This window comes from Malus domestica, chromosome 05 (genome assembly GCF_042453785.1).
Source record: "Malus domestica chromosome 05, GDT2T_hap1".
Taxonomy (NCBI): domain Eukaryota; kingdom Viridiplantae; phylum Streptophyta; class Magnoliopsida; order Rosales; family Rosaceae; genus Malus; species Malus domestica.
The window spans coordinates 45,691,554-45,833,714 of NC_091665.1; the positions used below are offsets into that span (position 1 = coordinate 45,691,554).

A 142,161-nucleotide genomic window follows, 5' to 3' on the forward strand; every position below is an offset into this window, starting at 1 on the left:
AATTCTCGTGTGAGTTCCCAGAAACAAAACCGTGAGGACGTAGTCGAGACCCAAAGCTAATAATATCGTGCTACGATGGAGTTGAGCCCGGGATGTGTCACTAGCCCACCATATATGTATATTTTTTTTAGTTTTATATTTATAAATTCATTGAATCCAACAGCTAATATCTAATTTGATGAAATTCAACGGTAAAAAAATAATATCTAATGATCCAAATTTAAATCCAACGGCTAAATCAATTAAAAAAAAAATATTTTTATGTGCTTTATATTCTTTCATAGTGTTTCACAAGTTTCATGGTGTCAGTTAGTGATTTTTCAATATTTGTTGGAATCTAAATATTTTTAGGTTAATATATTCATAAAATTAAATTAGTATAGTTGTGAACACGGAAAATTCCTGGAAACGAAAGAGACAAGAACAACGTGCACAAACAAATATTTGTATTTGATGATTTCGGGTTACAATCTCTCTCTATTTTGATCCTCTGATTCGATCTCCGTAAGGTGTGTATTTGTGGATATGTGATTGATCCAAAGGGCCGTTAGGCTTGATCTAAGGATGAACGTTCTTCAAGGGCCGTGGACTTGATCTTGAAGGTGGATTTGAGCGGATCTTCAAAGGGGCTTTTGGGCTTGATCTTTGAAGAACAGTGATGAACGGATCTCCAAGGGCTTTTGGGCTTGATCTTGAAGAACGGTTGGACGTGTGGATTTGTTGATGTTGTTGATCCAAGGGGCCGTCGGGGCTTGATCTTAGAAGAACGAAGAACACTTTCTTCAAGGGCCGAAGGGCTTTATCTTGAAGGTGGATGATTGTTGATCCAAGGGGCCGTCGGGGCTTGATCTTGGAAGAATGATGAATGAAGAACGAAGAACACTTTCTTCAAGGGCCGTCGGGGCTTGATCTTGAAGGTGGATGATTGTTGATCCAAGGGGCCGTCGGGGCTTGATCTTGGAAGAATGATGAATGAAGAACGAAGAACGAAGAACACTTTCTTCAAGGGCCGTCGGGGCTTGATCTTGAAGGTGGATTTGATGAAGAACGAAAAGGGCTTTCTTGATCCTTCGGGATTTGCTTGAGAGCTTCGGAGTTTCAGAGCTTCAGAGCTTCAAGGTGTAATATGAATTCCTCCCCTCAAATGAATGAATTAGCCTTCTATTTATAGAAATTTCCAAGGCCTAATTTTGAATATAATATTCCAGATGAAATAAGTCGTTTCTGCCAGGTGTTGACACGTGTCCTGTTTGATGACTTTTCCAACTTATTTCGATTTTTTGTTTAGACACACACTACATGTAAAATTTATGTAATACATGAGCGTTGAAACTTTGATTTATCGGTCAACATTTATTTACCAAAATTTCGATGTCTACAATAGTCTACATAATTTTTTTTAAAAGTTACTTTAAGAAAAAAAAGCCTAAATTCATTCTTTAATAATATGGGACTACAATTTTAACCCAGAAGGGTTAGAGCAAAAAAACTATTTCTGGGCTTAAACCTAAAATTGAAAACTTAAATTTTATGGGCTAAAAATTTTAGATTTGAACTCAAGGGTTAAAACCAAAGTGAACGCCTTCATAAAAATTATATACACATCATCAAGTGGATGACATAAAACAACTATTTTTTAGCCATAAATGAATGGTGGAGTTGAAATGGAGAAATTTTTCCACATTTGTGCTAGGTGGCATTACCACCGATTAGAATTTGACAATTACAATTTTTTTAATTAACTAAAATTAGGTATTAAATTCTCACAAATAAAAAACACCATTTGACACAAGTGTCAGGATTCTCTTTATGGTGGTGATGGTTATGACGAGATGGTGACGGTTATGACAAGATGGTGACGATTAAAATATAATTTTTTAAACAAGTTAAAATGAGATCAGGTGAAGAAAAATCATTAATATAATTTTTTGTTTCAATTGATTGATTTTGATTTGTCCTTGGAATATTGTTAAAGGTACTTATCATGGTTTTCTAGGTTTAAATACATATTATTGCGTGCATTTACCAAGCACAATCTCTTGCTCTGCGGCTTGCACTCATTGTGTCAAAAGTATTTCGACCACTACCCTACTAGACGCGGTAACATCAACATCGGAGTTGAACATACCATCATCAATTAGAGGAGAACCATTTTTATTAAGTACGTTGATGTGGTGTTTTGTGTTAATAATATGTAGATAAAAATTAAATAACATTGAAATTTGAATCATTAGCATGGGCGTTAGGTGACGATATTCATGTGCTATGTAAGTTGATTGTCTATTAAAGGAGCATATTTTGAGTGGAGCAGTCCAACGATGCCATTCATGCGATTGTTATTATGAGATCTTATGCATTTGAGTATCAACTGATCCTATTTGCCTTCATCCTAATGTAATGGCCCATTTTATTGTGGGAGCAGTCACACATATGAGGTGATTAGACCATCTCAATTGAGATTTTTATTTTCTATCGGAGGACTTATTTATATTTGGACAAATTCATGAGATTCATCTATCGCACAACATGGTTATGCGACTACATATACACATAAAGAGTGCACGTACATTATTTTTTCTCAATCATGCCTGTGAACCCACCTAATCGAGAAAGAGGCTACATATTACGATTGTACACACAAAATTATGTTCTACATTTGAGATTGTCTCCTCGTTTAGATTCATCCGCCCGCACTCTAATCATATCTTAATGCAGATTTCCTTTTTATGAGAGTGGTAATCCCACCAAAACTTTTCTCTATTACAGAAGAACTTACTTGCAATTAGAATGTCACAATAAGGGTATATGTATGTTGGTTTTGTGTATTAACACATATAAACAAGTAACACACTTAACAATTACGTGATTAACTTGCAATACAGTTAAAATAGGTCATTTTCTATTCTTCAAATTAATTATACACGTGGAAAAAGCCCAAGCAAAGTAGACACCAGAAAAGAGAGGCAAAAAAGCAGAGGATCCAAAAATCAATGAGAACTGAGCACTGAAGAAACTCCAAACTAATAGCCAGAAAGAGACCTCCCACAAAAGTGCCATACGTTACTCTTCCACTCCAAAGAGAGATCTTTTAGAGTGTTTGTACACGGTGGAATACCATATGTTATTATATAATTAAAATAATATTTAAAACAAAAATAATACACAGTGTTTCGCTTCATAAATACACGGCAGGTTTGAATTTTAAACAACATTAGAACTAACAAACTCTAAATTCAACGTAGACCTAACAATGAGATAACAAACTAAAGAATTTGTATTCGAACTATAAGTCTGACTTGGCCTAATAGTTTCGCTGTTTCGGACGCACTAAAAAATTTATTTAATCGATGATACCAAACCTCGGTTAGACTGTTTCCATCTTATTTTCTCCATTTCCCATATTTTTTTTAATAAATTCCCCATTTCCTCTTTCACCGACACAACGCATGCACAGTAACATTTTCTTTATTATTATTTAATTTATAATTTTGTTTAATTTTTCTCTCTTTTAATTACTGAAGCTTCGAATCTCCCAGAGAGACTCTGACTCTTCTGTTTAATGACAATGTCGCTCAATGCTGGTGGCGATCTCCTACTCCAACTACTACTGCTACCAAATACTTCTCTCTGCTGCTTCTTCTTCCCCTGCGCCTCCATGGTGCTCCTGCACGCGCCGCACCTCACCTGAATACACTCTCTCCCTCCCTCTCTCTCTCTCTCTCTCTCTCTCTCTCTCTCTCTTTGTGCTTCCAACGCTGCAATGGCTGTTCACCCTTTTGCTAACTCGCTCTCTGTGACTCGCTGGCTCATTGAGTTCGTGCTAATCGCCTCGGCTTTGGCTGCTCTGCCTCTCGTTAGTGGCACCACTGATGCTTCTGATGGTAATTTCCCATTATTTATTTATTTATTTACAGTCATTTTCTCAGTAATTTTTTTATTAGATAAAAGTTTTGAGCTTCGATTCTGGGTTGGTTTTGCTTTACGGATTTGGTGATGGGTTTTCTAGGAAATGAGGATTTTTGGATGGAAAATGGACTTTTGACTTTGGAGTTTTTTTATTTTATTTTGTGATCTGTTGATGTTTTTTTTTTCCCTTCAAAATGAAAACTTTAGGCCTTGTTTGGCTGCTGAGAAAATTGTGGGAAATTAAAAATGCAGGTGTTTTTGCCTTTTTCCATATAATGGTGATTGGATATTGGAAAAATGAGAAATTTTACCATAACTTGCTAAATTTCAGCTCAGAGGAATTTACCTGATTGCATAGAGGAATCAAAGCTTGAAACTTTTCCCCATTTTTGAAGTTTTGGATTTATTTTACCAGATAGCAAATAAAGGCAGTCTATAAGTAGCAAAGCTTTTGTGAGAAATTGGTGTGCTTTTCTTAAAAGTGATGTTCTTTGCTTTGCAGTTCAAGCACTTCAAGTTTTGTACACCTCAGTAAACAGTCCTTCTCAGCTAACCGGTTGGACAAGTAGTGGCGGTGATCCATGTGGAGAGTCATGGAAAGGGGTAACTTGTGAGGGCTCAGCTGTTGTTGCAGTGTATGATTCTATGTTTCGAAAATGTGGTCGGTTTTGAAGTTTATTCAATTAATTGAGTTGCTTCATTGACATTGTTAATGTGTCTTGTTGTTGTTATAACAGAGAGGTTTCTGGGTTAGGTCTCAGTGGAACTATGGGATACTTGCTTTCCGATCTGCTATCGTTGAGAAAATTGTGAGAGTGCTATTGCTCTGTTTTTATTTTGATTTTGTTTAGGATTTTGCAACAAATTCTATTAGTTTCAATTGATTTGCCGAGTTATTAATGTCATGTTCTTTGTGTTCATCAGTGATTTGAGTGACAACAATTTTCATGATACAATCCCGTATCAACTACCTCCAAATCTTACAAGCCTGTAATGCCCAATCATTTATATATTCATTCTTTTGTTCTTGTACGTTGTTTTCCTTGCTACTAAGATACTCAATTGTTATTTTTTCCTTCTTGTTTTGTGTATGTATATACAGAAATCTTGCAAGGAACAACTTCACGGGAAATTTACCTTATTCTATTGCCAACATGGTTTCTCTCAGCTATTTGTAAGTTTCCTGTATTGAATTTTATGAAGTTTCATTAACTTTCTCCTGCAGTTCCGCTATACACCATGAGGCTGTTCTAATGTATTTGTAAAATCCATGTTTTTAGGAATGTTAGCCGTAACTCACTATCCCAGTCGATTGGTGACATTTTTGCTCATCTTGTGAGCCTTGCAACCTTGTAAGATACCTTACCCTAGCACTCTTTTGCATATGCATTCTGCTATCTTGATGTCGTGAATGTTTTGGCTGCATTGTTTAGAATTCCTTTTAAACTAATTCATATGGTGGGCTGCTATGCTTTTCCTTGCAGGGATCTATCTCTTAACAACTTCACCAGTGATATTCCTAGTTCCTTAAGTTCATTATCCAATCTTTCTTCCCTGTGAGTTTTTTGAAGTACTGATTTATTTTGAAACTTCTGTTTGCGAATATTCTGCTGTGTTTATTTGCACTAACTTGTAATGACATATCAATTTGTGCCAGCTATGTGCAGAATAATCAGTTGACTGGTTCTCTCAATGTTTTGACGGGTTTGCCCTTGACTACTTTGTAAGGGTGTTTTCCCTCCTTATTTTGGCGCTCAGAATTCTACTACCTAACCTTATACCTTTGTTGTGCGCATTGTTATGAGCAGAAATGTTGCGAACAACCATTTCAGCGGGTGGATACCTAGAGAGCTTAGTTCAATTCGTACTTTTATGTGAGCGCCTTCTTTACTTAATGCAGATCTGTACTTTGGTGCTTCACTTTTTCAATACATCTAATATTATTCTTAAAATTGAAATAGTTATGATGGAAATGGTTTTGATAATGGTCCTGCTCCTCCGCCACCACCATATATCCCACCTCCCCCAGGAAGAACTACTAAGAATCGCAGCCATTCTGGATCTGGAACACCCCCACGGGGATCTGATGGCCAATCACATGATTCAAAAAAAGGGCTGGCTGTCGGGGCTTTGGTAGGGATAATTCTGGGTTCTGTTGTTGTTGCTCTCATTGTCTTACTTGCTCTTGCTTTTTGCATTCGCAAAAACAAAAGGGAGGACAGGACTCCAAGAGCTTCTGGTGGAAATGTCTCTGCTCGCACAAATAATGGTATAATCGCTTTCCTCTTCTTTTCATTTTCCTTTTCCTTTTGAAGTTTGGCTTTTTAATAAACTAGAAATATGATTTGAGAGGCACGTGGGTTCTTTGAAACAAGATTCATTTTTAGTAGTGTAAATACTAGTACTTTCCCTTTTCAAATAGATGTAAAAAGGGTTAGAGCTAATTCTTACAAATATTTGTAGCGGTATGCTCTTCTGTGAGTATCCTAACCATTTCCATGCTGCATCATGCACTATTTTGCAGTAAATACTGAGATGCAAGAGCAGAGGGTAAAAAGTACGGCTGCTGTAACTGATATCAAGCCCCCACCCGCAGAAATATTGGTGGTTGATAGGTTACATAGTAAAAATGGATCGACAAAAAGGATAAAATCACCTATCACTGCTACTCCTTATACTGTTGCCTCTCTCCAAACAGCAACAAATAGCTTTAGTCAAGAATTTCTTATTGGTGAAGGTTCTCTTGGTCGTGTTTACAGAGCAGAGTTCCCTAATGGAAAGGTAAATTTGTTTACATTATTGTTGTTTTCTTCCTTTTCTTTAAAACAATAATATATCCATAATTCCATATGTACAAATTAGTGATGGTTTGCTGATTTGGTGTAATTGCAACACAAGTAAAAAAAAGCTAAAATAGGATCAAGTTTAGTTTGTTACCTGCCATATAGGCTCCACTAAATTCCGGCATCCCGAGCTTTTACTTTTCTGAGGTCATTTTCTCCTGTAGTACCAACTGTTATACTAGTGGCACATGAACTTATTTTTCTTTGTCCTTTTTCGGTAATGCAGGTAATGGCCATTAAGAAAATTGACAATGCAGCACTATCCTTGCAAGAGGAAGATAATTTCCTTGAAGCTATTTCAAATATGTCGCGCTTGAGGCATCCAAACATTGTTACATTGGCTGGATATTGTGCAGAGCATGGACAGCGTCTTCTAGTCTATGAGTATGTAGGAAATGGGAGCTTGCATGACATTCTTCATTTTGCTGAAGACGGCAGTAATACTCTGACTTGGAATGCTCGTGTTAGGGTAGCACTTGGCACTGCTCGAGCTTTAGAGTATGTTACATATTTCAACATTTAAATTAGCGTTCGTTTGTGTGTGGTGTGTGGGTTATGCGTGGGTTAAAGTTGCACGATATCTGCTCAAAAACTAAGTTATAGATTCTTCTGCCAGGTACTTGCATGAAGTTTGCTTACCTTCTGTTGTACATAGAAACTTCAAGTCAGCAAATATTTTACTTGATGAAGAGCTTAATCCCCACTTATCTGACTGTGGGTTAGCTGCTCTAACGCCAAACACAGAGCGACAGGTAAAACTGCTGAAGTTAAATTGTTCTCATAGATTGTGAGCAAATATTCAGTCCTCATGCTTTTGTTGTGTACGAGTGATCAATTCAAGTTCATGATTCACAGGTTTCAACTCAGATGGTAGGTTCATTTGGTTATAGTGCTCCCGAATTTGCCTTATCAGGAGTATACACTGTAAAAAGTGACGTCTACAGCTTTGGGGTGGTTATGCTCGAGCTGTTGACTGGTCGGAAGCCACTAGACAGGTACGCCTGGCCCACATTAATGAATTGCCTAGTTTATGTGTTCTTTTGCTCTTCCTTGAAATTTCTCGATTCTTTTTAATGTTGATTAATGGTTTCCCATTTCCCTCGAGTTCTTCTAATGTTTAGTTCAAGGTCAAGGTCAGAACAATCACTTGTGAGATGGGCTACTCCCCAACTACATGATATAGATGCCCTATCAAAAATGGTTGATCCGGCTTTAAATGGCATGTATCCGGCAAAGTCACTTTCACGTTTCGCTGACATCATTGCACTTTGTGTTCAGGTAACTTCTTTATTAATGCTAGTAGGATTTTTTTTACTGTAGTTATATAAAAAAAAAACAAGCAATCAGTTGCCCACTGCCTTTAAGAGCATCACCAACGGTTTAAAAATAAGTGGTTGTCGTAAATGTCTTAAATGCGAGATCGAGCTGCTCACACAGACGAAGATAATCGCATTTTTCTGTCTTCTCGTCATTTCTCCATGAGGAAAGTAAAAGGGTTTAGGTTCTTGGAGGGATGGGGGAACATTCAGTTCATCTCGTTTCTCATCTTTTAGAAACTAACCTATTTGCATATTGTTTTTTATGCATGTATAGCCGGAACCCGAATTTCGGCCTCCCATGTCCGAAGTTGTGCAAGCACTGGTCCGCTTAGTACAAAGAGCAAGCGTGGTCAGACGTTCAAGTGACGAATCTAGTTTCGGATTCAAGACCCCCGATCATGAAGCAATTGACATGTCGTTTTAAGTGTCCCCAGCATCCTTCTCTCTCCTTTCTCTTGCTAGGAGAGATCCTATAGCTTGTGTGAGCTGACAGATTTGATCCCAAGCCTCAGGAAGGAGACGACTCAGACAAGTGACTTTTTTTCTTGCCGAACATATGTTGAAGATATTTGCAGTTTTCCTTGTACAAATGGCGAGGCGAGGGTTGGATGAAACACATAGAAGCGGAGAAAAACATGCAGATTTGTGCTAAAATTAGATTAAAAAGATATGTAATTATGATTCATAGAGTTTATCTACACACAAAAATAAGTCTAAAATCACTGTCACTATACAAATTATGAGATTTGTGTGTTAAAAAGTTAATAACTTAAAAAATAAAATTTCTCACAAATTAAATAAAAATACGTACCATTGTGTTCCGTTGTAATAAAAAAATTTCCTTGTACTTGTAACTCAGACGAGTCCGGCAAATTCCAGTCCCAATCTCCGCCCTTCCATTTTTGGCAAACTCCGACATCTATTTTTAGCAACCTCGGACCCGAAATCGCCGCGTTTCTCCCTCAGGTCCCAGCTGCTTTGTTATGGGTCCAAATCCATGCGACCCGACGGCACACAAATCGATGTCCGTAAACATAGTTCAAATTGAAACAGACCCACCTCAGCTCAGCCCCTCGACCCCACCACCTCCTCCTCCGCTTGTCCCAACCCCACCTTGCTGCATTACCGGTCCGGCTCCTCCACTCCCTGGAGCCGCCCGTCATCCCCAACTAGCTCGCCGGGAATCTGCCTCACTGGGAATCTGCCTCACTTGGTTTTCAACCTCGGAGGCGCAGCCGTCGTATTGGGAGATGGATAGTGGGCTAAAGATGCAGAGGAGGGCCTCGACCAGGAAGGTGGCTGAGAGGGCATGGTGTAGCAAAAAGCGAGCGAAATGGTTTGTGGGGGTGATTGGATTGTTGGTTTTATTTTTCTTGATGAATTGCGTTATGCTCTTGCGGCTTCAAGATCATGGGATCCGTTCTGAATCTGGGTTTTCCGGGAATTCGTCTGTGTCTTCGGTTTCTGTCACCATTCGGGTATGTCGTTGATGCGAAAGTTTCGAAATTTTTAGCTTTCGATACAAGCGATAGTCTACTTAAAGCTAATTTGAACTGCGGGGAGGGTGATTCAAACTCGGGCGTAAGAGCACCACCGCTTGATGGGAAAGTTTTTAAATTTCTGTTTTTGATACGAGCGATACTCTACCTACGGGGAGGAGAATTCGAATTTGTGTGCTTATGCGGGAAAGTTTTTACCAGATGGTTTTAACATATTCCGTCTGTGTTTCTTACTTGGTATGTTTGCAGGAAAAATGGAGAAAAATTGGTAAAGGAAAAAAGGCACAGAAGGGTAACTATGGAAGGATGCTGGCTTTGGCTTCCCTTGCATTGGCAGAGGTACTCTCTCTCCTCTAGTTAACTGGATTCTGAGTTTAGTTTTGATGCTTTAATTAATGACATCTCGATCTAATCACTTGGTGTGGCTCGTCGGATTTATTGATATGATGCAGGGGCAGAATAAACCTGTGCCGAAAGATCTGTGGCTGGAGCCATTAGTTCCTGCTGTTTCCTGGAAACCTTGTTCGGACCAACGGAGCTGGGAACCTAATGGTAGTCCTTTATTCATGCATTTTAAATATCGCAAACAACACTCGTCCAGTTTGTAAATCATTAAGCTAGTTCTGATATCAACTTATCTGTGGTACATTATAGCGGGGAAGAATGGATATATTTTGGTCACTGCAAACGGTGGGATGAACCAGCAGCGAGTAGCTGTAAGTGGTGCTTGAGGCCCTCACTCTTTTTTTTAAAGATTACTAGTGTGCCAATTCCATGAACTTGCATTGAGTCATCATAACTTCGAAAACGTAAATATAGGATATGGTTCTATGGGCCCTCATTTTCTGCGATATCAATTTTTTTTACCTAATAGTTATTTCTTTGGCTACAGGTTTGCAATGCTGTCGCTGTTGCACGACTACTCAATTCAACCCTGGCTGTTCCCAAATTTTTGTAGAGCAGTATATGGAGATGTGAGGTGACTTATTTTCCTTTTTCTACTCAAGCATTTTCCTTTGTTTCTTGTGCTATACGGCTGATGTCATTTAGCTTCGGGATTCAAAACTCAAATGGGGTTCGATGGTTGTTGGGGTGATTCTAATAATTGTTTCACTGTTCATATTTCTGTTGATCACGGTCAAAATGGTAATATTTGTGGGTGCTTTCTTCATATACTGCTCATGTTCTGATTGTAGTAGCTTCGTGTATCCTATATCTCATATTTTTTGCCTTTGAAATAATGATAACTAATTGTACGATTTCATAGTCAGGTTGGCGATATCTATCAGTAGGAGCATTTTATTAACTACTTGACTCCTGATATTCGGATAGTGAAGGAACTTCCAAAGGAGCTACAGTCATTAGATTTGGAAGCAATTGGTAGTGTTGTAAGTCCCTCAGTGACATTAAGTATTCATAACCATCAAAGTGTTTTCTCTCACGATGAGTCTGTTCCGAATTCTTGTTATAATTTTTCCAGGTGACAGATGTAGACATCCCCAAAGAGGCAAAGCCAAGTTTTTACTTGAAACGCATCATCCCCATTCTACTTAAGAACGGAATTGTACATTTTCTTGGATTCGGGCATCGCTTGCCATTTGATCCCATACCATTTCAATTGCGGGTAGACAATAAGCTCTGGCACCCTTTAATCATTTATTTCTACGGAATTTTTTATTGGATTGCGATCAATCTTCCTCACATAGTTTCACTTAGTTGCTTGCTTGCTTGCCTACCACTTTTCATGTCCACTCTTCCTAATTGGGGAACTTCATCTAGAGACTTCGATGCAGATGTAATTTTCACGCCCTTCAATTTGTCCCCAAGATACAAGAAGTTGGTGCTTTACTTCTTCAAAGATTGCGCCTAAACAAAAGTCACCCTGGACAGCTTGATCGCTTTTTTGTTGGGTCATATGCAGAACCAGTCAAGAAACAAAACAAAAGCCGTGCTAAGAAAGCTTCCAGATATCTAGCTTTGCACCTGAGGTTTGAAATTGACATGGTAGCTCATTCTTTATGTGAGTTTGGTGGAGGTGATGAAGAGAGAAAAGAGTTGGAAGCATATCGTGAAATCCACTTCCCCACACTGACACTTCTTAGGAAGACTAAAACGTATGCAGTATATAATTTTATTGGTGTGTTTTTGTTTTGATAGTTCATGATACTAATGGTAGATTGAGAAAATATTTGCTTTAAGGGTTTCTGTTCTTTCACTTGGCACTTTCTAAATGTTTTTGAGTTTGACCGTCTTATTGAAATTTTTCACTTGTTCCAGGCTGCCTACTCCTGCAGAGCTCAGGGAAGAAGGCTTCTGTCCCTGAACACCTGAAGAAGCAGTACTAATGCTTGCTGCTCTTGGTTTCAACCGGAACACACGTATATTTGTGGCAGGTTCACAAATATATGGAGGTAGATCAAGCATGATTGCTTTGACTAGCTTGTATCCGGAATTAGTGACTAAAGAAAATTTGCTCACACCGACTGAACTCGAACCTTACATGAATTTTTCATCACAGGTAATGAGATGCTGTAAATATTTAAGATGATTCTTACATTTCAGTTGTACTGCCGCTTTTACATGCCTAAGTTCCTTCTATAGTTAGCAGCACTGGACTTCATAGGCTGCACTGCTGCCGATGCATTTGCCATGACCGATTCAGGAAGTCAGTTGTCATCCTTGGTATCCGGTTTTCGAATATACTATGGTGGAGGAAAAATGCCAACAATACGGCCAAACAAACGCAGGCTTTCAAGCATCTTTATGAACAACTCCACTATTGAATGGCGTGTGTTCGAGCAGAGAATTCGAAAAGCAGTTAGACAAACTAAACACATCCAGCCAAGGCCGAAGGCAAGGAGTATGTATAGGTATCCACGGTGTGACGAGTGTATGTGCAACATGACAATATCCTCCTGACATTTGCTTCCTAGATTTGTGTCATGTTTTTTCTGACAGCTTGCCGTATCCGCATATCTGACTAATCCGGAAGGGTACGTTTGATCTCCGCTCCAATCCGACCAGGACAACCCACCAGAGGTGGCCACATACGAGCGTCCCCCATATGGTTAATTCAATTGTAATATGTAAATTCACATGATTTGTATAAAACCATTGATCCAATCATAATTTAATCATTCAAATTCCATTCATCAGAGTTGTGAAAGCTAAAGCTTCTCATCATTTTGATATCGAAACCGGAAAAACCGATAAGGGCATCCGGACAATATGATTTAAACTTCCAGTAAGAACAATTTCACCAAATGTAAAATCATCCATCGCTTGGGTCACTTTAACTTGTACATCCATTTCTTGGATGCCTTGTGGAGCAATTCTAAACCAAGTTGGACACAGATCCACTATTGTCCCATTAGGTGACACCGCAGAGGAAACAAAAGTCTCCGGCTTGCTCCCCACGTTATTGAAAATCCGTCGGATGATTTGAGACCCCTCAATGCCGATATTGTTATCGAAGGAAGGTTCAAATTGGCCGGATGGTCAAGTGTGTAGTTGCGCAGTTGTCCGGTTGCATTTCTAATTGTAGCTGGACTTTTGATTTCAGGCAATGAGCACAAGAAGCTGATATAATCTTCATATCCAGAAGGTAAGACTAGGCCGGGATCCATGGCTCGACTTGGACTGACGAATCCAGCTCCTAAATCAAAATGGCTGGACGGATATGTACTGCCTATGCCGGATCCTTCTGCCATTTCAAGTTCTCCGTTGTTGTCATACTTTGTGGCAGTGGTGGAAATTGCAGACGCGATCATGGATGGAATCCATGAAGGATTGTACTGCTTGATGAGTGCTGCTATTCCCACTACTTGAGGTGTTGCCATGCTTGTACCAGATTGTGGTGCAAAATTGTAGCCTAAAGAACAGAAGCACGAAGTGTGTTTTAATTCTTTGCTTGTATATCAAGTTATAACCTGAACAGTACAAAAAGATTGTTGCAGGCTTGCAACTTCTTCTCACCTGTTAAAGCGGGCTCTGAGGCGCTAAAGGGACTCCAAGCTGCCCAAATTTGGTGCCCTGGGGCAAGAATATCCGGCTTTAGTACATCACAAGGAGTCCTGGAGGTGTTTGTGAAATCTGGTCCCCTGGAAGAGAATCTGCTTACAACGGGCGCTTGTCCCATGAAAGAAGCAACTCTTCCTTCTCCAATAGCTGCTTTTGCTGCAAATCGAGTATCAAATCCTTTCTCCTCGTGTGTTTCTTGTTCATAATATTGTAATATAACCTAAATTTATTATCAGTTATTGTAAGATTGTTGTGGTAATTCTGGATAGGCCAAGGTTACGGAAAATCAGATATATTTTAAACATTTATACCTGGGAATTGGTTAAATTGGGGACCAAAATGCCAGGAACAACAAAAGGAATAGGTTCTGCAATGAAATCACCGCAGGCTGGATTTGCAACAAGGATAAAACCCATAAACCCTAGACCTTTTGCCGTGTTGATGATGGCAGTGAGGCTGGATGTTCCGTTGTAGAATCCCGCTGAGAAGGTGCAAATGACGATGCTACCTTGCACTACATTGTGATCCAATGCTTCAGGATATTGGCACTCCTCGACATAAGGCGGAGTCCTTGGGAACGTCCCATCTGCCTTCACTGCATCCCTTGCCAAATCCAACTTATGCAAAAGTAAACCATATCCAAAAGTCGGTCCTGAAAACGATAAAGATAATCAATTCATGAAAAAATTATGGATGAAGTTGAACGAGGTCTAGTTAAAATGTTGTTGAAGTTAATATATTAGTACATGATAATCCCACACCTTCGATTTTTGTGCCATTTCCGAGAAGAATAGAACTGGGGTAATTTCTATCAGTGCCAGATGAAGCGACAGCTACAGCCCAAGGACTGTAAGAGACTACGCTCGAAGGACCTGGCCCTTGATTGCCTGCTGCTTGCAACATAAAAACCCCAGCTCTTCGAGCAGATAACATGGCAATATCATACGTGCTTAAGAAGGTAACAGTATCTTCTGGAGGTTCATCTGGTCCTACAGAAAGTGTTAGGATGTCCACTCCATCTAGAATTGCCTGATGTAATAGAAAGTTGTTCTACTTGTTAGGGAACTAGCCACTAAGTTTTGTACTATTTCGGTTAGAAACTTGGATGCCAAGTAAACTTGGAAAACCTGTCAAATTAAAGATCTTACGTGATCAATTGCTGAAACTACATCTGTTAAAGTTCCCACTGTAGGATACACAGCTTTATATACAGCAATTCTGTTATGAAAAGCAAAAATCACAATCAAAAGAAGCCAGAAATGTGAGAATTCTGGAATCTTGACACTGCTGCAATGTAAGCAATAGACAAAGTGTACCGCGCCCGTGGAGCCATCCCACTTGCTTCTCCATAGTAGTAACCATTTACAACCACTGGAACTCCAGCATTACCCGCAGCCGTTGATGCCACGTGACTTCCATGACCAACTGCATAAAAGGGTGAAAGAAAATCCACTGTAGAGTTAAGAGTGGCAGCAGCTTCAGCCCCAGCTGAGAAGAACTTTGCCGAGACTATTTTCCCATTGCATGAACTGGCTGGGAATCGAGGACCCGTTTCGCAAGCGTCTGAAAAATGAGAAATGTTTGAGGTGAAACGGTGCAGGGGATCATAAGCAAAACTGGGGTGTGTGGGATTGATGCCTGAATCCACAAAACCAATCACAATTCCTTCGCCGGTGCCACGATCATCTCCTCCCTCCAGTGTCCATGCTCCTTGGGGTAGTCCAAGGAATTCAGGACAGTACGTTGCCATCAACCTTGCTCCTCTGTCTCTCTCAACCAACTTCACTCCTGCCGCATCTTTGAGCTTCTCAGCCTGTAATGTTCACCGTCAAATATATAGGTAAATGATAAACCTATATCCAACAAGTATCGGACTGCATTTTTATATACAAGCAATATTTTACTTCAAACCAATCTAAATTACGGGGAGTGAGACTCAATCTTAGTGAATAGGGGGAGCACATATGCTCCAACCAATGTGGCTACGCCTAAATCCGCATATTGGACTGAAATTGTAAATTGAAATTTACTGGACCTTGGCCAAAAACAATTCTGAGGACCAAAATCCAAATTTCTCATAATCATGTGAAGTGTGCTTCTCCTTTGCACCCAAGTTCAACATCTCCCGCCCAATTATTTAAATAAGATTACTATATCGCTCGAATAAAAAATATACACAGTGTCAGAGGACCTGGGAAGGGATGGTATGGACAGCAAAGCCATTTACAATGTGTTCAAAGCTGTAAAGCTTGCTGTAGCTTCCAGTCTCTAAAGCACTTTGTAGAAGTTGGTCATGAGAATCCACCAATCGCTTTGCATGGGCCTTGAAAACTTCACAAACCATATCCATAAGCATCAAACCATAGATAATTAAGATCATAATCAGCAATTATCATTATAAACACACACGTATATAAAGAATCTCTGTGCAGGACATCCTATCTTTTTTTTTTAAAATATGACGTTCTGCACAGAATATCTCTTTCTCAAGATATCACGTCTTCAAGAAAGACAAAATATCATGCACAGAGCGGGGCTGTATATACATGAAAACTGGATTAGACAAGTTTTGTGTTCCCCATACCACCTGTTTAGACCAAGACGCCTTCCGTCTTCACGATATGATATTCGAGAACCTCCATGGAATGCAACCGGGTCTCCTTCCATCAAAAAACTATGTACAAGGCTCGCTCTTCCGCAAAACTAATGAACGCGACAGAAACAATAAGCGCAAAGACAAATATTGGACGCATTAGACTGGCCTTTCCTGCCATGGTTGCATCTCAGACTGACAAATATGTTGGGGATTATGATATTAATTTGTTCGGTTTAACGCTAATTATGTGCTGCTAAATGGTTTCGATATATAGGAGTCTGCAGTTCATGAATTATGGACACAAATTTACTTGTAAGCTTCACAGATTTAAAACATGAAGTTGCCATATCTATCATGCAAACAATCAATGGTTAACTGCACTAATAATGTGAATAGAGCTTTCTTGAGTTCGCTGTTTTTTGGTGCCGAGAGACGGGGTGGACGGGTAAAAGCAAGAGCAAGAGCTAACTTCTGGTTCACTATGAACAGAATCTAGGAGCTTTAGTAGCACCCATTTGGAATAGGGTGCGCGACGGTATGAATCTGTTTCTCTTGATCACCTGGTGGCTAAAAATTCAGTCACACACTGGTGGCGACGGTGTGAATCTGTTTCTCTTCATCACCTGGTGGCTAAAAATTCAGTCACACACCGGCGACCACGCGTTCTCCGGTCACTTGGTGACAGGAGAGCATTTTTACAAACTGTATATCATGGAAACCATCTACCGAAGTTCGAAAAGCAGCCATCAGACCAGACACTAACATTTTACTGTGCATTATTATCTGCAGATATTTTCAGCTGCCGTGGAGCACTACAAACTCCTACAACTTAAACATACAAAAAGTTATCCGATCACAACGTTGACAGATTCATAGGTTAATAACAAAAAGTACGAAGCAACAATTTTTGGACGCAACAGATTCATCGGTTGTCGAGATAGAGAACAAGGTTTGAACTGAATTCTGTTTAGTTACAATTGCATGACCAATTTCCTGAAAATGAAGCTGGTGCACACGGCCTAAATCAAACTACGGTCATGATATGTAACCAAAAGCTAAGGGCCTGATATCCTACTGTACAGCCCACACGGCAGACATCAAAAGAGTTGATAACATCTCGGCTCTAGCAAACCGATGCTTGCGAAGGATGTCATTTCTTACGGCGCTTGGGCTCGAGCTGCAAAAGGTCATGAATTCTGATTAGAAATTTGATCGGAATAGATTTAACTATTAACATAATTTGATATATAGTGTAGGATGAATAAAACACCGGTGAATAACAAGGAGAAATGACAATACATTTCCATGAACAAAGCACCATTGATCATAAAATATACAGTGAACATGTGAAACTATTATTAATATATGATTCAGTCTTGTCTATAATTATCTAAAACTCCGTTATAAAATATCGCACCTTCGCGACAGCTGCTGGAACTGCATTCTGGGGCTTTTTCCCGTCCCCTTCAGCTGAACACTCGGAACACAAAAAGCTTTCCAATTTTTTTGCTTCCACAATAGTCATGGCCACACAAGCAGGATGGTACCTACAAGTTCGATAGTAAAATAAATCCGTGTATGTATCAGGATAAATCCATGTATGCAACAGCAACCAAAAGTTCATCTGAAAAAGATCAAATATTAAACTACCAGAGTACTAAGACCATCATGAATTCAGGAACCAGTTCTCAAGCATGAATGTGAACAATAAACTTCTAGCTAAACAAACATATGAATTCGACCCAAAAAATTAAAAAAACACACATGAAAATCAATCTTCATACGGTACAAATTTCGAGTTGGTTAAGGCAAATTGCAGTGATAACTCACATAAGTATATAACTTAAAGCCGCCGGGAGGGAGAAGAAAACATTAGCAAAATGATCATTCAATCCAAACTTTTACGCTGTTTGCACATATGCCAACTGGCGTTTGAGACTGCAACTTGGGGATCCGGCCTCTTAAATGTTTCCCTTTCTCCCTCTCTTTTGGGCACAAATTTTAATCAATATTCGAAGCACATTCTGTCAACAAATCCCATCTCCGAAACGCTAATATAGTACGAAGGAAAAATGAAGTTACCAGTCCTTACACCCCTCACATTGTACCATGAGGTCATCCGGGTTATACGGCATCTCACACTTGCAATACCTTCAAAACACACAAAACCAAATCCATCAAATCCCACCCATAAATACTACATTTCCACCAAATCCCAACCTACGAACTACATTTCAACTAAAACCGAAAACAAACACAGATTACACTCACACAGCAACTCGGTCGGGGGAGAACGCTCCAGTAGCAGCTTTGTACTCAAATCTACAGTAGTAATCTTCAGCTCCAACATTCTCCAGCTTAGTGTAGTTCTTGAAGGAGTGCACTGTACACTTGCCTTCAATGGTGTGAGCGCTCTGCACATCATAGTGGTCGGACAAGAACAACTCTTTGGCTCCATGGAACTGCCTCCGCCCTCCAATCGACTCCTCCGGCCTGTAATACCACCTCACTCTCACTTTCATGCCGCCTCGACTTTCACCTTCGATCTTCTCGATGCGCGCCACGTACGGCGGCTTTCCGGTGTCCGACGGGCGCATCAGGACGGTATCCCCAGCTGCAAAATCACCAAACTTCCTCAACGCATTTAGCGTTCCAGCAAAAATCGAACAACCCAAAAATTATTTTTTCGAAATTTTTCGAAAATTAACAAAAAGTTTTGATTTTTGTTACCTCTGACGATTTTGTTGGTGCCCCTGATAGTGTAAGAGTCCGCGTCCTTTGACTCCTTTTTTCCTGGTCTGGTTCTGGCCATGTGGGTCTTTTCTGGGAAGTTCTGGTGGTGGAAAATGTGGGAACTTTGAATCAATTTCAATGGCGGAAACTGGTTTGATTTCAAAGCCCTATAATTTTGAACATTTGCGAGGGAGAATTCAGACCGGAAAACCCTAGAGTCTAGACCCTTCTTCTCATGGAGACTAGAGAGAGAGAGAGAGAGAGAGCACAGAAGCGAGTGCGACGCTTGACCTTTATGGGGTCCCATAATTCCCGTCTTAAATTTTGGCGTTAAATGTTTGTTCCTTTGCACGCCTCTCCAATAATTTTTATTTTGTTCTTTTGTGATTAGTAACTTTGTTTTTCATATGTGATTCAAATTTTTGGTCCGTGTAAAAACAAGATTTTGATGATGCAACGAGGAGGGCGCCTGAGGGTTTAGTTTTAGAGGGATCGATCGGTTGGGTTTGGCTCTTTGTTTGTTTGTTGTTGTTGGAGGGAGGGTTTGGCTTTTCAAGCAGCCGAAAGCACGACACAACTTACCTAACCTATGTTTGAAAATATCGGAAATTTGAGCTTAAGTTCTTAATAAATGATAACATGTGTCACAATAACAGTGGTTAAAATTCTTATCGTAAATTTGAGATTAGATTTTTTTTATCAGAGATTTTCTTAATCCACACACAATAATCTTATAAAAACTCAACTGTTGTCATCTCTCACAAAAGCTGTAATGTATAAGTAAGTCATGTTTCTTTTTTTTTTTTTTTTTTTTTTTAAAATCGATTTCACGAAGCTTTTACAAAAATTCACTTCTACAATCATACCCTATTTTTCGAGTTATTGTCACCGCACGGCATTTATTGAGAGTTGATCCTTTCCAGACCTCACTGTCCGAAGCCTAAAAACCAACAACCATTCAAGAGAGAGTGATTCGAGCATTTGAGTATGTATGAAGTGAGCCAGCAAAATGAGTTAATAGAAGCCGTATTTAATTTGAGTGGTCCAAATTTACTCGTTCTTAGGCTCCAGACAATCCAAACGAGAAATCCAACTCATTTACTAAAATTGGACACATTTTCTAAAATGACTGCGACCCCATAATGTAACATTACCTTCATAACAGCAAAGGTGCACAACATTTTAACAGCTATGGAATGAATGAATGTCCTCTAAACCTCACTTCATATCCAACACAAAATTTTGCGGTGAAGTTAACCTAAGACATAGAATTCAACGTATCAATCACTTAATTTGATCTGCATACTGTACGAAAATCAACACATTATTTTTCGGCTAAAACTTTTGGCGTTCTTTTAGCCCCTTCAAAAAACAAAAGCCGGTACCTATATGAGCTACAAGTAATGAAGTGGAGCAGACGATTAGATACTACGTCAACGGTTGATTGGAGTGTGCATCCGCTTGACAATTTCATTTACAGCTGCTCGGGTCATCACCAGTGTGTCATGCTGCAGGATGCTGTAGACGTTCAAACCCTGCAAAAAGTGAGAAACACACATGAGTACTGAGTTCAAACCGAACTTATATGGCAGCTGGTTTCATGTATCTACAAATCTTGAGAATGTTGTTTCTGTTGTTTGCTTCTAGTTCTCATGAATCAAACATCTTCGACAATGTAAATGTTTGTTAATAATTTCTATCTAAGCCATTGCTAATAATATAAGAAGCCCACTAATTTGTAGAACAAAGTGTCTATGTGGAATGGCATCTCAGGCTGCATTAAGGATCAGAAAGAGCAACTCACTACTGCGGGCAGCACGTTCACATAATGCAAATTTTGTGTAGCCAACTTGAGCTTTTCGGGTAACATTTGTTTACCATCCTCTGTTTTAGTACCATCCACCAGCAAAAATTTCTTGGAGCCCTCCATTTGCTGGACGTAGTTTACAATATTCTTGGTTTTATGCGTGGGGACCTCAAAATCTTCAAAAACCAGAAGCTGTAGTTTCATACAGTTTCACTTGTTAAGTTCCACCAGACAAAACTTTAATTAAAATAATTCGGCCACACAGCACAACAAAGCAAGGGGAGAGAGAGAGAGAGAGAGAGAGAGAGAGAGAGAGAGAGAGAGAGAGAGAGAGAGAGTTGCCTTTCCCTCTGCTGCTCGAGCTGTCAGAGCAATCTTTAGTCCTAGACGCCGAACCTTCTTATTCAGCTTAATTTCATGGCTTCGCGGCTTAGGACCATGCATTGTGCATCCTCCTCTGAACTGTTAACACCCATTAAGTCCATTAGCAAAACCACCTTCAAGGCAGAGTTAGAATGAAAATCAGGAAACATGCTAATTCAAAAGCATGATATATCAGTACCTGGGGACCACGCAATGTTCCGTGCCTTGCTCGACCAGTACCCTTCTGATTCCATGGCTTTCTCCCAGTCCCACTAACCTCACTAATAGTTTTTGTTGAATGTGTTCCCTGTAGACCAATCAACAAGCATAACCTTTTATCTCATCTTCCTCACATTCACTTTTGTATAGTCTTGCCAGTGGTTCATCATGAATGCTTCCACGGTATGAAAAATCTAAACTTGGACGACAATAATTTCTAAACTTATGACAACACAGTTGAACCCCCCTCCTCTCTCCCCCCCCCCCCCCCCCCCCCTTTTTTAATCCATTTCTCTATATGAAAGCCTGTGCAATTCCTAGTGGCACAGCAGCTAGAATATCCTCTTTCTTCATCAAAAATAAAAAATATTACGGCATAGGTTAAATAATGAAAATTTGATGTATTTGAGGTACCAATGCGTAAGTATATACATAGATAAGTAAATACCTGTTGTCGTTTTGCTAGCTGCCATAGTACAACCCGATGAATAATATCCTTCCTAATAGGTACATCGAAAACATCACCAGCCAAAACTGTGAAGCCTTTATCTTCATAATGAAAATTTGTCACTGGAATCACAAGGTCCTGACCGAGCCCTATATTACAGTACACAGAATCAGTAAAACAGTTCTACAGTACATGTCCAGTTTTGATAAGTAACATTAATAAACCATACCTACATCTACACGTAAACCAGGAAAAGTAATATGTAAGTGTTACAACAAACTAACAGTTTCTGCATGCACTGCAAGAATATGCCTACATAAATGTATCTCACTTAGCATAAAAGACAAACGAAAAAAACTTTCAAACTATAGGATTGTTCTTGATTTTCACAGAATCATCCACATGTAGATGAGATAGAATTCATTACAGCTATGCTAAAAGTACGATAGATGTCCAAACTGATTTTTACCAAGTGATAAAGATGCAATGTTAGTTTAAATATATGTGTGTGCGTGTGTGTATTTTTTATATTCATAGCAGAGATCGGGGACAACACATTTGAACTTATGCCAATAGGTGGAGAAAGAATTCAGCTCAAACCTACAGTGTAACAGTTAATGCACACGTTTCAATACTTATAATGCTTTTTATAGGTAACATAAATCTCAACACATGCAAAGTTTTGAGCTTTCCTCGTACCTATAGAACGCTCTGATGCAACCACAGGCTTTGCAGACAATAAATTAGAGGGAAAGGCACCTCCACTTGATTCGGGAGTCGGGTTGGAGGTTGAAAGCCTTCGATTTGCTAGAAAAAATGATCCAGGCTATAAAGAGATACAACAAAATATGAGTTAATTACTTAGTTGTCACATATTAAGAAAGCAAAAACTCCAACAAATCAGCTTATTGAATATATGAAAAATATGATATAGTTTAACTTTCACTATATTCTTTTCTTTTTCCAATATAAAATCTAAATATAATTATGCAAAGAATACCTTGAAAACAGCTGACAACTCTCCAGAAAGTAAGGTATCCCCGGGAACATGGCCGCAAAAATCTGTTCAAGGGCCAAAATAAAGGTTGGACAAAATAATAATGCTTTCAATTCCTTCCATGGAAGTCAATAACAAACAGCTTACGAAAGACATGCACACGCCCTTACCGAAAGTAGCACGAAATGATGATGGATATAAATTACTTGAAGAATCACAGCGGCCTGATGCCAATACAGAACCAAATGAACGCAAAAGCCTTCTGGATACCAACAAAGCCATACCGACTTATATTCAACTGGTTATCTACATCCACAAATCAGCTTTCTCAGTCTTCTTACTACAAAATACACCACTTGGGACCTTCAATTGATGTTTACACTTTACACCAACATGAATTCATCACAGAACTTACTTCGCCGTCGAACTCGGTCTCTCGTTCTCAAATGCACGAATGTGATACTACAGTGTTTCACACTATCACATAATACAGACTATCATTACAAACCATTTTTTTCTTGGGAACTTTAACGAAAAGCTTCCAGTAATATTCACTTTAACAAAAAACCACATTTTTACACTAAAAAGTCAATCCTGATACTATTTACTTTGCCCTTTATTTTATTCTTATCGTTGAAATTCAAAATTTTCAAGTTCTTTTCATTAGTTTTCCTTTTTTTCTTTCCATTTTTATTCGAATGCTTTCGAGGTGTTCGATAAAATGCCCAAAACAAAAAGATAACTTTAGCAGCTGAGGAAAGAGTGACGAACACTAACCTAAATTGTCCAAACAAACCTTCATCTAAACACAGAATTGAAAACGCATAATAATCAAAAGTGCCCAAAAAACAAAGCGAAGACGAAGAAGAAAGAAGTACCCAATTCGGAAATGCGGTAGGCCGTTGATCCTCCAAACGGAGAGTGCTCTCGTCGTGGAAGGAGGGCGAATGAGAGAGAGAGAGAAAGGTGGCCGGAGGCAGGTCTGGTGCTGCTGCAAGATGTAGACGAAAAACCCCCAATTTCCTAAACCCCAAATTCTGTGTGTTCGGATTGACAAGCGACCAAATATGGGTTGGGCTTATTATTATTATTACGCACGTTTGTTATGGGCTTATAGTTTATGAAGCCCAAGTACTCTTTCCTGGAGGCTGGACTGCGGGATTTTATTTTTTATATTTTTAGGTAAGTAATTTTCCACACTTCCATAATTCGACAATTAAAAACTACTTTCACACGTAAACACGTTTATTTAAAATTCAAGTGTTGTTGTCATTTAGTATTACGGTTTAGTAGTAATCCTTATGTTAGAATTCCTCTGTCCCACATCGGCCAGAAGGCTTGAGAACAAGCCATTTATATAGAATTACCCCACTCTAATTAATACCGATGTCTTTTGTATTAAAACTTCACACTTGACGGATTGAGCAGGTGGCCAAGTGGGGACAGTATCGGTGTTGTTGAAGTGGGCCCATGGCCTGTCTACCTAAAATTTAAGATGGTATCAAAGCCAGGGAACAGAGGACGGGTCTGTACATCCACGTGAACTGGTGGATCCCCTTTAGCCCCGCGCAAATGGGTGAGCCCCGGCTTGGCTCCACATAGTTGCCGATGTGTGGGACTCCACATCCGACCCATAAAATGAGGTCTCACGTGCGGGGAAGTGTTAGAATTTCTCTGTCCCACATCGGCCAGAAGGCTTGAGAACAAATCATTTATATAAAATTACCCCACTCTAATTAATATCAAGACCTTTTATATTAAAACCCCACACCTGACAGATTGTGCAGGTTGCCGAGTAAGAACAATATCGGTGTTGTTGGAATGGGCCCATAGCCCGTCTACCTGAAATTTAAAACCTTTTATTGTAAATAAGAAGTTATAGGTTTGATTCTCGCCAACGACTAACTTGAACCAAATTATTGCTAGCTCGTTATAAAACTTTGCCCATTATAATGTACAAAAATAATTTAAAATTTTAATCTCCCTTTAATATCAGCACATTAAGAACCCACTATTTATATTGGTTAACAATTAAATTGTCACATTTTATACTACATACATTGTAGGACGCAGGAACACATGCATGATTGTGAGACATTAATCACAATCCATAGTCAAAAGGAATTAATAGATAAGTTGTTAAGAAATGCATCGGCGTTCCACAATAACACATTTTAAATATATCTAATTAGCAGCGTACTAATTGCTTGTCATCTTAATTCAGAGCAATGTGGGAGAGATATCCATGGGAAATGGATTTCCCAAGACACCGTCCATGTAGTAGTGGCCGGGGTGGCTAGCATCCATCACCACGAACTGCATATCCTCCGTCGGCTTCCAATGCCGCTTCCTTTGGTTAATGAACCAGTTGTTTATCTGCTTTTGGTCCAGCCCCGTTGATTCTGCCAGAGCTAGCTTCTGCGACTCCTGCATCGATCATGTGTACGCACATAATTAACCTACTTCTTGATGGGAAAATGTGAGCATATGTTTATTTCACTTGAACGTATATAGAACGAAAGATGTATAAATTTGTATAATAAGATACCGATGGATAAGGCCATTTGTAATGACGGCTCCACCAATCAAGCAGTTGTTGCCTGGCTTCTTTAGGCAGCTTCCCCTTCTTCCTCTTCTTCATGAACTCCTGCTTCAAACTACCCAAATATCCACTGTACTTGCGCAATAGCTGACCTTTAAGCTCCCTGTCTTCCGCTTGCGGATCTATGAAGTTGTTAACATCAACCTCTTCTTCAGATGATCCGTTATTCCTATCAATTCCCTCGCCATAACCTAATGACATACAACATGAACACATAATTAAAGTACATCAAGGACATAATTAAAGTACATTAAGGATTTAAACAGACTTTCAATATCGTCGTTGCAGCCCTTATCACCCATAAAAGAGACTAACGTGTAAATGTTTACATTAGGGAATCTTCATTCATGTTGTCTCGCTTTATCAATCAAAACGAATTTTATCTCTGTGGGTCACTGACCTCTTACATCGGATCTCTTGCGAGGAAAAAAAGGCAACTTAATGATTGAAAGGTCAAAAGTTCCAGCTGGGTTCAAATAAAATTCATCGGGTCTATCGTTGAGTTCTCATGATAGTTTTATGCATATATATTACTGAAAACATATACTGTTGCTATAAAAACATTTCTGCATTCGATGTAGTATCTCTATTTCCTTTCATCTTTTTTCTTTTTGCCAAGGTTTTTGCAGAATTATATCCCGAATCATGAGGAATTTATATTCAGCCATCGGAATAAAAGTAACATTCAAGTTCTTGTACAGGTAAAAAGTGTGATGTAAATAGCGTCTTTTTCTTTTGGAACCTAGGGGCTCCTTTATAGACCCACAGACACTCTTTTTCACTCCCAAAATCAAATAAATCACAAAGCCATGCAAGCCAACTCTATTCAAAACATATAGGCATGGATCTAGCTTCCTTAATCCTACTTTGAAATGCAATTACTACTTTATCAATTTCATACTAAATAAATCTGTGTTTGGGAGTGTGTAGTCTCCCAAGTTACAAGGAATTCTTGTCCAGAATCCAGATTAGAAGCAACAGAATAATTTTCACTCAAGCAAGCAAGGCTATCAAGATCAAGGATCGATGAAGTCACAAGTACAGCTGCTTGACAATGGTTAGTTCAAGATTAGTTAGGTTTTGGTTGACAATGTTTAGTTCTAGATTGGTTAGAGTTGGTTAATTAACTCAGCTGCCTCTTCACTTGCTGAATCAGTTGGAGTATTGAAATGCATGAAATGTTTCAAGGATTATTTTTAACATCTTTTATGCAATTGAACGACAATAACTGATTTAAAATAAAAAAAATGTTAAATCAGTATTTCACAATTTGAAATGTTTATTAAATAGATTCAGTAAGGACATATATTTGGACTGAAGCACCCTTTTTTGCACAACCAGAAGAAACATAGAAGAAATGTATGCTATATTATTGTAACATTTAAGGTGAAAGAGAACACAAACATTCAAAACCTTCATTAAGGATATGTTGCCTAAATGAATTGAGTGCAGAAAACCAGATTACCCTGCGTCCAGCATACCGTGTGTAACAACAATAGGGAAATCAAGAGTATACATATGTAAAATTCAAGGAACCAAATAGTCAATCTCTAGCACATCCCTTTGAGGATCTGTATTAATCTTCATGAATTAGAGCCACCAACTCAGTTGTTTTGGTCCATACAGACTGCCCATGATATGTATCATTGTATTAGGACAACACCATGAGTCAAGTTTACCATTTACCGTTTGGGAGATATTCTCTGTATGTGTAAAAATCCAGGATATCCAACTTATAAGCTAGCTATAGTCCTTATAGATTCAATAACTGTGTGCAGAAATATTTCTAAAGCTTAAATATACATGTTTTGAAATACATCAAAACATCGACGATTTCTAGAACTCGGGTCTATATTTCTATAGTAACCTTAGAACAAGGCAGACTAACGTACAAAAGTTTATTTACAGAGTTGACTAATATTCCAAAGAGCGTAAAACTAAATACAAATATTTTGTCGTCCACACAAATTGGCCACTAGGGCTTTAAGAAAAAACCTAATAGTTATGAAACAGCAGTTACTTTGAGCATTGCTATATATATATACACGACGGGGGGAAAACGCAAGCCAAACCATTTGTCCTAATATATATACAGTGCGTCAATTTCAACTAGGTAAAACAAGGTGAAGAATTCAAAACAAACCAAACAATCTCAACCAATACACACACCGAGAAGAGAATCAAAGCCATATAGTTCTATGCAACGCCATCGATTTGTCGATATAGCTATAAAATAACATGACTTGCGAGTGGAAATTAGCCTGCTACTACCCTAGTACTAAAACAGTTCTATATATACATAATACATCCCAACGAACAGCAGATATATAATTAAATAAATTGTAGAAGGAACCAATTAATATATCAAATGAAAGAGTTTGAAAAGGGAGAACAAAGAACTAATTGCGTACCCACTTTGGAACGCATTTGTTAATTAATAAAATAAACCTACAGGATCTTGGAAACGACATCCATGCAAGGCTGGTTATTATATTGCATAGCATTAAAATATTCAGATAATAAAAAATAAAGAAAATACTCAAAATGTCTTCCTAAACATTAAAGAAATTTGAGAAAAAGAAACAGTGATGATATACATATATAGAGAGAGAGAGAGATAATGGTGATGACGAACCTGCAGAATCGGAAGAAGAAGAAAGAGTAAGGGCTTTGAATTGGGACTCGATTCTTTGGAAGAAGATCATGGCTTCCTTGAAGGGTTTAGAGAGTTCTTGCTCATACTTGGTGAGCATCTCGCAGTAGGCCTCCATGAACTGATCCAAAGCTGGATCTTCACCGAGAGATCCTGATCCACTACTACTACTCACCATTTGACCTATTGTCGCCGCCGATGCGCACGCTTCTTCCAGCCTCGCCACCACTTCAGGCGGCGCTCCAACCTGCACATCATTGTTTTCAAATAAATATTATTATTCAAACTCTTTAATGATGATGATGAAAACATATGTTTAAACAAGATCAAAACTCAAAAGGCGAAGAGACTTGGACCATCTTTATAAACAACATAATTACTTAAGTTCCTTGTTAACATAATGAACTCAATGAGGCATGACAAGAACATGATGGTAGTAGTAGTACTGCATGAACAACTTCATAATACCAAATCTTTCGTTGAGGATGGGCGTTCTGAGTCCTACATAGTCCTACATCGCCCTACCAAAGGTGCTAATATCGCCCAATCCACATTATTTTAACATAATTTACAATGAGAATATGATTATTAAGATTCTCAGATCTCAGCTTCCCAAAGGAACGAAGCTTGGAAACATGAAATATCTATCACTTTCAGGCGCATGTCAACTAATATGTCCTTTCAAGCAAACAAAACAAAAAAACAAAAAAAGAGGACAACGAATGGAGAATTGTGGTACTAACTCCTACGTTTGTAGGAATTGAATACCTATTTGGGAGGTCAATATAAATATATATGTGTATTCTAATTATATCGATGGTTTAAATTTTACCTTTTGACAGTTGATATAGGAGGCCAAGAGGCGGTGATAGTGAGGATGAGCCATGATCTTAGCCTTGACAATTGAAGATGAAGAAGAAAAAGAGCTGCCGCCAACACCTTCATTATTGTTGTTGTTGTCCATGAAATAGGAGGCGGCAGCTGGGTTGTGGAGAACGAAGGAGGAGCCGCCGCTTGTGTTATGCCGGTCGTGATGGTTGTTGGACGGAGGCAACTGGGGAAGCTGGTGAAACTGATGAGTCGTACTAGTATTGTGTGCATCTGCATTAGGATTAGGGTTCATAGGTTGATGATGATGATGATGATGGTGAGAGTGATCAGCATGATGTGATGAAGTCATTAGAGGCATCATCATCATTGGACACATTCCTCCTCCATTACTGCTGCTTTCTCCAAAAGCCATCATACTACAAGTGCCATTGGAACCACCTTCCATTCTCTCTCTCTCTAGATCTCTTGCTATATCCTATCCCTCACAAATTAACTTTGTTACCTCGTCCTTTCTACTAGTTTCGTTCACTTGGCTTTGCTACAAATCACTTCTCTCTCTCTCTCTCCCCCTCTCTCTCTAGGTTAAAGTGTTTTTATTTTCTCTGTCCTACGTAATAATGTTATACATGCATATGCGGATCTGATCCTGAACTATATCACTCCTCCAAAGAAAGAGAGGGCTCTCCCGGGTTTTATGCTACAACTTTGATTGAGCAGGCTCTTAACAGGGAAATCCTAAGTAGTGAGTGAGAGTGAGAGTGATAGTGGTGGAGGATATGGTGGGTCAGTAGTTAATTATGTTAGTGTTTTTTCTTCATTTGCTGGGTCTGCCAAAGCCTGCCTCAGATTTCCTTTGCAAAATTCCTGTTTTATCTCTCCCTCCCTCTCTCCCTCTCTCCCCCACATGCATTTAACTCCTCACAGACATACAGAAACGAATACAATACTCTCTCTCTCTCTCTCTCTCTCTCTCTAATATGGTAGGGTTTTGCAACAGGAACAAATAAAGGGGCGGTGTTTCACAAAGACTCAAAAAAAATTTTGAGGATCATTGTAAAATTCATTGGTAATATAAAAAGTAGTTTAGTTATTTATAAGTAGATAAAGAGTTTTTTTCTTGTTTTGATTTGAAAGTGTAATAAATTTTCAAGCTAACACATGGATGATATAAATCAGATGACGTAAAACATATATGATCGTAATACTTTATATATAAGATAATTTGCTCTGATATGATAAAAAAAATTATTACAAAAATTAATTAACAACATAAAAAATAACCTAATTATTTATAAACAAATACAAAATTTATTCATAATCTCTAAACACTCAGCTGGTTATTTTTCTTTCTTAGACCATCTCCAAATCTGGGCTAAAAGCTAAATTACCCCCCCCAAAACACTCTCCAACCCATGTTAAAATTTTAGGCTAAATGCCAAATGTTATTTCTGGGCCAAATACCCCTCAGCTTTCCCCCGGGGTAAATCCCAAATGTTTATCGGAATTTAAATTTTTTTAGATTAAAATGTTCATAAAATTAATTTACAATAATCTACATATTTTTTTTTAAGAAAAAAATTAGTCTAAGTTCATTCTTTAATAATTTCGGGCTAAAATTTTAGGGCAGAAGGGTTGGAGCAGAAAAGATGTTTCTGGGCTAAAAGCCAAATTTTTCGGGTTAAAAAATTTAGTTTTTAACTCAAAGGTTGGAGATGGTGTTAGGGTAATACAAACTCATTTGGTTATTATTGATAGATGTGTGAATGTGAATAACAATAACAAATAATAAATATATGGTAGATGCCGTGGAGATAGGAAGGGAGAGTAACTGAGGAGGGGAGAAATCTATTACTCTATCACACTCTGTGTGTCGTGTGATGCAAAGCTTTACCTTCCCGATGAAAACTCTCACCCTCTTTTCTTGCACTGCCACTGATGCGCTGCCATTACTGGCAAAGAATTATGAGAGAGATAGAGAAGGGAGAGACCCAACGATCGATCAAATCGAGGGAAGAGCCAAACGGGACACCTAATGGCTAAATAGTATATATATGTGTATGAACTCACACGGATGAAAATATTTTACACTAGGAAAATAAAAATTGTAGAGAGAGGGAAATTGGAATCACTACTGCTAGGTCTAGCTTTCTCTCTCTACTGTAGCCTTTGCTGCTTTTTTCTTTGTTACTACTGGAGCTTGATTGCAATCTGTCCACTCATTTAATATTCGCACTTCTGCTTGTTGTCCTCTTCTTCTTCCCCTACGGCCCAACGCCAACACCATTATCCATCATGATCAAATTAAAATAGTAAATATTCAATAAAGAATATGTCTTATCATGCAATATATATGGGCATATTTTAATTTAGTTTGTCATGTGCTTGTCACCTACCAAAGTACTGATGCTCGTGCCCTATCGGACACCCATATGCGTCTAGAATGTATTGATGTTGCCATTTTCTTTTCTCCTGGACACTTCTTTATACAAAGTCATTTCTCTTTGCACTGCTCAATCACAAGTTGAAATGGATTAACTTGTGTTAAAGAAACCATCAAGAATAATTAATGAACAAGTGCTTGCACATGCTCAATATATTCACGTAGTATGCTTTTTTTAGAGTAACATTTACTATTTTATTAACCTCTTTGATATTTTATTTGAATAATAATTATCTAATGCACTTACGTTTATGCATAATAACAGAAGTTAATAGTATAATAGAACTGCCACGATGTCATATATATGTGTGTGTATATATATATATATATATATATATATATATATATATTCAAAGTTGGTCTATAATAACTATGTCAACTTGTTTTATAAAACCTTGTCATCATTATTTTAGCACAAAGTGAAATTATCACTCTAAGCTATATTAAGCAAAAAGGGAAAACTTGAATTCGATATGCTGTGGGTTGAAAAAAAATGTTTTATTCACTATGACAAACGCTTGCAACTTATTCATTATTGTGTAACCTTATAATAAAATTTTGACAATTATAATCCAACATTATATTTCTTGTAATTAAGACGTTGAATTAAGTTGACACTTACATTCACATTGAGCCTTTCACGTGAAAGTTGTAGGGCCAATAATGGTAACGATGATTGGGTATTTTAGACGTCCACTCACAAAATCTAAAATGTCTATACTGCAACAAGATGACCACCTTGTTATAGTCTAAATTGTAACATACGATGAAACTCAACCTCATCTTGTAACAATTTTTTGGTAAAATTTGAAGGGGGATCAATATCTAAATTATTTTGTTAATTTTATTGAATTAAATTGTATTCCAATACCCTTGGATAACGACACCATAAACTTGGTTTCTCATTAAATTAAATGGTATTCCAATACCCTTAAAAAAAACACCATAGACTTTTCTCATTGTTATGTACTGCTCTATACCAATACCCTTGTCAAATTCACAGTTGTGTATTCATATCAATCTTCTTAGTCACTGTGAAACCCTTTGCTGTATTTGGCCAAATGTGCTTGCGTTCTCTTTCAATTATATAATACCTATGAAAAATGTTTTTTTTAATAATACCTATGAATAATGTTAGAGACATTAAATTTGCATACTAATAATGTGTCACCAACAAAAAATAAGCATGTTAAATAATAATACTTAGATAATAATCCAATTATCAACTTTTAAGTCATTTACTTTATAAATTTTAACCTACACATTTAATCTCTCTATTATTACCTAATATCTATATATACAAATGATTTATGTACAATTTTTTTTTTCTCTAGCAGTACCTAATCTCTACTAATTAATAAAACACTCATTGTCAACCAAAATCCTATGAAATTACCAATTTAACCATCTAATTAAAACATAACATGAATAAGAAATATGGGGCAGAAATGTAATTTCACACCACCAAATATTGCTGTTTTTTTTCAAAGCCTCACCTACATGTAACCTTAACATATATCTAATTAAAAAAATTTTAAAAAAAATTTCTCACTCCCACATTATCTATCACTCTCTTCCTCTCTCCTTCTATTTCAAAAAGAAAAATTAAAAAAAAAAATTATCAAACACTTGGTGTGCGCCTATATGCTAGTATCTATATATACAAATGATTTATGTACAACATTTTTCTTTTCTCTTGCATTACCTAATTAATATTTATATATACGAATGACTTATGTACAACTTTTTTCTTCTTTCCTCCTTTTGATGCTAAGAAAATGCGTTCTTGATTCTTGGTAAACGTATTTAGAATTTTAGACGATACCATCTCAAGGAAATTAAGAAATGCTTGGAGAGAGAGTTTTTTTTTTTTTAAGTCTTCTTGGATTTGGTTCGAGTGAAAATCAACTGACAAAATCTTTTTCCTAAGCAGTATATGTATATAAGGTCATCTCTAACTGAAGGAGGGCAAGAGAGCTCATTTTAACTCTATAGTTTTTCGAGAAATTAATATTTTAATGAATAGTGGTCATATTTCTTACCATCTCCAACCGAGGGGCCAAAGGCCAAACATAGCTCTGTGACAAAAAATCATCTCCAACTGAAAGGGCTAAACGATCATAGGTCAAACATAATTTATTATTTTAAATGAATTAATATGGTTACTAAATTAAATTACCTCAATAATTTTTCGATATGGAATCTCAATAATTTGACGTCTTGGATTTGATTGTCACGTGTCGATATGTGCGTAACTTTGCATATTTCTTGTTGAGAAATAATCTCAATAATTTTATGTCTCGGATTTCAAGTCTCACGTGTCGATGTGTGAGTAACTTTGCAAATTTATTATCGATAAGGAATCTCAATAATTTCACGTCTCGGATTTCGAGTGTCACATGTTGATATGTGAGTAACTTTGCAGATTTCTTGTCGATAAGGAATCTCAATAATTTTACGTCTCGAATTTCGAGTGTCACATGTCGATATGTGAGTAACTCTCCAGATTTCTTGTCGATGTGTAATCTCAATAATTTTTCAGATAGGATTTCAATTGCTGGGTGTTGAGATGTAATTAGTTGTGGGAATTTTAGATAGGATTTTTATATGCATGACACTTGTTATCTTTAGCTTCCAATGTCCATAAATATGATGTATATTAGCCTATAATTCACACAACTTCAGCTTTGCCCTCTCCAATATATTTTTCAATTTAAGTTTGCAATGAATTCAAACTTTAGATCATCTTCGGATTCCAATTGGGGGTCCTCATCCAATTCTAAATTGGAAGATAAATGGGTGCATATGAAATGAGAAAGTGAGGAGTTCGATGAAGAAGATGAAACATGACGCAACACATCATATATGGCAGTCATGGCTGGGGTCATGAGGTGTGAGGCAACTGAAGAACAACCTCAACGAGGTGGCTCTGTTGCTGGTTGCGATTACAAGCCAAGAAATAGAGAGATGGTGCATGAGAATCTAATGAACAACTACTTCAACACCAACTCGATGTACACTGAAGAAGATTTCAGACGTCGTTTCCAGATGAGTTGTCATGTCTTCGAGCATTTACTTCATGATGTCTAACATGTCAATCCATACCTTCGACAGAAACTGGATAGAGTAGGTCGCCCTAGTTTCTCACCTCATCAGAAGGTTATTATTGCATTCTAAATGCTGGCATATGCCTCCCCAGCTGATGCGATGGATGATACATATGGTATGTCTGAGTCTACATGCCTTGATAATCTTGTTGAATTCTGTCACACAGTTCTTCAACTTTACAAATAGGAGTACCTCCGTGAACCAAATCAAGCAAATCTGGATCGGCGCATTCGCAAAGCTGAAGACCGTGGCTTTCCTCGCATGATAGGGTCATTAGATTGCATGCATTGGCAGTGGAAGAACTGTCCCACCGAATGGCAATGAGACTTTAGCGGAAGATCGAGAAAGCCACAAATAAGTACCTACAACAAGATCTTGTTGCACATATTTGGACGAAAAGAAGCATGGAGTAAGCGTTTAAGTTTTATGTTGTTAAATGATTTTTTTTAACGTTGTTTAAGTTTGAACAACTTCCCCAGGTAGTACTATGGTAGAGATTGTGTTCTTTAATGTTGTTTAAGTTTAATGTTATATAAAGTTGTTTAATATTGTTTAATGGCTTAGGTAGCTGTTGGATTTGAATTGTTTGGGTTGGTTCGGGCTGGTTGGTTGGCTGGATTGGGCAAGCCAATTGGCCTGATTTGGTATTTTTGGTTCGGTGGGATCCATAAGTTATTTGGTCTAACTTTCGATTAGAGATAATTTTTATATTATTTCAAATTATTTTTTACCTCAGAACTCTTTAATCAGATCGGTTGAAAATGATCTAAAATCTCTCACTCCATCTCGTTTATTATTAGTCAGAGTCATAGCATGTAATGCGTAATTATTCGGCATGAAGAAAAGTTGAGTTTGCTGCAGCTAATAAAAATAAAGCTGGTAAATCTGGTGGGACAGTCCGAATATCTCTTCCTCAGATCTCTCTCTATCTCTAGGCCTCTTTGCCTTTACATGTACGTAATTGATCTAGGTTCTATTTTTCTCTCTCCCATTAAAGTTGGTAGCTGTATGTATTCCTACGGAGCTTCACTCCTCTCCACTCCCATGGAGTCTGGACACAGCAGAAAGACAGAAGAGCTCCAATCGATGAAGAACAAATTGTCTCCATTTCATTGTTTGCTGTGTATTATATTATATATATCGTATATTTGTTTATTTAATCTGTATTGTTATTGTATGTATTTCCCTTGCAATGTTTACTTAATTTTTGTTTACAGAAAGAATAAGCGGGTCATAATCTAGAAATCTCGAGTATCTTCAATGACTTGTTAATCTCAACTTCACCATGGAAGCTGGTTGTTGATAGATTTTTTTTTCTCTCTTAATTAACGAGTTGGTGAAGAGAGGTCGCACTTGGTGCGATGGCAAGTGCCTTCGCCCATGAGCAGTAGATCTCGGGTTCGAGACTTGGGAGCAGCCTCTCCATAAATGGGGGTAAGGCTAGCCGACATTCACCTCTCCCAGACCCTGCGTAAAGCGGGAGCCTTATGCACTGGGTACGACCTTTACGACCAATTAACGAGTTGGTGAAGCTTGTGGAACTTTCTTAATCAGAAAAATCCTCCAATCTCTATTAACCAATGATAGATACGAGTCATATGACGCAAAAGGGTGATTATATGGTCATGTAGTTGGTACATTTCTTATAATTCTTATTCTGCAACTTCTAGCAACTTAAGCTCAACTTATTTATCAGAATAAGCTTCTTGTGCTTTTGTCAAATGTATAAAAATAGGAAAATGTTACGGTATATTGAGTAAAAAAAATAGTACTGGTATCTTTGTTTTAATAAAATTACATTATACAGGACAAATTTAATTGTTCAAACGTTACGTGATAATAGTGAGGTTAAGTAACAATTTGGTTCATTAATTACACTACCAATATTAATTATTACATCATAATTTACACTATAAGCGTAAATTATTATTCATGCAAGTTCTAGAATACCATATCATTCTATTTAATAACACAAAATGATATTATTATTATATAACAAGATTGTGGATGTCATATTACTCTATCATGCAAAAATGTCATGCTTGAACATAATTACATTACAAAAACCTTATTTGATTGAAAAATACAAGTACTTTTTCTTTTAAAAGGTTCCCGTAGACCAACCACAGAAAGAATAAGGCTTCTTTTTTAATTTTACAACTCTGAACAAATGAACGGTGCCTGCCAATTTAAAAAGGGCCCCCATGAAAAAAGGAAAAAGAGGAAGGAAAAAATAGAGAAGTGGATTACCAAAATCTTGCAAGAATATAGACAACTTAGTTGGATAAATAATTTAAAATTATGTACACTAGACAAGACGATCGTTTGCATAAGTGGGGTCCTAAATCTCGTGATAGATATCCCGTACTCAATAAATCAACTCAGTTAAGATATAGAGACAGACAATATTCCAAACAAAAATATTAGGAATCTAAAGACAAATCAACCTGAAACTGATTAAATTGGAATTCTATTTGTTTTTTTTGTTTTGTTTTCCTGGTGTGGTGTTATGGGGAGGGAGAAACAGGGTTCAGAGATTGAAAAATGGGATTTGTAAGTAGGCAGTAAAGTACTTGGATTTTGGTTAGGGTTTAGAGTTACGGTTGGGTGGCTGTAGGGTTAGGGTTAGGGTTAGGGTTTTGAAATGGGGTTAGAGAATAGGAGGATAATAGCACGCGAATCCGTCACAAATCGTAAGAATAGAAAGAGTAAGTAAAGATATAAAGTTACAGATACGTCACTGGTGTGAAGCGTGAAGTTTCAAAGTGTGAAGGGTTTGAAGACTTGAAGTAGAAGTGTGCGGGTGTAGGTGGGAGAGAGAGAGTTTATAGAGTGATAGGCCTAGGCTCTTTGCAAACAAATTTTTTTTCCAACGGATCCTCTTCGGATCGTTTTAGTGAGAATCCTGATGTTCAAAAATTTTATCTACCCATCATATATCATATTATTAATTTTTACCAAATATTATTTATGTTTAATTTTAAATAAAAATATTTAAAATAATTTATGACTGTACCGAAATCCTCGGAAAAAAATCCGGATTCAAAAATTTTCACACTTGAATTCTTATTTTAAGTATTTAATTATATGTATTACGACAATTAAATGTACTAGATTGTGTTTTTGGTACACTAAAAAACCTCTCATTGCAAACAAAGCTTATCTGACATGCACTTTACGTCCTGTCCATCAACAGTTGCATGATAGAATTGTTTCAGATATATTCTAGAGGCCATAAAATAAAATATATTTTAAAGGCCAAATTTAAGACTTTTATTCTTGTCAGCAAATTTAAGACCATTTTTCTTGTCAACAGATTTTAAACTTTTGCTAGGATCAGGATAATAGTGATCTGTGAACGGCATATTATCACTTGGATAAACAATTACACTGCTATATTATTATTATTATTATTATTAGAGTAAACTGTCAGTTTACCTCCTGAACTTTCATCTCACTTTTGATTTCCCCCCTGAACTTTTCTATTGGAAAATTAAGGACTCAAACTAATTTTTTTAGCCAATTTGCCCCATACCGTTAGTTTTTCATATATTCCATCCATATTTCCGTTAAGTGAGACCATGTGCACAACATGTGAGGGTAGTTAAGTTATTTCACTCTTAAAAATGATTAAAAAACTGAAAATAAAAAAAAAAAGCAAAACTTTCCCTCTATTTTTTCCCGCTAATTCCTATCCTCGATTTTATTTTTCCCTCCCATTCCTATGCATGAGAAATGACATATGGTGTTATTGTCTACCATTTTTATTTTCTCTAACAAATTAATAATTTGACAAATGCTAATGGTGCTATTGTCTCCAAAGCAGTGCATTAATATAAGAAACCTTAATCTTTTTTATGGACATGTTTCTTATATTAATGTACTGCTTTGGAGACAATAACACCATGAGCATTTGTCAAATTATTAATTTGTTAGAGAAAATAAAAATGGTAGTACATGCTTCAAGAAAAAGATTAACTTAGCTACTTATGAAGACAATAACACCATATGTTATTTCTCATGCATAGGAATGAGAGGGAAAAATAAAATTGAGGATATGAATTAGCGGGAAAAAATAGAGGGAAAATTTTTATTATTATTTATTTTCAGTTTTTAATCATTTTTAAGAGTGAAATGACTTAACTATCCTCACATGTTATGCACATGGTCTCATTTAACGGAAATATGGATGGAATATATGAAAAACTAACGGTAGGGGGCAAATTGGCTAAAAAAATTAGTTTGAGTCCTTAATTTTCCAATAGAAAAGTTCAGGGGGGAAATCGAAAGTGAGGTGAAAGTTCAGGGGGTAAACCGACAGTTTACCCTTATTATTATTATCAAAGGCAATTTATTATGGATTATATAGAAAGAAGTCAAGGATTATTCACTTAAAAAAAATCAAATCAGCAAGCTTGAGCTTAGCTAATCTTGTTAAAGTCGTGTTATATTTTTCTTTTGAGTAAAGTTGGTAGACTAATTTCTTAGATTATATTTACTAAATATATAATTAGTCATTAATATAATTTAAACACATTAATCAACACTTAAATAATAATTCAATTATAAACAACTACTCATATGTTTTACAAAATATAATTTAAAAAAAATAATCTCTTTAACATAATATTTTTATTTTCAAAATTTTTATCAATGAAAAAAAATATATTTTTGGTATCATGATACTGCATGTTTTTAGTACCACCATTTTCATTGATTTATGTTATCTCATATTTCTTATATCTGAAAAATCATCAATATCTATCTCATGTTAATCTTTTTTAGTTTTAAGCCAAAAAATCCAACATTTTTTTTAAGTCTAAACCAGATATTATCTATTAAATGTTTAAATAAAATTACATGATAAACCCAACCCAAGCCACCGTTTTGTGTTGCTTATGCTTCTTTTTCTTTAATTTTCGTTTTTGTTTCCCAACAAAGAAAAAAGATTACATGATATATTCATTTGTAGCACTAGAAGTAGCAAGCTGATAAAAAAAAGAATTTTAACGAAAAACTTCCGGTATTATTTATTTTAATGAAAAATCATATTTTTACACTAAAAAATCAATCCTTATACTATTTACTTTACCCTTTATTATATTTATATGGTTAAAACTCAAAACTTTTAAACTTTTTCATTTGTTTTCCTATAAATAAATCATTTGAGAATAATATCGATTAATTAGCAGAAATGATTGTTATTTGATATTTCATGTGGAAATGATCATTTTAATAATAAAGATAAATTGATCACATACGGATGACTTAATAATGATATATAACGACCATTCAATGATGATGCAATCATTTCTGAAACTACTTGTCAAAAAGTGATTATTCTTACTAATTGCACAATAATATTTGTTGTATTATACTAAGCATGTTCTTCGGTTGTTTGGTCCCGGTTGGCTGAATAGAACCTTGCCTTTAGGCTCTATATGGTGAAAGTCGTTTAGCAAAGAATCTTTACAAAGAGTCCAATTGTCTCACACACACACACACACACATATATATATATCAAAATGGAAACAATGATGATGGTACCTTAGAGTCTCATTGTGAGCTGGCCTAAGCTGAAGTGAAAGAGTGAATGATACAAATATGAAGATCAGAAGATGCATGGCAAGAGCTTGAAACTCACCCGTTCAAAGCATTTCCTTTTACACTCAAAATTTCGAATATGAATTCAAATCTGTCTATCTCAATCTCCTGTATAGAAAAAGGAAATTATAGAGATGCATGTATAGTAAAGGAAGGAAAGATTTTATTTGCACTTATGAAAGGGTAAAAGTTTAATTAAAATGGGAGTAGTCTTAGCAGTTTAATCTCTAAATGCAAATATAAACATGGGGATGATGAGATAATCGACGTAGCGAGCTAGTTCTTCTGTGCGTATAATTCCCAAACTTGTATATTTGCAGAAAATTCCACGCTATTTTTATGTAATTTTCAAGATATACATCCCTCAACATATTCCCCAAGGACATGTATTAAGTTGTCAATGCATATCCAGTCAGTCAAGGATGACAATTCCATCCAATGAGGTTGATATGTTGATTCACATGGTACAACCGAGTTGTAGGCTGTAGCTAGCTAGCTGCATTAACAGTCTACCTGAGTAGATATTTATAAATCATGTTGCACATATTGTAATTGTTCTTTTTGGTTCTATGTTCTTCTGCATGTTGTTCCCGAAAATGCAGCCTTCCAGCTTCTTCTTTTTTTCTGTCTCGTTTCGATATCTTTTTCCCTTATTTTCCCAATCAAGGACTTGGTTTTTTAGGCCTTACTTTTGCCAAAGCTGTCGTTGTAGGGCATTGAGGAATCTACATTGTATATAAAAATTCATTTCTTAGTATAATGTTTTGAATCCAATGATTGAGAAAAGAGAATCAAAATTATTGAATACCAACAACGAACAGATATATGCATAATGGATCTCTCATATCCCAAGTTGTTATATAATTACAGTTTAATATTGTGCTAGATACATTTAAAAATTGCTTGAAAATGAAATACTAATATTTAAGTCTATTAGTAAGAATTTCGTTTTACTATACAAAAATGAACAATAAACGCTCATAAAAATCATGTTTTTACGATATAGAACTTACTCTCAACCATAAAAGAAAAAGAAAACATTGAAATATATAAAAGGTTGGGTACAACGAAATGAAAGATACACATAATTGATTTTGACAAGAGAATATTACTATTGGTCAACATAAACAAAGCTTATAATGTATATTCCATTAGGAGATAACTCCCACCCAACTAGAAAGAGGTTATTTGCTTTTCTACTTTGAAGTTAGCTTATCATGTTTTCCCTTTGTGGTGCCTCTTTGCTCCCATTAAGCTTTGCTTCCTGCACGTGGAATTGGTATTAATCAACCTTAACATAATCTTAAATTTATCGTTAATTAGTTTAGTACAAACATTATGTGGGATATAGAAGGGGGAGGCTTTTTGGTAATGATTGGAGTTAGAGATTAGATTCTTAAATCTTAAAAGGTTTGTTGAGAGTTTTCGCTCTTTTGACGTAGAGAGACTCGTTTCTCATCAATTCATCAACGTAATAAGTGATTGCTAGTCAAATAATTCACTTTATGAACATGTAATAAACATCTATCAAGCGATTAATATCATTGACATTACGTATCGGTTGCAAATTTGCAATAGAGAATCTCACCTTTTGAAGACCTTTAACTAATATTATTAGGCGACCAAATCTCTTATCGTGCAAAAACATCTTTCATCTTCATTAAAAAAAAAAGGAACAGGACATATATTGGCATATAAACAGATGTTTTGGCCGACAACATACGGCTTTTGGTGTCCAATCTTCTATCCCACTATGGACGGAGCTCGACTGAGTTGAGATACCTAATTAGTTCCCATCCCACGCTCAATCCCTCCAAGAAATGGAAACCAGACCACATACCATGTTGTATGTGCCTCCTTGTACTACTACTAACTTACTCCTTACTGAGTTGGCACGTAGTTTTACAATGTCCAACTTGAATTTCCACAAGCTTATGTTTTGATGAAAATAATAACACAAATAAGTTTTATTGTGATTTTTGTAGACATTCGTAAATGTGATGGAAAAGCGGGACTTATAATTCATAAGTTATTGTGAAATAACTTGTACAAAAATAGGTTTTATGATGGTTTTTGTAGAAATTCGCAAAACTATAAAAATGGTGAACATTAGTTAACAATTTTTTGAGAAAAATGCAGCCGTTGAGTTTTCGCATTTAACAAATGTTAGGAAAAGGTCACAAGGTCTTTGGAAGCGTTATTACCATTTTTTGAGTCAAGAAACTATTTTTGATGAATTTTCTAAATTAACAAATAAATTATGGCTCAAAGGCAAATCAAAGGTGTTACAGGGCAAGATGGAGCTCTATCCCCTTTGGAGAAAATGTTCAGTGCATCATCCGTATGCGGAAAATTCGAGATTCCGTATACGGCAGCCACACTGAAGATGCTAGCAGAAAGCTCCGACCTTATCAGAACTCTACAAATGAGCATAAGTAATCATTCCATGCCAAAACCAAGTAGCTGATATGAAAATTGCTTGCCGGATGCCAACGCCGACAGAAATTCTCCCCATTGCCCAAGTATTTAGTTCTTAAAATTGAACGAAGATGCTTTATTGTTTCCAAACGTATTTTACAGTCAGACCCACATCTTGAAATACAATGTACAAATGGATTAAACAGTACAGGTTCAAGTTCTTCATACCTGGTACATATATTGCTAACAGATAAACAGCAAATGTCATGGTCCAGCCGGCTATAATTTCTGGATCACAACCGAATTGGCGAGGCCTGCCTGCTCAATTGTTTGACTCGGATCATTGAGGAGCTTGGGAGGGAACCCCATAATCTGCAGGTGATAATTCCTTGGACCGTCAGGCCTAGATGTATCAATGAAGCCACGAACGTCATTGATGGTATGATGGTAGTTAAAATGTCCAACTATGCGGGTCCCATCAGCCAACCTAAGTTGAACCGATGTTGATGGCAACTTTTCATCCACAACCAGGCCTGCGGAGGGGGTTGGAGCAGTGTTGAGAGAAGTCGATGCAGTCGTTGGCTCAGATGCTGCTGGAGTAGAGCTGCCACCCAGAGTTCTTCCCACACCCTGAAATGGAACATGTCGCTTCACCAGTTCCTGCAAGGAAAGAAATATAAATAGCTTGTAATTTATAATATTGTCCGCTGGCCTTTGAGAGCAGGCCATCTAAATTTGAAACACATTTGACAGGAGAAATGCAAATGCAGATATGAGATCATTGGAGAATCTTCCACTTAGATACTTCTGAATGGAATTGTACAAAGGAGATCTTAAAGAGAGAACTCACCGGGCACTTCTCATTCCTCCTTATTAGATTGACATGAACTGAGGTACTTCTATCTGCAGGCTCCAACTCTTTTGGACATTCAGACTTTTTGATGCTCTGCATTGAGACAAAGAATGAGATGGAATATCATTTATGGGAATACCACGACACAGAGCAAAAGCAAACCAGTGCTTACGCATGAGAAAATTCATCCATGAGATCACATGCATAGTCATCACATTAACTAATGCATAAGAGGACGAAGTAAAGAATGTACAATGCAAACTGTACAGAAAATAAGTTCAGAGGACATTAATGGACACCCTCCACCACAACAACTGATACTATAATCTACTAGTTTCCTTATTGTTTTTCTTTGAGTCAAACTTCCATTGATATTACCTCTAAGAAAGATGCATTTTCTGGATCGTCCAGCCGCCTTAAGGGGCCATCATTTATAGTGAAACCGTTAGACCAGAAAATGATGTTGTGAACAACAGTCTCAGGCTGTGCAGGAGTAGGTTGTACAGTTTCCCCAGAGAGTAATCTACCAGTTCCCGCAAAGCTTCTTGAGCTTGAAGATGCACTAGAAGGATCAAAAGGCCCCTCCGTGGCTCCTAACTCCCTTGCTTGATCAAAAATGGAATCCACATCATTATCCTTTGTAGGATCCTGGACAAGCATTCCACTGCAAGTATTGTAATTACACATGTTAGACTTTCTTCAGAATTTCATACAAAAATTATGAGCTTCTAGGCTTGTTAATTTCTGTAAGACAAAAAGATAAAGATTTTATCGAAACAAGGACACTATCCGTGACATAAGAATGATAAAATCACAACAAGACTTAGACATGACATAAGACCACAATGTAAATAAAACACAATCTAACAAATCACAGATATAAAAAAGATATTAAGCGGACCATGCATAACGTCATAATATTCCCTTCAAGGCATAGGCTCCACTGTGATACATAACGGAACGAATGCAATGCAAACCTGTAAATAGAATACCAAGTGAACATGATATCACCCCACGGATGTCCAAACAAGGTCAGCAAACAAATCTCCAAAGATCCCAAGCCACAACGCAATGCAGACAAGATGGTAGATACAGTTCTAGCAAACCCCTTCCACAAGCAGTATCGACTCACCGTCAAGCTCCTCTAGAAGCTAAGTAATCAATGGCAATCCAAATGAAATCTAAGCTCTCGAAAATGGCTTCACTTGAAGCTCTTCCTACCACACAAAGACCACCAAATGGCAGATGCCAATGATCGCTTATGTACAGTCTCAATAAGATTAACAAAACCAGAAGGAGAACCACTAAAATTAGTTTCCACAATTAAAATCCCGTTATAGGTCCACTTTGGCCAATGCTACGAGTTGAAGATGTAGACTCCTCTCTAAAAAGCTTTCGGTTAAATGTTAAAACACCTACTTATCCTGGAAACTTGACCTGTAACTACAAATTCTGGTTCAATATAGCAATCGAGAAATGAACTACTTATTTCTTACTCTTCACCCGAAATTTACAGACTAAGCAGGACTCGGTCTATTTTTGTGTATGTGTGCATTATTGTCTATTAATCATTGAGCTCAACAAATATGAGTATGACCGTTCAATAATCATGCATGGAAGTATTCTTGTTGTAATACTAAGACACAAGACAGTGCATATCTTGCAGCGGATTTCCCGTAAAACTCGCTTTCAAGCCATCATAAGCCCCTACAAATATGTTCCCTAATGGAACCCAGAAATGTCTACACACAATTAAGAGTTCATAACAACTTCAACCCATCTGATCAAAAAGAAATTGAAGGCAATATATCATAATTTCAACCCAATTGATGATAAAAACGCCTCCTTTTCCTCACCAAAACATAAAATTTCCATATTTCTATGTTTTAATTGATATAATTTAGCAAATAAACATGAAGAATTGGCAACGAGAAACATACAAAGATTCATAAATTCGAGGAGAAACAAGCATGGAATAATACAAACAAACCAGAAAGAACAAGACTTTCGTAAACCAAATAAAAAATATGATCCGGAAATTGAAGGAAGTGTTAAAAAGGGATAGTCGGAAAGAGAGAGATGGACGGACCTTTTCTCGCCACCAGTGTAGTACTCCGGAGGGCCATCGGAGTCACTGTCCGAGTCCGCAGACCTCCGGTTCAGATCGGAAAGTGTACGGATTCCTCCGGTTCGACTCTTTTTTTTGTCCTCCGACGCCATTTGCTATCTCAGAATCGAAACCAAACAGAGAGAACTTGACTATTGACGGACTGATCAGCTTTCTGATTCGTCACTTAAAACGTACGCACTTCAGATGCGCGTGTAAATGATGTTTCCGAGTTTACAGTTTACACCTTCAAGTTTGGGCTAACTGCAATTTGCACCCTCAAAATTTGTGATTTTTTACAAAATGAGCCGATGTTTCAATTTTCCTTCACATTGCACTTTGAAGTTTTGATATTGTATCAATTTATATTTTTTGATGTTTGACCCGAATTTTAGGTTAACGTGAAAGTTACATGGACCTCCTGCTTCCTCTTGATCGATGTTTATCCAAAACGACAACGAACCCCGAACATTTTGATTTCAGTTATGCAAGTGTTACTTCTGCATTTACCATTAAGTTAGTCCATATTTATCCCATCATCAATTAAATATAAGATCATCACTAACAAGTTTTATAATTGGCCAATTATTTGATTCTCCATTTTACACAAATCATTCTTCGAGGAGTGAGCGTCGGATTTTTCTTTTTTAAATTTTCAACTGTTTTGACTTGGTGTGGTATTAATCACCATAAAGTGTAAATTAAAATATTATGAACTTGCTAACGTAAAATGCCAACCAAACGTTGAATCGTTTTTTCGTATAATTATTTAAAATCCCATTAGAAGTGATGGTACGTACCTTCACACCATCTACTTGCAAAGTAAAAGTAGACACGTACCAGAGCATCCATCTCTTTGGGGGCTTCAGCTCCCATCCATGACAAATTCAATTTCCTGAAATAATTATGCTGACTGATATGAAAATGTCAAAAGACTACACTTCTGACCAACTGCAGTGCAATATATTCACAAACAGCATAAAAGAGAGTCTTACAAATCTATCTGAAAAGGGAATTACTGAGCGGAATACATGAATTCGCAGATTCCCACCTTCACCTCCAATTTCCTTCTTTTTCTTTGGGCGAGCCATCATTAGTTGCCAAGAAACTCGACTGACATGGTTCACAAGGATAGATAGCACAATACAATATATTTTGGTGCACAAAACCACAATCAATGACAAAGGGCTCAAACAAACGCAGCATAAAATAACCCAAATGTGATAGTTACAACTGAGGAAACACTGATAGAACCGAAAAACTATTGCTCTAACACTACCTGCGCCAAACAAAGAAACGCGATAGGCACACATCTAAACCACCACCGCCGCCGCCACCACCACCACCACCACTCTATTATTAGTCCAAGATCAGAAGCCATATTGGCAATAAGCTGTGCAGCGTCACGTGTCGCAGGAATTTGAACGTTGATTGAAACCTATACCCGTTATAAGCTCGTGTCAAACGCTGTTTGAAAGAGTGATATGGATGGATTCTTTTACGAGAACAAACCAACCACACATAATAATTCAACTGACTGCAATAACCTTTTGTCCCTCAACAGCACCAGCAAACGCTACTGGCAAAGCAAGCTTAGAAATATCGTGCAGAATTCAAAAAAATTCCAGAATAAAACAAGTTCAAGTATGCATTGCTAATTGACGTAATAATCAGTCCCACACAATATTGAGGCAGAAATACGTTACGTTACTGTCTAAGAAGGACCAATTTAGTGCATTGGCTAAAGCTTCGTCGGTTGATTGTATACTGAGCTCTCTTCTCTTTACGCTCTCTGCAAACTCGCTGAATTTAGCCTGATCTGCAACAGCCGCGTCTCACAATTTAGCCATATCTTTATATGCAATTAGGGTTGCACCAGCGAACAAACCAGAGAGCACAGCTGCAACCACCACCACAGCTTTTGGTTTATGCACTGATTTCGGCACCTGAATCTCAATCTCTGACGCACTGGAATGAAAATTGTTGCTCAAAAGAGCCTTCATTGCATTTGTTAATTAGAAGCATCAAACCATTTACCAAGAAAAATCTTGAAATTTCAGAAAAGTTGAGAGAAAGAGAGTTACTTACGGTGGCACGGAGAGGAGGAAATGGGACCTCGGGTGACAGAGCGGCGGAGGAGGATTAGGGCATAGGGTTTGACGGAGGGGGGCGGAGGATCGCCATTTTGGAGCAGTTCTCAGCAGTCGTCCGAAAATTGCCATAGCTTCTTTCTCAATTCTCATGTGAAAATTTTGATAAACATGCGAACTTTATGAGGTGGTGTTTGTTTATTTGTACGTATGTATGCGTAATTGGAAAGAGGTCATCTCTTCCATCAAGATCACCGAATCAAGTGATCTAGATTTTTGAAATTTGATCAAACGGTTAAAAACAAAGATCTTTTTAAAAGTTATAATAATTTTAACCGTTGAATCAAATTTCAAAGATCCGAATTATTTGATTTAATAACCTTGGTGAAAAAGATCCGGAGATGATCTCTTTCCTGCGTAATTGTAGTAAACATGCAAACTTTATGAGGTGGTGCTTGTTTGCAAATTAACACCAGTTTCCAGTATTTATATTGGGCTGGGCCCAGTGGGTTTTTAATACTATTCATTTTCATTACAAGTGTTTATCATTACCATTATAAGTTGTTAGGATCTACCTTAACTTTATTATGGAATGGATGCATATTTTAAGGGGGTGTGCGGCGGGTGTGCTATTCACACACCCTATTTTACCTTTTACATATCTTTTGTTAATTTCTGCCCGTTAATTTTCTTCAATTCATCCAATCCGACGGCCGAAAATTAGAAGGGTGTGTGAAAAGTAAAATATGGTGTGTGAATATCACACCCCTATTTTAAGTGGTAAGACAATTCTCACATTAAATGAGACTAGTGCAAAAATCATATGAGATTAAAATACAGGAATACCTCATGCTTTTATAAGATATGTACTACTAATAAGGGGTCAGACATATTACTTGAAACTTTCTCAAAAATAAGGGTAAAACTAAAAGGAAAAGATGGGGAAAACATTCTCAAAAAATAATGGTGATTACAACGAGCCTTTATCTTGAACAAAGGAGTCTACCGCCCTTCCATTTTGTGTTCTATTTAGCAAGCAATAGCCACAAAATCAGCCGCCTGTCCTCTCTTGCAAATTTGAGTCAATATATTAATATGTAGTCATAGGAGGAAAGATTACTTTGTGTAAAATATTTACCCACCAAGTACCAACTTTTTCAGAAATTTTTAATTGTGATCAGAACACGAGTGGCACACCACGTGTTTTTATATAAGTGATGAGAAATTGTATTTTTTAAGTTCTTAATTTTTTAACACACATATCCCACTATATATATATATATGATATGTGGTGTATCACTCTGTGTTCCGATCACGTTGAAAAATCTCTCAAAATTTTCAAAAAATGTAGTGGTAACGAGCAAGTAAAACTTGTTAAACTCACGCGGTCAATTGGCTATGCCAAGGTATCGACTCTCTTACAGCCAAGTTTGAATTCATCTTCTTGTAGTGGCTCGATGTAAGTTGAACAAAACTAAATCTGTTGAATTGGACTAATGCCTTGACCTTTGTTTGATCACCTTATATGAATTGAGACTTAACTGATCAAATTGGACGATGTTAACATATTTGTTCTACAAGCTTCCACTAGGGATGACAATTCTAACCATTAAACCTGATAAATGTGGATAACCACCCGAATGGATTGGATTTGAGTATGAAAATTCAGGTATATTTTGAGTATGGGGAAAAACCGTGATTATTATGTGGTTATGGTTTTGGATATGGTTATAGGGTTTCCCAATCCGTATCTATCCCCAAATCCGAACCGAATAATATATATTATACATAGTATTAAAGTATTAAAAAATATATACATATATGTATTTATTATTCACCGAATCCATTACCTTGAAGAATACAAAAATTGCATTGTATGAGTTGCATTTTGTGGAAAAGTTCAAAAAGTTTTAATATGAATCAAAATCTATGAGAATTCAATGGTACTTATGGGAGATCTCAAAGATCAAACCAACATTATCAACGTTTAGCTTTAATTTTTATGCTTCACAAGATCCATTCATTAAATCATTTTATACATCAAATATTTAATGACGAAATTAATATTTACAAAATTAATGAAGATGGATATAACCGTTAGCCGATGGGGAATGCGTTACCCAATGGGTATAGTTATGCATAATACGCGATGGTTAATTTGCGGTTATGGATATGGTTAGTTTTTGTGGTTATGATGATGGATATAGTATTTTAGTCCCCAAACCGAACCGTTACCATCTCTAGCTTCCACTCGAGTGGCGAATGGAGACTTGTGAAACACAACATGTTGAAGGAAAGCAACAAATGTCTTTTGAGTTACAGGACCACAGGAACCATCCTTTTGGATTGTAACTTGTAAGGCCATGAAACAATCTATTCATTTCATTTGTGGGAGGAACAAGGACCACTTGTTACTCATGGAGAATTATCACCATCCTCAAATTGTACACTAGAAGGAGGTAGCTAGTACAAGTAACTAATTTTGTGAAACCCTATAAATCCACACCAATTTCTTTTTGTGACAAAAGCATATCCCCATCCCTCTCTTTCTTGATTGCTTTGCCATGCTTTAGCAAATTGTTATATAGGATAACGGCAAGATGTAATTTTGAATTTTGAAATTTGGAAATTCAGTTTACATACATTTATATTCCGAGATATATAAATGTACGAGGGATTTATAAGTTTAAATTTGAACCCAACCCATCCCTCTTCAACTCATGTGATTGTTGTCTTCTTTTCTCTTTTGGAGTCTCGTTTGGAGATGTAAAAGAAAACATACGAAATGTCGGATGCACACAATGGGACCTAGGTGGTCTCAAGATCACTCGGAATTCAAGAAATATACATGTATAGGTTTTTTGAGGACCCTTCGAATGTTTAGTAACGGTCCTTTTAAGTTTACCAAGCGTTTAACGAAATACCTCTCACAGATTGGATCGACAACACTCAACAAATTCTCTTAATAGCACTCATCAAATTGCTTTGACATAGATCAATATCTATTGACATGTGCGCAACTTAATTTGCCCGTGATAACAAACCTACCAAGTGTTTGACAAAATGCTTCAATGGATAAACTTTTTTTTTGCACACTTCTCGCTCTATTTCGATCTAAAAAACTTAAACCTTTTTAACACTAGAACCATCTAAAATTCGAATCTTAAATCCGCCGTTGAACTCTAAACATAAGGTTACATAAATACATACATTTTCCTTACCGAAACCCCTTAAAATTGCCGGGTGAAGAGCTTTTTGTAATACAGGATATTCAGGCGATACTTTACATGACATAATGCATTCCCTTTTTCAACAGGAGATGCTCATGCTCAAACCGATTCATTTGGATCTCGTACACCATCGAAAAGTAAACCCAAAAATTAAAGTCAAGCTATACTGGCTGTAAGATGTACCCAAGTCAACAAAATAAAGCTGCAGAAACCCATAAATTAAGCATGCAAAGTGCTCCAAAGTCCAAACTAAACTCAACATTAAACCTGATTTATAATCGGCACAATATGCACATAAAGCTACTTTTCAATCTAATTACATGAGAAAAAGAAAGAGACTTTTTCCCCCTTTTTTTCCCTTCATTTTTTCTGGTTCTTTTGGAGGAAAAAGAAAGAGAAGATTATACAAAACGGACCCATTGGTAATCATACAAAAATAAGTTTTAACATGGTGGAGATGAAATTAAGTAATGACTAATGAGATGATTAATTGTACTTAATACACCTTCTTGGTGAAAAGGCTGCGCAGATTGAAAAGATTACCGACAGCCCCGCCATTTCCTCCTCCACCGTTAACGCCGCCGCTAGCATCACCACCACGGTTGTTGCTGCCGCTTCCACGGCCGCCAATGCCAACTCCAACTGCACTATTCTCACTTCTACAGCTCAAATGGCTTCCATACCCAATACACATCGGAACATTCAAATTCAAGACTCTAGCTTTCGAGCCGCTGCCTCCGGCGATGACGGCTCCGGCAGTTTTTTTACTCCTGCGATTCTCCGGCACTTCCTTTTTTGTCCCCTTTTCAGCATTTCGAGCTTGTGGGTCGGAGTTGCTCTTTCCAGCAGCCGAGGCTCCACGCCGGACCTGCCAAACCGGGCTGCTCCGACCCAAATGAACTCCGGGTCGACCCGGACTCGCAGGTGGCCACTTTCTAGACTTCGACTCGCCCGTTGAGTTGCTCCTTGAACACGGCGCGCTGTTCACCTTCCGGGTCACCGGAGCTCCGAACGGTTTGGGTCGGGTATATGCGTTTCCGGCGGATCTACTGCGCGAAAATGGCCATATATTGATGTTCAGCTCCGCCGAGCTCGCTCCGCCGCCGCCGCCCTTTCGGTCTTTCTTCTTGTCTTTCTCTTTATCAGTCTCGTCGGCTTTGACGGATTTCTTCTCGCCCATCCTAAAAATGTCCCTCCAACGCTTCGATGCGGTTAGAACGGGAGCAGCTGACAACTCAGGTCCTGGACCGGGTTCGGATTCTGGGTCGGGTTCCGAAATGGGTTTTGGGTCAGGAACAGGAGGTTGTGAGATGGGTTGTGGATTTGGGTCAGGTGGGTCGGAGTGGTTAAGAAAAGGAGGGGGGAGGAGGTGGAGAGGGAGAAGGACGCCGTCGACGAAGAGCTCATCGGCGGAGAGGAGATTGGGCTGAGGGCAAGACGGGTTTCTCCAAAACTCGAACTCGGGGGAGTTGGAATCGGTGCTGGTTCGCCTTCTTCGGCTGCTGCTCTGTGAAAGGTGGGGTTTGAATTTGGGGCTGTGCTCCATTGAGATGGATATTTTTGGAGAGATAGAGAGAGAGAGGAGTGGATGGTGGAGGGGAAGGTGGGAAGGTTATTTTGTTTCCTGAGGAGTCAGGGGGAGCGAGCAGAGTTCAGTGCTTCGGACCCTACAAACAATAAAGAAATGAAGCCGGAGGATTCAAGCCATTAAATAAGGGTGACGAGAGCCTGCTTGGCGTTGCGGTTTATTGTTTGATTTTTGTTTTATAATAAAAATTAACGAAAAGTTTTCAAAATTTATATTTTAATTAAAAGAACAAAATAAAGATCTAAATAATAGTATCTGAAATGATTTTTTTAGGTCAAAAATATTTTTAATTTTAAAAATGAACGGTACCAATGTTTTATTAAAACTCTGTTTTTTATATCATTTAAAAAATTTAACTATTAACTTTAGTATCATGTAATTTATAAAAAATAGTCTTAAAATTTAATTTTGCTAGCATTTTCTTTTAAATAAAGCAGGGGAGGGGTATGTGTTATTTGTTTAATCATATTACAAGATACGCAATTAGTTTTCTCTAAATACATACAAAAATTTCTTAAAAACATATAGAGATAGAGAAGGACTTATATAAATAAAAAACTCTAAGCCTCAAACCTAAACTTATTGCACCGGAGAAGAAAAGTTAGGCGATGGCTTTTATTTTTTATTTTTTATACGTACATCAATATTTTACATTAAAAATAGATATGCTTTATCAGTGTTGAGGTCTATTTTTCTGCATCAAAGTGATATGATCCTTTTGAGCATTTGGTGTGATAATTGAATATGAAGGCATGCCACATTTTCATTTTAGTGTATAACTAAAACAAGGTGTATTTTTGCTCACCACCATTTAGAGTGGTGTATGTTCACCACCTTATTTATAACCGTTAGATGAGTTTGAATTTTGAGATTTGTGCTTATCCACTACACGAATCTCAAAATTCAAACTCATCTAACGGTAATTAATAGGGTGGTAAGCATACACCACACTAAATGGTGGTGAGAAAAAATGCTCCCTAACTAAACACTATATTTACGCGTACACGCAAATGCAAATTAATTATTTATTATTCGGTGAAAATTTTGTTAACTAAATGACTATCAAGCATGTCTTACGTGCATAAGTAATTTTTTTTTTTCAGTTGAAAAAAAAGAGAATAATTGGTGGCAAACCACGATTATTTATCATTTCCAAACCCAGAGAAGTTATAGGGAATTTCATCCTGCTTGTGATTACAGTCAAACAAACTTATCAGCTAGGATCATCAAACATAAGACCTCTCATATTTTTTATTTATTGGGAAGCCAAGTCTACACTCTTACCACTAAACCACTTGACTGATATGAACATTGCTTTCTCCTCTTTAGCGGTAATTTAGTAACCGAGTGGGATTTTCGGATAATGATTAGAGTATAACTTCGAAGTATTTTTTATTCACTATTATATATCCTTATGTGAAATTTGGTTGTCAATTATACCATGACATTTACATCTTTAATTTTAATTTTAATTTATAGAATTTTTAATGTAAATGTAGAATATCCTTTATCCTGATTCATGATTTCCACCTAATCAATCATTCATATACATCTTTGACTTATCAGAACTCGCTCATGTATATATATAACTCTATAATTCACATTTCGTGCATGCCTAATTTAGCTTTCTTCAATTTCAATCCTTGATTATTCAACGACTTCAATATTTTCTAATGAGAATTGTTGAGGAGACTTTCTGAAAAACGGGATACTATATGAACTTTTCTGCCATTTTATGTCTGGACATACTATTTTATAATATCGATACAATAATTAACGTTAAATTATGAGATGACAAAATATTCATAGAGAATCTCACTTTAACAGAATCTCATTAGCATTTCTTCTTTTTTTCTAATTGCATAGAAAAATGAAAGACAAGTTAGAATTCTCCATCGATAGCCATTAGTTTACCAAAACCATTGATGAAACATTGAATTATATATTGCATGTAGTTGATAAAAAAATCTACAAGACACTGGAATATAGAGCTTGTTTGGAACTGCTTGTAAAACGATTGAAAGTTCTTTTAGACAAAATGTTTTTAGGTTCCAAAATACTTAAAATGCTTCTTGCAAAATACCAGTTATGTGCTTCTTGCACGAAGCAATAAATTACTATTTCATGATTCACTTGTTATTTTAATAAGGACCGAATCCAAAAACAATTTCACCAAAAATGTTTTTAGTCATTAGTTTTACATAATTGAATTTTGACACTCAATCTTGCTGTTCAAATACAGTATATCCTATATGTATCATAAAAAAAATCTCACAATTATCTCTTTTGATGATGATAATCCAATTATTAGCAAGGTAGTGACAACATATATACAACCAAAAGTGGATTAACCATCACAAACAATGTGGACAATATTGTGAAATGAGGGCAGATGTGGGGTTTCAGAAAAAACCAAGTTGCCTTGCCCAAAATCATTTCAAACCGTTGACATTCACCACCATTATTATTTCTCCCCGGTTCATAAACAATCTGTTGATCCAAAAACATCAAACACAATTATATCACTCATAATATTTGATTAATTAATTATATGGGAAAACGATTTTCACACACTTTATTTAGTTTCTTAACACTCATATTTAATTATGGTCGTTGATTCAGTTTGATGTATTCAATATCCGATGATTATAAATAAAGAGAGATGTACGAGAATGTGTGAAAAGCTAAAAATGTGTGTGAAAATCAATTCCAATGTACCTAACTCAAAAATGATGCATATTGATTATCCTCATTTGATAATTGATTTGGTACTATGTCTAACATGGAGGATCTTTGGCAGATGTTTTTGTTTATTACGAAATGAATGTGGTATGCTTAGAATTAGTCAAATGTTTTGGGGTCTATGATAAGTTTTTTAGAAGAAGAAGAAATCTTAGCATGCGAACATTTGCGTTTGGGAGTACTTATCTATGCGACAGTGTGCACTCATGTATGCGGATGTTCTGCGTTTGAGGGTACTTACTTATGCGATAGTATGCACTCATGTATCCGGATGTTCACATGCAAAAATTTATCAATTCATAAGATAAAATTTAGTTAAGAAATATACCTCTCGATTAATTAGCTAGTTATCGTTTTATCAGCAGCTGACTTGCATTCTTCAGCAGCTCAGCTGGCTGCGGGTTGTAATATTCCACACACCATGCTGAACATCCACCATCGAACGAACACAAGTCCAAGACACATAAATGGCGGCTTTAAAAAAATGGTGAGGTGGGAAATATATGCAGGAAGTTATCAATTTAGTTTTGGCCAGTTTAATGGAGAAAATTTTCAGTGTTGATGTCATAAATCATGATTTAGTGTTTAAATTGAGGGATATGGATCTCATCCAGATTCAAATTAAGGGGATCCTAGTGATTCTCATATCTTAGTCATTTATCGTGCATCGTGCAGTTATAAATTATTTAACTTTTTTTTATTTTTAAATTAAACACAAACAGTACTTGACAAAAACTAACTGCATGATATATGATGAACGGTTAAGATGTGGGGATACTAAAGTGGATCCGGAGAGGATCCTCTTCCTAAATTGAGTATGCGTGAATTAGTCTCACTACATAAATTTATTTATTTATAAATTATAATATATCATGGGTTTACGATATATATGAATTATGTCGTTCACCTGTATTATAAAATAATAGTTTCACTCGAAAATGTCTTAATTTATTGTTTTTGTTTTCAACCAACTGTCATATATAGAGGCAGATGCACACTGAGACCAAGGTGATCTCAAGACATCCGGATTCTGAAAATATACTTGAGAAGGTCTTCTAAAGATCCTTCGAGTGTTTTGTATGAGTTCCATTTGTCTCTACTAAGTGTTTGATGAAATATATGCTAGTCATATCTTAACATGTTGCGTTGACAACACTCGACATATGTCGATATTGGTTGACATGTGCGCAATATAGTTTGACTGACACAACAAACTCACCAAGTGTTTGACAAAATGACTCGAATAAACTGAATTTTTTTTAGACGATTCTCGCTCTGTTTCTATTTAAAAAAACTTTGATCTTTAACACTGGAACCCCAAAAATTCGAATTCTAAATCCTTTGTACACTACTCTATGGGATGGACATAACCAAAGAGGAATAAAATAAGATGACACACATGAAGTCGTGGAAGTATCGAAACACATGCAATAGCCATCACTCATCACCCCACAACATGACAACAACAATTCGGGTGGACCTCATCACAAACAGAAATATTTGATGAGATGATGGCTAAGTTGTTGTGTGACAGTAATGGTGGCGAACTTTGTGGACCTGGCGGGAATCAAGCATGTATGGCAATTGGGAATAGCTACTAGCTAGGCTCAAAAGGATTGCCTTTTGTGAGTTTTCTCCATCTCTTCCTCTGTTAATGGCGTTTGTTTGTAGGCAAAATGATGAGCCATGTGAAAAGGAAAAAACGACCCATTCCATCAATTCAATGGGTCCCTTACAAGGACCCGACTTCTTTGCCCTCCCATTTCTCATACACTCCTATCCCCTCCTATTTTGTACGGTTACGGTTAAACCATGTCAACATTTTATATTGATTATTTTTATAGAGATAATAAGACAAAAAACAATAGTAATATAAAATGTTGACGTGGCTTAACCGTGACCGCACAAATAGGAGGGGATAAGAGTGTATGGGAAGTGGGAGGGCAGAGAAGCCAGGTCCCCCTTACAAACCCACCCTTGTTCATATACATCGACACTACATGTCGTGACCTCGCTATACCTGATTATGTATAGGTAGATGTGGATTATGGTTAGTCACTCACATAGTTTTGATCAAACGCTCAATTTTGATCAAAGGCCGATTTATTAAGGGACCATGGTGGTTTTGAGACCCATTGAAGATCAGAATGAATAAGAAGAAGAAAAAAATACATGAGAAGAAGATCTTTAAACACTCTCAAGATATATTACGGAATTCAGGAGTACCCTTTGGGTATTTGACGCAACACGTGTTGACAATGCTCTGCAAGAATCTATAGACATATGTCGACAAGCTCGCTTGAAAGATGTCAGCATATGCCAACAAGCTCACTCGAAAATTGTCAACATACGTTCAACAAGCAACTATCAATAGACTGACTAAAAAGTTGTCGTATTTGGCAACACGTACACTATATGATATAAATTGACTACATGTTCATCAAATGCACTAAACTCTTTCGAAGTTAGAATTCTAAATCCGCCACTAATCATAGATATTTGTGTGATTGACATTTAAGGAACTGTTAGAAAGCGCTGGTGTGATTACTAATGTCTTACTATTCTATTTAATTAACTAAACAAATGCTAGGATCCCTCAAAAAACAAACGACACAGCCCGTCTGTCATGAAGCAGAAAAAGGTCGAAGCTATGCGTCCAGTATCTTTACAAGGACAAGAACACATGCTATGGGATGTATGGTGACTACAAGAGGTCCCATATTGCTTAAATTCTAGCTTTCTATCATCTTACTTTTACAACTTTACAGATTAGGTGAACTATTCTCTAAACCCTCCCCATAGATTGCTAACGTCGGGGCCTTGGCAACTAAACATAAAACAAGTGCATAAGACAAAATCTTCGCATCTCTCCCCCTTAATTTATTTTTTCCCCATTTGTTGGTTTTTTCTTTTGGTGTTGGGGAAGCAAAAACATAGATAGCTTCACATGGTGCTGCCTTGTCAAACAACAGTGGAGTTAACGGAAAAGAATCTTGAGATTCGAGGGATTAAAAAATTATGCCAATTCATCGCGTACGGTCAATTTTTGTTAGATACTATTTATATTTAAATTTAAATTTTAAATGATATTTGACTGCACCATGTACGATGAATGATGAACAGACATGATTTCTGAATCCTTCGGATCTCCAGGAAAAGGATCCGGCGAGGAAGATGGTGGACCAACATCCCCAACAATGGAAATAATTTTTTTTTATAACAAAAACACTATGTGACACGTAAGTATTAAAAATATAGCTTATTTTTTTAACATGTGATAAATATTTATTGGATGCCATGATCTACTAAGATTATACTTTGGTTGCAAGTGAACCTTTTTCGGCTTGTGTTTCACGAGAAAAACTTGTATAATACAACTTTAGTGATATCGTAAGCTAACTCTTTATTATGTGAATTAAAAACACAAACACGGAGTGATTGCTAAGAGAAAATTTTATTTATAAAGAATACGTCACTGCAGAGTATTCCAAATTAATCAAATTGTTGAATATAAAAAGTTAATACATTGTATTGTTTAGTTTGATCTAGATACTGCTAAAGTAACGTTGCAGTTACCATAAAATTTTAGAAAGTAATATAGCAGATGTAGGTAAGTTTCTGTACATTCACAGCTCAAAACCTTATTATCTATTGTGCGAGAAAATTTTAGTTGTGACATGAATATAAGTAGTACATCATGTATTTTAATAAGAGTAGTGAAAAATTTTATTTTTTAAGTTATTAACTTTTTAGCACACATATCCCATTATTTATATAGTGACATGTGATGTACCATCCCGTATATCGATCACACTGAAAAATCTTTAGTAGGAAACCTCAAGAAACCCAGGTCCAAAAACCGAGAACGACAAAGCCATGGTAGAGTCTGGTTCGGACAAGGATTGTCTGCCCTCCTAGTTGTGGTGCCCTTCCATGCCCTCCTATTTTGTGCGGTCACGGTTAAACCACGTCAATATTTTATATTAATTTTTTAATGAGATAATAAGACAAAAAATAATAAAAATATAAAATATTAACGTGGCTTAACCGTGACCGCACAAAATAGGAGGGCATAGAAGTGCACCACAACTAGGAGGGCAGACAATCCAAGTCCGTCTGGTTCGGACCTGGCATCCTCAAACCGTTCTGAATCCTGACCACATAGCTAGGTTTGTAGGCTCATAACACAAAGGTCTTGGAGTTTGCTATTTTTGCGACCTCGATCATCATCGCTCACTGTCGTCCGTCGATGCTTACGACTTGGCAATTTAAGTTCCTGTAGCTTTTATTCTTTCCAATTGTTTTTTATTGCACCATCTGCACAACTTCATTTGTCAATATGCACGCTTCTGGGTGATCCTTTATCTTTTGTTTTTTTTTTTAAATATTTTGGTTGGCCAATGCGTTTTGGGCTTATTTTGATATGATGGTTGACGATTATATTTCCATTTTTGTGTAAAACTTTAAATCGCAATTTATTTGGCTTGAAAGTGAAATGATATTGCACTATGGCTGAAATTGGATAATATATTTAGGGTTGAAAGAAAAGGATATGAAAAGAAAACTACAATATTGTGTCACAATGTTATCTTAGTTGTGGAATGGCAGCCTCTTACACGTAGTATGTGAGGGACTAGCAACCCATACTCGATTTTACCTTCTTACAATTAACTATCAACCTTTATGTATACTATGCATGTGTTTAGGATAATAATAGATAATAGGGATAGATATGTGGCGCTATTTTCTTACACACGTTTTTGTAAGATCTATTTAATAATGTATTTTAATAATCAAAGATGTCTATCCTTTAGGTCTTCTCATCATGTTTATAAAAAATCATTCAAGTTTGAAACCATGTGACTGTTAGATTAAGGGCTTATAGTTTCTTTACTGTATTCATCCATTTTTTTTTCACTATAAGCAAATGCATTAATAGTTTTGGATTTATCTAATTTTTTGTAAGAATGATTTATGATTGATGTTTTAAAAGTTAGACGGTTTAGTCGTTAAAATACATTATAAAGTGGACCCCTGCAATAACATGTATAAAAAATGTAGTACAACGAATCTGCCCCATTGATAATAAGGAGAAAAAGTACAGAATGGGAGAAAATAGAAGTAAAATTAAACTATAATAATGCCCTTGATTTTTAAAACAAATACTAAACTCTTGGCATTTAAAGGCTATAATAGCCCTTGAACACTCTTTCTCTTAAAAGATAGTATAGAGCACAAGGATTTTGATTATTAAGTTATTATAATTTGTGCATGTTTTTGTTTTCCTTGGAGCACAAGAATTTTCATTACTTATTCTAATAGAGCTAGGTTTTTGGCCGACCATATACATATGCTATTATATATGTCTTGAATATTTTGTGTGGGTGCTTTCCTCCTGTTTGCAATTTCTGTGAGTTGAAGTTGAGAGACAAGACATGGCAACGAGAGCTCGGGGGGAGCAGGAAGAGCGTGAAGTGGCAGAAGAAGGGACACATGAGGCTTTGCCACCTAATGTCGATGATGAAGTCAACGGTGATGATGAAAGTTCTGAAGACGACGACGATGAAGCTGATCTAAAAGCCGAGATTGAACGAATACTCAAGGAAAAAGCAGAGAAGCAGCTTAACGTGGAGCAAAACGCAGAGCTTCTGCGAGGAGAAAACCCTAATTTGCTCCTTCTAGACTACATGTTTAGTGGGAAAAAGAAGATGGGATGATGACGTGGCGTTTAAAAATTAACCAGGGCAGAGGTGAAACCAAGACTTCTACGAGCTTCATCAATGGCACTGTTAGGAATCAATCTCTGCATCTCAAAAGTTGTATTGATGCCTTTGTAGTTCACAAATTCTCTAAAATCGACGGAGAAGAACGACAGATACGGCAAAGGTAAAATATGGGGTGGGTTGGCAAATACCCAAAATGTCTACACATCGACGGAGAATTTTCTTCTACATTGTGGTCGTTAAGCAATGTCACTATTCTACTCAGACTCAAGGGAAGACAAATATGTCAACGATGCTGGAAGAAATATCGAATTGTTTTCCCAAGGTTAAATGAAATTTCACAAGCAAGGGATAAATGAGTGATTCTACTAGGATTATATCTTGGTTGCAAGAGAGCTTTTCTCGGCTTGTGTTCACGAGAAAAACACACTTGCATCAACTGTAACGATATCGCAAGCTAATGCTTCACAGTGGTACAAACAGAAACACGTAGCAGAGTGATCTCAAGGAGAGAAATTTGTTTATAACGAGGATGTCACTACAATAGTATTCCAAATTAATCAAATTGTTGAATATGAAATGTTAAAAACATAGTATTCTAAAATTACTCAAACTTTTATTTTATTGATAAACTATCTAATTGATAGAAGAGCCGAGGAGTTAATCTCGTCTTGTCTCGCCTCGCCTCTAGCAAACCAATGTTGCAAAGTCGTTCTTTTGGCGCTCGTCAGGCTCGACCTGCACAAGGAGAATGAACCATACATGTCCATGGCAGAACAGAAGCAAAACAGCTTTGATCATAAAAAGTGATAATACAATCGATCATGTAAAACTCTTGTCTATAATTATTTAAAACCCCATTACAAGTAAACGTACGGATCTTCACACCAGCTAATCGTAAACCAAAAGTAGACACCAGAGCTCCAACTCTTGCGGACTCCAGCTCCCATCCTTCACAAATTCGATTTCCTGCAATAGTTAACGCTGACTGATACGAAAGTTTCAAAAGCAACCACTTTATTACATTTGGTAAACTGAAACAGCAGCATAAAGTAAAACAAGACCAACTGCAGGGCAAAATGTTCGTAACCATCATAAAACGTAGACTTACAAATCTATCTGAAAAGGGAATTACTGAGCGGAATACGTGAATTCACAGATCCCCTTCTTCACCTCCAATTTCTTCTTTTCTCTGGGCGAGCTAGCATTACTTGCCAATAAATTCGACTGACATAGTTCACAAGGACATATAGCACTATTAAGCATATTTTGATTCACAAACCCACAATTAATGATATAGGGCTAAAAAACGCAGCATAAATATAACCCAAATGTGATAGTTAGAACTGAAGAAACATTGATAGAACCAACTAATAAGAGAAATATGGAAGGAACACGTATATTAGTCCAAGATCAGAAGCAATATTTGCAATTAGCTGTGCAGCATCACGTGTCGCAGGAATTTGAATCTTGATTGAAACCTATACGCAGTGAAGCTCGTGTCAATTACTGTTTGAAAGAGTGATACATATGGATTCTTTTATGATCGAACAAACAAACCACACATAATATATTAAGTAAGTGCAATAACCTTTCGTCCCTCAACAGCACCAGGAATTGTGCACAATGCGGGCTTAGAAATACCAATATCCTGCAGAATTAAAAAAAAAAATTAATTCAGAATGAAACTAGTTCAAGTATGGATTGCTAATTGACATAATAATCCGAGTATGCACAAGTACGTTAGTACGTTACGTTACTGTCTAAGTAGGAGCCATTTAGTGCATTGGCTAAAGCTGTATCAGTTGATTGTATACTGAGGTCTCTTCTCTTTACACTCTCATGAAACACTCAGCCGCGTCTGCATAATGCGAGAACATAACGCAGCTGCAAACCCAAACCCAAGCACCCCAAACACAGCTTTTAGTTTCCGCACGGATTTCGGCCCCTGATTCTCAATCTCAGAAGTATTAAATCTCAGAAGTATTGGAAGGAAATTGGTGCTCAGAACAGCCTGCATTGCATTTGCCAATTATAAGCATGCATAAATTTCTTATTCTTGAGCATAACAAGCCAACTAATTATAGTTAATTAGTTAATTAATTGACGATCAAAATAGCATAATCTCTAACATAACCAACAACAAAACGCCCCAATCACTCTTAATCTTGAGCATTCATAAAAATAAATAATGCAAACCATTTACCACGAAAATTCTTGTAATTTTAGAAAGGTTGACGGAGAGAGGGTTACTTACGGTGGCAGAGACGGCGAGGAGGAAATGGAAGGTCAGGTGAGATCGCGCGCGGAGGAGGATTAGGGTTTGACGGAGGGGGGTGGAGGATCGCCATGTTCGAGCAGTTCTCAGCACTCGTCCAAAAATTGTCATTGCTTCTGGTACGTACTACGTACTGTTGAATTCTAAAGAGTGCAAAAGTATGAGAGAATGATCCTTTTATTCATTGACTCCAAAGTTTGGCTTAATTAGCATACAAGAAACAAGTATAATCAGAAAAAAATTCCACGTCTAACAACCCTAGACTGTTGGGATTAGGTCAAACACTAACTATGTATTTTCTCCGACAAATAAGGATTATTTATCTAATTAACTAAATGAATTAAATAAAACTAATAGATAATTATCCAACAAGTACCACTAGGTTTGAAATTCTCCTAAAGATTAGGTCAAAAACCAAGAACTACAAAACCACAGTAGAGGATCTGGTTGGGACGCATTGACGATCCCCATTGACGATCAATAGTTGATGCGATATCCATGGTTGTTGGATCGAGAACAGTAAAGGGAAGTGATTTCTCACATACCTATTTATTACATTGTCTTAACACACTTCGATGCAGAATTTTGTTACATTGTCGTCCTTGAGCATAAAGTCACTATTCTACTCAAACGCAAGAGAACACAACTTTTCCTAAGGTCATATGAAATTTCACAAGCAAGGGCTACATGAAACTCTAAGCTTAAACAGAAACTCCGAGTTCCAAGAGTAGCGTGTGGCTGAGAGCGTTGGATGCTTGGCCATGAAATTGAATGGGACCTGCAATGGAAAGATTTTCAGATTAGTTGTGGAGAAATGTAGCTGCAGTTAAAATGGAAATCACAATATCGACTCATGGGCCTGTAAACGGGTCGGGTTTATCGGGTTTGGATCAGGTTCAATCCGACCCGTTAAGTTAACGTATCACCCGAACCCAAACCGTTAAGCTAACGGGTCATCTGAACCCGACCTGTTTCACCCGTTAACACACGTTAACAATTATTATTATTTTTTTTTGCATAGAGTTTATTTTTTGTTGTTAAGATTTTATTAAAATTACTAAAACATCCTCAACTAACGGGTCTAATGGGTTGACCCAAAGTGACCCGTTATTTAACGGGTTCACCCGTTAGCGACCCGACCCGTTAAGCATCCACCCAAATACTAATATTAACGGGTATGGTTGGGTCGGGTTAACGGGTCGGGTCCAAAATGCCAAGTCTACTCATGGCTAACAGTAATCGCTGATAGTTTTGTTGGACTCGGAAAAACCAGGCCAACCATGACAGTGGAGAAAACCAAGACTGAGAAAAGAAAAAAACTCATGAAGTTCATAAAATATAGGTATTCATAACCCACCAGGACTGATGTAACGGTTGTTGATAGCCCAGTCGTTCCTCAGGGATGCAAATTTCTTGAATGGTGCACCTGAAAATTCAACATAAATCAAGAGTTTAAGTGTGATTGTTATAACATAATACTTGAATCACACTATGCCGAAAAACAGAAACATAAATACTCTCGAGAAATCTTTACCTTCAAGTTCTACCATTGCCTTCTTGATGACAGGCTTGAACTTACCTGGAAAACAAATTCAACAATCAGAAAATCTCCAATAATTTAGAAGGAATCAGATTGCCAAGATACAACCAAGTACGTCTTATATAAGATCCTAAAGTACTCTTTCCTAAGGAAAACTTTTGAAAAACACAGAAGGCAATTTATCAGTATAAAGATAACTGTCAATATTTTCGGAGAGACAATGATCTGATGGTATGCCTAGGACCTGGGAAAAGAACCTACAACCGCATAAAAACAATAACCAAAGATTTACTATACCATGTCTCCTTTCCACGTCCATTAATGAAGTCAATGCCGTTCCACCAACCGTCCATTCTTCCACAGGGGCATCCAAATTCCCAACCTGGATCCATGTCACGAAAAATAACATGCATAAAAAGACTTAATATTAAGAAATGATACAACTACGACAATGGAATACGGAACCAACGGCAACTAATACAAGCCTAATTAAGAAAGAATATATTTTGGCAGACTGAATAAATGAGACAGAGGATAGAGGTACAAACTGATGATATCAACCCAGTTTTTCCACTGTGAAGGAGAGCTCCAGCGGCATAACCCAATGCATAGCAGTATGTAGAATCAAAGTTGGTTGGTAAACCACATCTTCCTTCATACCTACAAAAAATAAGTGACAAAATGTGTACAAAAATAGGGATGCAAACATTAAGCAATATCTCCGATACACAACCACTAAACCTGTATCCTGATCAATCCATGCCAGCGAGCGAATCAGTTACCCTCAAAGCCCCAACTCATGGGTTGCACTTATTCTTAATCATTGAAACCACATTTAGCCAAAGGATTATGTCATTACGTTAAAAATTAAGTACCCGAAAAAGTGAGATTGTCCTTGGAAGTGGCCATTATATGAACCTTCCTGCTTCCTCTTCGCCAAGTCTGTCTCAACCATTTGAATAAGCATCTTCTCTGTTTCTATTTTGGCAACCTAGTGGTAAAAATAAACATTAGTATGCATGATGTGCCCAGAAAATCCCAGGACAGATTTAAGTCAAATTGGAAAATGAAAAATCTACCTGGACATTTCCATGAGGATCTCTTTCAAGCATCAACTGCTCTTGGATTGCTTCAGGTAGGAAATCAAAAAGCTCTAGAGATTGGCTTGTAAGTTTCTTTTTCCACAGCCCATCTTCATCTACAACCTCATGGGCCAGAATTTCATTCAATTCAGCAATAAGTTGCTGCACCTGCAAACAGCAAGGTTAAAAACATTATAAGTTAGCACACTTGCTTTCCAAGTAAACAAAGGAATAAGGAGAAAGAAGGGTTTCAAGTTGTCATATTAAAGATCAAGGATAATACCTCGGGAATGAAATCAATTAGACCCTCAGGGATAAGTATGACACCATAGTTATAACCAAGGTCAGCACGCTTCAAGATTACATTCACAATGTGGTCAGTGACATTTTTCAGTGTCAGCTTCTTTGCAGCAACCTGAAGAAAGATATAAGTCAGATGTATTCGGCAAATGGATATCTTTTGGTTGCACCAATAGATTACTTTGCACCATATTAGTTTCCACAAGAATACATGATGAACATTAGAAAGTAAGTGTCGATCAAGTTGTGACAGAGACACCAATTCTTATTGCGTTAATACCAATTTAATTAATAAAAAAAAGCGATATGAGCAAATTGAGTATGATGAAAAATATAACTGAAGTACCTCTTCTCCAATAATTGTAATGTTTGGATGAGTTTGCAAAGCACATTCTAATGTAATGTGTGAAGCCGCACGCCCCATAAGTCGTACAACTGCAGACAGAAGCACAAAATTATATTTTACACCGCAAACATAAGATTGAAAATTTTAAATATGTATCTAGTAGAAATTTGATTTACTTACAATGATAATATTTTCCAGTTGACCGGGCATCTATCATGACATTGCCAATCATTTCTGCATATATCTGCATAAAGTTTTTAACAGCCTATTACAATTATGCTAGAAGAGTGAATTTTAGCTATAAAGTGTCTAAATGCTCATTGAACTCCTGTGATTAGGAAGAATTTACACATGATACTTTAGGTATAGGAATTAAAGGTGCTTTCATGTTTGTGATGAGAAGATGAAAATTAATAACAATACAACATGGACCTGTACATTTGAGTTATTGATAGTGCCAAAAGAAAAAGAAATATGGTTATAGTCACCTTGCAAGCAGTGTCAAATCCAAAACTTATGGGGACCTCTTTGCATTTCAAGTCACCGTCAATGGTTTTGGGGCAACCTATCACACGAGTTTTCAAGTTCTTCACCCTGGTTTAACAGATAAAGAAAAAAATTACAAAACCCGAGAAACAATTATATCAAAACAAAAAGTAACCTACTCTCATAATTGCATCAAAGGGCACCACGTTTGGAATGGCAAGTAAAATTATTCCAAAGAGCTTCTTCACAACATACGTGAAGTTTTCAGCAAGGAGGCAGGCATTTGTGTTTGAGTCATCTCCACCGATAACAACAAGCCCATCCAAATCAAGCTTCACGGCTGTTTCTTGTGCTTGTTTAAACTACAATACATATCCATTTAAAATGGTTACTTGGTTAGATAAACATACTTAACATGAATATCTTCACAAAGGAAACAAGAGCCACCTGCTCTGGAGATTCAATCTTGTCCCTTCCACTGCGAATCATATCGAAACCACCCTGATAAGACGAAAATACGAGCAACACGTCAATTATCTTCTAGCCAAAATGAAGCTACACGTAATACAGATGCATATATGCAGCTAAATGTGTGCTGTATATCTTGCTTTCAAGAATTTAAGCATAGACACGCACATTTCCTCGCGCCAAATAATTGATCCTTACAACAATTAAGTTGAGGTAAAAGCTTCACACAAGGTAAAAATTCACACTCAAAACACTCACTTGATTTCTGTATGGATAAATATACTCGGGGGTAAGTTCGATATACTTGTTTTTCATGATCCCAGCAGGCCCGCCCCTGAAACCATACATTGTGCTTCCTTTGGCGCGGTCTTGCAAGTAATCTAACACCAAAACATCGATCGAAATCAACCAAAATTCGAAAAGCAATACAAAGTTTACGAAACATATAACAAATTGATAATTAAGACCCTCACCGAAAATTCCAGAAATCACATTGTGCCCCCCGGGCGCTTGGCCTCCAGATAAAACAACACCGATCTTCAACTTCTGCTCCGGTAGACCCGAATCGGAATCGCTTGGCGCCAACAGTGCAGATGGCTGACCGAAAACATTAGGAAACAACTTCGCGATCTCCTCTGAGAAACCGAAACGAGAAAGGATCAAATACGGAGTACAAAATCCAAAAAGCACGAATTCTACAGTCTGATCGCTAAATCTAATCGACTAACATTGAACTTCAAATTTTCTCCGAGATCAAACGCTAGAAAAACGCATGGATCCGAGCGCAAAGCGGAAGAAGAAGAAAGAATAATAAACTGACCTGGATTGCCGGCGGCGGAGCTAGCGGGACCGTCGACGACCTTGAAGGGCTTTCTGAGCACGGAAGGGAGGGGAAGTGCATGATCGATACGACTGGCCTGGACCTCGCTGTAGACGGAGGCGAATCGGCCGGTGACAGGTGCCGGAACTGACTCAACACCGGCAGCACCGCCGTTAGCAATCAGTGATGGCGAAGCCATTAAAACCTAACACGCAAAGACAGTGTCTCCGAGATCTTCGAGTGTTTTGGTGCGACTGCGAACGGAGAGTGAAATCTATCGAATCGCGTTTGACTCCCGACAGTGAGAGTGCGGGCGTTTAAACGGGGAGTTGAGAAGGGTAGGAACGTCATTTCAGGTCATTGAACTCTCCGCATTGGAGCGGAATGTTAGGTGGCCCATTGGATGCGAGGGTGTTTCGGGAATTGGACGGACGGGATTTGGAGATGTGGTGGTGTATGGTATGTTATGGTATGGTGGTCTAGACGGCAACGGATGTTGGTGGCGGGTTTTTCGTAGGTAGACACCTAACCCTCCTCCGGTGGTTGGTGGGCGCCAGAAATCTAGAGCGATTTGGCATATTCCGGAATCGCGGATCTTTCGTTTGCGTTCGAAACCAGGGTGTTTGGTGACAAGATTTGATTGGCAATTGGGTATCAAACTATTAGGCCCAATTGTTTGGGCCAATATTTGAGTTTCCAAATTATAGGCCCAATTCAAAACCCCAAATTAGTGGTTCGAGTCATAATTTTGTGTCCACTCAATACAAGTGTGCTAAATGAGAATCGGGCTAGTTTTTTACATCCACGGTGTATAAGGCATTTCTTTCATCTTATTGTGTTTCGGATTCAAATATTATCCCCTTCATTTAGTGTGAAGTAAAAAATTGTCTGTTATTAGAACTAGATGATTTTTCAAGTGAAGTTGAATTCTCCCTCCTAATTCTTCTCCCTCCTATCGCCTTCTATTTGAATGGTCAATTAGGAGCTCGTACGAAGAAAACCAAACAAAATTTAGCAAAATGGAACGAACTAACAAGTTAAACTACGAGCCCCTTCATCGAGTTGATGACTTTAGCTACCATGAGGTAGAAAAGCAATAATTAAAGCTTCGTGTGCAGAGAAAAACACTATTAATCAATTAAGCTACAAAGCTCTTGTTTGACGACTTTAGCCAGCATATCACTTTAATCTCAGGCTGCTATGCTTTTCTCTTTGCTTTATTAGTTACTAATGATCATTATCGCAACGCCGTCGACTTGTTTTAACAACTTGATTGCCAGTAAATGATGCTTTTCTACATATGGATTAAAGATGATCATCCATATGAATCCAAACAATGTGTTAACGACGTAATTTAATATAATTTCTTCTGCATTATTGGATAGGGCAACATGAAGAACTAAACAAGTCATTAATTTAGATGAATGGAATCTCTCCACTTCCTCTTATCATCTAAAACTTAAAAAAAGAGACTCTAGCAAAAGCACTTTTTGTGCCTAAACCATATAAGCACTTTAATCAAATAGGTTTTCGGCAATGTTAGGAAATGTTTAACTACAAAAAATTATTCTCATCTCATAAGTGCTTTTATTAGAAGCAAAATTCTACCTCAAAAAAGCTCTTCCAAATGCTTTTAAAGTCTTCTTGACAATCAAGAACTTACAACGACATTTGGCTAAAAATGTCAAAGGTGCTTAGGGATCATAGAGCACTTTCTAGAGAAGAACACGTTATGTGTTTCTTTTTCTTCAACAAGAAACACTTCAAAATGATTTTCCAAAAAAAAAAAAAAAACTTTATATTTGTAATAAAAATTTCGAGGTGTTTCTAGTAAGAGCTCTTCTAATCAAGCGCTTACGAAGATAAGTACTTTCAACAAAAGCAAGCCCATACGGAGCCTTCCAAACAAGCTCTCATGGAATGGAACCACTACTTTTCATGTTAACCAAACTCTTCAAAAGGATGTGCCAACTAACGGTAATTAGACCCTACAAAGTAAACTATTAAGCATCATGATTACTGGCTCGATTAACTAAAAGAATGTTCCTCATTTGCCTTCTTGCATTCACCAACTCATCTATTAAAATGTTGTAAAACACAAGACACAATCATGATTAACAAACCCCACAAATGCCAAGGGTGCATAAATGATTAATTTGGCACAAAACTTCCTTCAAGGCTCCAATTCAAACCATGTCCAAAACGAAAGCGTCCTCCAAGAAGCAACAAAGAATATGCAAGGCATTGTGCTGCAGCGGCTGCCGGCTTAGCGTGTCTTCGTCTAGCTCGGAGGAAGTAGCCAGCTCTAGTTCCGATAGGTACCCTTCAATATCAAGCCTATCGCATGCCATGGTTCAAGAGAGACTCGACCAGATGATCAGGGAAGGGCAGGAGGGCTTGAGGCACGTTGATCATCGGAGAAGAAAGCAGCGAGCTGGTGATGATCATGATCAACTTCAAGCAGGAGGAGGGACTAAATTTGTTGTAATGGTTGCGATGGAGATGTGTTCTTATGATCCGAGGGAGGATTTCAGGGAGTCCCTGGTGGCGATGATAGTGGCAAACCGAATACAAGAGCCGAAAGATCTTCGTAGCCTCTTGAATTATTATGTTTCGATGAATTCAGATGAGTATCGTGGGCTTATACTCGAGGTGTTTCATGAAGTTTGCTCTGATTTTTTCTTATGTAAATTCCATTAACTGATGAGCATATTCTAATTATCTAAATCCAATCCAATCCAACTATGGAAAAGCGGCTTTGAACTTGAGTGCATGGAGGGAAACACACAACTCTTTCTAATTTGCCCATAATTTAAATTTAACACAAAAACAAAATTGTGACATTATATTGGGGAGAAAAGAAGACGAACCCATATGAAATATTCAAATGATAACTACAAATCTAACAATAACTTACGTTGCAAAATTTTTGAATCTGCACCACATATTCTGCCGCGACGAAAGTTTATGTGATTCTTGCCCCTTATTGATCTCCTCTTGGGAAGGGCAAGAAAGCGGAGTAAGGCATTGAAAAACCAGGCATCAATTGTCTGAAACATGACTTTGGACGTCTGATACATATGAAATTGAAGCAGGCCGAATAGAGGGACTGGGAAAAAAGGCAATAGGGTAAAGTACAGACTTTGTTCATTTCATCTCGACGGGAATCAAGAGCAAAATGGTGGCGGCAAAGGCGAGCATGGTGGTTGCCATGTGATGAGGCGATATTATACTATTTATTTTACCCTATTCTTAGTTATAATTTATTGGTTATTTTGTGAGAATTTTGATACTTTGTTATATATTTTCAATGTAGGACATTCGACTTCCTTTGGAGTAAAAAGTGATTAAACGGATGAATTTTGGAGTGATTCTAATTGGAGGATGTTCGTGAGTCTTTCAAGATAATTGTATCAAAATTCCAGATTTTTCTACCAAGCCATTTGACTGTGGTGAAGAAATAAAGGCCCAGCGATCAGCTTTCCCAGATTGACATTTCTGGACGTTTTGGGTATTTTGAAGGTCAAGATGACATATTTTGATAAAGATTCCTTCTGAGGATTTGTAGGAGACGTCTTCATCTTTCAAAAGAGACATTTTGGGACTAAATTGGAGTTGATTTTGTCAGTCAAAAGATGAATTTTCTGAGAAGTCCGAATTTTAGCTCGGAATTATTAAAGAATGTACTTAAGCTAATTTTTTTCTTAAATTAACTTTTAAAAAAATTATGTAGACTATCGTAAATTAATTTTATGAACATTTTAATCTAAAAATATTTAAATTCCGATAAATATTAAAAAATCACTAAATCTTTCCACAAAGCAAGCCTTCAACTTTCACCAACCGTTCAACTTTCATCAAACTTTCAACTTTCACCAACCGTTCAACTTTTATCAATCATCCTCTATATAAACACAGGTCAAATATCAATTGATCACACAATCTTTCAACCTTTAATCATCCTCTATATTCACCAATCTTTCAACTTTCAAAGTGTTTTTCTTTCCTAAAAATCCTCAATATTTCATCAATGGGTGATAGAAGAAGGCTTAGTAGGGTAATACAGATGACACAATACCAAGCAAGGCTTGACATTGAGGATGCAGAAATGATCAACGCCGAAGCTGAACTTGCAAACTCACTTATGCAATATGAGCACCATGCCGAATCTAGCCATCGTGGTTCTGTCACGAGACGTTCATTTGTGCAACGTGATAGAGAAGAGGTGTCATGACCGAATGATGAAAGATTATTTCATCGAGCATCCGAGATTTCCTGCTCATGATTTTCGGAGGCGGTTTCGGATGAGGAGAGAGCGTTATGAAGGGAACTTTAACGAAAAACTCCCAGTACTGTTTACTTTAACGAAAAACCATATTTTAAGACTAAAAAGTCAATCCTGATACTATTCACTTTATCCCTTATTTTGTCCTTATCGTTAAAACTCAAAGTTTTCAAGCCATTTTCATTAGTTTTCCTCTTTTTGAAAGCATCTTGAATGCAGTTGTCAATCATGACCACTACTTTGCAAGGAAGATAGATGTCGTAGGCCAAAAAAGTCTATCACCTCATCAGAAGCTCACATCTGCATTTCGGATGCTAGCTAATGAGTGCTTTGCAGACTCGACTGACGAGTATTGCCGGCTTGCGAAGAGTATTGCCATTGAGAACCTAAAGCGCTTCTGTCAGGCAATTCAAGCCATAGATGGAGCCATATACCTCCGCAAGCCAAATCGTGAAGACTTGAAGAGGCTTCCACGCAAGGCAGACAAAAGAGGCTTCCCTAGCATAATAGGAAGTCTCGATTGTATGCATTGGGAGTAGAAGAATTGTCTTACTAAGAGAATCACAAAGAAATTCGCTAGAAGTCAAGTTTTTCGGTGCTGGAATTCTGACTTGGATCGTTGAATCCTGGTGAAGCAGAAGTCCGTAAAACTACAACCATTGAGTAGGGACGAAATTTATGTTTAAGCCTCGATCTTCAATTTGTCTGTTTAATATTATTTCGTTTTGTTCATACTTTGTTAATTTATTTATTCGCATTTATCATTGATTGCTAATATTTATCCAACAGAGGTTGCTGCTATTGCTGCTTCAACGTACTTAATATATGCTTTCTTTGCTTAATTAATTAATTAACAAAACAATCGAATATTTAAAGATTAATTAATATTTTCTATTGTTAGCTTATTGTGAGGTTAAGTCCAACTCCTTTAGACCATCTCCAACCATTGGGCTAAAAGTCAAATTTTTTAGCCCATAAACAACTTTTCTGCTTCAACCCTTCTGGCCTAAAATTTTAGCTTAGGATTATTAAAGAATGAACTTAGGCTATTTTTTTCTTTCTTAAATTAACTTTAAAAATGTAAGATCTCACATCGCCCAGGGGAGTGATCCTTATATGTATATTCCCTTCCCTACCTAGCATGATGCATTTTGGGAGCTCAATGGCTTCGGGTTCCATTGGAACTCTGAAGTTAAGCGAGTAGAGCGCGAGAGCAATCCCATGATGGGTGACCTACTGAGAAATTCTCGTGTGAGTTCCCAGAAACAAAACCGTGAGGGCGTGGTCGGGGCCCAAAGAGGACAATATCGTGCTACGCTGGTGGAGCGAGCCCGGGATGTGGTAGACCCTAGGTCGGGATGTGATAGATTTGGTATCAGAGCCTAACTCTGGCCGTGGTGTGCCGACAAGGTCATCGGGCCTTTTAAGGGGGGTGAATTGTAAGATCCCACATCGTCCAGGGAAGTGATTCTTATATGTATATTTCCATCCCTACCTAGCATGAGGCATTTTGGGAGCTCATTGACTTCGGGTTCCTTTGGAACTCCAAAGTTAAGCGAGTAGTTTGTGAGAGCAATCCCATTATGGGTGAACCACTGGAAAGTTCTCGTGTGAGTTCCCAAAAACAAAACCGTGAGGGCGTGGTCGGGGTCTGAAGCGGACAATATCATGTTACGGTGGTGGAGCGGGGCCGGGATGTGACAAAAAAAAATTATGTAGATTATCGTAAATTAATTTTATGAACATTTTAATCTAAAAATATTTAAATTCCGATAAATATTGAAAAATCACTAAATCTTTCCACAAAGCAAGCCTTCAACTTTCACCAATCTTTCAACTTTCACCAATCGTTCAACTTTCACCAAACTTTCAACGTAAGTACTTCTTCCTCTTTGGAGTGTATTTGTTGAGGTCCTCCATCATTAAATTTATTTCGAACCTCTCTTGCTCCCTATCCCCTTCTTCCTTCATTTGCAAGCGCATTCGGGCCGTTTTTTTGGTGAATTTTGAGTTAAATAATTTTTTTTGATTATTTTAGCCATTGGATTTAAATTTGGGTCGTTAGATCTTTTTTTTACTGTTAGATTTGATTATATTCAATCTTAGTTGTTGGATTTAATGTATTTTAAAATTACATTTAAAAAAAAAAAATTTGAATCTGGACCGTTGGATGAACCAACGGTCCAAAAAGCCCAACCGTTGGATGATAAAAAGAGTCGTTGGGTTGGGTTTGGTGGCACGCGCTGACAGCGGGGCCCACCCTGTAGGGCGTCGAAGGGCTCAGCCCGCGTGGGGCGAGTTGGGTGCGTGATCGGGCTAAGAATGGGTTGGGAAAGGGAGAGTCCACGCGTTTCTGGGCTATTCCTTGGGGGGAATTTGGCCCTCAATTGGCATTTGGCTTGGGTTGGGTTGGATTTTGGGGGGGGGGGGGAATAGGGGGAAATTTGGCATTTAGCCCAGGATTGAAGAGAATCTTAGTGTAGATAATATCGATTGTTCAAAAAATAAAATTACCATTTTCTATTACCCTTTAAAATATGCTTTATCCGTACAAGCATCTACCTTTGCAGGCATGCAACACATGCCTCGGTTAAATCATTTTTTTTTTTAACTTGAGGGATGTAGCTGAGTAATATAAACTAAACGGAAACAACCGTAGAACGTAACAAGGGTGTTTGTTTATCATTTCTTTGTAGAAAATTACGTCTCATGTCCTCGAACAGGTACATACATATATACAACACAAGATACAAGTTGCTCTGGTGAGCTCTGTCCAGTGAGTAAGGAGGGGCTGCGCGCGGCCTTCCTTGAGTAGCACGGATATGCTGCAATTGTCTTTCCTCGTAATCTGTAGCTGTCCGTCGATGTACATTGTCAGCAACCACGACTCGGCATTGCCACTCGAGATGGGTAAACCTTTGAAAGGTGTGAGGCTGTCACCGGCTGTGTAAATATCTGTGTCTGATTTTCTGTATAATTGGACAAGTCAATTTGCAGCACCAAACAAGCCATTTTAGAGGAATGGAATCTCTCGACAAGAATTGAAGAATGGAATCCGTCCACCCGAGGAATTGGAGATAATCGAATTTATTCAACCTAAAACGTAAAGGAGACTTTAGCGAAAGCACTTTGTATTTAAACCATATAAGCACTTTAATCAGTAGGCTTTTGGGCATCCTTGGAAATCTTTCACTAAAAAGAACTTATTCACATATAAAAAAATTCGCACATCAGGTGCTGCATCATTTTCATTCACTATGCCAGAGACCATCTTTTAGTACGATCGAGCCTATAGATAAAACGGCGATTCAACAGGTACCGCCGAATTAACAGTACAAACTTCATTGAAAGGCAATTAACAAGCCGTCCCATTGGCTAAGTTATAACTGGGGCCAGTTACTGTTGGAATTTATTAGGTTTATTTAGGAAATTAATTAGAGATTTGTTTTGATTTTGTAGTAGGGTATTTTTGGCATTTACGCATTAGGGTTTCTTAGGTTTATTGCTCTATAAATAGAGCTTGTAATTTAGTTTGAGGATCAAGTCAGTCACAATGTAGTCTCTAGGGTTTTTGTAGCCGTCTTGGCATTCTCAATTTGTTCAATAAAATTCCTATTATTTTGTAGTCTTGTTTGTTCCGCACTCTGATATTCAACTTGGTATCAAAGCAGGTTCGATCCTTATGGTTCAATCCGTTCTTGTTGGTATCAATTTGTTTTGTCGCTTTTTGTTTTTTGGTTTAGTTTGGGTCTCGTTTAGGCTTTCGCTTCCGCTTTGGTCCGTGTCCTTTGTTCTTGGTCACTCTGTTTTTGTTCGTTTTGTCTTTGGATTTCTGTTTATGTTCTTTGTCTTTGGATTTCGGTATTGACCGTCAAATTGTGTTAGTCTTGTCCGTAGATTTTTTACGTTTTCTGGTTTGGTTTTCAGTTTGTCCTTGGTAGTCTTCAAGAAAGGAAAAAAAAAATCTGTTTTTTGAAAAAAGGAATTTGGTGAATCCATCGCACTAGGATTTCTGCATTCCCCAGCCCCACCCTGCATCTGGATCCGTCCACAACCGTACCCTCGCGGAAAAAAAAAAAAAGAAAAAAAGGAGGCTAGTGATGTTGGTTCGCACAGAAGAAAAAAAGGAAGGAGGTTGGTGATGTTGGTTCGCACAGAAGGTAAAAAAGAAGAAGAAGGAATCGCACAGAAGGAAAAAAAGGAAGAAAGAAGGAAGAAAAAAAAATATTTGGTTGGATTTTTTGTTTGTTTGTTAGGCATCGGCATCGACATTTGCACTGGTACTAGCATTGGAATCTTGCACTGGCATGGAAATCTTGCACTGGCATTGGAATCTTGCACTTGCATCGGTGAAATTTCGTATTGATTGGCATCGGAAATTGGCATCGGTATTGGCATCGGCATTGGAATCGGCATCAGCATCGGTATTGGCATCGGCATTGGAATTTGGAGGCTTGCATCCACATCTGCTTGTTGGCAAACTCATGTCATGTACCGCCATGAGTTTGACGGGGGGTGTTGGAATTTATTAGGTTTATTTAGGAAATTAATTAGAGATTTGTTTTGATTTTGTAGTAGGGTATTTTTGGCATTTACGCATTATGGTTTCTTAGGTTTATTGCTCTATAAATAGAGCTTGTAATTTAGTTTGAGGATCAAGTCAGTCACAATGTAGTCTCTAGGGTTTTTGTAGCCGTCTTGGCATTCTCAATTTGTTCAATAAAATTCCTATTATTTTGTAGTCTTGTTTGTTCCGCACTCTGATATTCAACTGTTACATGATGTACAAGTCCATGGAAGCCATGAAATCGGCTGCAATTATCGCACACGCTTCAGGAGCCATGCATGGCCCTCTAAGAGGGGATTGCAGTGTAAACAAATACAGACACTGTTACAAGACTCTAGACAGGGAGCGTTACCAAATATACATATATACATACATGTGTGTGCACATCAATGTGGTTTAAACTTGTATGCTTATAAGAAGCACACATATAGATTCTGTAACATTACCTGCAATTCTTCGTACAACAGGCTAAATCCAAGAGTCTAGATTAGTCTAATCAACTTTATTACGCTTAAATATGATTTTTTTTCTCTTAATTTTATTACAAGCGATATCATTATTTAATTTATGCGAAGAGAAGAGAGTAGGGTTTGAACCCAGGTAATGATGATTACAAATCAATAAAAGCATGCAAGAGACATAATTTTTAGCAACAATTTGTGACAAGCCTTTATTCTTCACTTATTGCCCGTACTTGTGAATGAAGACACAATAACATTGTTAAAATAGGAAGAAAATAAGAAAAATCCCAAATATTCAAATGATAACAATAAATAAAATATTTATGTTGCAAGATGCTGAATCTGCACCATATATTGTGCTCTGACGAAAAGTGTATGTGATTCAATGCGCCTTGGTCTTCCAAATTAATTTCTTCTTGCGAAAGCCAAGGGAGCGGAGTAAGGGTTTGAAAAACCAGGCATCCATTTTCAGAAACATGGTTTTGACAAATTGATACACAGGAAACTGAAGCAGGCCGAATAGAGGGACTGGGAAAAAGGCAATAGGGTAAAATAGAGACTTGGTCCATTTTTTCTCGATGCGAATCAAGAGCAAAATAGTGGCAGCAAAGGCGAGCATGGTGGTTGCCATAGACAAGAAGAGAAAGATGAATCCTATCATGACCTTGTGAGGAATGCTTTTAACGAAATTTGGGTACTCGAGAGGGGAGGAGAGGACCGAGAGAAAGAATGCCACAGAAGATAATGAGCAGGCGATGGCCACAACGTCCATGCTGGTAAAGAGCCAAAAGAGAGGATTGTTCTCGAAAACAGGACGACCATTTTGCTCGTTACCCCCAGGAATGGCGTAGGCGGCTGCAAAGACCACAGTGGCCACTAGCACCGCCACGGTTGAGCATGACCGAGCCGTTTCTTTTACCCAATCTTGTGCGGACTTCAGAAGCTCGTCATGCCCAGCGTTGAACAACTCCTCCTCTGTCTGATCGTTGTCGTTGTGGTGCATGATGTAATGAGGTGGTAACATCTCTTTTATACGCTGACACAAACACACGTACACATTTATCATGTCAACGTATAGATTTTGTAATAGAAATATTTGTCTAACAACATAAGTATTTATAAGGTCGATAGACTTAATCAGTAATACAAATATCTGTGTGACAAGATAAGTCTAGTAAGAGAACATTACCTGCTTCCAGAGCAGCTCTTTTTGCAATTCCATGGCAGGGCCTATTACTTTCTGAGCCACTGCTATAGAGTAGTAAGTTCTATCTGCAGCCTGGTGCAATATGGTGTTTCCATTGCGGTCTATCCTCATACTCAGCTTTGACATCAGAGTTGGTTCGCTTTCGATAAGATCAAGGATATTTTCCCTACGGTTCTTAATGGCCAGATGCAAAATGTTGCGTTCGTAACGGTTAACATGCTCGGCTGCCTGAGGACGTTGCTCAAGTATCTCCCGTACAATGGGTTCAATTCCTTTGATAGTTGCTATAAGCAATGGGGAAGAGTTGTATAATTCACTCCTCGCCTCCTTTCTCGATTTGGTTGCTTCCTTTTCTTTTTCATATCTATCGAATTCGGTTATCTCCCTGACCCAAGAGAAATGCTTATCTGCGGCCGCGTTTCCTTTTTCACCACCTTCATCACCATTTGTCGTACCGGATTTGGTTGCTTCCTTTTCTTTATCAGGTTTTTCCCATAGAGAAATGGTCCTGATTTTTGCTTGCTTACTAGGAGTCAACAAAGAATGGTCGTCCCACTTGACGAGCAATTGGATGAGTTTCTTCAGAAATTTTTTGTTTTTCTTCTCGTTCCATATCATGTAGATTACCTCTTTCTGTGGGCCTCCTATTCCTATCCATCGCATGGTCAAGCATATGTATACATTAACTAAAGTGTCATAGGAAGATGTTATCAGCTCTCTAAAGAAGTTATTATGAAATCTTCATCTTGTTATATAAAATCATAAGAAATAAGTAAATAATATTTCTTTTTAGAGTTCCAATAACAAAAGTTCGCTTTAATGAAAATGGGGCGGAAAATAAACAAACCTTTAGCAAGGGAGTCCCATAATGAATAGTAAGCCTTCATAACAACTGCCAAACATTTAATGCATGCAACTTCGTTAGAATAGTGAAAAAAATCCAATTCGATCAATTAATGAGATTACAAATTTGATTACCTGCAAGCTTTTTCCGAAAGACGGATGGACGGGGATGGTTGCCATCCATGCCGCTCTCCACATCATCCTTCTGATGTGGTGTGACCACATTTCCTCCATCAGGAAGGCCTGCATATATAATGATATTAAGTATGAGATTACTGCTTCATTAAAAAAAAAAAAAAAAACATGCTTGCACCTGTGTATATATACCATGCGTATGTGCGCACACATATAGCAGTTTGTAGGGTAATGGGACTTACAATAATAAATTAGCATCTTCCATTTGCTTTCTTCAAAATTTGGATAAAAGGCAGTTGGCATTTGGGCTAGCAACTGAAGGCTTGTCAATCCTTTATCTTCCTCAAGGAGCGCTAGAGATGGGTATTTCTCCAATAACCAAATAGCAGTCTCTGCGTTGTAGAAGACAAAGAGCAAAAGTTATTAATCTACATTGCGGGTTCTCACATAGAGAGAGAGAGAGAGAGAGAGAGAGAGAGAGAGAGAGAGAGAGAGAGAGAGAGAGAGAGACCAAAATGTTGCGCAACGACTGTGATATGAAGAACGGACATTTTGTCATCTCTGTGGAAGTGCCTCCAAAGATTGTCCGCCTGTAGTTTGTCGGCATAAAGCTTGACCAAGTCCGTGTGACCGAGAGCAGCTGCCCTGAAGAGCGGAGTTTCTCCTAAATAGTTCCGAGTCTCCAGCAGCTGCAGCGCATAATTCTCTGAATCCCGAGCCTTCTGCTTCTGCAGCTCATTCTCTAAATCCCGAGCCTCCCGCAGCAGCAGCTCATAATTCTCTAAATCCCGAGCCTCCCGCAGCTGCGGCGCATAATTCTCTTTATCAGTACTACTAGTACTGATCTTGACCTCTTCTGGAACAGGCTTGTTGAAGTTGCTCACCAGGTACTCTGCCGCTTCCTTATTGCCGGACACACTCACCTCGTGGAGAGTATTGTTTCCGTACTTATTTGGAACCCTCACAGCTTTCATCTTGTCATTGATTGAACAGAGTATGTTGATAAGCATTTCGAGGACTTTTTTACCTTGTGATTTGCTGCTGTAAGAAGCCGCAAGGTGTAATACAGTGTCCCCGTCCACTGTCATTTCTTCGCGCATTATTTCCGGATGATTCTCGAACATTTCCTTCAGCTCTTCACATTTCTGTTCCATGGCATATTTATAGGAATCTTTCAACTTTTCCATTTTCTTTAATCTCTCTCTCTCTTTCTGATCCGGCCGAGAGCTATCCTCTCCCTCTTTCATCAGATCCGACCGAACCGTTAGCGTTTTCCAGTACTCCATTTGTAGTGTACCAGATAGCTTGGGGCATGTAATGCGGCGGTTGTTGCTTTGATTTATAGGCAGCTGCAGCTGCAGCTGCTGCTATATGCTTTACTTAATTAAGTAACAAAGAATATTGAATGATGAAGCATAAAGGATCGAAGAGTTAAAGGTTACTTGCTGTTTTTTAGCTGTACGTGCTTTCTCCGTACAAGCATCTACCTTGCTTATAATATTAGGTTTTAATTATGGATAAAGTGACTAAATTTTGAAACTCAATTTTGCAAATTCAATTATGTGGTTGTTGATGATTAGATTGTAGATAATGTTAAGGAGACTAAACTTTTAAACCAAATTTACAAATTAAATAATGTATCACAAATAAAAAATAAACCCGTTGATCAATCATTAATATTCGCATAATTTAATTTACAAATTTTAGTTTAAGAATTTGATATCCGATAACTATAAATTGTTTTCACAAAGTGTGAAACACGTCTAGCTACAATATACATTTATATTCGAAAGAATGTTGGAAATCATAATGCATACAACGATCGAATATTTAAACGTTTATCGCCATTTTCTTGCACCCCTTTTAAATATGCTTCATCCGTACAAGCATGTACCTTTGCAAGCATGCAACACATTCCTCGATTAAATATATTTTTTTTTATTTGAGGGATGTAATAGTAGGATGAAAATAATGTTAGGGAAATCAAATTTGTAAATTAAACAATATGTCACCAATAAAGAATAGGTACTAATACGAAATAAACACGTTAATCAACATTTAAGTAATAATCATATCATTAATTTCTATGTTATTTAGTTTGCAAAACTTAAACTTTTTCTCACATCATCCAGTAGTATAATATCAACGAAATGAAAACAACCGACAAAATGTAACAAAGAATATTGAATTAAGTAACAAAGAATATTGAATGATGAAGCATAGAGGATCGAAGAGTTAAAGGTTGCTTGCTGTTTTTTAGCCGTACCTGCTTTGTCCGTACAAGCATCTACCTTTGCTTATAATATTAGGTTTTAATTATGGATAATACTAGGATGACCAAATTTTGAAACTCAATTTTGTAAACTAAATTATATGGTTGTTGATGATTTGATTGTAGTTAATGTTAAGGAGACTAAATTTTTAAACCAAATTTACAAATTAAATAATATATTACAAATATAAAATAAACACGTTGATCAACACTTAATATCCAATCATCAATATCCACATCATTTAATTTATAAAATTTAGTTTAAGAATTTGATATCCCTATCGTTACCTTCAACTATAAATTGTCTTCACCAAGTGTGAAACACGTCTAGCTACAGTGTACATTTATACATTAATTCGAAAGAATGTTGGAAATCATAAAGCATATAACGATCGAATATTTAAAGGTTAATCGCCATTGTCTCGCACCCCTTCTAAATATGCTTCATCCCTACAAGCATGTACCTTTGCAAGCATGCAACACATGCCTCGTTTAAATATATATTTTTTTATTTGCAAAATTTAAAAAGTCTCCCACATCATCCAATAGTATAATATAAACAAAATGAAAACAACCGACAAAATGTAACAAAGACGTGTGTTTATCATTTTCTTTGTTAAATTTACACCTCATGTCCTTGAACAGGTACATACATATATATATAACACACGTTAAATTTTACACGATAACAAAAACAATAACGAGAGATTTACTACACCATGTCTCCTTTCCACTTCCATTAAGAGCAAGTCCACCCCTAAGGACTTTGCGTCAACACCCAATGCATTTATTCACTCAAGTGAATAGTAATAGACTGGAGTGAATAGTAATAGGCCAAGGCATCTCCACGCCTAAAAAAATGCGCTGGCACCCATCACATTTATTTGGTGTGCTTTTTTTTTTTAAGTTCATTTCGGATAAGATTTTTAACCAATTTCAGATAAAATTTCAAATAAACTTAAAAAAAAAACACTAAAATATAATTACATACTCATCAAATAAACTTAAAAAAAAACACACTAAAATAAAATTACATAAACTCATCAAATAAACTATAAAAAAAACACACTAAAATGAAATTACATAAACTCATCAAATACACTTTATTCTTCAACCAAAAACTTTATTCTTCAAATACACGATGAAGATGGATGTAGGGATGTATGGTTTATATGGACAAAAAAATTAAGGATGAGCTTTTTGGTATTTTTTTTTCACACAAAAAGTATATGAAAGCTTTGGTAGAAGGTGTAGAAAATATTGAAATGTGGTGTAAGGTGGAAGATGAGGGTTACGTATTTATAGAAAGAAAAAAATAACTTTTTTAAAATTTTACTGTATTTAAAAAAAATTCTGTATTTTTTTTATATTTTTAATTAATTTTAATGTAGTTAATTAATCTGGACCGTTGGATTTGAAAAATATTCAAATCCAAGAGCCCAGGATCGGCCACGTGGCCAACCCCAGCAAATGACCCAGCTTCTTGGTCAGCCTGTTTTGTGCTGGCCCAGGGACCAGCATGGGCTGGGTGCCAGTTTGTTGCACGGGTTGGAGGACATGGACAGGGTGCTGAGCTGCCATTTGGACAGGGTGCTGGGCAAAGTCCACTCAGGTGGACTTGCTCTAATGAAGTCAATGCCGTTCCGCCAACCGTCCATTCTTCCACAGGGGCATCCAAATTCCCAACCTGGATCCACGTCACGAAAAACAACATGCATAAAATGACTTAATATTAAGAAATAATACAACTATGACAATGGAATATTTGTTGCTCCAGGATTGTCTCCTGCGAGCTTCCTTCGATTTGTGGTGTCGATCTTTATTGTGTTCTTTGGAGGTTGTTGCCCTCTTCTTTTCCCTCACTTTTGGGGCTGTTCGAGTTGAACTTTGGTGGCTGTTGGAGGCTTGCTCTGTTGAGCTCCGGCGGCGGCGATGGATGCAGGAGCATTCTAGGTTGTTCTCGGGTTTTCCCTGGTTTGGCCTCACCTTTGGGTTGGGCTTTTCTGTTTTTTTGGGCTGGTCCTGTTTGGTTTGTTTGTTGTATGTAGGCCAGTAGTTTGTAACTGTGTGCTGTGTGTTTTGGCCCTTCGTGTTATATTGTCTGTTGTTGGTAATGAATGTTAGCTTTGATCCAAAAGAATAAAAAAAAAAATGAGATATAGGATAGAGGTACAAACTGATGATATCAACCCAGCTTTTCCACTGTGAAGGAGAGCTCCAGCAGCATAACCCAATACATAGCAGTCGGTAGAATCAAAGTTGGTTGGCAAAACACATCTTCCTTCGTACCTACAAAAAAAAAAATGAAAACAGGTGAACAAAATTAGGGATGCAAACATTAAGCAATATCTCCGATACACAATCACTAAACCTGTATCCTGATGAATCCATGCCAGCGAGCGAATCAGTTACCCTCAAAGCCCCAACACATGGGATGGACTTATTCTTAATCATTGAAACCACATTTAGCCAAAGGATTATGTCATTAGGTTAAAAATTAAGTACCCGAAAAAGTGAGACTGTCCTTGGAACTGACCATTATATGAACCTTCCTGCTTCCTCTTCTCCAAGTCTGTCTCAACCATTTGAATAAGCATCTTCTCTGTTTCTATTTTGGCAACGTAATGGTAAAAATAAAGATTAGCATGCATGCTGTATTGATGTGCCCAGAAAATCCCCGGACAGATTTATGTCAAATTGGAAAATGAAAAATATACCTGAACATTTCCACGAGGATCTCTTTCAAGCATCAACTGCTCTTGGGTTGCTTCAGGTAGGAAATCAAAAAGCTCTAGAGATTGGCATGTAAGTTTCTTTTTCCACAGCCCATCTTCATCTACAACCTCATGGGCCAGAATTTCATTCAATTCAGCAATAAGTTGCTGCACCTGCAAACGGAAAGGTTAAAAACATTATATGTTAGTCAATGCAGTTATTTAAACCATTGCAAGTGGTCTAGTGGTTCTTGCCTAGTTGGGTTTGCTCCCCAGCCTAGGTTCGAACCCCGAAGCTGTCAAAGTGGCCAGGCACTGTGCTGCAATGCACAGTTGGAGCATTTCACATGCGCCGGAGGGATTAGTCCTTGGGCCTAGGAAGCCTTTGGGATACCCTTGACTTGGTCAAAAAAATGCAGTTATTTGAGTGTGCATCTATGTGTGAAACAGTAGAACACTTGCTTTCCAAGTAAACAAAGGAATATGAATAAAGAAGGGTTTAAAGTTAATATATTAAAGATCAAGAATAATACCTCAGGAATGAAATCAATTAGACCCTGAGGGATAAGTATGACACCATAGTTATAACCCAGGTCAGCACGCTTCAAGATTACATTCACAATGTGGTCAGTGACATTTTTCAGTGTCAGCTTCTTTGCAGCAACCTGAAGAAAGATATGTCAGATGCATTTGGCAAATGGATATCTTTTGGTTGCACCAATATATTACTTAGCACCATATTACTTTCCACAAGAATACATAATGAATATTAGAAAATATGTGTCAATCAAGTTGAGACAGAGATGACACACTCCGACCGAGATCGAGGCATGTTGGCCGTCACGTGAGGGTGACGTAGCCATGTGCACAGTGCGGAAGCAAAAGGATAAGAAATATACGAATAAATAAAAACCGAAAACTACGAAAGTGCACTAATAAACAGGAAGTGTTAGGAGTGAGATACAAGAGTAAATACTCATAATCAGAGCATAGAAATTCTAGGTGCAGTCCAGTATGACAAAAGCCTAAAATCTATCTATATACATACACACACACACACTATATATATATAATATAGACACTATTAATGTGTGGACGTGTGTTTGTGTCAGCGTGTACAAGAGATGATACCGCCTCATTATTGCTTGTATTGATTTGTAATCATCTTTTGTCTTTTATATGTTATCCTTAAGTAAGGTGGTGGATTGTTTTAGTAGATTGAATTTTTTCTTCAACTCGAGTTCAAATCCTACCCTATCCTCTTTGTGTAAATTAAAGTAATAATATCACTTGTAATAAAATTAAGAAATAGAAAATAAATCAAGCATAACTAAGTTGGTTAGATTAATCTCCTCTTCTTTGGTTATCGTTATATTAATTTGGCTAATTAATTTAAGTCCCGAATCTCAAGTTTAAACTAATTTAATGATAATCAATGAGTAAAAAGACAAGAAAGGTGACGCGCGGCCTGGACTAGGTCTGCATGGTGGCATAGTATATATCAATTAAGCAGCATAGTATATATCATTCACACTCAAAACACTAACCTGATTTCTGTGTGGATAAATATACACGGGGGTAAGTTCGATGTATTTATTTTTCATGATCCCAGCAGGGCCGCCCCTAAAGCCATATAGCGTGCTTATTTGGAGAGATTTTTATGTGATCGTCGTACGAGTTAATATATTACGTATCTCTGTATAAATGATAGGTTATACGTATTAAAAGGTTAATAATTTAAAAATTAAAAAATTTCACCATTTGCATAAAAACACGTGATATCTCCATCCGTATTCTTGTCGCAACTAAACATTTCCCGTTCTTTGGGGCGATCTTGCAAGTAAGCTAATACCCAAACACGGATCGAATTCAACCAAAATTCGGAAAAAAGCTATACAAAGTTAACGAAACATACAACAAATTGATAATTAAGACCCTCACCGAAAATTCCAGAGATCACGTTGTGATCTCCGGGCGCTTGGCCTCCAGATAAAACGACACCGATCTTCATCTTCTGCTCCGGTAGACCCGAATCGGAATGCTTGGCGCCAACAGTGCAGATGGCTGACCGAAAACATTAGGAAACAACTTCGCGATCTCCTCTGAGGAACCGAAACGAGAGACGATCAAATACGGAATAGAAAATCCCAAAACGCACATATTCTACAGTTTGATCGCTAAATCTAGTCGACTAAAATTGAACTTCAAAATTTCTCCGAGATCAAACGCTAGAAAAACGCATGGATCCGAGCACAAAGCGGAAGAAGAAGAAAGAATAATAAACTGACCTGGATTGCCGGCGGCGGAGCTAGCGGGACCATCGACGACCTTGAAGGGCTTTCTGAGCACGGAAGGGAGAGGAAGTGCATGGTCGATACGACTGGCCTGGACCTCGCTGTAGACGGAGACGAATCGGCCGGTGACAGGTGCTGGCACTAACTCAGCACCGGCAGCACCGCCGTTAGCAATCAGTGATGGTGGAGCCATTAAAACCTAACACGCACAGACAGTGTCTCTGAGATCTTCGAGTGTTTTGATGCGACTGCGAACGGAGAGTGAAATCTATCGAATCGCGTTTGACTCCCGACAGTGAGAGTGTGGGCGTTTAAACGAGGAGTTGAGAAGGGTAGGAACGTCGTTTCAGGTCATTGGACTCTCCGCCGTGGATAGGAATGTTAGGTGGCCCATTGGATGCGAGGCTGTTTCGGGAATTGGACGGACGAGATTTGGCGGTGTGGTGGTGTATGGTCTGTTATGGTGGTCTAAACCGCAGCGGTTGTTGGTGGCGGGTTTTGAGTAGGTAGACACCTAACCTTCTGGTGGTTGGTGGTGGGCGCCAGAAATGTAGACGCGTTTTGGCATATTCCGGAATCGCGGATCTTTCGTTTGCGTTCGAAACAAGGGTGTTTGGTGACAAGACTTGATTGTTAATTGGGTATCAAACTATTAGGCCCAATTGTTTGGGCCAACATTTGAGTTTCCAAATTATAGGCGCAATTCAAAACCCAAAATTAGTGATTCGAGTCATATTTTGTGTCCCCTCAATACAAGCGTGCTAAATGAGAATCGGGCTAGTTTTTTACATCCACGGTAGATAAGGTATTTCTTTTATCTTAATACATTTCAAATTCAAATATTATCCCCTTCATTCAGTGTAAAGTAAAAAATTGTCTGTAATCATAACTAGATGGTTTTTCAAGTGGAGTTGAATTCTCCCTCCTAGTTCTCTTCCCTCTCATCCCCTTCTATTTGAACGGTTAATTAGGAGCTCGTACGAAGAAAATCAAACAAAATTTAGCAAAATCGAATGAACTAACAAGTTAAACTACGAGCCCCTTCATCGAGTTGACGACTTTAGCTACCATGAGGCAGAAAAGCAATAATTAAAGCTTCGTGTGCAGAGAAAAACACTATTAATCAATTAAGCTACAAAGCTCTTGTTTGACCTTGCTCTCACAAAGTACGCTCTTAGTTTGTGCCAATTACCTTTTCTTGGGAGAGTATTGAGTTTTGCAGAAAGAAGAAAGCTTTGTGTGTTGATCGGTATGGCTTCTTCTTCCATTGGCATGTCTGCAAGTACGTCATTCTTTGCTCAGTTTTTAGTCTGATGATACTGACATAAGTACTTGGTCGTGGACTGTGATTTAGTTGTTAGATCATTGTGTTCTTGGTTAAAAGATTAATCTTGAACTAATTAATGGTATTGAAATTACTCTTACAATTGAGGCATTTATCAATTAAAAATTCGAGGACTTCTTGGCATTGTGATTTGCTGCAAGAAGAAGCGGCAAGGTGAAGTACATTGTCCCCTTGCAGCGTCATTTGGCAGTGCAATTTTTTCGGATTATTCTTACAATATTCCTTCACGTCGTCCCATTTATCCTCTAAGACAGATTAATAGGGGATTTTCAACTCTTCAATTTCTTCAAATGGGCCCGAATTAAGAGGATGCGCTGAGCCTCAACACGAGCCACACGTGAATGCACAGCCGTATATTATACATATACTAAAACCCAAACTCGGGTGCACTGTTTTTCACTGTTTGTGAACAGTAAAATGTAAAAAATGCCCTCCAATTTTTTTCCCATCAGCAGTGCCTTTTAGCTTTTTCTACAGTACATTGACGATTCTGCCCTTGGAAACCACGCGTCTGTCATCGGTGGTTCTTCCGCTCCATTTCTACTCTGCCTTTTCTTTGGGTTCCCTTCACTCTCTCTCACCATTTTCAGCTTTTCCTTATTTTGGAGCCCTAGGTTTTTTCTCTCTCCCACGCCTTCGTTGTTTTCGCTATCCGTCCTTCGCGTCTTTGTCTCGCCGATTATTCACGGCCGTTTTCTTCTCGGAAAACTAACGATCTCTGGTGAGTTTTTTGCAGTTCTTGCCGTATCTAATTTCAATTTTTTTTCGTTGTTTGGGTGTGGCTTTGCGATGCGGTTTGATTTTTGGTTTCAGGAAAAGTTATCGATGCGATCTAAGGTTTTTTGGTGAGTTTTCTGCTTTACTGATTGTATGTTGTTTGATTCTTTTTTCGTGCTTTGGGTCTGCCTTTCTGATCTGCTTTCACATTTGGTTTCAGCAAAAGAAGTTGTTTGAATTTTGGCCTTTCTGTCTGCAACCTTGCAAGCTGTTTGCGATCAAGGTATTTAACTTTTTTTTTTGTTGGTGTTGGTTCTTTCTCCGATGATGGTTTGTTTGATTGGTCAGAAAATGAAATAAATAAATTATGAGATTTAAACTGAATTATGCTTCATTTAATTAAATCTTTGGTTTTGTTGGGTTGTCATTGTTTGCCCTGTTCTAAACTTATATGTCTTGGGTTGTCAATTTTTTTCGGTTGTCATTTTTTCCTTTTATTTTCTGCTGGAAGCACTATTATATTCATGCTAATTTTGATGAAAAGGAAATGTGTGTTTAATTGAAGGATTAAATATGTATGAAGCAGGACATAGTATGCTATAATACATTTTTCCTTTTATTCTCTGTTTCTTCGTTGTCAATTTCATAGGATTTGGGTTTGGGCAGATCAATCCTGCAAACCGCTTCAATAACATGTCTTGGAACTCAATTGGCCACTATCAGCGCAGCCTCCATATTCTTGGTAATACACCAAAACCAATCATCTCATGGCTTGAAAAGGATGGAAAGACTAATCCAGGGCAATCACATAGCATTAACTCATCAGACATAATCAACGTTTGGAAATGCTTTGTCTTATTTTTTTATTTGATTAACAATTCAAACTTATCTTTATATTTATTAGTATCTTGATTTCCTTGACAATTCAAGCATATCTTTTTTGTGTTTCTTTTTGTCTGGGTGTTTAATTTTATTTGAATTTCTTAATTTGTTCAAAAGATGCTTTGGTTAGTGGCCATCTTATTTAATGATTTTTTTTTCTTTTGGTTTTTTAGCACCAATGGTATTGGTGAATGGTGAAGAGGTTTGTATGGGTTCATATATCTTAAACATGTAGTGAGAAGTGAGGGTTTTGTTTTAGTATTTTAGATAATTTGAGGAACATGTAGATACTATGATTTGTGGTTGCTTTCTTAAATCATGATAAAGCAATCCATGTAATTTTAACATAGATATAATTTTTTATCTAATGCATGAGTATATGAAATGTTAATACGATAATATATTGGGCAACACTATGTGATTTAAAATGCAAAGAGAGACAATGAACCATGTTTGAAATTTTGTTTGTGTTGGTTGTTTTAAATTTGAGTTTTTTTGAGTTGGATTTATGTGTTTTGTTTAAGATATCATTTTTGGTTTATGAATGGTTTGCCAGTGCGAAAGTTTGCATATTTTTTATGGTTGGATTCATGGGTTTTCTTAAGCTTTGAAGTTCTTAGTTTTTATCAAGAAATTTAATATGGGTTTCATTTATTTGTGAAACTAGCACTTTTTTGTGAAGATTTTCAGTAAATGATTGCTTATTTGGCTTTAAATTTGATCTCTTTAAATTTCCAGGTTGTTCTAGACTTTGTCAACAGTGCATAGTTGTCTTCGGCAGAACTCGATAGCAACTCTAGGTCAGTCTGAATTGCCAGTAGATATGATTTTTCTTTAATTTATTCATCTTCTTTTGAATTTATGTGCAAATATTTTTGAAGCCCAAGTGATTCAAAGTTCAAATTTATTTGTAAAGTATAAGTGTGGGTGTGGACACCCAATATGACTTTTACATGATGTTGCTATCTTCTATTTGACAGAATTATATTGGGGACTCTCTAAATTTTGGTTTTAGCTGCAGATGAAGCGAAATCAAAAGGTTATAAATTAGAGTTATAATTTAATTATTATATTTGATGCATCATTTGATTAAATGAATACAGTAGGAACATTGATTTGACGTATGTGCTTTTGTATGGAAAACTGAATTTTGTGTGTTTATAAGTGTGGGTATACTCAATATTTATTTTAATTACAATGGAATTGACTGAAAATTATGGAGAATTAGTGTAAGTTTACACACATAAAGAAATAGAATGAAAATGTAAGTAAAGAAAAATTAGAATGTAATACATAATATCTTTGTATGTGTGTGTGTGTGTGTGTGTAAGGGATTGATGACTAAATGTGCTATGTGAAGAGATTGCTTATTTCGTTAGTTAAGGGCAGCACTTGATAGAAGCATAACCAAACCCAGGTAAGAGTCACATTTTGGTTGCCTTCCTATCCTTATTTTTTGTTTTTCACTTAGCTCTATGTTGTTAACTGCAAATTTTGGTATTTTGTTCCCTTTAGTTTTATCTGCTAATTATTGTTCTACGAATTGCATTCTTCAGTTAATTAATGATTAACTAGAATGTCCCAAAAAAAAAAAAATCAAGCATTACAATGTTCGGGATGATAATTTACATCCAATATGATCATTAGCCAGTCGAGAACCTAATTTGGGAATTGGGTTTTAAAGTTTTAATAGTTTTGTTGTGTGTAAATTTTTTGCTTTGCCTACCAAGAATCTAAAAACTAAAGGCTTAGTTATTTTCCCCAAATGGTTTTCAATTTGTTGTAGGTAAACAAGAGCTACTGGATTATTATGCACAGGGGAATGGAAGGAAAGTAAAAATTCAAGCTTTTAATACAAATTGGAAATTGAGCGACACTAAACAAACGATAGGTAAAACTGACCACTACTTTCTTTTCATTTAAATATAAATCAATTGATTAAGTCTGTGTTTTAAAATGAAGTTTCAATTGTTTTCAAATTCTAACAACGATCTCCTACGCTTTAAGATAATCTATTTAGAGTTTTGATCCACTTTTAATTACGCAGAATTTCAATTTTTTTTCCATATAAAGTTTCCATTTTTCTTGAGTAAGAGAAGAAGCTTTAATTTGGGTTTACAATATTTCCCTTTGTAGATTTTCAAAGTAGGACCAAGCTTTAAAAAGGCACTTCAGGTTTTGGAATTATTATTATTATTTTTTTTGGTTATGCTTTTGTTATATCAGGTTCTAAATTGCGCATACCATTTCTTTAAATTAGAGAAAATTAAGCACGATCTTGCTTATATACATATTGTTATTTTAAGAAACAATTTTGTTTGTCTTTTCTATAATAAGAACAGCAATTTACTTTTGGGTTTCGTTCTTAACTGATTTCTGAACTTATGCCCAAGTCTAATCTACTCCAAAGACAGGCTGAGCAAAAGGAGGAACTTTTAAGCAGGTATGTGTACTATGTGTTTTATTCGTTCTTAACTTCATTGTTGGTTTCTGTACTATTTTTCTGTGTCTAAAATTTTGAAATAAATATGATCTTTTCACTATTGATTCTCATTCCAAGTTTTTTCCACAGAAAATAAAATAACAAATAAATATTTTGTTTCCCTTCTTCTACTTTGTTCTTTTGCAGCAAAACAAGCATGATTTTGTTGGTACTGCTTATTTAGTGAAGCAACGGTTTCATATTGTGAACTGTTTTGCGTGTTTATCACTTTATTCTTTATGGTTTCAATTTCCTAAATGAAGTTTGACATGTATGGAATTTCACAATTTACAACCATAAACTTCATTTCTCCCATGGACACCTTTTTTGTTCCTTATTGTTGATAGAGTTGTAAATAAATTTGCACATGTATGTAAATAGTATTGTCTACTGTATATACATATATATATATATATATGTAATTTTTTTTAGAATATCTATGTGTTATACAATTTTCATTCCCGCAGCAACGCGCGGGCATCCTTGCTAGTATAAACTAAAACAGAACCCTCATTTTTCGTTTTCTACCTCTCATTTCTATCAACCTCAAGTCCAGAGCCACACGGCTATCTCTCCTTCATTTCTTGAAGCTTTCCAAAACCTTCAAATCCCATAATCATTTGTCCACATCCAAACCCAATCTTCCATGCTAATCCGAACTAGCCGCCACTCCTGTGTGATGTCCTCCTTCATCTGCGCGCTGCCTCTATGTCTCATAAATTCAGCACCCTCGAGCAGAGAAATTTTTAGGTGTGATGGGAACACAAATGGTATACCACGTGTTTTAATAGAAGTTGTGAGAAATTGTATTTTTTAAGTTATTAACTTTTTAGCATACATATCCCACCATTTGTATAGTAACACGTGGTATATCATCCCGTGTACCTAATAACGGAGCCAATATTTCTTGTGAGGAGGGGCCTCAAACAAGTATAGAAGAAGAAAAAACAAATAATGGCTATAAAATTACTAATGCAAAACATCATAATATTTATCCAAATAATTAAGTAGTCAAAATTAACATATGCATAGATAATTTTATCTATCCATAGTAATCAAAATTATTCTTGACGAATTGCAATGAAACAGTTGCATAATGTCATCTATAGTATTTAAATAATTATTAAACTGAATAGAGAAGTACGAAAATCTTTGCAAATCCTAAAACTCAAGTAAGAGGTGGGATAGAATAGAAACAAATGTTTTATAGTGAATAATAGAGTATTACAAACCTTTTTGTTCTTTATTCAATAAATTTGGGATTTAGAATGGCTAAATATATGAAATTCAATAAGAAAAGGTAAAAACTCTCCCCGTGCATAAGTGAAAGACGATTTTATTTTAATTAAAGGTGAATGATGGGTTTTAATTTAATGTTATTGTTTTGTGAGAGGGTTGTGATATCCACACATCTCTTTTTGCTTTCCATACACCCTCTCAATTTGCGATCGTCTGATTGAATGAATTGAATATCGAATGACATAAATTAACAAGAGTGTGTTAAAGGTAAACAAATGTATGCAGATAGCACTACTCTTTGTGATAAATGACCATTTAAAATATATACTTATTTTTGGGATGGTATCTATGAGATGAAAAATAGATAATGATTGAATTTGTTTTAGTTGTTGAGAAGGGCTGCAAAGCAATAGAAATAGGTGTAGTAGACTAATCTTATTTTTTAAGTGAGAGTAGACCTAGGACTACTGTAGTCCTTAACTGCCTCCGCCACTGCGTGTACCGATCACACTGAAAAATCTCTCCTCAAGCAGAAATATACAGCCTTGGAAAAACCGAGACTCACGGATCCTCAGTGAAATCGTATGCTTCTATATCCCTGCAACTATGTTGATAAGAATCTGTGATTAAAAATTGTGTTGAATTGGCTTGTTCGTCATGCATGCAGAACTCTACAGATTCATCATGTCTTATTCTCTGTGCTATTACATGCATGAGAGAATATTGAACCAAATTTTCGCATGAATATGCATCTTGACTTGGACATGAACAACGGTCTCACCTCTGTGCTACTTGTATCCCACCTCCAAACTTGTATGTAAAATAATTTTTTTTGTAATTAAATGCGAGAGAGAGAGAGAGAGAGAGGGAGAATTTTGAAAAGGGTCCAATTAGCATAGAGGTCTTGGCAATCCTTTGTTTCTGCACTTTGATGTTGAATGTCATGTTGTGATGTATGCTGATCAATTTGCTGAGGTGAATGAATGAATGTTGTTGAATGAATGATTCAGTCGAATGTAGAAATCACATGTAGTGATTCTAGGGCCGACTGTGAATTTCAATGCAGTCCTGCAAAAATCACAAAGATTAAAATTAAATTAAATAAAATGTAGAAATAAAAATAGATAAACTAAAATCTATTTATGTGATTTTCAATTTTGTGATTTTTTGTTTGTTTTTTTTATGTGATAAAAAAATGAAAGCAAGAAAAATAATTAAATGAAAATAAAAGGGTTAGAAAAATTGGGTTGCCTCCCGATTAGTGCTTTAGTTAACGTCTATAGCTAGACGGATTGAAATGAGTCTGGTGATCATGTTACTTGTACATTTAGAATTAACCACTCCTTAAAAGCATTATAGGGCGGCAGTAGGTACATCGTGACTTGAACTGTGCATTTAAATTTAGTGGCTGAATTTTTCATGTCTACCCTTCTACGAGAATGAGTCTTTGAAATAAAATGAGGTCCCTTCCAACATGACTTGTGTCTCTCTTGAACTGACTTTAATCTTGTATTTAATATCCACAATTTCTTCACTGGCCGAATTTCTTGACGAAGAATTTGGCTATCAATAGTCTGCCTCTTCTTTCCCTTGTAGATTTTAACCTTCTTGTAGGACTCCACATGGATTTCCTCAAGTTTGATAGGTTGTGTTGTTGCCATGTCTAATTTAGCAACCATAACTTTTTTGTTGGTAGTTATCTGCCCTGTATCCAAATCTGTCAGATTGTTAAAGAGTTGATCATGTGATGTATCAAACTCTGACTTTACAAGAACAACCCCTTCCAACGCGTTAGTTTCCTTGCATTCCTGCAACCTTTTTGGAATAGGTTATGGTGGCGTATAAACTTGGGTGGCCAAAAGTTATGGGAGGATTTCAGGATCATCATGTATTGTTTCCTCCCTTGGGCATGAATAGCTTGCTAATTGTTTCTCAGTTCCTGCACCAATCTTCTTTTTTTATCATCATAGTTTTTCCCACAGTTTAATGCTTGAAGCTGAAATCCTTGATTGGTTATTTACAACTCGGTTGATTCCAAAAAATTACAAAGTTGTCCTCCACCGAAAGCTGTTGTGGCACATTAGGCTGCTCAAAAGATTACTTAAAATGCTTTTTCAAACTTGGAGTGTAGAACCTTGAATAAGGATTGTTCCAATGCCTTTTTGAGTTGATTCTCATATTGAAATGCTTTTAAACAAACTCAGGAAAATATTCCCTTTCGGGACATTGCAAAATATGATGTATCTTCAAAGAACAAAGTGCACAAATTGTAAGTTTGAATTCATAAAAACCCCATTCTACAGGTTTCACCTATAAATGCGATCCTCCTGGTTGTATATTGAATCCAGGAGAACATACAAATCCCATCTTTCACTGCTCTCAAAATCAACAAGTTGTAAACTAAAAAATAAAATAAAATCAAGTAAATGAAAAGTTATGTACAAAATAATTAAATAAGAATACGATAAATACAAATTAATTGAAACAATCATTGGCAACTGCTCCAATTTCTTGATGGAATTTTTATCACGTTACAAAACTAGGGATAAAAACACTTAAAAATATTTGCAAGAAAACGAGGTAGTTGTAGTAAGAATGCTCATGCAAGGTCGTTCTCATAGGAATTGAATGAATAATTTGTATTTAAACTAATTCTTAATTAACTATTTAAAACAAAGTTTGGAAAAGATTGATTTTGGAACTTTAAATATTAAAAATGAATTTTAAATAAAAACAATTTAAGAAATCAACTAGAAAACAATTTAAAGAAAATCAATTTGAAGGAAACGTTTTGAGATAACAACAATAATAAAATTGCACTAGAGTTCTGTCATCACCTTAACAATCTTATATAATTTTATCAATTACTTATGAATTACACATTCAACTTTGAAGGTTAGGTTTTCCTTATGCATATTCCCCTTGTGATATTCAAGCAATAACGTATATCTAACATGCAATCCATATGTGATATTCAGATCAAATGTAAACATGCAAGACTCATTAAGTTATGTGAACACACTTGAAAAACCATGCAACCCCTAAGAGCATGATATTCACCTTAGATGAAATTAGAATTATTAACCACAAGAAGCAATACTCAATCCTTCGGTGATATTCCGACCGAATTGCATACGATTACTTATCTAAACATTTTAATGACAGCTAAACATTAAGAGATAGAGACTGTTTAAACACAGTGATTAATAATTTAAAGTATGCATGAATAATATTATAAGCAATTAAATAAAGACAACATATTCAACAATCATAACACAAAATGAATTTTATTGAAATAGAAAGGTATAGTAAACACCTTGAAAGAAAAATATAAATTGTCAAAGCCTACTCAAGTTATCCTAATTGATGCGTGTTTTTATATAACCCTAATGGCTAAATAGCCTTATTTATACAACTACAAAATAATCTTTCCTAGAAAATGTCTTCTAAAAACTAGGAAACAAAATATAATAAGATAACTAGGAAATATATTCCTATTTTAACTTTGGAAAATCTGCCAAGCCACAAAGAATCCTACATTTCAACATACCCAAAACAACTTAAATTAAAGCTTGAGATGTCCCATACATAACTATAAAAGACCACGAACCCAAAAGACATCATAATGGACACCGAAAAGCCCTACTAAACCCAAAACGTCAATTTGACAACACTGTGCATTGGTCATTTATTTCATAGGAAAACTAATGAAAAGATTTTGAAAACTTTGAGTTTTAATGATAAGGACAAAATAAAAGGTAAAGTGAATAGTACCAGAATTGACTTTTTAGTGTAAAAATGTGGTTTTTCGTTAAAGTGAACAGTACCGGGAGCTTTTCGTTAAAGTTCCCTTATTTCATTGGCATAAGTAAACCACTTGGTAAAAAATTTTGAAATTTTGGCGCAAACAAGTTGAGAGACACACGAACATCCTCTTAACTAGAATCACTTCAAAATTCATGTGTTTGATCACTTTTTTCTCAAGAGTAAGTCGAATATTTTACATTGAAAATACAATTCAAAGAATCAAAATCTCACAAAATAACCAATAAATAAATTACTTTAGTCTAAAGTAAGGTTTTCAATTGGCACACTAAGGTTTTCAATTGGCACAATTCAAATGAACAGTGACATGGGGTGGATTTTGCGTTATTTACAAAAATGCCACCGCCTCTTCCGTTTCGTATTTAAAATTTCGATTTATTTACGAAATTGCCACCCTTCAGCCGCGCACGTGTCGACCATAGTAGAAAGGGTGGGGGGATGGAAATGCACTTCGTCTTCCGTTTGCTTCCTGAAACCCGAAGCTCCGATTGCATCCTTAACAGAGTTTCTCTCTACAACTCCTCTCCCACGGGCCTAAACCTCAACTATGGAGGGAAGCTCGCTTCTCTTCTTCTCCCCATTCCGCCAAAAGCCCCCCTTCATTTTCATTTTCGTCTCTTCTCTCAAGGCTCACCATCTGAAGCGCCCAAAACGGGCACATTCCCAATCATCCTCTTACTCTCAGCCCTCACTGCGTCATCACCCTCGCTCCTCACCCCTCCATGTCCCGTCCCGGCATCCGGCTCAATCTCAACCCCTTTACTCGGTTTAGGGCAACCCAGAACCGGGTCGATCTCGATTTTCAGAGAGGACCCGCCGCCCCGCCTCACATCAACACCCCTGTCTGAGAGTGCAATTCAGGCTTCGGCTTCAGCAGATCATGATTCTCGGCTTTGTAAGATCTCGATTGATCTCCCTTTTGCTTTAATTCGTACTAATTTGTGCCATCGTTTCTTGAATTTAGGGTTTCCATTATGTTTGCAGCCTTGCTGCTTTCTATATGCTATTCATAATTCATTTAATTTTTCTGGGTGTGGTTATTTTTTAGTCATTTTTGTGACTTTTGTTTTCTTGTAATTTCTTCTTGAAATGATTTGGAATATAATGTTTGTGCAAGGTTTATTATTTTGAAATTCAGTTTAATGTTTATGGACTGTTTGGTTGCTGAGAAATGGTAGGAATTGAAAAGAAACTAGATTATAAATTTAAACTATATTTTCCAGTTTTTGGGTCTATTATAATGGATATCAAATAAATGAACAACCCCTTAGGCTTGCTGGTTTCGTTTTTTTTTTTTTTTCCCCCTGATTGATTTTGTTTTCTTTTTTATGATTTGTTTGCGCACGTTGATATAGCTCAATAGAATATCAGTAGTGTCCATGAATGAGATGCAATACTAAGATTTTTGTCAGATTATAAGAGTATAAGCAGTTTAGAACAAACACTCTTTTGTGAGAAGAGAGGTATTGTAGTTTAAGTGATATTTTCATAAAAATTTATTGATTATCAGATGACATAGTTAACAACTTCTGTGATTTTAAAACACATGAAGGTGAAATTTACATTTGAAAAATTGAAATGAGATGTTAGTTTTACCTGACTGATTTGTTTGTCTTGGTTGGTCTGAGTTTCAAATTTTCAGTTGGATTGTTTGTTTTGGTTTCATTTGCTTCGCATGATATGAACTTCGAAAGATTCAAATTCAAATTTATGTATAAATTGATAAATGTGGGTGTCGACACCCAATTATTGTAAGCTTTCAGCTACTTAAAAGGCTAAAGCATCTTTCTTTTTTACTATCTGATTGCATATTTTCACCAAATTTACAGTTTCTTCTCTCTCTATATCTCTCAGCTAGATCGATGACAAGAGGAAGTACAAAGGGATGCATTTGGTTCCACTTTTGAGGTTCCTTCCACGAGCAGGCACCCAAAAACTGGACTGGTGAGCACAAAAAATTGATTTTTTCTTCTTAATTTGATATAAAGTTTGGAATTTGAATTGTGGGTTGGATTTAGTCGTTCAGATTGAAACGATATGATTATTTTAGCAATGTTGAGAATTGAGAACTCAGAACCCATTTTTAATCTTTTTGCTAATTGTTTTAATGCATATGAGATAGGGTTTCTGCTTTCGAGGGTCCGTTTTTGATCTTTAGAGACTGCTCGATTTGGTAGTGTCAAATAGTATATGGATTTCCATGTTCATTGTGTCAGCATGTTGTTGCAGTAGTTTAATTGGATGCGATACAAGTTGAGGTGTTCACATGAAACCAGACACAAGGAGGTGTCCTCGGTTTCTCGGGATAAAGTCATAGTTTGATTATGCTATAAATGATGAATCTTTGTACTTTAAAATTTTGATTTAGGAGATTCGACCAGGGTCACACTCAATTCCTATTGAAGGCCAAAATGATGTTGGTGATTGTGAAAAAGGGATTGTTTCCGAAAAGCAAAGTAATGGATTAACATATAAGATATGTTGGCTGATAATAGCTTACTGTAGGATTCAGAGAAATTTTGTACCCAGAAAAGCTAGTGTTTCCTGTGAGTTTTACGGCTTTCTCAATATAGGTGTTTCAATTTCTTTTCTGTGATTTTGGATTTGCTGATGGGTTTTCTATTCAAATTTCTTTTTTTGCGATTTTGGGGGTTTTGTTTGTACCCTCAGATCCTGCATTTGGGTGTTTAATTGGGCTGCATATGGATGTTTAATTCAGTTTTGTTTTCGGTTTTAGGGGACCCTAGATTTTCGTTTTTTTTGGGGCTTTTGTAACTCAAGGTGAGCAATTTCATCTTTTCTCTTTGGGGCTATTGTGGAACCAAATTTTTAATTTTTATGATTGTGAAAGTTGAATATGACACTTTGTTTAGTTTCCATTTAGTACATTAATGCATAACTCTGTTTTTCTCTCCTTCTTAAATTCATATATGGAAATAGGAAGTTTAAGAATCTTTGTTCTTGCTAATAGATTTAATAATAGTGACGATTGAATGATCTTTGTTTCCAGGAAACTGTGGTAGCTGGTGATTCAGGAAATAGTTTGATTTTTCAAAGCTGACACATGTTTTATGAATATCAGGCTTTGGGATACAGTACTGTTCTAGGCTGTCGTCCAGATTCCCAAGTACATGTTTCCACGACGGTTTCAAAGAGGTCCTTGAGACGATTAGATGCTGTACTGAGCAGCCACCATCCTAATAATTAATAAGATTAGGCATTGAGGTTTTTCCTTAACTTATTTTTCTCTTGGAATATGAAGCCATATGATTTTCCTGCATGTTGGTGCATGTAAATAACACAATGTTTCATAATCTTTTATATAGAGTTTTATAAATATGATAAAAGTGGATATAATTTTGACAATAACCTAACATGGCTATTTCTGAAGGTAAGAGCGAGCGTCGTTCTCTTGGTCACTAGATGCCTCGAGAATTTATAGTCACTCACCAAACTTGGGATTTGAGTAATCATGACTAAATTGATTTCGTGTTACCATGTGTTGTGCTGGTGAGAGGACTTTGGGATGGGAGGGAGGACTAGAGAGAGACATTTGGATTTGAGAAAGGCAATTGGTATTGAAAATTGAGATACCATACAGTGTATACCATGGCATGGTCGGTTCCAGCTTTTGCTCTTCCTTGGTATGCATTATTTCTCCCTCTCTCTTAAATTTTTTTTTTTCGTTTAATTTATTTCTACAATTTGTGTGTGAAAATTCTTGAAGTTGTTGGTTTTCTTGTGTTGGATTTCTCTTCAATTTTGATTTCCTGTTTAGAACAATGATCATTTCGTTTCCTTTTTTCTTTTTTCTTTGTTGGGGTTTTCAATTGCCATGTTTTAATTTAATTTAATTTATCTGTGATTTGGTTCCTATAAAAATAGAACCATTTCCTGTATTTTCTGGATAATTCTTTTATCCCCTTTCTTCTGTGTTTAATTTGCTTAGGAAAATTTGTTTTGGAACCGAAAGTGTATGTCTCTTAATGTGATTAAATTCTGTTAACAAGGATTTTGGTCTCTAGAGTTTTCAGTGGAATTCTTATGGTGATAATTTTCGGCCGATGTCTTTGTTTTTGTACTTCTCCCAATTGTATGTAAATTCAACGAATTGTGAAATTTTTGGTTTAGTGTATTCAATGAATTGGCCAAACGGATTGATAATTAACAATAGTAATAGTTGATTTCACTTTGGAAAACTGTTGCTTGCCAAAGAGAGGTCACAATGTGCTATTTTGTATGAACTATATATGAATAGTGATAGATTGTAAGGTGATTGAGGTTTGTGCAGGTAATTACTATAAACACAAATGGATGGTGCACTCAAATTGCTAAAACTTAAATAAAAAATAACAGACCCAGATACCAATTCGCTTTAATCCCCAAACACCTCGATCCGTTCCAGCTTTTTCTCTTCCTTGGTATGAATTATTCCTCCCTCTCTCTCTCTCTCTCTCTCTCTCTCTCTCTCTCTCTCTCTTTTTGTTTAATTATTTTTGGGATGTTGGAACCTGAATTCCAAAATTATTGTGATGTTGGAACCCAAATTTGGGATGCATGTAAATTGAAAGTCTTATATATTTGGATGATTTTATATGCATGATTGGGACAAAGCTGGAAAGACCTATTGAGGTAGATAATGTCACCACTGTCCTCAAGCTAAAAGCTTGGTCTCTTTTCCATAAATTAATCTCATTTCTTTGCCTTATAAAGCGTTGAGTCATGTTTATGACAAATTGCTTTCATTTTTCTTAGAAAATTCATCTTTGTCGTTATAGCCCCTACTTATTGGCTTCACTAGATATGAAGGTGGGAGCACAATAATACTCGGATGGTATCGCAGGAAGATGAATCTCCACTATGTAAGCCTTAATTTACACTTGGTGCGATGGCAAGTGCCTTCGCCCATGAGCGGTAGGTCTCGGGTTCGAGACTTGGGAGCAGCCTCTCCATAAATGGGGGTAAGGCTAGCCGACATTCACCTCTCCCAGACCCTGCGTAAAGCGGGAGCCTTGTGCACTGGGTACGACGATTGTTTACCAAAATGATTGTGGAAAACATGATATGATAGATACTGCACTGAGAAAAGATGATATATATGTGGTTGATGTCATTTTATAAACATCAAGCAGTTTGATTTTGTGAAATTAGTGTCATTTCAGGTCGAGGATGATATGATCATTGAATCTGTTGTCAAGACATACTATATTAAGGATCTTGCAATCATGAATTTGGTTGAAATGACTATTAGTACTGATTGAAGTGTTTAATCCTTTTGATTGCGGAATGTTTAATATTTAAAACTATTTAGTAATTATCCTTAAGATATAAAGTGAATAATGAAGGCAAGCGAATTGAGGTGTTTCTAACTTGTATCAGTTAAAGCTCTAAAAAAATTAGTGTTTGTTTTCGACAATTTTTGATATTTTCTATTATTTTATGCCGTACATGAAGTGTAATGTGGTATGCATGCTAGGTAGAATTTAAAAGTAAATTAGGACCTCTTGAGATTGCAGGTGTTAACTTAGTTCTTAGATTGTTTGTGTATCAAGGTTATAGGTGTAATCATTCTCAATTAAATTCTTTAAATCCTACTGTTTTGAATTCATTCTTTTGTTTGCTTCATTATATGATATGGGAGGGCATAACTTTTTGTTTTGTTTTTTATTTTTTTGTCTTTAAAACTTCTTTAAGGTTTTCCAGACACCTTACTTTTGAACGTGCAAGTCATCATGAAAAAAAATCAAGAATGTAAGCTCAACGAGGTTTTATTTTTTGGAAGTCCATCACATCGTTTTCCTGCTAAAGTCAATTATTTGTGTCTCAAAGGGAAAAATACCTAGAGGCATATGAGTCTTTTTCTAATTTTTTGCTCTTATTATGATTTCCACTATGTAACAATTGTATCTTTCTCCTAAATTACATATGAATTATCAACTTGAAGGGAAATTATATTGCATAAGAACATAGTCTATTGTGTTTAGTATTGTTTTGTGATGCATATTTATACAGTAAAAAACCTCGGGATTAAAAACCTAATTTATAAGTTGTGAATTTTCTCAAGAAAAAAAAATATTATAATCATAGTGAGTGGAAGAATTTATTTATGACTTGAGAAGCTAATTGTTTTTGCTTGAAGAATCTAATTAACATTTGTGATCATTTCTATCATTTGTTTTAACTTAAGTAAACTGTCTGATTGCTTAGAATTGTCTAAATTATTCATTGGCCTCATATGAAAATTCACAGCTTTAAATGTGGGAGCATGGTATTTAGTAATACATTGCCACCGCTTTAGGTGTTAACAATAAAGAGTGCAAAAGCGCTGCAGCATGAAATTCTGATGTATGTTAACACCATTATCTTTAAATATGGTTTTTTAACGGATTCTACTCTTAATTTTCCGCTGCTCTTTTTTTGCAGAAGTTTCTCTTCTTACATAAATGCCTTATGAATTTCAGTTTTTATCATCTGATTATCTTTTGCAGAGGTTGTATTAATTTTGTTTTTAACTGGAAATTTGCGGGTTTCTTCACTGTTGTTACATTTTATTCATGCACGTTGGGACTAGATTTGGCTATATAATTGTGGCATCCTTTGACTATGCATAGCTATGATAATGGTGGAATGTGTAATTGCTATCTCTTAAGTTGGTATAATGTTAATGGTTTGAAGATGCTTAGCAGACTATCAATAAAATTGCTATCAATGAAATTGGGAAAGAAACTTGGGGAGATAATGTTAATAGTTTGCAGATGCTTAGGAGACTCTGAAACTGCTTAAATTTTATATATTGAGTTGCATAAAGTCCACTAAAGCTGAATTATATGTTCCATGCTTTTCGTTGGTAGTAATATCTTTGCAATGGATTTAAAGTGAGGATTTAGAAAATCTAATAATAAAGCTGAATTATATGTTCCATGCTTTTTGTTTTCATTTTGGGTTAAAAGGCTGGAGCTTTGGATTGGGATTTTCCTTTGTTAAACTATAATTTTGTGCTTAGGAGATTATATGAAACTGCTTAATTTTTTTTAAACAGGAACATTTTTTTTTCACTGTAATCTGTTTTGTTAAAGGTAATGATAAAGATTTATCAATTTTGTTTGTTTGGGGGGTTTATGATCAGAACCCTGATGAGACCTTCAGTGTGAAAGGCTTTTGGTTTCATAAGTGACAACAAAATTGAATACCAAATGAATAAAAATCTGGCCATAAATGCACCACTTCTTTACTCCATATTTATGCACATATCTCCCAATATATATGCACTGATGAGACCTTAAGGAGGTTACGATATGTTTCCCAATTATTAAACAAACCGAGATAACTTAACAAGTTAAGTCCGATATCAGGCTCAATTGTAGGTTGCCTTTAATTATTATATCTTTATAAGAAACATTAGCGATGTGCACTAAGTAAACTAAGGTCATCTATATTTTCCCTATGTCTTCGATCTCTTCACAGTGTGTTATTTGTGTCTGATTGGTTTTTCCCCTATATTTCCCTATGTTTTCTATCTCTTTATATGTGCACTAATTAATTTGATCAGTGTCTGTATTATTTGTGTCTAATTGGTGTTGGGTATTTTCCAATTTGGGCTCTTTATTTACTTAGTGTGCAATCCAATGTCTTATCTGGCGAGAGAACATAATGTTTGACAATTGGATGTCTGATATCTGATCCAATCTGGTTCTGTAGATATGTTGAATAAGTAAAGACTGTTTGCTGATTTAGTTGCATATCGAGTATCTAGAGATTGTCTGTAAGTAAAACAATGTTTCGTAATCTTTTGTATATAAGTACTATTGTCGATCCAAAGCCACAAGAAATATCATTCAAAAGGGACTCAAGAAAAGAGAGATTGTCTCTGGAACTGAATATGAATGGTTTCTTATAGCATGCATATCCGTATATGGCAATTATTCATTGGTTCTTAGATGCTAGACCGTCTTTTTAGTTACTTTCTATGGAAATTATTCATTGCACTACTCCAATTCTCAAGGACCTGCATCAGGTCCTCTCCCTGATCCTCCTAATGATTACTACGACACATATTACTCAAATGAATCAAGCAAGATCCATAAGGTTGTAGTTGATTATGTTTCTTTTCGGTTTACTAACAAACACTCATTCAGTTACTCCCTAAATTTTAATGGCAATGGTGATAACCTTCATATGTACAGAAATTGCTTACCCTATTATCAATGTTGTCAGTCATTAACCTCCGACAAAAATATTCTTTTTTCATAAGCGTTTGTTTTATATTACATACAAGGTTGAATGATATTTAATATCTAGGGAAAGTTTCATCTGCCTGATATTTTGTTTCTTTCCCTTGAAGTTCATACATTAATAACCCTTTTTTTGGTCTTTTCTTTGATGGTATATAGTTCTCAAATGCTGGCTGACTATTGTTACATCTTCTCCGTGACGGTTGTACAATTGCTGGTGGAATGTTTCTGCTGGTGCTGCTCGTCCAAACCCACAAAGATCTTTAAAATATGGTGAAATCACTGTCACAGATATCTATGTTATCCTCGATAGACCTGCAGAACTTATAAATGGGAAGTGGCGCACTACCCTCAATGGTATTTCATATATACCACCTTCAATGCCCCTTAAGCTTGCCCAACAGTTCAACATTTCGGGGGTTTACAATTTTGATTTCCCAAATAAACTGATGAACAGACCTGCCAAAGTAGACACATCTCTGATTAATGGTACTTTCAAAGGTTTCATGGAATCACCTTTCAGAACAATGACACCACTGATCAGAATTACCATTTGGATGGCTATGCATTTTTCGTTGTCGGGTGACCTTTTTAGTTTTGAAATCATTATCTTCAAGTTGTAGAAAGATGACTTTTCATTCTTTCTTAATATAAGCTTTCATTACAGCTTCAGTTTCACATCATTTGTCATTGGATTTGCTAATATAAGTTTTTAGTGGATAATCTTACTGGTGAATTGTTAAAAGGTAGGAAGAGAGTAGGCGGCCTGCGATTTTATAAACTAAAGTTCAGATGCATTTTCTGTGGTATGGGGTGTCCGAGAGAAAGGGTTTCAGGGATTAGGTTTGGGTGGGATTTCAAGGATTAGGTTCGGGGTTTTGTTTGTGCGATTTGTAGAGAGATGGGGGTGTCCGAGATAGGATTTAGGAGATTTGTTTTAGGAATTGCAGAGAGAGATAGGGAGTGTCTGAGAGAAGTGTGGGAGGATTTAGGCGGGATTTGGTTTAGGGTTTGTTTTCTGCGATTTGCAGAGACAGAGAGATGGGACAACGGTGAGAGAGAGATGGGAGGATTTTATGCGAGGGTTAAAGGGAACGGGTAAGGGAGGTATGGGTATGGGTTGTTGTGTACTCAACATTCTCCCTTTATTTATTTATTTTTTAAATATTTGCTTTAGCTTTATTTGAGAGATCATTGTTGTGTACTATAGTTGATGGAATTGATCTGTCTGGTTCTGTGCAGGTTCTCATTTGTAGATTGATTGATAGGCCCTTGTGTCCAAGTATGTTCAGCTTCCACCATGAAACTCAAGATACTCTCTTGGGTACGTTCCATATGAATTTCAACTGCATATATATATAGGTGGCTTTAGATTTGTTAGTTCAATAAATTGTAAGCCTTCATTTTAAAATTATCACTTAGTCTAAAAGGAGTGAGAAATGAAGTTGGTCCTATAGTATGTGTCGTAGTGTCATAAAATCATGTCGCAATAGTTATACTGCGTAAATATTATATTTATGAAACAATGCTGGATTTGTTGGATTTCTTTTCTTTTCTTTTCTTATGCAAACAGACAATATTTTCTTAGATTACAACTTTTGTGAATAGGAACTTTTAAGTTCATCCATTTGATTGTACAGTGGCTGTTGATGTCAGCTGAATTGAATGCAAGTGAAAATCAAACTGCTTTGCTTGGTTCACCCATCTCTTGGTTATTTCAATTCTTTAGAGATGCCTATATTGATTTGTGATTTTGTTAGATGTACTCTGGTGAAATGTGTGTTATCTGCATTGGTGCATTTTAGATGGTGACTCCGTTCGTACCGCCTTTGTAGTGCATCTTTTTGTGAAATTATTTTCCATTCTGCCATGCCGCCTCTGAGATAGTGATAGAGAGAGAGGGAAATGGGCAGGGAGGAGTAGGGATCGCTCGATGAGGGTTTCAGGGATGGGTGGTCATGTCGATAGACATAGAGATAGAGATAGAGAGACAGGGAGAGGGAGATGGAGAAAGGGAGATGGAGAGAGGGAGACAGAGTGAGAGAGGGAGATGGAGTGGGGATCTCATCGCCATTGCTGCAGATCCTCGATTTCATGAGTGGGAGAGGGGGAACAGTCAGAGAAAAGCATGGGGGCCGTAGGGATTTGAGGGAGGGGTAGGGATCGTGGCTGGAGGTCTGGGTTTGTCCATTTGGGTCGTTTCCAACAGCACCACCGTGCTCAAACACTCTCTCTCGCAGTGGAACTCTCTCCTCCCCTTACTCAATCCTCTGCTTCTCTAATTCATGGTTGGTTGATTTATAAAAAACCTTCGAGGATAAACATGGGGTGGGATCTGGGTTTCCTCTGCATTGCTTAAATTTTGCATTTTTTTCTGGATTTCAATTAAGAAACTCTGCTACAAGCGAGGCCACTACCAGATGCAAATATCTTCATACATGTCAGTTCCCTTTCTCACCCTCTTCATGTTTTGTCCAATATTATGTTTTTGATTTGATTTCATGTGTTTTCTTTCATTCTTTGATATAGGTAATTTGTTATGTTTTCATGATCTGGGTCTTTTTTCAATTTGCATTTTGGTTGTCCAAGATTTCTAAGCTTTTGTATAAAAATATAAGAACAAAATTGCACATCGAGGAGTTTATGATGAACTTTTTTGAGTGTCGGTAACACTTCGCTTTAGGAATATGTAAAACTACTGATCATTGTTTGATAATTCCTTACATTTGAGTAATGAACGACTTGGATCACTGTCACCTTTCGATTTTGTCTTATGGTTTTATCATCGTACGTTGTTGGTTGACAATGTGTTTTATTCATCCTATTACGCTTGAAATAGTTGGTTCCCGCATCAACGCCTGAGCGTATTTGCTAGTTAATACTAAGATTAGGGTAGAATATATAGGATAATATTGACTCATCAGGTAGCTCTAGGTATTGAACACCCCACAGAAAAAGGAAGCTTTAATTTCCACTGCACTAACAAATGAATTATAATATCTCTTACTTTTTCTTATTTATACGTAACTATAGGATATATAAAAATTCGGGGGCCTCTCCAAAGTGGGGGCCCTAGGCGGGCGCCTACATAGACTACCCTCAAGGTTGGCCCTGCTGAATTATCATGAAGGAGGATGTGAGTGTTGGTGTAGAAGGGAAGCAGATTAGTCTAACCAAGTTGATTACACTTAAATATGATTTATTTTTTATTTCTTAAGTTTATGACAAAGTAATATTATTACTTTAATTTACACAAAGAGGAGAGGATAGGATTTGAACCCGAGTTGAAGAAAAAATTAAATCCACCACTTGCTTAAGGATGACATATAAACACAAATGATGATTACAGATCATAAAAGCATGCAAGAGACATAATCTTTAAAATACAATTTCTGACAAGCCTTTATTTTTCACTTACTGCCCATACTTGTAAATGAAGAGACAATAACATTGTGAAAATAGGGGAGAAAATATGAAAAAATCCGAAATATTCAAATGATAACAACAAATAAATACTTATGTTGCAAGATTATGAATCTGCACCATATCTTGTACTATGATGAAAAGTTGATGTTATTCATGCTTCTTATTCTTGCACCATAGTGATCTCCTAAGGCTAAGAAAGTAGAGTACGGGTTTGAAAAACCAGGCATTAACTTCATGAAACATGACTCGAAAGGATTGGTACATAGGAAACTGAAGCAGGCCGAATAGAGGGACTGGGAAAAAGGCAATAGGGTAAAGTAAAGACTTGGTCCATTTCTTCTCGACGCGAATCAACAACAAAATGGTGGCAGCAAAGGCGAGCATAGTTGTTGCCATGGAGATGAAGAGAAAGATGAATCCTGCCATGACCTTGTTAGGAATGCTGCTAACGAAAAGTGGATACTCGAGAGGGGAGGAGAGGACCGAGAGAAAGAATGCCACAGAAGATAATGAGCTGGCGATGGCCACAACATCCATGCTAGTGAAGAGCATAAAGAGAGGATCGTTCTGGAAAAGAGGAAGGCCATTTTGGTCATTAGTACCCCCAGGAATGGTGTAGGCAGCTGCAAAGACTACAGTAGCCACTAGCACCGCCACCGTTGAGCATGACTGAGCCGTTTCTTTTACCCATTTTTGTGCTTCCTCCAGAAGTTGGTCATGCCAATCGTTGAACAGCTCCTCCGCTGTCTTATCCTTCTTGTTGTGGTGAATGATGTAATGAGGCGGTACGATCTCTTTTACACGCTGACACAAACACACGTACACACATTAATAATGTCCACATATATAAAGATTTTGTAACAGAAGTATTTGTCTGACAACAGAAGTCTTTTACCAAGTGAACAAACTTAATTAGTAACATAAGTATTTGCCTGACAGTATAAGTGTCTTAAATGATAGATTGACTTAATTGGTTAAAAAAGGTCGTACCCAGTGCACAAGGCTCCCGCTTTACGCAGGGTCTGGGAGATGTGAATGTCGGCTAGCCTTACCCCAATTTATGGAGAGGCTGCTCCCAAGTCTCGAACCCGAGACCTACCACTAATGGGCGAAGGCACTTGCCATCGCACCAAGTGCGACCTCTTAGATTGACTTAATTGGTTATATAAATATTTTTGTAACAACATAAGTCTAGCAAGAAAACATTACCTGGAACCAGCGTAGCTCATCTTGTAATTGCATGGCAGGGCCTATTAATTTGTTAGACAATGATACAGAGTAGTAGCTCCTATCTGCAGCCTGGTGCAATATGGTGTTTCCATTGCTGTCTATCCTCTTACTCAGCTTCGACATCACAGTTAGGTTGCTTTTGATGAGATCAAAGATCTTTTCCTGACGGTTCTTAATGGCCAGGTGCAAAATGTTGTGTTCCTTTTCGTTAACATGCTCGACTGCTTGAGGATGCTGCTCAAGTATCTCCTTCACAATGTGTACATTTCCTGTGACAGATGCTATAAGCAATGGGGTAGACGTGTAAACTTCCTTCCTCGCCTCCTTTTTCAATTTGGTTGCTTCCTTTTGTTTATCACCTCCATCAGCATTTGCTAGCACAAGCAACCAAGCCACTCCCTCTTCGTTAACATACTTGACTGCTTGAGGATGCTGCTCTAGTATCTCCTGCACAATGGGTACATTTCCTGTGATATTTTTCAATTTGTTTGCTTCCTTTTGTTCATCACCTCCATCACTATCAATTATCTTGTCAAGCAATGGGGTAGACTTGTAAACTTCCTTCCTCGCCTCCTTTTTCAATTTGGTTGCGTCCTTTTGTTTATCACCTCCATCACTATCAATTGTCTTGTTCGATTGGGTTCCTTTTTCGCCTCCGTCATCACCATCTTTAAATGGCCCCAGAGAAATGGTCCTCTTGTTTTCTTGATTGTCAGTAATCAACCAAGTATGGTCCGAGTTGACGAGCAATTTGATGAGTTTCGTTAGTGATTTTTTATTTTTCTTGTCCTTCCATATTCTGTAGATTATGCCGTCGTGGACTTCTGATTCTATTCATCACATGATCAAACATATGTATGCATTAACTAACATGTTATAGAGAGATGTTATCTGCACTCTTCATCTTCTCATGTAAAATCATAAGAAATGAGTAAATAATGTTTATTTTTTAGAGTTCCAACAACAAGAGTTTGCCTTCATGAAAACAGTTTGAGGCAAAGGCAGAAAGTAAACAAACCTTTAGCAAGGGAGTCCCATAATGAATAATAAGCCTTCATAACAACTGCCAAATATTTTATGCGTGCGACTTCGTTAGGAACATTGAAAAAAGGAAAAATTAGTATCCGGTCCTTAGTTACTAATGTTCTCTGATTGAATCTAACATTAATACAATAATGAATTTACATATAAGTTACATAATTTTTAAAATAAAAATTAATAATTGATTTAGGATTTTAATACTCACACCTTTATTAAACTCCTAACTAATTTTCAATTCAAATCATTTCCAAAATAAAAAAAAATTAGAATAAGTTTGTACACTTTAATTTTTTATAAAAATTTTTCCAATTTTTTAATCTTATATGTACCCATTCATGTAATTTTATAATTTTTTTTAATCTTAAAATGTATCCATTATTAAATATATCAATTTGTTATAGTAAAATGTACCCTTTTTTTTTCTAATATAAAATCTATTCAATTTTTTTTCTAATCAATTTTTAAACTTATATGGGTACATTCTTTTTCTTGATTTGAGAATGTATCCATGTCAAGTTTAATCAAAGAAATTTACTAATGTTATGAAGTCTAATATCTATTATTTTTTGTGTGGTTTTGAAGAAAGTACTCATGTTTATATACATATTTATACACACACACACAAAATATATTGGAGAGTATAATTTATATTTTGATCCACAAATTATGGATTTTTTATTATTTAAAATCTCATTAATACAAACAACTATAGATTCAATTTTTAATTAAAAAAATATAATAACCTACATAGAACTATATTATCACATTAATTTCAGAGATTTCGATCAAAATTTGAAAACCAATAAGATTTTAGTCAAAAAATATTGATAGTTATAGACCAAATTCAAAATGTCGTTTGAAAAAACCCAATTGAAGAAACGCTTTATCTAGGTGGACTTGGATTGTCCGCCCTCTTAGTTATGGTGCCCTTCCATGCCCTCCTATTTTGTGCGGTCACGGTTAAACCACGTCAATATTTTATATTAATTTTTTAATAAGATAATAAGACAAAAAATAATAAAAATATAAAATATTGACGTGGCTTAACCGTGACCGCACAAAATAGGAGGGCATGGAAGGGCACCACAACTAGGAGGGCAGACAATCCAAGTCCTATCTAGGTAGCCGTTTAAGTTTAATTATTTGATCAATTAATTAGATGACAAATTTGATGGAAGAGGATCCACTCCTGAGCTCAGGATGGAGATCCTCCTGACCGGATTATCCGGGCCGTTCAAATTTAATCCAACGGTTCCAAACAGGAGGCTCTTCTAAAAGTTATAATAATTATAACCGTTGGATTAAATTTGAACAGCCCGTATGACCCGATCAGGAGGATCCCCATTTTGAGATCAGGAGTGGATCCTCTTCCAAATTTGATTACCTGCAAGTTTCTTCCGAAAGATGGATTGACGGGGATGGTTGGTATCCGTGCCGCTCTCCACGTCATCCTGATGATGGGTGCTATCCATGGATTGACGGAGATGGGTGCTATCCATGCCGCTCTCCACGTCATCTTCTCTAACACGAAGGCCTGGATATATAACAACAATTAAGTATGAGATTAATGCTTCAAAAGGAAACGCTCACGCACAAACATACACGTGTACACTAGAGTAATGATACGTACAATGATAAATGAGCATCTTCCATTGGCTTTGTTGACAATGTGGCTCAGAGGCAGTTGGCATTTGGGCTAACAATTGAAGGCTTGTCAATCCATTTTCGTCTTTCATTTGTCCTAGAAAAGGGTAGAACTTTAGCAACCAATGAGCAGTCTCTGCATTGTGGAAGACAATAGAACAAAAGTTATTAGTCTGCAACTCTGCATAAATATATATATATATATATATATATATATATATATATATATATATAAAGTGTTGTTAATCAGTGTATGCATTTTTAAGGGAGAGAGAGACCAAAATGTTGGCCGACGACAGCCATACGAAGAACGGACATTCCGTCAGGCCTAATGAGCTGCGGCCAACAGTCTTGCCGATACATTTCCCAAGACATTCCCTGATACTTCTCCTTGCATTTCAGCATCAGTGTTTCCAAGTAAAATTTGACCAAGTCAGTGTGACCGAGAGTAGCCGCTCTGTAGAGCGGAGTTTCTCCTAAATGGTTCCGAGTCCATAGCAGCTCCAGTGCATCATTATTCTCTTCATCAGTACGAACCACAGGATCGTTGAACTTCTTCACCAAGAACTTAGCTGCTTCCACACTGCCGGACACACTCACCTGGTGAAGAGCATTGTTTCCGTCTATATTCGGAGCCCTCAAACTCTTGGCCATGGTGGTTGAATCGCTGCATAAATCAATCAAATTTTGGAGGACTCCTTTGCATTGTGATTTGCTGCAAGAAGAACCCGCAAGGTGAAGTACATTGTCCCCGTCCAGGTTCATTGGCCGGTCCAATTTAGCCCCTTTCTTCTTCTCGTAGTAGTGCACCACGCCTGTCCAGTTACCCTTTTTGGCATCTTGATAGGGTATTTTCAACTCTTCAATTTCTTCAATTCCATCAATTTTTTTAATTTTGTTAGTTTCTTCAATTTCTTCAATTTTTTTCTTTTTTTTAATTTCTTCAAATGGACTGTTCACATCGTTGTAAACAGTGTGCGTTCTCCGGGATGCCATCTGAATACTAGCTAGCTTGTCGAGTTTAACGTGGCGGTTTTCGGTTCGATTTATAGTCTAGCTGCTGCTGCTGCTTCTACTGTTACGCTTTGCTTAATAAATTAAAAAAGTCTGTTTAAAATAATAAAAGCTTAAAATGATCGAATATTTACGGTTACCATTTTATAGCTGGATGTGCTTTATCTGTACAAGCATCTACCTTTGCTTAGTTTATTAGGATTTGGATCCTCTCCTGAGCTTATGGAGAGGATCCTCCTGACCAACACATGTGGACCGTTGGATGAAAATCTAACGGCTACAAACAAAGAGGTTCCTTTAAAGTTATAATAATTATAACCGTTGGATTTTCATCCAACGACCTAAGTGTGTTGGTCAGGAGGATCCTCTCCTTAAGCTCAGGAGAGGATCCAAATCCAGTTTATTAGTTTCCTACTGTATATTTTGTTCACCAAGTGTGCAACACAGACCTCGATTGTCTGCCATCCCTCCATTCCATACCCTTTCCATCCCCTCCTATTTATATGGTCACGGTTAAGTCACGTCAATATTTTACATTTCCATTACTTTTTTTCTTATATTTCTATAAAAAAGATCAATATAAAATGTTGATGTGGCTTAACTGTGACCATAAAAATAAGAAAGGAAGTAAAGGGTATGAGATGAGAAAGACAGACAATCCACGTGCAACACATGTCTATATATGTATATTATCAGGTATTTTAAGAGAAGGGATTCCTAATTTTTTTTTTTACTAGATGTGCTTTATCGGTACAAGCATTTACCTTTGCTTAGTTTATTAGTTTCCTATTATAGATTCCGTGCACCAAGTGTGCAACACATGTTTATATAGGTATATTATCAAGCATTTCAAGGAAGGGATCCTATTTTTTTGGTTGGATGTGCTTTATCCGCACAAGCATCTACCTTTGCTTAGTTTATTAGTTTCCTATTGTAGTTTCTGTTCACCAAGTGTGCAGTACATGTCTATATATTTATATTATAAGGCATTTCAAGGAAGGGATCCCTATTTTTTGGTTGGAACTTGGATGTGCTTTATCCGTACAAGCATCCACCTTTGCTGAGTTTATTAGTTTCCTATTGTAGATTCTGTTTACCAAGCGTGCAACACATGTATGTGTGTGTCTATTGTAGATTTTGTTCACCAATCGTGCGACACATGTGTGTGTGTATTAGGCCTTTAAAAGAATTGATTTCCACTTTTTTCAAATAAAGGGATTAGTTGTGGACTCATTTCCACATAGAACTTCAACGATTTGAATTGTTTATTTTGCAAGTCTTGATTCATAGATCATCTATGTAAAAATTCAATTCATCGAAAAACCACTATCTCAGTTAATTGTCACGATGAAATTTCAATATATCTTAGAACATAGTGTTTGTCAATTTCTTTAAACTCAATTAGATGCCTCGAATATTTCCGATTTTGCCAATATTTGGCAAAGATGATCTATGAGGTGCAACTTAAAAAATAGATAGTTCAAATCATTGAAGTTCAATGTGGCGTGGACCCCACAACTAATCCAATGTTAAAAAAAGAAATGAGAATCCCTTCCCTTAAAGAATGTATGTGTGTATATGTATGTATGTATATATGTTTATATATTATTTTTTTCTAATTCAAGAGAAGTTTTAATCCAATCGAAACGACAGAATATGAGATTCGAACGTGAGTGTAGACTAGTCAACTTTGCTAATTCTAGGTCTATTATTTTTACTGTATTAATTTTCAACAATTGCAGCACATTATTTATCTAAGTCTTGTAGTACTACACTTATTATCTACTTGTATCATTATTTGTACCGTCTATATGAAGGTAACGTGTAAGATCCCACATCGCCTAGGGAAGTGATCCTTATATGTATATTCTCATCCCTACCTAGCACGAGGCCTTTTGGGAGCTCACTGACTTCGGGTTCCGTCGGAACTCCGAAGTTAAGCGAGAAGGTGGCCAGAGCACTCCGATGATGGGTGACCCACTGGGAAGTTGCTCGTGAGTTCCCAGAAACAAAACCGTGAGGGCGTGGTCGGGGCTCAAAACGAACAATATCGTGCTATGATAGTGGAGCGGGTCCGAGAATTGATCCGCCCCGGGCCGGGATGTGACATAACGCCCCTAAGAACAGGATTTTCGTTATTTCTCAAGAAATATTCCGTTTTTGTAGAAAATTACATTTCATGTCCTTTGAAAGGGTGTCGGCTGGAGAATGTCTGCAACAGATTAAGCAGTGTCTTTGCTGTATCGTTTAAAATAATAAAGCTTAAAATGATCGAACATTAAGGTTACCATCTTCTAGTGGATCTGCTTTATCCGTACTAACATCTACCTTTGCTTTTGTTTCTTTCTTTTTTTTTGGACAAAGAATGTTGGATAAAAAGCATAAAGGATCGAAGAGTTAAGGTTACTAACTTATTGTTTCTTAGCTATATGTGCTTTATCCATAGCATCGACCTTTGCTTAGTTTATTAGTATCCAATTGTATACTCTTTTCACCAAGTGTGCAACACATGTGTCGCTATAAGAGCACTTCCAGTGTGGGAAGGCCCTCCAAAGCAACTGCCTATTAAATCCCTTCCAATGAATAGTAACTACCTTAAATGAATAGTAATTACCTTTTGCATCTCCATTCATAAACTGAATAGCCATGACAATATGCAATAAAATATTAGTATGTTTTATTTTATAAAATAATAAAAAATAATTTTATTTGTAATTTCGGATAAGATTTTTAATCGGTCTCGTTGCGCCACGTGTCATTAAATAAGAAACTACAACCCAAAGTATTTGAGAAAGTATAAAATTGTGGTGTAAGGTGGAAGATAATGATAAGAAATTTACAGAAAAATTAAATCTTTTTTTTTTTTTTAAAATTTTTTTTCAGATTTTTTATTAATTTTTTACATTTTTTATTAATTTTATAACGTGGCTAATGTCATCTTTGCATCAGCGCCTTCAGGCGCTCGGGTCGTTCATTCGCGCCTCCCTTCTCACGCGGGCCTCCCCCAAGCCCAATCGCCCACATGGGTTAGAGCAAGGGAGGGAGGCAATTGGATTGAAATGGTCCTTGGTCCCCCGGGCAATGGGTGTGGAGCCAAAAATAATCGAGAAAAATATAAAGGCGACACGTGGATTCTAGGGTGAAAATGACAAAATTTCCCTTGAGAAATACCGGAACTCCTATGACACACCCCGACCGACATCAAGGCATGCTAGCTGTCACATGAGAGTGACGTAGCCATGTGCACAGCGCGGAAGCAATAATGATAGGAAATATACGAATAATTAAAAAAACCAAATTACTAGAGTGCAGTACTAAACAGGAAGTGATAGGAGTTAGTTACAAAAGTAAACACTCATAATCAAAGCATAAAAAGTCTAGGTGCAGTCCAGTAGGACAAGTACTAGTTATACAGTACCAGGAATGTCCTACTATTACTTAAATAGGTCAGAACTGCCGACGTCCTCAAGCCACCCACAACAAGCTTACTTAAAACCTAGAGGGGCGCAAAACAGAAAAAGTGAGTGGGCAAAAATAAATGTTTTACAAAATCATTTCATTTATCAACATATCTAACCCCTCGATGTAAAACATGTATAATTTTCTCATAATCAAGATATAAGCATATACATAAATATATATGAAATCATATCAATTCAATTCATACTTCACATAATCATATTCATATGTATGCCATGCCAAGATATAACAGAGTAAGCAATTCAAGTAAGGTTAATTTCATAGAAATATAACATGTTAGACGAAACCCCTGTGGTAGTCTGTACGGCTGAATTCATAGCTCAAAGTCACTCTAGTCGGAGTCACTACAATGACCTATACGGCAACATACTGCACAAGAGTCGGAACCAAACAAACAGGTCTATATGACAATAATGGGTGTAATACAATCATGCTCAATTCTACTCTCATATAATAGCTGGGCAATAAATCGTTAGTCACCTATGAGTCGGAACCATAAATAAGGTCTGTACGACAAGACTGTGCACCTAAATTGGATCCAATATGAGCATATGATGCGAAATGTGACATAATAAACAGGCATGTGTCATATCTATGGCTAAAACACAATCACCCTAAGTGCAGTTTTATGAGCTCATCATTATTCAATCACATATCGCATCATCGATGATTCACATAATCAAACACAACTTACCTGAGCTTACCTGAGCGTCCACATCACCACATTTATATATATAAAGCATCACTTACCAATTCATGTATGAATTATGTTGATGCACAAAATCAGTAAGGACTTTGGTACAACAGAAAGTGTTAAGTTTGTGACCTTCGCTAGATTGCTCCGGTCACTAGTGTGGATAAGTATGTAAATGGATAGAGACAGGGAAGCAAACACAAGATGTACGTGATTCACCCAGATTGGCTACGTCCACGGAGTAGAGGAGTTCTTATTAATTGTGAAGGGTTTACACAAGTACATAGGTTCAAGCTCTCATTTTGTGAGTGCTAGTGAATGATTTAGTACAAATGACATTAGGAAATATTGTGGGAGAATGATCTCCTTTTATAGAAGAGAGTTTCTAGCTTTGTTCTGACATTGACACGTGTTGTGTTGTGATTGGTTTTTGATGTTGTCACGTTGTGATTGGCCTCCTGATTAGAGGGAAACTCTTCTGGGTCATGGACGGTATAACGTTGACCGGTGCTCAGTAGTTTCGGGATTGGTCACGTATGGTACAAACAATGCTCCATTAAGTTCCCGAGTGAGGGAAGCTCCTCGGTAGGGGACTTGCAAGATCCAAGCCGCTGAGTAATCACGAAACTTCTAAGTACCGAAGTTTGGTATCGTCTTCACTTGCCTTATCTGTCTCATAGGTAGATGTGGCATTTTCTTTGGAAGTACTATTCCTTCATCTAGGGGTGGTATCTTTAATCGGTGGAAATGCACAAGGTAATGTATCAATTTTACTTGAAGCTTACTTGTAGTTTCAGGCTTGGTCAAGCGCAATACAAACCATGTAGTAGGAGTCCCCCAAGTCGCCGAGCTAGGAGATCTGCTGAAAGAGGTGACAGACAAGGTAAGCAATCAGAGCTCCAAGCAATCAGTCTCAGATCAGAAGTTTGATTTCAAGTTCCGGTTGATTGTTCTCATTCTCCCTATCTTGCAGGCAACATGAATGATAAAGAGAAGAAAAAGGAAAATAGATGATATGGGATACTTTTGCTTTTGAAGAAGTAATTTTCCACATGATTATTCTTGAATTGGGTTGAAGGGTTTTCTGGTTTCCTCCAGAGTATAAGGCCGACTCAAGAATTTGAGGGTCAAAACAAGTCCATCAAATCTAGAGTACGTTCGACCCTGATGATATGAGATACTTTTGCTGTTGACAAAGTAGTGGATGTATCGACACGTGTTCTGTTACGCTTGTCTCCACATGTTTCCTTGTACCCTTCTCACTTGCCCTATCTGTTCCTCAAGCAGATGTGGTATCTTCTCTGGAAGCATAAAATGTTAAAGATAAGTACTCGAGAGCAATGCCAGGTAAGTAATCAGGCAAGGGGTTCCAGGCAGTCAGTTTCTGACTGGAAGCTTGATTCCAAGTGCTGACTGATTGCTCTATTTCTCATTGTCTTGCAGGTATGAACAAGGCTAAAGGAAAAGACAGGGAAAAGCATGATATGAGATACTCTTGTTTTTAACCCTGATGATATGAGATACTCTTGCTCTGGTGTGGTTTGTTTGCAGAGGTATTATCGGGGGGAAAATGATAGGAGCATATTTATGCGACTTAGTTGGCTTGTTCTTGTGCATTTATGTCGTATTTCCTTAGTTATTTTAATGTTTAAAGTCATTTTCGTGTGTTTTCAGATTTGATGGACAAAGTAGGCAAGAAGATGCATTTTGGAGCAAAATGGGGCTTGGAATGCATGTCACATATTTGGGCCAAAGTGGATGGACGAATTTGAGAACTAAAGAGGCCAAGAATGTGAAGAATTATGGTCCAAAAGATGAAGAACTCAGCCCAAAAATTTGTCACCCCAACTTGCCTTCATTGCCATGCAAAACAACATAGAATTCCCTTTGGATTCCCATGCCATGCTTGATCACTCTTGTCCCCTACATAATTTCTGATTTCATGCTTCAATTCATTTAATTATTACACTTAATTACTTGATACCTCTTGTTCCCTTCACCCACAAAATTTTATACAACTTTCACAACCATAACATGCACCAATTGATGCTCCATCATTCACATTTGGAATCCCATGCCTTGTGTACCACATGTTGCTGCACCTTTGACCCATTTATTGACACATTTTCACCTCCCTTTCCATCTCTATGCAATGTACACAATCATTCATGCTCCCTAGCTTCAAGACCACTCCATTTTACCCTTCACACTTTGCATCATCACTTCATTTTCACCCTTGGACCATTGCACACCACATACACTCTTTGCCGTGCATTCTCCCTAGCCTAACCTGATTCTCTAAGGTTTTTGGGGCCTATATATACATGTTTACACCCCATGGCATAGGATCTTCCCCCCCATATTCATCAATTATCACAGAAATTCGTCCATACACACCTTAGGAAGCAAAACACCCCAAAAACACCATTCTAGTGCCTAGAAAACATAACAGCCACTCCGCCTTCTTCCACCCTCTTTGCCTAGTTCTCCACCACCCTCCAAACATCAAAAACTCCTCCACACTCACCCTAAACCTTCCCATCCATTCTACATCATAAAACTACCCAAAAACTGTCCACAAAGCAATCTGCCGCAAGCAAGGGAAAGGAGAATTCTTGGATGCACTTGTTGCCAAGTTGGAGCATTTTAGGTGTTTTCTTTCCTTTGATTTTAATGTCTAATTTTATGTATCTTTGCTTTGTGAGTATGAGGAACTAAACCCCTCTTAGTTAGGGGGTGATTCGAAACCATGTTCATACTTGCAATATGATTTGATTACGTCCAGTTGTGATTCATAAGTTGTGAATTCAATTTACTTATCCGATCGTATAAGAAATGATTTGTGTATGTTGGTTGAGAGTGCACGCTTAATTTTCATGCATGAATTTAACGCTAGAATATAAGGGAGTTTCACCTAATCGTTATGAACTTATATTCACAAGTAGTGAAGGTTGCTAGTCACAATCACGTTAAGTAAATTCTTGGCATAAGTTTCATGCAATTCATAGTAACGAGTGCCTCGTCAATGCTTATGTTTTTCATAGAACTTAATGATTCTTGCTTGTATCTCTATTATGCAATTTGTTGATGCACAAAACCGGGGCGGTCTTGGAACAACGTAAATCCGACCGTGAATCTGCACAAACGCTCAAGAGCACGAAGAACACAAAGAACACAAGGATTTTATCGTGGTTCACCCCAATATTTGGGCTACGTCCACACTGTAGTTGATTCTGTTTCTCTGTAAATGTATGGATACAAGTGTTTGGGGGAAGTCCCTAGAGAAAGAAGAGAAGGGAGAGGAGAGCCTCGGTGGTGTGAGGTCTCTCCTGGATGTAATGAGAGCTTCTCTTAGCCTTCTTAAGCTGGCTCTTTTCCTCCCTTAGAATGAGGGGATGAGTCCCCTTTTATAGAATAAGGGGCTCCTCCTCTTTTACAAAGTATGGGCTTTAGTGTGAGGCCCAAATACAAGGCCCAAGGCCCAAATATACGAGGCCCAATATATGGTACCAACAGGAGTCCCCCAAGTCTTCAGTCAAGAGAGTCTTTTGGCTGGAGACTTCAAATTCAATCCATGTACGGGCCGAAGTGGCTAGATGTCTTGAACCAGTACTCAACCTAAGGCAATGCTCAACATAAAGCAATACTCGGCTAAAGGTATCACACGTTACGAGACTGCTCGGCTGGAGGCGATGCTCGTTGTGAGGCTGCTCGGCTAGAGGCTATGCTCGCGGCGAGGCAGCTCGGCTAGAGGCTATGCTCCCTGCGAGGCGGCTCGGCTTGTGGTATTCCTTATTGCAAGTATCTACTTTATGTCGACATGCACTCAGTATGAGTTGATTCTCGACATGACTCGGGTCTGCTTGTCGGGTTCACATATTGGGTCTATGTGTCGGATCCGCGGATCGGGTACGCAAGTCGGGTCTTTGAATCGGGGCCATACGTAGGGGCATCGAGTTGGGACTATCTGTAGGGTCATCGAGTTGGGTCCAGACACATAGGTGTCCCAATAAGCGAATGTCCGAGCAAGTGGGTGTCCGGTCAGACAAGAGATCACCACAAGCACGTGGCTCATCAGTCTATAAGTTGGTAGACCTCGTTAATCAGCAACAATGTTGATCAGTGGACCTAGTTGCTCAATAATTCCTGACAATAAATGACAGTATAATCATGAGCGTATAATGAATAAATATAATAAATACGTAAAAGAAATATGGTAACAACAATTATTTAATATGTATATTTCTTATAAGTGTAAAACCTTGCCATGCGTGTTATAGCATAGTTTTAGGTTATAAAAGTGGATTAGTTCTTTTGGATTTGAGTTGATAATTTCAACATAATTTAAAATGCATGGGTGTGGGAACCCATATCCACTTTCAGCATCTATTGTAAACCCACCATCAGTTAGTGGAAAACATTCAAAAAATAAAATAAAGATATCATCATTGTTCCACCATCACACAATAACCAGTACCATTTGATAAATATTAAATAATAAAAACAATTGAATTAGGTGAAGACTTATCTCTTTTTCACGTGTGGATCTGGTGGATCTGACCGACAAGGGCTCTTCCCTTATCTTATCTTTTTCAAAATTATCATGAGTGTGGAAAAAACAGATGGGTATGGAAATGATGTTGTTGGAGACTTTCTTCCCCACTGAGTCAAAAGATAAACAACATGCAAAGCCTGGCTCTTTCAGCCATTTTCTTCCCCGAGAGCTTGCTACCCCCAATCCGGTTGCATCCGTATTGTTCCATCTGCCTGGAAAACCATGGTCAGAGTGTCGGAGGGCAAAACGGGAACTGAAATGGGCTGCTCCGGCTGCTCGCTGCTGAAGAGCACTCATGTCACGGTGCTGATGGCTGACTGTTCCCGTTGGATGGTCTGTGTCTGGAGCAACCAATGCTCTGGGCATATATGGTTTAAGAAGTTTGGTTTCCAAGTCACTCCTGACTCTCCTCTAAAAAATGACAGGAGCATATGGAGCTTGTGTGGTCAGTGCTTCATTCTCCGTCACAGCACTCGCAGCCATAATTGATACGGTTTTCTGCGATATTCTCTGACCTTCTTGCTCTCTCTCTCTCTCTCTTTAGACGAGGGGTGGACGAGAGAGAAACTGTGGTGCTCGATCTTGGTGACGGTGTTGTTTCAGGTGAGCACAGTGAGCTCCAGAGCCAGGCCCGCGAGCGTGATGAAGTTCTTCATCTTGGGCACGCACATCGGCTGCCGGCAGATTTCCAAAGCGATGCGAATCACGGTACAACGGGTTTTGCAAAGAGGGACGGCGTCGATGGTCTCCTGCACAGTTCGGAAATCTCCGGAGCCATCCTGCGCAACCCTGAGAACGAGAGCCGCCATTTCTCACGATCTGGGAACTCTCCGAAGTGGGAATTTGTTAAAGCTTGTGTCTTTGCATGCAGTGAGTTTTATCTTCGTTTCTGCAGAAGGGTTTGAACTGGGTTATTGAGATTCTCAAGTGACTCAACAACAACGGTCAAGTCTGAGCTTTGAGTGGTTTTGATGGCGGCAGCGTGCTTGGCCTTCTTGTCATTGTCGGAGCCGGACGAAGACGAGGAGTGGTGGCTGTATATCTTGTCCATCAGCGACGCGGCAGTTGGTTCTGGCTCCGCCATGGGTTCTCAGAGCGAAGAGAGGGAGAGAGAGGACAGAGAAAAAAAAAAAAGAAGCGGATGATGTGATCAGTCGGAGAGTTTTGGTTTTCTGCAGATTCACGGTTGAGGTTGTGAGAGTCTCACGGTGGTGAGATGAAAAATTGAGAGAGAACCGACACAGCTTTTCGTATCGATTCCCACAGACGGCGCCAAATGTTGATGCACAAAATCAGCGAAGACTTTGGTACAACAGAAAGTGTCAGGTTTTGTGACCTTCGCTTGGTTGCTTCGGTCACTAGTGAGGATAAGTACGTAAATGAATAGAGACAGAGAAGCAAACACAGGATGTACGTGGTTCACCCAGATTGGCTACGTCCACGGAGTAGAGGAGTTCTTATTAGTAGTGAAGGGCTTACACAAGTACAAAGGATCAAGCTCTCAATTTAGTGAGTTCTTGTGAATGATTTAACACAAAATGGCATTAGGCCATATTGTGGGGGAATGACCCCTATTTATAGAAAAACTTGTAGCTTTGTCACATTGACATGTGTCATGTTATGATTGGTTCTTGATGTCGACACGTGCTGCGCTCTGATTGGCTTCTAATCTTGACACGTGTCGAGTAGTGATTGGCCTCCTGGTCGGAGGGGAACTCTTCTGGGTCCTTGACAGTATAGCGTTGGCCGGTGCTCGGTAGTTTCGGGATTGGTCAAGTATGGTACAAACACAATTCATGTAGGGAACTTGTAGGGAATGTTTTGGGTTGTCGTATGCAATCATCCAATCCAATAACTTGTGGAAAAACTGAGGGTTAATTAGTGCAATTCACGGTTAATTTGGGGCGTTAAGTATTCATAGCTTATCGAAAAGCAACTGGAAATCGTTTTGTATGCAAGTGTGACATGTGTGGAGAAGAACCTCCTAGCTAGCCTTCCATCCATAAGTTTCATTCAAATTCATTTTACAATCTGTTTTGATTCACTTAAATTTGTCTAAGAATTTGTTTACTTTGTTCTTGTCTTAATTTAATTATTTTCGTCCTAAATCAACCCCATCTTATTTCTTTGAGTCATATTAATTAGAACTTGTCTTAGATTATGTTTTTAAGTGTTTTAGTTCATTAGAAAACCAAAATTCATCCAAGTTTGTGTTAGAGTCCCAAAACTGCCCAGATTGTGTGTTTAAGGTAGTTTTGAGTGTTTAGGGGCTGTTTTGAGTCTTTTGGTTTGTTTTAGTGTTTTAAAGTATAGTTTTGCATTCTTTGAGTCTAGTTAGTGTTTTAAACTTTGTTTTTACGTTTTCAAGTCAGTTTCCAAGTGATTTAGCAATCCCTCCTAATCCCCGGCCTAGAACGATCCCTACTTACATACTTTACTACAATTGATAAAAAGAGGGTTTAATTTGTGTGCTTATATATTTCGCATCAAATTTTTGGCGCCGTTGCCGGGGATTAGCAACTTTGCTAATCTCTTGGATTGTTTTCTTTCGAATTATTGTATTTTGTTTAAGTTTCTGTTTAAGTTGCTGATTTGTTTTGTTTTCTTTGTTTTTAGGTACTAGTGCATGACTCGAAGTTCCTGACCTGTTCGTGAGCATATCTCCGACTTTGACGGTGATTTTGAGAGGACTTTGAGAAGGAAAAAGAAATTGCAAGAGTCTAATCCTCCTAGTCCCGAGCCTGAATTAGAAGAACAAGAAGTTGAGGTTGAAGAGAAGCCCACGACACAAGTGGGTGGAGAAGAGCAAGTTATAGCCATGGACAACCGTACGCTCAAGGAGCTTGCCGCCTCGGGTTTGGATAATGCCGCACCATTGTGTATCCAATATCCCATGGCTGCTCAAGGTAAAACTAAAGAGTTCGAGTTAAAGTCAAGTTTGCTCCACCACATTCCAAAGTTCCATGGGCTGTCCATGAAGGATCCGAACAAACATTTGAAAGAATTTGAAGTGGTGTGCTCAAGTATGACTCTGGTTACCGTTGACGGAAGTATTTTAAAGATGAAGGCTTTTCCATTCTCTTTAATGGACAAAGCCAAAGATTGGTTATACGAGTTGGCTCCCGGTACAGTTACATCTTGGGAGAGTATGAAGAGGGCGTTTCTGGAGAAGTTTTTCCCAACTTCTCGCATCATTCTTCTTCGTAAAAAAAATAAGTGGAATTCAACAAGATGAAGGTGAGTCTTTTCCTACATATTATGAACGATTTAAATCACTTGTTGCTTCTTGTCCACAGCATCAGATGAAGGAGGAATTGCTTTTGCAATACTTCTACGAAGGGCTCCTACCACTAGAACGTCAAATGCTCGATGCCTCGGCGGGTGGAGCATTGGTAGACAAAACGCCCATGGCTGCAAAAATCTTGATTGCTAATCGAGCATTGAACGCTCAACAATACGAGGGTGTAGGCCAAAGAGGACCCCCACGGCAACAAGTGCATGAGGTAAGTTCCACTTCCAATATTCAATCTCAGTTAGCTAATCTTACTTCTCTTGTTTCACAGATGGCCGAGGGAATGAAGATTCAAGGACCCATGGTGTGTGGCGTATGTTCTATCCAAGGACATACATCCGAAAAGTGTCCTCAACTAATTGAGAATGGTGGATGGGAGAGCACTAATGCCATTGGGTTTCAAAGCCAAAATCAGCCAAGACATGATCCATATTCCAACACGTATAATCCGGGGTGGAGAGACCATCCAAACTTCAAATGGAGAGAGCCACAACAAGCCCAACCACAAGGAGGCTAAAGCAACAACCCCCAGGCTTCTACACCAAACCATACGCACCCCCTCAATTCCAACCACAATCTGCCCCCAAATACTTCAAGTAATGCTTTGGATAATGATACACTTGTTAAGTTACTAACCAATTTGACTAATGGGCAGGAAAATCAAAACAAAAGGGTGGACCAACTAGAGAAACAAATAGGACATATTGCTGAGGTTGTTGGGCAGATTAGAGACCAAGGAAGGCTCCCTAGTTCTACCATTCCAAATCCAAAATGAGGGTTTGAATCAGCCAAAGCAATCACCCTAAGAAGTGGTAAGGAGGTTAGGGTAGGTTCTTCATCAAAAACAGGTCCCAAAGAGGATGAAATGTTGCAAATGGAAGAGGAGGAATCAAGCCCACCCACGGCAAAGATGGACACACCTATGCCGCAACTGTCCATAGCCCCTAAACCTTCAAATCTGTCCAATAAGGGTAAGAATGTGTTAAATTCAATTCCTACTAATGTTTTTCCTTTGAATGTCCCCTTTCCTAGCAGATTTTTGCAATCAAATAACGAAGAGGAGGAAAAAGATGTTCTAGAGACGTTTAGAAAGGTGCATGTCAACATTCCCCTCCTTGATGCCATAAAGCAAATCCCGAAGTATGCCAAGTGTTTAAAGAAGCTTTGTACAACAAAGAAACTTGTCCGGGAGAAAGAGGTGGTACATGTAAGTGAGAATGTCTCCGCCATCTTGCAACATAAACTACCCCCCAAATGCAAAGATCCGGGGAGTTTTACAATTCCGTGTGTCATTGGTAATACCCGTTTCAAATCTGCCATGCTTGATTTAGGTGCTTCTATAAATGTTATGCCATATTCCATTTATGCATCTATGAACTTAGGAGCATTGAAAAATGATGGTGTAATCATACAATTGGCCGATAGATCTAACGCTTATCCAAAGCGAGTTTTGGAAGACGTTTTAGTGTAGGTTGATCATTTAATCTTCCCGGTGGATTTCTATGTCCTCGAAATAGATGAATCGGACCATGCTCCTTCATTGCCCATCCTCCTTGGAAGGCCATTCATGAAAACGGCTCAAACGAAGATTGATGTGGCCAAAGGATTAGTCACTATGGCATTTGGTGGTAACATGATTAGTTTTAAAATTTCTGAATCCATTGAGACTCCTAATGTTGTTCATTCTTGTTGTGCCATTGATAAAATTGAAAAGATAGGACTGGACCGTTCATCACCAAGCAGAAAGGATGCATCAACAACCATGCAAGACGAGGGAATTGGAGTGGAGTACAAGGACCATACGGCCACTGCCCTCACAGTGCTCAAATTGGCCGAAAGCACCTTGGGGAAAAATGTTCACATTGCTACCACTTCATCACATCACATAGGTAAGCCACCTAATCCAAATCCAATTCCCATTAAAGTTGATAGGTGGTTCCCTTCTTTGGTGCAGATACCCAAGCAGATCCCCGACGGTGGGCACAGGAACGTGAACCTTAGGCAACACAACGCACCCATCAACAAACATCACTATCCATTTCCGTTCAAGGATGCAATGTACGAGAACTTTGTAGAACAAGATGTGGAGGAGACAACCCACTATGTCGTGGGTTCCCATGAAGGTTGATCAAGGTGTTCATCGTCCGGCTGGAAGACGTTAAAGCAAGCGCTTTAAGGGAGGCAACCCATTTATTCTGCTTGATTGTCAATTTTATTACTTGTTTAATTATTTTTGGTTATGATTTTCTATTTTGAAACATTAACAAATACGCAAAGGATTTTAACATTAAACTTTGTGGAAATGAACAGCAAACTGGGAAATAAAGAAACATAACATAATACAAGAGGGAGCCTTCACAAAGGCTGCTTGGGAGAGGTCTCAGTAGTTGGCGTAATCTCAGCAGTCGGTGGGGCCACGGAAGGAGGAGGTATCGGAGGTTGATCAGTTGGAGCTTCACTACGCGGTGCCGCCCCAGAAGACGAAGGCAGATGTTGTTGGAACAATCCCACAAACCTCCGGTGATCAAGTAAAATCTGACCATCAGTTTCCTGCAGCTGGTCAATTTTCCTCTTCATGTTTGTGGCATAATTGTGTGCAAGCTTGTGCAATTGTTTATTTTCATGCTTGAGTCCTCTAATCTCCTCTTTGAGACTCTGTATTTCAGCCGCCAACGATTCAATGTGACGGGTTCGAGCAAATAGGCGTTGGGCCATGTTGGACACAGAACCCGCACACTGCACGCTAAGAGCCAGAGACTCCTTAACCGCCAATTCATCAGACCGTCTAGCGAGCAGTCTGTTATCTCTGGGGGTGACAAGGTTTCGGGCCACCACCGCAGCGGTCATGTCATTTTTCATCACCGAATCCCCAACGGTAAGAGGACCAGTAGGGGATATGAGGGACATGCGCCATATGTTGTCTGGAGAAGGAGGGGCTGCTCATTCACCAAGGTTCAAATCAAAACGACGGTCGGAAGGGCCATACATTTTTCAGAGGTGTTAAAGAAAGAGGAGATCGGACAAGTCAAGATCGTAGAAGTGCAAAACGGGAGTTTTTACAGGAAGAAATTCAAGAGTGCTTTGAACGTCCTGCATACCTCTATAAAAATCAGCACGCGATGGGATTTCAGAGATCGAAGAGGTGAGCTCAGAAATCGAAGAAGCCATTCGGAGATCGAAGAGGCGCCAGCTTTCTCAAAAGTTGGGCTTACTCACAAACCACCAATTCCAGATACCGAAGAGTGTCAACTGTCTCAGCCCCATCAGCACCCATCACACGCAACTCAGCTTTGCGAAAATTACGGGCAGTCTGTCGAAACACCGATTCCAACCATCTGTCTCTCTCAGCCTCGTCAGCACTTGTCACATGCAATCTCTGCCCTCAACGAAGCTCAGAACTCGAAGCGTAAATTCCGGTATTAAAGAGGCCTTTGCTTTATCGAGACATGTCAGCATCTGTCAATTTGCACATCTGTGTTGCGTAAATCACGCGCAATCTGTCGAAAATTTTTGGAGAAGCGGAATGCACGTGAAAACTACTGTTAAATTATCCCAGGCTTACCGACACGAGTAATGGAACAATGCCTTCCCAGCCATTAAGAAAATTCTATAAATGCTGAACTTCAAAGTGAAGCAATCTCACCCAACTTTCAGCCTCACTTAACCCTTCATCCTCTCTGAAATGGCTTTCCAACAAACCCTCTCGAGTCACTCTGTATTTTTCATCCCCTGGGATACCCCTGCAAACAACCCATCCAGAGCACAAGTATTTCATATCATAAAGGTTGAGAGCACGAGTATCTCATATCATGCTTTCTCCCTGTCCTTTCTCCAGCCAGCACCTGTTCTTGAGTACTCATCATTTTGTGCTTCCGCTTCGTCTCTCACGTATAAGGGAAGTGAAGATGATACCTCGAAGCATGTGGAGACGACGTGCTGATTCATCCTCAACTAGGGACAAGGAGAAAGAAAGCAAGAGGTGGGCACTTGGAAAGATTGAAGAAAGAAACAGACCAACACCTTTACCTCGTGCCCGCCCGTCGTGCAGAAGAAACAAGCAGAGAAGAATGCAGCTTGCACAATCAACCCAACACAAGGAGTCTGAGATGAAGAACTAAAGAAGCTGCCACATCTGCTTGGAGAACAAATAAGGAACTGCAACATCACCAAAGAGCAAAGCTTCGCTGTACAATTCCAATCCAGTTCAAAGCTGTGGAAAGTCAATAAGATCAACTATCTCCAAAACCATATTTGCGTTCTTAAACTCTACTCTGTCTGGTTTTTACTTTGCCATATTTGTCATGTTTATTTGTCGTTTGTTATTTGCTTGTTTTTTGTGTGAATATATGCTTGAAACATTGAGGACAATGTTTGATTTAAGTGTGGGGGGGGGGTAACCATTGTTTTGCATGAAATTTGTAGAAATTTATCACCCATTACTTCTAGTGTTGTTCCTTGTTGTTTTAAGTATTTTTAAGCTGTTTTGGAGTGTTTCAGTGTGTTTTGACATAAAAATCCGAAAATTCATAAAAATTTGAAAAATTGTTTTTGAAAATCCAAAAAAGAGTTGTTTTTGTGCGCTTATTTGTGTCTTAAGGTACCTTCCAACACAATGATGAGGATTCGGTTTGTAATTGCATGACTGTTAAAGAGAGTTATAAACATGGATGAAAGTTTGATTTACTCTTTATTTATGCGTGGTTGTGGTTATAACTTATGAAATCACATGTAATCATAAAAGAAAAAATTAGTTTTTGTAACATGCTTGAAGGAAAGAACTCAAACTAACGCTACAACCTTGTGAGACTTGAGCCTAAACGTTATTTGGAGAGTTGATAATCTGTGCATTATTGTTTTCTAAAGTTGTTGCATGAACTCATTTTTCTTTGCTTGGTTACTACTTAGAAGGCGTTTCATCATTTAGTTCCAAATGCTAGAACTCATGCCCATTTCATTCAAAGCATGATATTGATTTGCATAACACATATTCAAGATGAAGTTGTGTAGTTACCACCACCAAAGCCAAACTGCCATGTATCCCATATCGTTATATGTTTAAGTTAACCCCATTGAGCCTTGATAGCCTACATTCTTTGTTAAACCACATTATCCTTACCTAGCCTAGTTTAGGACCATCCATACCTTTGTTCTTGAAGCATAGTAAAGCATGATTCAAATTGAATTTCTTTTGATTAATGTATGGCAGAAAACAAGTGTGGGGGAAGTGTGAGTTATTATGCTTGTTGAAAAGAAAAGAAGAGTTGAAAAAAAAAAAAAAAAAAGTTGAAAAATATGCGAAAAAGAGTTTTAAAGTGCTGCTTGTTGAAGAAAGGGTCCAAAACATAGAATTCGGCCCTAAATATTGTTTGAATTTTCCCTTCGTGTCTAAAAGCTGATTTCTGCAATCTAAGTGAATTCTAAGTTTCAATTTCATTACTTTACTTGCTATTGCTTTAAGAACGATTGTTATCCTTATCCTTCATTTGTGAGTCATCACCCCAAGCCCCGTTACAACCCTTAACTTCATCTTGAGTGTCATGCGTTTCAATATGTGGAGTTTGAAATTGATATGAGCATATGGTGTCACTGGTTCTCGCATCTAAGTAGTAGCATTCTATTCATGAGATCATATCTAAACATGCTTATTAACTCCAGAAATTGCTTTCTTTGTGATACATATATGTGAGCGTTCGTTTTCATATCTACATCAATCTTCTCACATATAACTAGTATAGGGTGTGTAGTTAGAAAATCTGAGTGAAAATTGAGTGCATATCTTGTAAGGAATTGAGTGATTTCTCTAAGGCATGTTACTACATCAAAAACATTATTTTAATCGATTAATTGTGAACAAGTAAGTAGTGACTATGATTAAGTACGTGCTTAAGTGTGAAGATGACTCAAATCTTTGGGGATAATGATTTTTAACATGTCATGTGCATTGGAAATCCCTGAGGCAAATGTTGGAAGGTTTAGGTTGTGTTTTATTTACTTTGTTTCGTTTTATCTCTTTGTTTTGCTCGAGGACTAGCAAAAGCTAAGTGTGGGGGAATTTGATAGGAGCATATTTATGCGACTTAGTTGGCTTGTTCTTGTGCATTTATGTCGTGTTTCCTTAGTTATTTTAATGTTTAAAGTCATTTTCGTGTGTTTTCAGATTTGATGGACAAAGTAGGCAAGAAGATGCATTTTGGAGCAAAATGGAGCTTGGAATGCATGTCACATATTTGGGCCAAAGTGGATGGACGAATTTGAGAACTAAAGAGGCCAAGAATGTGAAGAATTATGGTCCAAAAGATGAAGAACTCAGCCCAAAAATTTGTCACCCCAACTTGCCTTCATTGCCATGCAAAACAACATAGAATTCCCTTTGGATTCCCATGCCATGCTTGATCACTCTTGTCCCCTATATAATTTCTGATTTCATGCTTCAATTCATTTAATTATTACACTTAATTACTTGATACCTCTTGTTCCCTTCACCCACAAAATTTTATACAACTTTCACAACCATAACATGCACCAATTGATGCTCCATCATTCACATTTGGAATCTCATGCCTTGTGTACCACATGTTGCTGCACCTTTGACCCATTTATTGACACATTTTCACCTCCCTTTCCATCTCTATGCAATGTACATAATCATTCATGCTCCCTAGCTTCAAGACCACTCCATTTTACCCTTCACACTTTGCATCATCACTTCATTTTCACCCTTGGATCATTGCACACCACATACACTCTTTGCAGTGCATTCTCCCTAGCCTAACCTGATTCTCTAAGGTTTTTGGGGCCTATATATACATGTTTACACCCCTTGGCAAAGGATCTTCCCCCCCCCCATATTCATCAATTATCACAGAAATTCGTCCATACACACCTTAGGAAGCAAAACACCCCAAAAACACCATTCTAGTGCCTAGAAAACATAACAGCCACTCCACCTTCTTCCACCCTCTTTGCCTAGTTCTCCACCACCCTCCAAACATCAAAAACTCCTCCACACTCACCCTAAACCTTCCCATCCATTCTACATCATAAAACTACCCAAAAACTGTCCACAAAGCAATCTGCCGCAAGCAAGGGAAAGGAGAATTCTTGGATGCACTTGTTGCCAAGTTGGAGCATTTTAGGTGTTTTCTTTCCTTTGATTTTAATGTCTAATTTTATGTATCTTTGCTTTGTGAGTATGAGGAACTAAACCCCTCTTAGTTAGGGGGTGATTCGAAACCATGTTCATACTTGCAATATGATTTGATTACGTCCAGTTGTGATTCATAAGTTGTGAATTCAATTTACTTATCCGATCGTATAAGAAATGATTTGTGTATGTTGGTTGAGAGTGCACGCTTAATTTTCATGCATGAATTTAACGCTAGAATATAAGGGAGTTTCACCTAATCGTTATGAACTTATATTCACAAGTAGTGAAGGTTGCTAGTCACAATCACGTTAAGTAAATTCTTGGCATAAGTTTCATGCAATTCATAGTAACGAGTGCCTCGTCAATGCTTATGTTTTTCATAGAACTTAATGATTCTTGCTTGTATCTCTATTATGCAATTCATGTAGGGAACTTGTAGGGAATGTTTTGGGTTGTCGTATGCAATCATCCAATCCAATAACTTGTGGAAAAACTGAGGGTTAATTAGTGCAATTCACGGTTAATTTGGGGCGTTGAGTATTCATAGCTTATCGAAAAGCAACTGGAAATCGTTTTGTATGCAAGTGTGACATGTGTGGAGAAGAACCTCCTAGCTAGCCTTCCATCCATAAGTTTCATTCAAATTCATTTTACAATCTGTTTTGATTCACTTAAATTTGTCTAAGAATTTGTTTACTTTGTTCTTGTCTTAATTTAATTATTTTCGTCCTAAATCAACCCCATCTTATTTCTTTGAGTCATATTAATTAGAACTTGTCTTAGATTATGTTTTTAAGTGTTTTAGTTCATTAGAAAACCAAAATTCGTCCAAGTTTGTGTTAGAGTCCCAAAACTGCCCAGATTGTGTGTTTAAGGTAGTTTTGAGTGTTTAGGGGCTGTTTTGAGTCTTTTGGTTTGTTTTAATGTTTTAAAGTATAGTTTTGCATTCTTTGAGTCTAGTTAGTGTTTTAAACTTTATTTTTACGTTTTCAAGTCAGTTTCCAAGTGATTTAGCAATCCCTCCTAATCCCCGGCCTAGAACGATCCCTACTTACATACTTTACTACAATTGATAAAAAGAGGGTTTAATTTGTGTGCTTATATATTTCGCATCAGAAAATAAGCTAAGTATTTCGAGAGACTCTGCTGAGAATGCCCTCTCGGATGTGAAGAAAAGTTGAGCATTTTTTTTATTTGCAGATCTGCCTGGCTGTAAAGGATGAAGGTCGACATATATAGGAATTGTCTAAACAGCAAGTGGTAACGCTGTTCCTTTACCCTTCTCGGTCATAGCAATGTAGTGGGAGCTGCAAGATTCACGTGTTTTAACTTTATCAGCGCACTTTGAAAAAAATGGTCTGTGGTATCTGGAAAGCTGATGTTGCGTGTAAAGATTGCAGACAAGCTTTATCCAAGGAAATCTGGCTCTTGAAGTTTGGAGAGCGGTGCCTCTTTGATTTTCAAACAAGCAATCCTGTCGGGAATCTAGCTCTTGAGATTCGGAGAACAGTGCCTCATCGATTTTTGAGAAAGCAATCATGTTGGAAGTCTGGCTCTTGAGATTCAGAGAGCGATGTCTCTTCGATTTTTGAGAAAGTAATCCTGTTGGGAGTTTGGCTCTCGAGATTCGAAGAGCGGTGCCTCTTCAATTTTTGAGCAAGCAATCTTGTTGGGAGTGTTTTCTCGAATGTGAGTAAAGGTTGGGCATTTTTGCCAGTCTACCTTGCCATGGAGCACGGAGGTTGACACACATAGGGACTTTCCAGTTATCAAGCAGTAGTGCTGTTCCTTTATCCTTGTGGATAATAGTAGGGTAGCTGGACCTTCAAAATTTATGTGTCTAAACTTTGTCAGAGATCTTTGGCAAAGTTATCTGTGGTACTCGAGGAGCTGATTTTGCATGTGGAAAATTGTGCCTCTTCGATTTTTGAACCACCGGCCATGTTGCCATTTCTTTTATAAAGACACCAATTGTGTGCAAGAAGTACATCAGAGAGTTATTGCTTGTAGGAATTTTCCCCTTATTTTTGTACTTCAAAGATTTATTGGACCTCATTTCTCCTTCATCATTTTTGAAAATGTCTGGCCCATCCGACCGTCGTTTTGACTTGAACTTTGGTGAAGAGGTAGCTATGTCTCCTCAAGACAACATATGACACTCATCCTTCTTATCCCCTACTGGTCATCTTACCGTTGGAGACTATGTGATGAAGAATGATATGATCACTGCAGTGGTGGCTAGGAACCTTCTCACTCCCAAAGATAACAGATTACTTTCCAAACGGTCTGATGAGTTGGCTGTTAAGGATTCTCTGGCTTTCAGTGTTCAATGTGCAGGTTCTGTGTCTAATATGGGTCAACGCTTATTTGCTCGAACCCGCCAAGTTGAATCATTGGCGGCTGAAGTGATAAGTCTCAAACAGGAGATTAGAGGGCTCAAGCATGAGAATAAACAGTTGCACAGGCTCGCACATAATTGGAAGCAGTTCGGTCGGAATACCACCGGGGGATTGAGTATTGCTTCTTGTGGTTGATAGTTGTAATTTCACCAAGGATGAATACCACGTCTTAGAGGTTGCATGGTTTTTCAAAAGGTTTTCACAAAGCGTAATGAGTCATGCATATTTATATTTAATCTGAATACCACAGACGGATTGCATGTTTGATATATGTTCTAGCTTAAATATCACGAGTAAAATATGCATTAGGAAAACCTAACCTTCAAAGTTGCATGAGTAATTCGTAATTGGTAAATCTACATAGGATTGTTAAAGGGACGACAGAACCCTAGGCTTTTACAATTTGGTTTTCAAAACGTTTTCCTTTGTTTTCTTTACTTTGCTAATTTCTTTATTCATTTTAATTAAATTCGTTTTTATTATTTTTAAATTCTAAATCAACCTTTTTCAATCTTTGTTTTCAAATAATTAATTAAGATTTGGTATTTACATAAATTATTCATTCAATTTCTGCGGAAAACGACCTTATTTGAGCCGTTTATACTACAATTACCTTGTTCTCTTGCAAGTATTTTTAAATGTTTTTATCCTTACTTTGGCAAGTGGTAAATCCCTATTATGCCTCAAGGAAGTCTCTAAACGAATCATCAGAGCTAATTTTGAAGTGAGCAGCCTTGAAATAGCTAACCTTACTCAAAGACCCGACTTGACGATGCAATGGCAGCACACCATCATCATTCTTGTGGTTCAAGGAAGACATGCTAGAGGAAATCCTACAAAGACACGAAGGAAATTCGTTTGATAGCTGATTGCCAAAAAAAAAAAAAACGGGAAAGGACACGGCACAACAGGCCTTATGGCCCAATAGGACACTCGGCTTCTCTCTCTCATCCCACAGACATAAGCCCCAGCCTAGCCTAAAAAAAATTAAAAATTATTACAGCCCAAGCCGGATGAGCCCAGCAAATGCGCCAGGCCCCATGGCCTAGCCTGACACCCTATCGGCCCGCAGGCCTCATGGCCTAAACCAAATGGAAGGGGGCTCTCCCTTTCTTGCATGGGCCAAGGTCTGGCCCAAAACACAAGCCAGCTGCGCCCCAGGCCTGCCCCACCAGCCCTCGACCCAAGCCGAGTCACCATCACGCCAAGCCAACCCTCGGCAGCCACTTTTTTCATGTTTCCTCGACTCCCGTCGGGCCAAAATTCAAGCCCTGATGCTACCGAAAAATTAAGAAGACAAGGAAAAGTAATTTTTTTTCTTACCCTGAAGGAGTGTGAAGATGAAACAAGTAACGAAAGACGATCATTTGCACATGCAAGATGTAGAAGATTGTTAGAGGATGGGGAACAAATATCCTCTAAGCTTTCTCTTTCTTGTAGGAAAAATAAATCACTCTCCAAAGTTGATTTCATAATCCACTTAAGGTGGACTTAAATAGCCCTTGAGAATAATTTATTTCATTTTCCTAGAATTATCTAATTTCCAATTAAAAAATGAATCTACATCAAAATAGGAAATAATCCTATGTTTCCTAAAGCGAGAAAATCTCTACACCTGTTGCCCTTTCCTGTGAGCAGCCAAACAGGTGTGGGGGCATTTGTGGAGCCAAAAATAATCGAGAAAAATATGGAGGCGACACGTGGATTTTAGGGTGAAAATGACAAAATTACCCTCGGGGAATACCAGAACTACTACGCGCGAGCAGTGGACAATCAAGACTCAATCAAGGTCAAAAGTGCTCAAAATAGGTAATTATTCAAAACTTATTTCATTCATCCTCATCAAGTCTTCTCCACAAGGTAACTCCCAAATCATTCCTTTCAAATTATATTAATTAGCTAATTAATTGATTTATTACTCAATTAATTTATTAATTAGCTAACAAATTATAAATTACACCCAAAAAACCATCCAAGTGGCCGGTCCGTATCCTCCCAAAGGGGTCGGCCATACCCCTATAAATTCTACCTCATTTTCTCCAAAACTCAACTCCAACTCTCTTGCAAAATTCTCTAAATTCTTCAAACACTGTTCCCTCAAAATTCTAACTTTGGCATCGGATGTTCTTCGGCCAAAGCCCCCCTTCATTCATCGTGGGCATGTGAGGCTCTTGGCCTTGACATAAAATGTAATTTGTTTTGTATGTGCAATTTTGTCCAAGAAGAAGAAGACGGAAATTTGCATCCACAATGAGCACCGCTGGACTAGCTCTAATATAAAATATATTTTTAAATTCGAAAGATGTCTGAATTTAAATTAAAATTATAAATTATTGAGAGGATATTCCAATTTAGGTGTAGACAGTGATGAAGTCAGGAATTGTCGAGGGTAGAGATGGAATTTAAAAGGATAAAAGGTCCAAAAAAATTTTAGATGATCAAATCCTTCTAGATAACTACCCAGAATTTTCAAAGAAGGATTTAGACCTACCGTATTATTTGAAGGATGATTTAAACATCGTTTCTTATAGTATTAGTCCATTGAGGTACAATGAGAGAGGGAAAAAAAGCAGAAGAGATCCACTTCTGATCTATGCATCTGGAACTTAGGGATCAAATGTCAGGGACTTTAAAATTTGATCCTACAGCAAAAAACTATTGTAGCTTTTAAAAGTTTTTACTAACTTCTCTACTTTTAGCCGTTGGATCAAATTTTAAAGGCCCGAATTATTTGATCCCTGAACTCCAGATGTATAGATCCAGAGAGGATTTTCCGAAAAAAAAGGTGTTTAATAAAATGATAACATATCTCATTTGCCTAGCGAATAGTGTGAGTTATATACTTGACAACAGAAAAGCAGGAGTTATGCAGATTTATTTTTACGGTTAATCTCAATTTATTATCCTGAAGTTTATTGGTTTTTAACATTTCATACATCATGTTTTTTTCGTCCCAATTTAATACCTAAAGTCATAATTTTGGAACACTTTTATACATTCGTTAAGGTTTCCGTCAGAACTTCTGTTAACAGATGACATGGCACCCACCTGGACAATGACTTAGCGCCGCGTGTTAATATGGGCCCACGTGAAAATTAAAAAAATAATAATAATAAAAAATTTGAAAAAGAAAAAAAACTCAAACCCTATTGCCTTCCTCACCACCATCGCCCAAATCCAAGCGCCTCCTCCTCCTCACCTGGCCCGGGTCTCACCCCTCCCTCCCCAGTGCTCATTCCTCCTCAACTTCCACCTCGACTCCATCTCCGCTGAGCCCGACAAGTGGACCTATTCCTCGACCTCTTCATCTTCTTCGTTGATCAACGGTCGGATGATTCCACGCTCTTGCCCTCAACCTCCTCGTTCTACAACTCGGGAGGTGGACTTGGATCTCGATCCATGATGCCAAGTCATGGCCGCTTCGATTCAATGCAGTACGGTTCGGGGGTTACAATGCTCACTCGCGGATCAGGTTCTAAATTCTTGGCACTAAGAAAAAATTAGAAAAAAATCTTTTTTTCTCCATCTGGAGATTGAGAAAAACCCTCATTTTTTTCTCCCTTTTGTGATTTTCTCTTCTGGTATTGAAAATTGTTGAATTTTCCAACTGGGTTTTGGAGAAAAACCATTTTTTTTGTCCATCTACTTCATTGATGCTTCCTCCTTTGAAGTTCTTTTTCCTTTAATTCCTTGTACTCTTTGTTTTCCTAAAAAATAAAAATTACAAAATTTGTTTTCCTAAAAATCACAATAATGGTAGTGGCAGTCCTCTGTCTCTGATAATTGGAAGGTAAAAGTTTCCTTTATTTTATTCTATTTTAGCATATAAAATTCGGGTTCTTGATGTCTGGAGTTTTGGGTCTTCTGGTTTGCGGGATATGCAATTTGGGTGAACTAAGGATACCGAAAACTCGTTTTCCATTAGTTAAATAAAAGTGTCTTGTTTTGATTTATCATTGCAGTCTTTGCATTAAACATCCAAATTTATTTAGGGGAAGTGAGAAGCTTGATGTGTTCATGTGTTTAAGGGTCGTTTTGGCAGTACTGTCCTTTAAAAAAAACTGCTTCTGTGTTGTGAGAATAAGCAGTTGTGAAATAAAGCAGTAGAATGTTTAGTAAATTTTTTTGTAAAAGGGCTTTTGGAAAAAAAAAAAAAAAAAACATTATGATAGTGTTCGGTAAATTTTTATCTAAAACAGATGTGATTGTGTGAAATGATCAAAAATGATATAATACCATATTATTATTATGATATTTTATTTAATATTACTATTTTTATGTAAGAATTTTGTGTGGGGGGGGCCCACACCCCATTTCCCTTATCCCCGTGTAGCTTTCCCTCCCCCAATTATATTCTTCCCCTCCTTGCACCGAGTTTGATACTCATTTTCCCCATTCCCAAATTTCATTTTTCATTCTTGCCCATCTCTTTTCTCCGTCTGTTTCTAATCTCTCTTTCCAACCACCCATATGTTTCTCATCTCTTTCTCTAACCACACAGCCACCATAGCAGTGGATCCACCACCACGCAAGTTTAATTCCAGATGCCAGAGTGTCGTTTTAATGTCATATGTAGCACCGAATGGGTATTAGATCCGGTGTTCGCCAACAACAACCCATTCTTCAACAACTCCGGCAACTGTGGTTAATTTGTGATGATAGCAGTCTAGGGCTCTCCTCATGGCGACTCTTGTGGGTCTCTGGTGGTGACAATTCAGATCTTCACGAGAAGGGATGAGGTAGATTCACAGTGGGGGCGACACAAATCTTCAAAGATCTTTGGTAGAGATGAAGTTGGGAGGAGCAGAAAGAGGATGATAGAGATGAAGGGAGGGTAGGATTGCCAGAAACTTTCATTAAAGGGTCACTGTTCATCCGTGTTTTAGAGGTTTGCGCAAAAGCTGCGTGACAGCTTTAAGCTTTTTCATCTGGGTTTGAAATTTTTACCTCTGATGCGATTGGGGGTGTCCAAAATGGCGAATCTTGTCTATGAACGCGGATGTGTGGGTTAGGGTTCGTGTGGGTTAACCTAGGGAGAGAGAAGTGAGGGGAGGTGAAGAAGGTAGAGGAGAGGGAGGAGGTGGGTCGGGGAGTCGAAGAGGGAGGGGGAAGTTTGGGATTTTTTTTATTATTATTATTTTATTAATTTTTAATTTTTTAGTATTCACGGACCTATATTGACACGTGGCGTTTAGTTATTTTTCACATGGGCGTCACATCCTTAATTAATAGAGATTTTGACGAAAAACTAAACAAAAGTACGAAAGTGTTTCAAAATTATGATTTTAGGTATCAAAATGAAATGAAAAAAACATAATATATAAAAAATTAAAAATCAAGAAATGTCAAGGTAATAAATTGAGATTAACTCTTATTTTTATATCAATTTGGTTGTTCAACTCCGGACTTGACACAAGCGCAATATAATTATAAACGGATAACTTGAATACAAGACGGATATGAATGGGTAAATATCCACGTAAGGCCCCAAACATTATGGTCGAGTCCAGTTGATGCTGAGTCACTGTTTCTAGATGGGCCTCTCAACCAACCTCCGAAGTGTGACTATATCCAACGGCCCACATTTGAAGCCCATCTCACATATTGTGTCTTAGTGTGGGCCCAATCCTATCTGCCCTCTGGAAAAGGTGCAGAGATAAATAGAAAAATTAGAAGGTCGAGAAGTCTCTTCACACCAATCACCAAAGTCGTCATCCACGGCTGCCCCATCTGCTCTGCCTCTCTACAACTTGTTCTCCCCCCTCAGCAGTCCTTCTCTTAGACCATCTCCAACCCTGACCTATAACCTAAATTTTTCCCTTTTTTTTTCCCCAAATCCACTCCAACCCAAAACCTAAACCAAACCTAAAACCTAAAACTTAAAATGAAGGCAAATATAGGTCACAAATTTAGCCCACAAAAGCTGCTGGGACCCACGGATGAGAGTGAAAAGTGGGCCTTGTCCTGTAGCCAACGACTACTTTTCTTCATCGGGTGGTGGTAATTGGACCGTTGGTTAATCCAACGGTCCACATTCAATTTTTGTTTGTTTTATATTTATATATTTATTGAATCCAACGGTTTAAATCGAATATAATCAAATCTAACGGTAAAAAAAAAGATCTAACGGTCCAAATTTAAATCCAATGGCTAGAATAATCTTAAAATTTATGTGGTTTATTAATTGTCTTTTTTTTTTAAGTTTATGTGGTTTATCATGATTTTCATGTATTGATTTAGTGATTTTTCAAAATTTATCGGAATTTAAATATTTTTAGGTTAAAATGTTCATAAAATTAATTTAGGATAGTCTACATAATTGTTTTTTTTTTTTAAAAGTTAATTTAAAAAAAATAGCCTTAATTCATTTTTTGATAATCTGGGGCTCAAATTTTAGGCCAAAATGGTTGGAGTAGAAAAGCTGTTTCTGGGTTAAAACCTAAATTTTCTGGGCTAAATATTTTTAGGTTTTAGGTCAGGGTTGGAGATGGTCTTAGGGTCGATTTCCGACGACCAGAGGTGCGACCGCACCTGCTTGTGTCTAGTAGCCTTGCTAGTGAATGCAGACTAGCCAAGTCTGCTATGCACAACATTGTTTCTCAAGACATTCAGTTTTATTCATTCATTGTAGAAAATTACGGATGAGGATCTTCTTTTTGAGCAGATCTTACAGATCTTCAC

At 37.4% G+C, this 142,161-nt stretch overlaps 9 protein-coding genes, 2 long non-coding RNA genes and 3 pseudogenes across 26 annotated transcripts; 3 read left to right on the forward strand and 11 right to left on the reverse strand.

Moving 5' to 3' along the window:
- Window positions 1-3,366: 3,366 nt before the first annotated feature.
- LOC103419602 (protein STRUBBELIG-RECEPTOR FAMILY 8-like) lies at window positions 3,367-8,805 on the forward strand. Its single transcript, XM_008357702.4, has 16 exons — window positions 3,367-3,881; window positions 4,409-4,541; window positions 4,644-4,715; window positions 4,831-4,896; window positions 5,009-5,080; window positions 5,187-5,258; window positions 5,391-5,462; window positions 5,564-5,629; window positions 5,715-5,780; window positions 5,868-6,175; window positions 6,431-6,687; window positions 6,976-7,247; window positions 7,366-7,501; window positions 7,605-7,744; window positions 7,871-8,027; window positions 8,343-8,805. Exons 1-16 carry the CDS (start codon window positions 3,761-3,763, stop codon window positions 8,490-8,492), a joined length of 2,160 nt encoding a protein of 719 aa, XP_008355924.2. The 5' UTR covers window positions 3,367-3,760; the 3' UTR covers window positions 8,493-8,805.
- Window positions 8,806-8,907: 102 nt separating this feature from the next.
- On the forward strand, window positions 8,908-12,719 carry LOC103408763 (O-fucosyltransferase 2-like; annotated as a pseudogene). Its single transcript, XR_011580907.1, has 11 exons — window positions 8,908-9,546; window positions 9,817-9,906; window positions 10,020-10,119; window positions 10,222-10,283; window positions 10,460-10,541; window positions 10,764-10,770; window positions 10,835-10,955; window positions 11,048-11,191; window positions 11,347-11,681; window positions 11,845-12,085; window positions 12,169-12,719. The product of XR_011580907.1 is annotated as an O-fucosyltransferase 2-like (transcript).
- A 28-nt stretch (window positions 12,720-12,747) lies between these two features.
- On the reverse strand, window positions 12,748-16,361 carry LOC103434580 (subtilisin-like protease SBT2.4; annotated as a pseudogene).
- A 726-nt stretch (window positions 16,362-17,087) lies between these two features.
- LOC103434475 (chromatin remodeling protein EBS) lies at window positions 17,088-19,410 on the reverse strand. The gene is made up of 5 exons (XM_008372833.4): window positions 18,914-19,410; window positions 18,455-18,797; window positions 18,266-18,334; window positions 17,601-17,730; window positions 17,088-17,360 (listed from the first exon to the last, which is right to left on the reverse strand). The coding sequence occupies exons 1-5, from the start codon at window positions 19,221-19,223 to the stop codon at window positions 17,334-17,336; spliced, it is 879 nt and encodes a 292-aa protein (XP_008371055.3). The 5' UTR covers window positions 19,224-19,410; the 3' UTR covers window positions 17,088-17,333.
- Window positions 19,411-20,032: 622 nt separating this feature from the next.
- On the reverse strand, window positions 20,033-23,809 carry LOC103434474 (uncharacterized). 5 transcript variants are annotated; one of them, XM_070821586.1, is made up of 11 exons: window positions 23,629-23,789; window positions 23,166-23,227; window positions 22,921-23,056; window positions 22,754-22,815; window positions 22,453-22,579; window positions 21,754-21,902; window positions 21,286-21,393; window positions 21,066-21,185; window positions 20,721-20,915; window positions 20,302-20,451; window positions 20,033-20,174 (listed from the first exon to the last, which is right to left on the reverse strand). In XM_070821586.1, the coding sequence occupies exons 3-10, from the start codon at window positions 23,030-23,032 to the stop codon at window positions 20,350-20,352; spliced, it is 975 nt and encodes a 324-aa protein (XP_070677687.1). In that variant the 5' UTR covers window positions 23,033-23,056; window positions 23,166-23,227; window positions 23,629-23,789; the 3' UTR covers window positions 20,033-20,174; window positions 20,302-20,349. The 5 variants fall into 5 exon arrangements, with proteins under 5 accessions (XP_070677687.1, XP_028959174.1, XP_070677686.1 ...); XM_029103341.2 differs by lacking the exon at window positions 23,166-23,227 and having other exon boundaries at window positions 23,629-23,805; XM_070821585.1 differs by having other exon boundaries at window positions 20,057-20,451; window positions 22,921-23,090.
- A 941-nt stretch (window positions 23,810-24,750) lies between these two features.
- Window positions 24,751-29,781, reverse strand: LOC103434473 (homeobox protein knotted-1-like LET6). The gene is made up of 4 exons (XM_008372832.4): window positions 28,838-29,781; window positions 27,988-28,252; window positions 25,299-25,543; window positions 24,751-25,177 (listed from the first exon to the last, which is right to left on the reverse strand). The coding sequence occupies exons 1-4, from the start codon at window positions 29,279-29,281 to the stop codon at window positions 24,971-24,973; spliced, it is 1,161 nt and encodes a 386-aa protein (XP_008371054.3). The 5' UTR covers window positions 29,282-29,781; the 3' UTR covers window positions 24,751-24,970.
- Window positions 29,782-42,513: 12,732 nt separating this feature from the next.
- On the reverse strand, window positions 42,514-47,873 carry LOC103434472 (plant UBX domain-containing protein 4). 2 transcript variants are annotated; one of them, XM_070821587.1, is made up of 6 exons: window positions 47,455-47,873; window positions 46,362-47,334; window positions 45,349-46,261; window positions 43,638-43,923; window positions 43,257-43,352; window positions 42,514-43,066 (listed from the first exon to the last, which is right to left on the reverse strand). In XM_070821587.1, exons 3-6 carry the CDS (start codon window positions 45,477-45,479, stop codon window positions 42,686-42,688), a joined length of 894 nt encoding a protein of 297 aa, XP_070677688.1. In that variant the 5' UTR covers window positions 45,480-46,261; window positions 46,362-47,334; window positions 47,455-47,873; the 3' UTR covers window positions 42,514-42,685. The 2 variants fall into 2 exon arrangements, with proteins under 2 accessions (XP_070677688.1, XP_008371053.1); XM_008372831.4 differs by lacking the exon at window positions 47,455-47,873 and having other exon boundaries at window positions 46,362-47,363.
- Window positions 47,874-50,936: 3,063 nt separating this feature from the next.
- Window positions 50,937-52,414, reverse strand: LOC103434471 (uncharacterized). Its single transcript, XM_029103351.2, has one exon. It carries the CDS (start codon window positions 52,230-52,232, stop codon window positions 51,183-51,185), a length of 1,050 nt encoding a protein of 349 aa, XP_028959184.1. The 5' UTR covers window positions 52,233-52,414; the 3' UTR covers window positions 50,937-51,182.
- Window positions 52,415-61,237: 8,823 nt separating this feature from the next.
- LOC108170314 (uncharacterized) lies at window positions 61,238-62,634 on the reverse strand. The gene is made up of 5 exons (XR_011580908.1): window positions 62,495-62,634; window positions 62,331-62,390; window positions 61,851-62,220; window positions 61,616-61,708; window positions 61,238-61,477 (listed from the first exon to the last, which is right to left on the reverse strand). It is a non-coding gene; the product is annotated as an uncharacterized lncRNA (long non-coding RNA).
- Window positions 62,635-63,537: 903 nt separating this feature from the next.
- LOC103427788 (pyrophosphate--fructose 6-phosphate 1-phosphotransferase subunit beta) lies at window positions 63,538-68,669 on the reverse strand. Of its 2 annotated transcripts, XM_008365866.4 has the most exons (16): window positions 68,060-68,669; window positions 67,713-67,874; window positions 67,498-67,619; window positions 67,219-67,272; window positions 67,027-67,133; window positions 66,774-66,879; window positions 66,466-66,529; window positions 66,286-66,374; window positions 65,923-66,054; window positions 65,637-65,807; window positions 65,433-65,548; window positions 65,106-65,217; window positions 64,855-64,939; window positions 64,552-64,596; window positions 64,375-64,443; window positions 63,538-63,795 (listed from the first exon to the last, which is right to left on the reverse strand). In XM_008365866.4, the coding sequence occupies exons 1-16, from the start codon at window positions 68,256-68,258 to the stop codon at window positions 63,719-63,721; spliced, it is 1,710 nt and encodes a 569-aa protein (XP_008364088.1). In that variant the 5' UTR covers window positions 68,259-68,669; the 3' UTR covers window positions 63,538-63,718. The 2 variants fall into 2 exon arrangements, with proteins under 2 accessions (XP_008364088.1, XP_070677690.1); XM_070821589.1 differs by having other exon boundaries at window positions 67,498-67,874; window positions 68,060-68,657.
- An 8,885-nt stretch (window positions 68,670-77,554) lies between these two features.
- Window positions 77,555-80,987, reverse strand: LOC103408761 (uncharacterized). 2 transcript variants are annotated; one of them, XM_008347587.4, is made up of 6 exons: window positions 80,069-80,987; window positions 79,800-79,949; window positions 79,558-79,665; window positions 79,427-79,471; window positions 78,562-79,229; window positions 77,555-78,408 (listed from the first exon to the last, which is right to left on the reverse strand). In XM_008347587.4, the coding sequence occupies exons 1-6, from the start codon at window positions 80,841-80,843 to the stop codon at window positions 77,755-77,757; spliced, it is 2,400 nt and encodes a 799-aa protein (XP_008345809.2). In that variant the 5' UTR covers window positions 80,844-80,987; the 3' UTR covers window positions 77,555-77,754. The 2 variants fall into 2 exon arrangements, with proteins under 2 accessions (XP_008345809.2, XP_008345808.2); XM_008347586.4 differs by having other exon boundaries at window positions 78,562-79,265.
- Window positions 80,988-82,412: 1,425 nt separating this feature from the next.
- Window positions 82,413-87,178, reverse strand: LOC103408800 (pyrophosphate--fructose 6-phosphate 1-phosphotransferase subunit beta-like; annotated as a pseudogene).
- Window positions 87,179-97,732: 10,554 nt separating this feature from the next.
- LOC103434469 (uncharacterized) lies at window positions 97,733-109,922 on the forward strand. 6 transcript variants are annotated; one of them, XR_003773833.2, is made up of 8 exons: window positions 97,781-98,222; window positions 99,182-99,271; window positions 100,410-100,552; window positions 100,719-100,971; window positions 101,619-101,748; window positions 105,718-106,140; window positions 106,801-106,882; window positions 109,251-109,922. It is a non-coding gene; the product is annotated as an uncharacterized lncRNA (long non-coding RNA). The 6 variants fall into 6 exon arrangements; XR_011580909.1 differs by having other exon boundaries at window positions 105,718-106,047; XR_011580910.1 differs by having other exon boundaries at window positions 105,718-106,047; window positions 109,162-109,380.
- On the reverse strand, window positions 108,936-114,033 carry LOC103453255 (uncharacterized). Of its 3 annotated transcripts, none has more exons than XM_029103353.2 (6): window positions 113,178-114,033; window positions 112,886-113,035; window positions 112,640-112,789; window positions 111,233-111,277; window positions 110,194-111,044; window positions 108,936-109,788 (listed from the first exon to the last, which is right to left on the reverse strand). In XM_029103353.2, exons 1-6 carry the CDS (start codon window positions 113,893-113,895, stop codon window positions 109,132-109,134), a joined length of 2,571 nt encoding a protein of 856 aa, XP_028959186.1. In that variant the 5' UTR covers window positions 113,896-114,033; the 3' UTR covers window positions 108,936-109,131. The 3 variants fall into 3 exon arrangements, with proteins under 3 accessions (XP_028959186.1, XP_028959185.1, XP_028959187.1); XM_029103352.2 differs by having other exon boundaries at window positions 111,233-111,301; window positions 113,178-114,018; XM_029103354.2 differs by lacking the exon at window positions 111,233-111,277 and having other exon boundaries at window positions 113,178-114,018.
- Window positions 114,034-142,161: the final 28,128 nt, after the last annotated feature.

What these genes read in the sequence shown, in the direction of transcription:
- LOC103419602 (XM_008357702.4), top strand. Translation starts at nt 3,761, where the DNA reads ATGGCTGTTCACCCTTTTGCTAACTCGCTCTCTGTGACTCGCTGGCTC. An exon ending in GGCTCAGCTGTTGTTGCAGT is followed by an intron (nt 4,542 to 4,643) that starts GTATGATTCTAT and finishes TTGTTATAACAG; the next exon opens with AGAGGTTTCTGGGTTAGGTC. An exon ending in CAGAGTTCCCTAATGGAAAG is followed by an intron (nt 6,688 to 6,975) that starts GTAAATTTGTTT and finishes TCGGTAATGCAG; the next exon opens with GTAATGGCCATTAAGAAAAT.
- LOC103434475 (XM_008372833.4), bottom strand. Translation starts at nt 19,223, where the DNA reads ATGGGACCCCATAAAGGTCAAGCGTCGCACTCGCTTCTGTGCTCTCTC. An exon ending in TCCCCCGACCGAGTTGCTGT is followed by an intron (nt 18,335 to 18,454) that starts GTGAGTGTAATC and finishes TGTGTTTTGAAG; the next exon opens with GTATTGCAAGTGTGAGATGC. An exon ending in TTCCAGCAGCTGTCGCGAAG is followed by an intron (nt 17,361 to 17,600) that starts GTGCGATATTTT and finishes GACCTTTTGCAG; the next exon opens with CTCGAGCCCAAGCGCCGTAA.
- LOC103434474 (XM_029103341.2), bottom strand. Translation starts at nt 23,032, where the DNA reads ATGGCTTTGTTGGTATCCAGAAGGCTTTTGCGTTCATTTGGTTCTGTA. An exon ending in TGCATCAGAGCGTTCTATAG is followed by an intron (nt 21,903 to 22,452) that starts GTACGAGGAAAG and finishes ACTGTAATATAG; the next exon opens with GGCTCGGTCAGGACCTTGTG. An exon ending in GAACATTGCGTGGTCCCCAG is followed by an intron (nt 21,186 to 21,285) that starts GTACTGATATAT and finishes GGGTGTTAACAG; the next exon opens with TTCAGAGGAGGATGCACAAT.
- LOC103434473 (XM_008372832.4), bottom strand. Translation starts at nt 29,281, where the DNA reads ATGGAAGGTGGTTCCAATGGCACTTGTAGTATGATGGCTTTTGGAGAA. An exon ending in CCTATATCAACTGTCAAAAG is followed by an intron (nt 28,253 to 28,837) that starts GTAAAATTTAAA and finishes AATGATGTGCAG; the next exon opens with GTTGGAGCGCCGCCTGAAGT. An exon ending in ACAAATGGCCTTATCCATCG is followed by an intron (nt 25,178 to 25,298) that starts GTATCTTATTAT and finishes TGATCGATGCAG; the next exon opens with GAGTCGCAGAAGCTAGCTCT.
- LOC103434472 (XM_070821587.1), bottom strand. Translation starts at nt 45,479, where the DNA reads ATGGCGTCGGAGGACAAAAAAAAGAGTCGAACCGGAGGAATCCGTACA. An exon ending in TACACTGGTGGCGAGAAAAG is followed by an intron (nt 43,924 to 45,348) that starts GTCCGTCCATCT and finishes CAATACTTGCAG; the next exon opens with TGGAATGCTTGTCCAGGATC. An exon ending in GGAGGAATGAGAAGTGCCCG is followed by an intron (nt 43,067 to 43,256) that starts GTGAGTTCTCTC and finishes CTTTCCTTGCAG; the next exon opens with GAACTGGTGAAGCGACATGT.
- LOC103434471 (XM_029103351.2), bottom strand. Translation starts at nt 52,232, where the DNA reads ATGGAGCACAGCCCCAAATTCAAACCCCACCTTTCACAGAGCAGCAGC.
- LOC103427788 (XM_070821589.1), bottom strand. Translation starts at nt 68,258, where the DNA reads ATGGCTTCGCCATCACTGATTGCTAACGGCGGTGCTGCCGGTGTTGAG. An exon ending in CTCCTTGCTGAAAACTTCAC is followed by an intron (nt 66,880 to 67,026) that starts GTATGTTGTGAA and finishes CTGTTAAACCAG; the next exon opens with GGTGAAGAACTTGAAAACTC. An exon ending in GATTTGACACTGCTTGCAAG is followed by an intron (nt 66,530 to 66,773) that starts GTGACTATAACC and finishes AACTTTATGCAG; the next exon opens with ATATATGCAGAAATGATTGG.
- LOC103408761 (XM_008347586.4), bottom strand. Translation starts at nt 80,843, where the DNA reads ATGGAGTACTGGAAAACGCTAACGGTTCGGTCGGATCTGATGAAAGAG. An exon ending in ATGGGACTCCCTTGCTAAAG is followed by an intron (nt 79,266 to 79,426) that starts GTTTGTTTATTT and finishes ATGACACTTTAG; the next exon opens with TTAATGTATACATATGCTTG. An exon ending in AAGAGCTGCTCTGGAAGCAG is followed by an intron (nt 78,409 to 78,561) that starts GTAATGTTCTCT and finishes TGTTTGTGTCAG; the next exon opens with CGTATAAAAGAGATGTTACC.
- LOC103453255 (XM_029103352.2), bottom strand. Translation starts at nt 113,895, where the DNA reads ATGGCATCCCGGAGAACGCACACTGTTTACAACGATGTGAACAGTCCA. An exon ending in GAAGATGCTCATTTATCATT is followed by an intron (nt 112,790 to 112,885) that starts GTACGTATCATT and finishes TTATATATCCAG; the next exon opens with GCCTTCGTGTTAGAGAAGAT. An exon ending in CTTTCGGAAGAAACTTGCAG is followed by an intron (nt 111,302 to 112,639) that starts GTAATCAAATTT and finishes TTCCTAACGAAG; the next exon opens with TCGCACGCATAAAATATTTG.